Genomic DNA, 144,179 nt, shown 5'->3' with positions numbered 1-144,179 from the left:
GCAGCCGGTCTCTTCTGATGATGCCTAACAGAGGAGGAGTGAGAAGAGGGGGGGGAGGAGGGGGGAGGGAGAGGAGGGAGAGAAGGAGGTAGAGGAGGAAAAGGAGGAGCAAGAAGAGGAGGGAGAGAAGAAGGGAGAGGAGGGAGAGAAGGAGGGAGAGAAGGAAGAGGAGGAGGTAGAGGAGGGAGAGAAGGAAGAGGAGGAGGTAGAGGAGGGAGAGGAGGAGCAAGAAGAGGAGGGAGAGAAGGAGGAAGAGGAGGGAGAGGAGGAGGTAGAGGAGGAAAAGGAGGAGCAAGAAGAGGAGGGAGAGAAGGAGGGAGAGGAGGGAGAGAAGGAGGGAGAGAAGGAAGAGGAGGAGGTAGAGGAGGGAGAGAAGGAGGGAGAGAAGGAAGAGGAGGAGGTAGAGGAGGGAGAGAAGGAGGTAGAGGAGGGAGAGGAGGAGCGAGAGGAGGAAGAGGAGGAGCGAGAGGAGGAGGGAGAGAAGGAGGGAGAGAAGGAGGGAGAGAAGGAAGAGGAGGAGGTAGAGGAGGGAGAGGAGGGAGAGGAGGAGCAAGAAGAGGAGGGAGAGAAGGAGGAAGAGGAGGGAGAGGAGGAGCGAAAGGAGGAAGATGACGCTTCCATGGCGGCTTTCCTTCCACCCGTGCAGCCGGTCTCTTCTGATGATGCCTAACAGAGGAGGAGCGAGAAGAGGGGGGGGAGGAGGGGGGAGGGAGAGGAGGAAGAGGAGGAGCAAGAAGAGGAGGGAGAGAAGGAGGGAGAGGAGGGAGGGGAGGAAGATGACGCTTCCGTGGAGGCTCTCCTTCCACCCATGTAGCCGGTCTCTTCTGATGATGCCTAACAGAGGAGGAGCGAGAAGAGGGGGGGGAGGAGGGGGGAGGGAGAGGAGGGAGAGAAGGAGGGAAAGGAGGAGGTAGAGGAGGGAGAGAAGGAGGTAGAGGAGGGAGAGAAGGAGGGAGAGGAGGGAGAGAAGGAGGTAGAGGAGGGAGAGAAGGAGGGAGAGGAGGGAGAGGAGGAGGGAGAGGAGGGAGAGAAGGAGGTAGAGGAGGTAGAGGAGGAGGTAGAGGAGGGAGAGGAGGGAGAGAAGGAGGTAGAGGAGGGAGAGGAGGGAGAGAAGGAGGTAGAGGAGGGAGAGGAGGGAGAGAAGGAGGGAGAGGAGGGAGAGGAGGAGCGAGAGGAGGAAGATGACGCTTCCATGGAGGCTCTCCTTCCACCCGTGCAGCCGGTCTCTTCTGATGATGCCTAACAGAGGAGGAGGTGGGGGAGTAGGGGGGAGGGAGAGGAGGAAGAGGAGGAGCAAGAAGAGGAGGGAGAGAAGGAGGTAGAGGAGGGAGAGAAGGAGGTGGAGGAGGGAGAGAAGGAGGAAGAGGAGGGAGGGGAGGAGCGATGGGAGGAAGATGACCCTTCCGTGGAGGCTCTGCTTCCACCCGTGCAGCCGGTCTCTTCTGATGATGCCTAACAGAGGAGGAGTGAGAAGAGGGGGGGGAGGAGGGAGGAGGGAGAGGAGGAAGAGGAGGAGCAAGAAGAGGAGGGAGAGAAGGAGGGAGAGGAGGGAGAGGAGGGAGAGAAGGAGGGAGAGAAGGGAGAGAAGGAGGGAGAGGAGGGAGATGACGCTTCCGTGGAGGCTCTCCTTCCGCCTGTGCAGCCGGTCTCTTCTGATGATGCCTAACAGAGGAGGAGTGAGAAGAGGGGGGGGAGGAGGGGGGAGGGAGAGGAGGAAGAGGAGGAGCAAGAAGAGGAGGGAGAGAAGGAGGGAGAGGAGGAAGAGGAGGAGCAAGAGGAGGAAGAGGAGGAGGGAGAGAAGGAGGGAGAGGATGGAGGGGAGGAGGGAGAGGAGGAAGATGACGCTTCCGTGGAGGCTCTCCTTCCGCCCGTGCAGCCGGTCTCTTCTGATGATGCCTAACAGAGGAGGAGTGAGAAGAGGGGGGGGAGGAGGGGGGAGGGAGAGGAGGAGGGAGAGGAGGGAGAGAAGGAGGGAGAGAAGGAGGTAGAGGAGGAAGAGGAGGAGCAAGAAGAGGAGGGAGAGAAGGAGGTAGAGGAGGGAGAGAAGGAGGTGGAGGAGGGAGAGAAGGAGGGAGAGGAGGGAGGGGAGGAGCGACGGGAGGAAGATGACGCTTCCGTGGAGACTCTGCTTCCGCCCGTGCAGCCGGTCTCTTCTGATGATGCCTAACAGAGGAGGAGTGAGAAGAGGGGGGGGAGGAGGGGGGAGGGAGAGGAGGAAGAGGAGGAGCAAGAAGAGGAGGGAGAGAAGGAGGTAGAGGAGGGAGAGAAGGAGGGAGAGGATGAAGAGGAGGAGCAAGAAGAGGAGGGAGAGAAGGAGGGAGAGGAGGAAGAGGAGGAGCAAGAGGAGGAAGTTGACGCTTCCGTGGAGGCTTTCCTTCTGCCCGTGCAGCCGGTCTCTTCTGATGACGAGAAGGAGGAGGGAGGAGGAAGAAGAGGAACAAGAGAAGGAGAAAGAGGAGGCAGGGGAGGAGGGGAGGAGGGGGGAGGAGGAAGATGATGGAGAGAAGGAGGGAGAGGAAGGAGGGGAGGAGGGAGGCGAGGAGGGAGAGAAGGGCGGAGTGGAGGAGGGAGTAACAAGAGGAGCGAGAGAAGGAGAAAGAGGAGGCAGGGGAGGAGGAAGAGGAGGGAGAGAAGGAGGGAGAGGAGGAAGGGGAGGAGGGAGTGGAGGAGGTAGAGAAGGAGGGAGAGGAGGGAGGGGAGGAGGGAGTGGAGGAGGGAGAAGGAAGAGGAGGGGAGGAGGGAGTGGAGGAGGGAGAGAAGGAGGGAGTGGAGGAGGGAGAGAAGGAGGGAGAGGAGGGAGGGGAGGAGGGACTGGAGGAGGAGGGAGTAGGAAGAGGAGGGGAGGAGGGGGAAGGAGGAAGAGGAGGGAGAGAAGGAGGAAGAGGAGGGAGGGGAGGAGGGGAGGAGGAAGAGGAGGAAGATGAGGAAGAAGAGGAGGAGCTCACTTGAAGGTCAAGGTTGAAGCAATTAGAGGGACAGGCAGGAGGAGAAACAGAAGGGGACCTGGGTGGAGACGGTTCTGGAGAGCTGGCTGCTGCAGGGACCCTCCGCAGGATGAGCCTCGGACTGGTCTGATCCGGGTCGTGGACAGTCCAGTGGGAGCACTAAAGACAGAAACAAACCAACATTTCAACATTCAAAGTCTGAAGTTATAAAGAACATTCAATAAGTGTTCCTTTAAGTCATTCAAACAAACACATTTCTACAAGTATTTGCTGTAATTCATATTTGTATTGTTTTGTCAGCCTATATGTTTATTGTTGGTGTGATGTGCTTCACCTATCAAAAGATCAAAGTGCACACTCTCAAAGATTGATTTTGGATAAAAAATGAATTATCTGAACCAAACTTCTTTCACAGTTTCCTCCACAACACAATATTAATCAAAAAATTGAGGATTTTAACCAGTAAAAAGATAAGTCAACATAAACATAAAAAATAATTTTACTGAAACATCAAGTTGTTAAGGATCAGTGATTTACTTTAGGGTTTAAAAAAAGATTTCAATCATTCTTGAGATGAAATACAAACCAACTGTTGAGTTCAAAGGAAACAAGTGAATAATTACCTCTGCAGGAGAGGAAGGAGAGCGAGGAGGAGTTACAGGCAGGGACCTCGGTGATGAACCTCCTGAAGAGCCGGCTGAAGACGGGATCCTCCTCAGGATCACCCTCGGGCTGGTGTAGGCCATCCTGAATCGCTGGTTCGTCTAAAAGACAGAAACAATCCCAAAATGTAAACCTCTGATAAATTGAAGAATACGTTTTCTAAAAAATAAAGTCCTCACATCCTCACACTATAAAGTTATGACCAACAATCAATAATTCTTCATTAAATGATTAAAAGTCACATTTCTATGAGTATTTACAGTAGAAAGTATTTCTTTAATATCTATATATTGTTGGTTTAATGTGTTATTAAAGTTTACACTCACATAGATTCATTCAGGATCAAAATTAAACCATTCCTGAACCAAACTACTTTCACTGTTTCTTTCTCAACACAATATAAATGAAATAGACTATTTGAGTTTGAAAACAGTTAAAGTTTCATCATTTAGTTTTTATAAAGATCACGACAGAAGCAGCTGCTGACATTATTATGTTTTCATATTTAATTTACTACATGTTTTCATATTTGTTTGTGACAAAAAGTGAGTCCATGTTATCTTATTGAACTTTAAATAGAAACGATCTAGTTTTATTCAAATCATCAATCTTACGTCCTGCATGCTCAAACACTTGTTGAGGAGGAGAAACGTTTTCGATTAAGATCTTTTGTGAAGAAATCCTCGAAAATATGAAACTTTTAAACCACTTTGGATATTTTCTGCTGTCTCTGAGTTTGTTTTTGTTCGAATAAATTCATTTTCGTATCTGGTCTATCACCATGACAACCATGGAGCAGGTTACTATGGAGATTTAAAATGCTGTTTACGTTTTAAATATAGCTAACTTTATTTTAAAAGTGTATTTAAGCTAGGCTACAACATGTAAATTAAAAATGAGCTAGGCCTCTCCTAGACAGAAATAACAGAAATAAAGTTCATGAATTAAGAGCCTAACGATGAGAAAATAATAAAGGATGAAAACTGAGACAAACGCACATCAGTCCAACATCTGGGACAAAGTTAGACTACTTTCACTAGTTAGTTATTTATTTGTTGTCTATTTGAACTCGACCTGGTCTGAAGCCTTAAATTAAATTGTGTTACTATTTTGAGTTTGTGTCAAACGTCTGTCATGTGTAGGCTAATGTGAGTTTTAAATGTAATTTAATAAACTTTAATCGTGTCGACAGTAAAACAGTTTTATTCAAAGAATCAATCTTACGTCGTCCGTGTTGACACTCTTGAGCTTCGTGATGATGTTCAGTCAATGTTTGGAGAACAAAAAGTCGTTGATGAAGATCTTTGTCCAAGAAATCCTCCAAAATATCAAACTTTGAAAGCACTGTGAATATTTGCTGCTGTCTCTCACTGAGATTTGTTTCAAAGTACTTTGAGTTTGTTTTTGTTCGAATTACTTAATTTTAGAATCGTCTCCTAGCAACCTGGGTTACTATGGAGATTTTAAGTAGCCTACACATTATTTATTTGAATGTAGACTATTTTTTTTTTTTTTTTTTTTTTTTTAATATATAAAACTGGAACTTATTTTTAGCCAATTATTATTTTTTTTTGTCAAATCATTTCCCCCCCAATCTTTTAGTCTTTAAATTGAGTCTGCAGATACGGACTTCTAAAAATATAAAACACCGTTTTTCTCGATTTTATCTGATTAACCCCCTCTTCCAAAAAAGGACACCAGATGGCGCTGTTCTTCAGGTGGTTGAAGTATCTGTGAGCTCTGTGCTCCACCCTCATAATATTTATACTTAAAGGCTGACCAAACCACATGTGTTTACAATCCCCTCTACTTATCTTTGTGTGGTAGGCCTATTTGAACATGTCTTGCTTTGATAAAGATGTGGCTGCCACTTTGATTTCTAAGGCTCTTTTACAGACAATCTAAAGCCTCAACACACCTAAAGTGTTATCTCCTTTACAACAAAAACATACCAAAGTGTTTTTAAAGAGCAAGCACTTAATAGTCTTTGGTTTGGTAAACTACATTACAATATATTCAAAATGGTAAATGGACTGGACTCACAGCACTTTTCTAGTCTTCTGACCATGAAAACACACACTGCATGTAGCCTATAACATTCCCCACAGATTTGTTTGATTTTTTTTCCCATATTAACCCTTCCATGCATGAATTATGATATCAGGTAACCAGTTTTTTTTTTAAATGCAATTTGCAAATTTAGGTCATGCAAGGTGACATTATTATTTATTTTATTTTAAATTCATAACTCTGAAGAAGTTACAGAAATTTCCACCAGAGTGAACATGATGCAACCCTAAAATAAAAAAAGAAATACTTGTAATTATTTATTTTGGAGTGCATTAACTTTTCATCTCATAATTCCAACTTTTTATCTCATCATTTCGACTTAATATGGGCAATAAAACAAAGTTTAAATTTTTATATTTTTAACTGGCGGAAATGGGCTTCCATAGCCTGATTGGATTAAATATTAGATTTCACTATGCACTTTTAATCTAAGTTTATGGCACCATGGGAAAGCAGGGGCGGGGTTTACCATTAGTAAAGGAATTCAACCAACCAGGGCTCTCCAAGTATTAAAATCCCACAATGGCTATTTAGTTTTTAACCCTAAAATTGATTCTCCTAGTCTAACATATATAATTGTTTTCCAACAATGGGAAAAAAACCTAAACTGTAGGCTATTTAATTAACTGTAGACCAAAAAACATTGTATAAATAATCCAGGTCCAAGCACTCAGGATGGTTGGAAATATATAAAAGGCCTTTAATTCATTGGGCTACAAACATTAAAATACATCAACGCATATCTTCTTCAGAAGGCACAAGCCGATACGTGTTGGTGTTTATGTTTGTAGCCAAATGAATTAAAGGCCTTTTATATATTTCCAACCATCCTGAGTGCTTGGACCTGGATTATTTATACAATGTTTTTTGGTCTTAAGTTTTCCTCCACTTTTTTAAGTTTTCCCTTCCATGAGCACCGGCATTTGAGGGATATCAGAAGCACTCCTGTTGTCTCTCTTTTTCAGAAGCTTTAACATGTTTGATAGTTAATTATCTGGGTGGCTATGTGTCCGCGGTAGAGTGGATTGCCCTCCTATTGGAAGCTTAGCAATTTGATCCCCAGCCCCTCTGGTCTACATATTAAAGTATCCTTGGACAAGAAACAGAACCCCAAATGGCTCTGAAAGACACAGTCTGCATTGTATGAATATGTGTATGAGTTATAGGTTGTACAGTATCCTTGGATGGCAGTACATTAGTGATTGTGTGTGAAAGGGAGAATGTTTTTTTTAATGTTTTGGAGAAGTTTTGAAGCACCTTGAGTGGTCAGAAGTATAGACAGCCACTATATAAGTGAAGTCCATTTATCGTTTAACTCATGTTGTTTGTTGTTAGCACAAACGATGTATTTGCTAACTTGCCTTTAGAGCCAGTTATCACACTTTAATACAGTTTGTGACCACAAGGAGGCAGTCTGTGACTAGAATGAAATCATTCTTGTGCATCTGGAGTGAGTGAGTGAGTGAGTGAGTGAGTGAGTGAGTGAGTGAGTGAGTGAGTAGAGTGTATCTCTACATTACAATAATATGGGTTAGTATGTTTAACTATTCTGATTTAAAAGTCTGGGTCTGTGTTTCATTTTTGCAGATTGCTGTCTCCAGTAATGCCTTATTCCTGAAAAACCAAGAATCCGAGGGTCAAAGCACGATTCTTTTTAAATTCTCCAATGAGAAAAATGAAGAAAAGGAGCCTCTCCTGATGCAGTATGGGACTCAATACTCCTCTTAAGAGTCAGTCTTCCAGCATGCTGTGGCTGCATGTTAATCATGTAGGTATTTTGCAAAGGAAAATACAAAATTATAGTGATAAAATTCTCATCTCACATTCAGACACATTATAAATAAATGTAGACACAAATGGATGATTTGTGCACAACACATAGCCTCAAATGTAATTTGAAATGTAAGTACTCCAGCAGAGTTGGATATGTTCTGGTCTAAGCTCTAATTGTGTCACTAATGTTCAGTGAGCTGAAACGAGAAACACCTTGTGATTTTCTAGAAACTAGATGATGGCAATCAATAAATGTGTGAAAGAGGAAAGTCTGACATTCAAATGTTCTCATAATAAATGAAGCGCAGCTCATGTTTAAACAATGACTGTCTATTAAACAAGCTGTGAATTGATGTGGTCACAATCATTAATTTAATGTTTTTATATTGATGTTGAAATGTGAGCCTTTGCTTCAAAGCTCAGAAGATGATTAGATGTGTTTCTTTTTTATTTTGTTGTCAGTTCTGATGATAAATTCATATTTGTTGTAGATGCCTGTTCAAACATTCCTTTATTTTAAAATGAACATATATGTAGTGGAGGTGTAACTCAAAATATAAAGTTATTGAACGATAGTTAGAGATTGAAAGATAACAAATACTATCATATCTAGCTGTCTGATCAAGTCACTACTAAGGGTTAACTTTCTGTTGTTGTCTTTGAGTGAGTTTGATGAGTTTGTAAGTGAGTCAATCGGTGAACTCTATGAGTCCGTGAGCCGGCCAATCCAAGTACCAACGCCTTATTTGCTGCATATTTTCCTACAAAAATGAAATCATAGGATGGGTTTAATATGTAGCCAAACCCCCTTGTATTCATATGTCATGTGTCATAATTTCTACATACCTCACTGAAATCACAGTGAGGTATGTAGTTCATGTAATTCATGATAGCAAAGATAATACCTATATCTCTTAAGATACTCTTCAGAATATAGAAGACCACCAGTCACCATGGCTCAAAACATCAGCATATAGCTCTTTATAGATGCTCATACTGATTTATATATTTTCATATGAAAGTCATGCATGTCTCAGTATTTTGCTGTCTTTATTTTTTTTATTGTATTTTGTCGTAGCTGTCCTGACCTTGTCTGTTTGTTTTTTGTCATGTATGTATGTATTTTTTGTCATATGTCCCCAGTTTGTCACGCTATTGCACCTAATAATAAAAAAGGACCTTTTTATTCCAATTGAACTACTGTAGCTTTTTCTTTTTGAAAATTCAGCATATATCCACAAAACACAGGACCCTGCTTCAGATGGAAATGTTTCCCCGTAGTGAGTTAATATTGTGACACTGTCATAGACATGCAATGGACTTTTTTTACATTTCAGAATGATGGTTGTTGTCTTACATTATGACTTGTGACATTTTGATGTAAATCTGACTTTCTATCTCAGTTACTTTTTTTATCACACTATTTTGACTTTAGCCTTTCTCATTTGGCCAACGTGACTTTTTATCTCGTAATTTGAACTTTCTTTAGGCCGACCATGTTATGTTTTCCCATTGTCTATTTCCTATTGTGTCTTAGTTCCAATCTACTGCTTACATGCACTTTCCTAATATCATGTTCCAAACATAAAGCTGGATCCTCTCCTTAAACCACATGATATTTAGACATGTATCCTTTATTTGCCATGTAAACATGTAATTGATCATTTTCTCCATTATTTTGCACATTTTAATGCAATTGGTCTGGAATGTCCTGGACTTGTACAATCTTTTTCTTGTAAATTAGAGCTATGACAGGGGATATTTGTTACATAAGTTTATTTGTTTTGAACACAAAGAACATCTTTGTGTGTGTTGGAAAGAAACCAGGATTAAAACACGAATAATCATTTATTTGACTTTGTTGTTGAAAAGAGTTCCTGAAGATGGAATAGACCTTTTTTTTTTGCAGCAAATATTCTCAACGTGTCATTAAAAACACTGTGTTTCACTGCATTGGATCCAAAGATGGATTTAAGGATGTTATAAACGACCTGTGTCTTTAAGTGTGTTATATGCTACATGAAAAGTTCTCAGGTCTCAGTTTGATTTGAAACGGTTTGTGAAACATTATCCTGGAGAAATGTCAACTTTCATCAAGTCGAAGTTAATTTGTATAACACCCTGGTAATTAAAGTGCAGGGATTTCTCATTATATGGAGAACATTTTTACAATAGCTCAAATGAATTGTCATTATTCAAAATGTTGTATTGAAGGAGCAGTGCTGAAAGACAAAATAAATGTCTGGTGTGACGAGCTCTCCACACCGTGCTGCTTGTTTGTTCTCTGTTACAGGTTCAGGTCAAGGCGGGGTCGTAATCAGGGGATGAGCTGCACCTTGGCCCGGTGTAGTCCTCATCCATATAATCCTCTTCTCAGGACAGACGCTCTCTCTCTCACCTTGTTCTCACATTTGATCATTGTAAATAAACGTGGTGTTATTTTGGTAGAGCTCGTCTTCGACTCCTGTTGTTGTTGCAGCCTCAGAGCCGGGTTGTAACAATGGAAAGAGTTTCTTCTTTCTTCCATGTTTTGATATCGTTTGACACAATACAGACACAATTACTCTCCACTGTGGATCTTTCTCCAAAAGAAAATATAAATGTTTTTCAACAGATATTTTGTCAAATATGTACTTGATCAACTCCTGTGGGATTTCAGGATTGCATCATATTGGGTATGATAACAGAGAAAACCTGTTTTTTCCTTAATAAGGTGATATTATTAAGGATATATAAATTGCCCCTACATCAAAATAAAGAGAAAATACCAACAGTTGACAGAAGAGATTATTCATGGATCTATATTTATTCAGATTTGATTTGCAAACTCTGTTTTTGCAGCTGATTCTAAATGTTGTGCCGACCTCTTGTTGTCTCCAAACTCGTCCGTCTCTTCTTTAAATGGACTCCTCTGTTTGCTTTGAGGTCTCAGCTGAAACAAACAAACAATAAAATGGTTTAGTGGACATACATCACAAATAAAATGAAGTTCATCTAATGTCAGAGAAATGTTCCTCAAAGTGAGCCATGTTTTCTTATATATTCAGAGCTGTTTTCATGAAGTTACCATTGACACTTGTCTCTCGTCTTTTCTTCTTCTCTCTCGTTGTCGGTCTGTTCATTCAGCCTCATCCTGTCTGTGTCCTCTGTGCTGCTTCCTGTCTCCTCTGTTCTGTTGTTCAGGGCTTTTCTTTAGATTTCAGCTCCTGTTCCTAAAGAAAAAAAACAAAAAAAAGGAATCAAAAAGGATCCCATGCTGAAAACAAACATTGTGTAGGAATCAAACTCACCTGTTTTAGATCCCACCTGTCCGCTGAGGGAATGAATCAAAGAGACGCTGGGACATTCAATGAACCAAAAAGTTCATTTTGATGAAATAAAATGTAGCTCACATCACATGACCTGATATTATGTGACATCATTAATCATCACATCACATCAGATCAGATCACATGACGAGACAACATAACACAACACAACGTAACACACAAAGACACAACAAGACACAACACTGCACAACAAAACAAAACACAAACAAGACAACACATCACAACAGAACATAACACACAAAGACACAACAAGACACAACACTGCACAACAAACAAGACAACACATGACATGAATAACACCACATAATATGAAGGTAGATATGTTACAAAATGTGAGAGCTTGTAGAATGAGATGTGAGCTTGTAGAATGAGATGTGAGCTTGTAGAATGACATGTGAGCTTGTAGAATGAGATGTGAGCTTGTAGAATGACATGTGAGCTTGTAGAATGACATGTGAGCTTGTAGAATGACATGTGAGCTTGTAGAATGAGATGTGAGCTTGTAGAATGAGATGTGAGAGCTTGAAGGAAAAAAAGTTTAAGTTTAAAGTTTTTTTCTATTATCTTTTACAACCACAACTCTCCAATTACAACTTCTCAAATCTGCAGCTACAACTGCACAAACTACTTTTCTCGCGTGAATCTGCGCTGCTTGAGTTTTGCAACACATTTTGCGAGACGTCTATAGCAAAACAAATTTGTACTTGTAGAAATGCGCGGTCTCGGAGCTACTGAAGGTAATCGACGCGAACACAGGCGAATGTCAAACATGAAACTATCTTCACCCCGGTACCTGCAATTCCTCCCTTCTGATTGGTCAATCCCCTCCCCCCCCCCCCCCCACACACACACGGGAGAGTGGGGGGGAGGGGGGCATTTCCACAAGTACAAATTTGTTTTGCTACAGACGTCTCGCAAAATGTGTTGCAAAACTCAAGCAGCGCAGATTCACACGAGAAAAGTAGTTTGTGCAGTTGTAGCTGCAGATTTGAGAAGTTGTAATTGGAGAGTTGTGGTTGTAAAAGATAATAGGCACAAGTTATTAAAAAATGTCATTCTACAAGCTCTCACATGTCATTCTACAAGCTGTCACATGTCATTCTACAAGCTCTCACATTTTGCAACATATCTACCTTCATACATAACACATAAACACAATATAATATAGAAACATAATATCTGAAAAAATCAAACAACACAACAAAATACAAGACAAGACATGACATGAATAACACCACATAACACATAAACACAATATAGTACAGAAAATCAAACAACAACACAACAAAATACAAGACAACATATGACGTAATATAACTCAACATTACATATTTACACAATAACACAACATCATGTGAACATCACATTAATATCCCCTGACTATGTTTTCAAGTTTCCAGTTTTCTATTGTTAAGGTCTTAAGAGCCAGAGTTTACCGTATTTGGATGAGAGGAGGAGTCGAAGAGGAGCAAGAGGTTACCAACAGAAACGTATCAAAAAGTTAGCAGACAGTCTGAGCCCGTTGTTAGTTGATGAGCTGGTGAGGGAGCTTTCTGCCAGAATAAGTCGACAACAAACCTGAATCTCAAACAAGAGCTGCAACAATACATGACAAACACTCAACAAGATTCATGTTCAGTGAGTAAACACACTGTTATGTGCCTACAGCGAGAACAACCAGAAGTTCATGATAACATGAATAGATGCTGTCACTGTGCTAGAACTCATTGGTTTGTTGCCTTTTTAAAGCCTGTTGTTACCTGGAGACACAGGTGCATTAGAACCAAATGCCAATACAAGAAAAGACCAAACCAAACAGTCTGGACAAATAGCTAGTAAACACAATGTTCATGACATTAATGTAGTATGAGACTGAAGTTATCTAAGATACAAGAGTTCATAAAACAGCAGACTTGCCCATTACCCGCATTCATTTCAAAGGTTGGAGCAGCAGGAGAATGGCAGGTACCAGGAACTAAAAGTAACAGGTTTCTCATCACACAATCCTGATAACCATGCAAGAGCCATTACAATTCAAACAATGTAACAAGCCAGGTACATTTAGATTATGTTTTTATCATACTTCATATTCAGGTTTTTGTTTAATTTCAAGTTATTTCTGATGTGACCATATGTGGACATGAGGAGGAGGAGCTTGAGAGGAGCAGGAAGTTAGCAAATGTCAAGTTATCAGACCAAAAGTCCTTACTTCTTATTAATTCATTAGCTGCTAAAACAGCTAGTTTCCAGAATGAGTTTCTACATTAAGTGATAGTAGGTGATAACATCACAAACACATCACAACCATAGACTGTAAAATTGACGTAAACACCATGATATAACCCTCGCTTTTGTTGCCTTTTGGAAGCGTTTGTTACCTGGAGCCACAGGTGACTTGAGGAGAGGGTGGAGCTGAGGAGGAGCGCTACATGAGAACAACTTTGTGCAGGAGATGTTCAATATAATGCTATTATAGAACTCAACGAGTAATAGAAGTCATTATTTTGTTGCCATGAGACGGAGACCTGGAGACGGAGGTGACCATGTTTGAATACGACGGTGGAGCTGAAGAGGAGCGAAGCGCTGGCAAAAGCCAAGTTACACGACCAAACAATTTAACAGTGTTAAAACACAGAACAACACAATATACCAAGCACAGTGAGCAAAGACACTGATACCACGAGCACAGTGTTCAAATAATTCAATGAAATCCTGGGTCTTTCATTTTCACATTTTTGTGATTTTTGGAGGAGAGGAGGAGCTGGTGAGGAACAAGAAGTGAGCAAATGCCAAGATGTCAGTCGGGACCTCTTATTAATTCATTAGCTGCTAAAACAGCTAGTTTTCTTCACATTATAGAAGAGTAATAACATCACAGCACATCACAACCATAGAGCGTTAAAATGGATGTATCCACTGTGATGTAAACGTTGGTTTGTTGTCTTTTTAAGCCTTTTGTTACCTGGAGCCACAGGTGACCATGTTTTGAGGAGAGAGAGGAGCTGAGGAGGAGCGCTACATGAGAACCACGACGGATGCTGGAGATGATTATTATAATGCTGAAATATATTTTTGAAATTCAACTTTTTCTTCTGTGACCATATTTGGAGGAGAGGGTGGAGCTAAAGAGGAGCGAGATGTTATCAAATGCCAAGTCATCAGACCAAACAGGAAGTGCCCAAAGAGCTAAAGAGAGAAAACTACATCACACATCACAACCTTAGTCTGCAAGAATATCTTATCTGAACTTAACTTATCTAAACTTATCTAAACTTAACTTATCTAAACTTATCTAAACTTAACTTATCTTATTCTATCTTATCATATTCTACTCAACACGGGAGCTTATCTCTAGTGAGGACGCTTCCGTGGAGGCTCTCCTTCCACCCATGTAGCCGGTCTCTTCTGATGATGCCTAACAGAGGAGGAGTGAGAAGAGGTGGGGGAGAAGGGGGGAGGGAGAGGAGGGAGAGGAGGAGGTAGAGGAGGGAGAGAAGGAGGTAGAGGAGGGAGAGAAGGAGGGAGAGGAGGGAGAGGAGGAGGTAGAGGAGGAAGAGGAGGAGCAAGAACAGGAGGGAGAGAAGGAGGGAGAGGAGGGAGAGAAGGAGGGAGAGAAGGAAGAGGAGGAGGTAGAGGAGGGAGAGGAGGGAGAGGAGGAGCAAGAAGAGGAGGGAGAGAAGGAGGAAGAGGAGGGAGAGGAGGAGCGAAAGGAGGAAGATGACGCTTCCATGGCGGCTTTCCTTCCACCCGTGCAGCCGGTCTCTTCTGATGATGCCTAACAGAGGAGGAGCGAGAAGAGGGGGGGGAGAAGGGGGGAGGGAGAGGAGGAAGAGGAGGAGCAAGAAGAGGAGGGAGAGAAGGAGGGAGAGGAGGGAGGGGAGGAAGATGACGCTTCCGTGGAGGCTCTCCTTCCACCCATGTAGCCGGTCTCTTCTGATGATGCCTAACAGAGGAGGAGCGAGAAGAGGGGGGGGAGGAGGGGGGAGGGAGAGGAAGGAGAGAAGGAGGGAAAGGAGGAGGTAGAGGAGGGAGAGAAGGAGGTAGAGGAGGGAGAGAAGGAGGGAGAGGAGGGAGAGAAGGAGGTAGAGGAGGGAGAGAAGGAGGGAGAGGAGGGAGAGAAGGAGGTAGAGGAGGGAGAGAAGGAGGTAGAGGAGGGAGAGAAGGAGGGAGAGGAGGGAGAGGAGGAGGGAGAGGAGGGAGAGAAGGAGGTAGAGGAGGTAGAGGAGGAGGTAGAGGAGGGAGAGGAGGGAGAGAAGGAGGGAGAGGAGGGAGAGGAGGAGCGAGAGGAGGAAGATGACGCTTCCATGGAGGCTCTCCTTCCACCCGTGCAGCCGGTCTCTTCTGATGATGCCTAACAGAGGAGGAGGTGGGGGAGTAGGGGGGAGGGAGAGGAGGAAGAGGAGGAGCAAGAAGAGGAGGGAGAGAAGGAGGTAGAGGAGGGAGAGAAGGAGGTGGAGGAGGGAGAGAAGGAGGAAGAGGAGGGAGGGGAGGAGCGATGGGAGGAAGATGACCCTTCCGTGGAGGCTCTGCTTCCACCCGTGCAGCCGGTCTCTTCTGATGATGCCTAACAGAGGAGGAGTGAGAAGAGGGGGGGGAGGAGGGAGGAGGGAGAGGAGGAAGAGGAGGAGCAAGAAGAGGAGGGAGAGAAGGAGGGAGAGGAGGGAGAGGAGGGAGAGAAGGAGGGAGAGAAGGGAGAGAAGGAGGGAGAGGAGGGAGATGACGCTTCCGTGGAGGCTCTCCTTCCGCCTGTGCAGCCGGTCTCTTCTGATGATGCCTAACAGAGGAGGAGTGAGAAGAGGGGGGGGAGGAGGGGGGAGGGAGAGGAGGAAGAGGAGGAGCAAGAAGAGGAGGGAGAGAAGGAGGGAGAGGAGGAAGAGGAGGAGCAAGAGGAGGAAGAGGAGGAGGGAGAGAAGGAGGGAGAGGATGGAGGGGAGGAGGGAGAGGAGGAAGATGACGCTTCCGTGGAGGCTCTCCTTCCGCCCGTGCAGCCGGTCTCTTCTGATGATGCCTAACAGAGGAGGAGTGAGAAGAGGGGGGGGAGGAGGGGGGAGGGAGAGGAGGAGGGAGAGGAGGGAGAGAAGGAGGGAGAGAAGGAGGTAGAGGAGGAAGAGGAGGAGCAAGAAGAGGAGGGAGAGAAGGAGGTAGAGGAGGGAGAGAAGGAGGTGGAGGAGGGAGAGAAGGAGGGAGAGGAGGGAGGGGAGGAGCGACGGGAGGAAGATGACGCTTCCGTGGAGACTCTGCTTCCGCCCGTGCAGCCGGTCTCTTCTGATGATGCCTAACAGAGGAGGAGTGAGAAGAGGGGGGGGAGGAGGGGGGAGGGAGAGGAGGAAGAGGAGGAGCAAGAAGAGGAGGGAGAGAAGGAGGTAGAGGAGGGAGAGAAGGAGGGAGAGGATGAAGAGGAGGAGCAAGAAGAGGAGGGAGAGAAGGAGGGAGAGGAGGAAGAGGAGGAGCAAGAGGAGGAAGATGACGCTTCCGTGGAGGCTTTCCTTCTGCCCGTGCAGCCGGTCTCTTCTGATGACGAGAAGGAGGAGGGAGGAGGAAGAAGAGGAACAAGAGAAGGAGAAAGAGGAGGCAGGGGAGGAGGGGAGGAGGAGGGAGGAGGAAGATGATGGAGAGAAGGAGGGAGAGGAAGGAGGGGAGGAGGGAGGCGAGGAGGGAGAGAAGGGCGGAGTGGAGGAGGGAGTAACAAGAGGAGCGAGAGAAGGAGAAAGAGGAGGCAGGGGAGGAGGAAGAGGAGGGAGAGAAGGAGGGAGAGGAGGAAGGGGAGGAGGGAGTGGAGGAGGTAGAGAAGGAGGGAGAGGAGGGAGGGGAGGAGGGAGTGGAGGAGGGAGTAGGAAGAGGAGGGGAGGAGGGGGAAGGAGGAAGAGGAGGGAGAGAAGGAGGAAGAGGAGGGAGGGGAGGAGGGGAGGAGGAAGAGGAGGAAGATGAGGAAGAAGAGGAGGAGCTCACTTGAAGGTCAAGGTTGAAGCAATTAGAGGGACAGGCAGGAGGAGAAACAGAAGGGGACCTGGGTGGAGACGGTTCTGGAGAGCTGGCTGCTGCAGGGACCCTCCGCAGGATGAGCCTCGGACTGGTCTGATCCGGGTCGTGGACAGTCCAGTGGGAGCACTAAAGACAGAAACAAACCAACATTTCAACATTCAAAGTCTGAAGTTATAAAGAACATTCAATAAGTGTTCCTTTAAGTCATTCAAACAAACACATTTCTACAAGTATTTGCTGTAATTCATATTTGTATTGTTTTGTCAGCCTATATGTTTATTGTTGGTGTGATGTGCTTCACCTATCAAAAGATCAAAGTGCACACTCTCAAAGATTGATTTTGGATAAAAAATGAATTATCTGAACCAAACTTCTTTCACAGTTTCCTCCACAACACAATATTAATCAAAAAATTGAGGATTTTAACCAGTAAAAAGATAAGTCAACATAAACATAAAAAATAATTTTACTGAAACATCAAGTTGTTAAGGATCAGTGATTTACTTTAGGGTTTAAAAAAAGATTTCAATCATTCTTGAGATGAAATACAAACCAACTGTTGAGTTCAAAGGAAACAAGTGAATAATTACCTCTGCAGGAGAGGAAGGAGAGCGAGGAGGAGTTACAGGCAGGGACCTCGGTGATGAACCTCCTGAAGAGCCGGCTGAAGACGGGATCCTCCTCAGGATCACCCTCGGGCTGGTGTAGGCCATCCTGAATCGCTGGTTCGTCTAAAAGACAGAAACAATCCCAAAATGTAAACCTCTGATAAATTGAAGAATACGTTTTCTAAAAAATAAAGTCCTCACATCCTCACACTATAAAGTTATGACCAACAATCAATAATTCTTCATTAAATGATTAAAAGTCACATTTCTATGAGTATTTACAGTAGAAAGTATTTCTTTAATATCTATATATTGTTGGTTTAATGTGTTATTAAAGTTTACACTCACATAGATTCATTCAGGATCAAAATTAAACCATTCCTGAACCAAACTACTTTCACTGTTTCTTTCTCAACACAATATAAATGAAATAGACTATTTGAGTTTGAAAACAGTTAAAGTTTCATCATTTAGTTTTTATAAAGATCACGACAGAAGCAGCTGCTGACATTATTATGTTTTCATATTTAATTTACTACATGTTTTCATATTTGTTTGTGACAAAAAGTGAGTCCATGTTATCTTACTGAACTTTAAATAGAAACGATCTAGTTTTATTCAAATCATCAATCTTACGTCCTGCATGCTCAAACACTTGTTGAGGAGGAGAAACGTTTTCGATTAAGATCTTTTGTGAAGAAATCCTCGAAAATATGAAACTTTTAAACCACTTTGGATATTTTCTGCTGTCTCTGAGTTTGTTTTTGTTCGAATAAATTCATTTTCGTATCTGGTCTATCACCATGACAACCATGGAGCAGGTTACTATGGAGATTTAAAATGCTGTTTACGTTTTAAATATAGCTAACTTTATTTTAAAAGTGTATTTAAGCTAGGCTACAACATGTAAATTAAAAATGAGCTAGGCCTCTCCTAGACAGAAATAACAGAAATAAAGTTCATGAATTAAGAGCCTAACGATGAGAAAATAATAAAGGATGAAAACTGAGACAAACGCACATCAGTCCAACATCTGGGACAAAGTTAGACTACTTTCACTAGTTATTTATTTGTTGTCTATTTGAACTCGACCTGGTCTGAAGCCATAAATTAAATTGTGTTACTATTTTGAGTTTGTGTCAAACGTCTGTCATGTGTAGGCTAATGTGAGTTTTAAATGTAATTTAATAAACTTTAATCGTGTCGACAGTAAAACAGTTTTATTCAAAGAATCAATCTTACGTCGTCCGTGTTGACACTCTTGAGCTTCGTGATGATGTTCAGTCAATGTTTGGAGAACAAAAAGTCGTTGATGAAGATCTTTGTCCAAGAAATCCTCCAAAATATCAAACTTTGAAAGCACTGTGAATATTTGCTGCTGTCTCTCACTGAGATTTGTTTCAAAGTACTTTGAGTTTGTTTTTGTTCGAATTACTTAATTTTAGAATCGTCTCCTAGCAACCTGGGTTACTATGGAGATTTTAAGTAGCCTACACATTATTTATTTGAATGTAGGCTATTTTTTTTTTTTTTTTTTTTTTTTTTAATATATAAAACTGGAACTTATTTTTAGCCAATTATTATTTTTTTTGTCAAATCATTTCCCCCCCAATCTTTTAGTCTTTAAATTGAGTCTGCAGATACGGACTTCTAAAAATATAAAACACCGTTTTTCTCGATTTTATCTGATTAACCCCCTCTTCCAAAAAAGGACACCAGATGGCGCTGTTCTTCAGGTGGTTGAAGTATCTGTGAGCTCTGTGCTCCACCCTCATAATATTTATACTTAAAGGCTGACCAAACCACATGTGTTTACAATCCCCTCTACTTATCTTTGTGTGGTAGGCCTATTTGAACATGTCTTGCTTTGATAAAGATGTGGCTGCCACTTTGATTTCTAAGGCTCTTTTACAGACAATCTAAAGCCTCAACACACCTAAAGTGTTATCTCCTTTACAACAAAAACATACCAAAGTGTTTTTAAAGAGCAAGCACTTAATAGTCTTTGGTTTGGTAAACTACATTACAATATATTCAAAATGGTAAATGGACTGGACTCACAGCACTTTTCTAGTCTTCTGACCATGAAAACACACACTGCATGTAGCCTATAACATTCCCCACAGATTTGTTTGATTTTTTTTCCCATATTAACCCTTCCATGCATGAATTATGATATCAGGTAACCAGTTTTTTTTTAAATGCAATTTGCAAATTTAGGTCATGCAAGGTGACATTATTATTTATTTTATTTTAAATTCATAACTCTGAAGAAGTTACAGAAATTTCCACCAGAGTGAACATGATGCAACCCTAAAATAAAAAAAGAAATACTTGTAATTATTTATTTTGGAGTGCATTAACTTTTCATCTCATAATTCCAACTTTTTATCTCATCATTTCGACTTAATATGGGCAATAAAACAAAGTTTAAATTTTTATATTTTTAACTGGCGGAAATGGGCTTCCATAGCCTGATTGGATTAAATATTAGATTTCACTATGCACTTTTAATCTAAGTTTATGGCACCATGGGAAAGCAGGGGCGGGCCAATGGAGAATTCCTTCACAGCAATCGCTGGACCAAACTTGCTGCCCTAATTAGCCTCCTCAGACCGAGACAAGAGTTGTTCCATGTCATATACTGAAGCAGAGTTACCCTAGAGCAAATCTAACAGGGGGAGTCAGATAAAAAGTCATTAACAAAACCTGGTGAAGTCAATTCGGGGTGGAGCGCAATGTGGGTGGAGTCAAACATTTGACTCTGCCCACATAATATGAGCTCTGCCCCGAATTGCACACTGCAGTCACTGCTTCTCTAGTCAGGTGCTTCTCGGCCAATCGGCTATCGGCTAGCCTTCGCTCAGACTAAGCCTTCTTACGCGTTCGCTCTTTTGCTGCTGTAACATGAGCGTGAGAGATCTCATTTACCCACTTGGTGAGAGGAGAAATAATATTTAATGAAATGAATCTGTATTGACATTGGGTCATATATGTAGAAATGTGAAATACATTTTGAAGTTGGTGCCTTCTTGGCCGAGAAAAGGCAGAAAGTGTCTTTTTGGCTCATGTGGGTGAAAGACACCAAATTCCAGAATGCACAGCACCACAGGCCACCCCCACTAAGGTCCTCTAGTTCAGAATCAGAAATAATTTGATCGTTACAGTTTCTCCAAAATATACAGTATAGCAGTAGAAATATAGTAATAAAAACATTTACAGACATATTTACTTCAACACATAAGACCATTTCCTCAACTGATTCAGAGATTTCTTCCAGAAGGAATTGGTATTGTGTCCCTAGGCAAACAGTGAGAGCACCAGCACTACCAGTCCGCCCCAGCTCGAGCCGGCCCCGGCTCCTCGTCCTCACCGCCGCCTTATGTCTCGGCTGCAGAGCTGGTGGCGGCCAGTAATATAGCCGTGAGACAGTTGCTGCCGACAGGCCGGTCTTGTGTCAAGGCTGCCCCGGTGGCAAGCGCCGGCCAGCGGCAAGCGCCGGCGGCCCCAGCGGCTAAAAACACAAACACAAACAAAACACAAGACCGGCCTGTCAGCAGCAGCCGTCTCGCCGCTTTATTTATATTTTTTCGCCATTATCAGCTTTCTCCATAGAGCCTGTTAGCATAGCTTCAAAGCAATATGGGGGACGTTAAGTTTTGATTCTGGGAGTGAGTTCCCACCCACTGATCTGTGATTGGTCTGTAGCTTCAGTGGTCGAAAATATGAGGAACTAGTGTTGTAGTTTCACACCACTAACCGCAACAGCTTCCAGTGACGCAAAATTAGGATTTTTGCCTCATCGGAGGCTCCTTTTCAGACTCAGAAATACAAAGATTTCACATCTCAGGGGAAAATGAGGGTGGGATGCACGACCATTCAAAAATACTACCAGGTTTCTAATGATTCAAAGATTAATGCTAATGAGTGAAGTATCCCTTTAACTGAATGATGACATATCTGTTAAATTTAATTGTGTTTTATTTCTTATAGTGATTAAAGGGGCCTATTTTTAGTTCATTCTCTCCACTGTTACCAGTGCAGGGAGTTATATTTAAGCACGTAAACGTCTTAATGCCTCAAAGTAAAGTCAGTTGACTCTGACTTTAAAAGGATATTCCCTTCCTTGCTCATCGTGTGGTATGACAAACACTGACACACATTCATATGGGACAAAAAGGGTTTTCTTTTCGTTCACACTTTATCATTTTAGTTTGTTATTTTTCACATCTGTCATACCTGTTTATCTATGTATGTATGAACCATATTTTGTGTATTTAATATACGGGTTCAAACTTTCATTGTGTGGAAAATCTCTTTATTGGTATTCAAATGCTCTGGCTCTTAACAATCTAGTTTCTTTTGATATTGGTCCACATTCACATTGATGACAACATATAAGATCAAATTCTAAAACTGTTTAGACCATTACTAAACTGTAAGAAGGGCTACAGAAGCAAATAGATACAAATCAAATATAGCTGCAAGCGACAATTGTAGGGGTCGAAGCATTGAAACATTGAAGTAGCAGCAGCAACCATGTATCTGACTTTGCCAATTTATTGATTGTTTGTGTCTCTCTGGCCCCATATTCTATTTGTCAACTTTGCTGTTGCAAGAATTGGGGAAAAAACGGTTGCATTAAAATAAAGTTGTAATTTCTGAGTTGTGTTAATTTTTTTTGAAGTCCGATGACTTTCTGTTTATAAATGTGTTTTACTTGAAAAACCACTTAATATTTCATTAATTATAAATATTACAAGCATTAGTTGCAACTTTATAATAGTCATTCACATTTTGTTTATGAATGGTTTATGAACCATGTATAAAGCAATTGTTAACATTTTATAAACATCAATTCCAACTTTATAATAACCATCCAAATAATGTTAATAGATGCGCTACACATTATTTATGAACCATTTACAAAGTATTATAATCTTCAGTTCCAACTTTACAATAACCATCCAGATAAAAATTGTAGATGGTTTATAAACCAATTATTAATCATTGATAAAATATTAATTATCTATCTAAAAAATATTTATAGATGCTTTACAAAGTATTAATAAGGGATTATAATATTCAGTTCCAACTTTATAATAACCATCCAAATAATGTTAATAGACACTTTATAAAATATACAAACCATGAACAAATATCTGGTCCATGTGTCTCTGTAATGTTTATAGATGTTTTATAAACCATCTCTTAAAGGTTTATAAATCATTTGGTCATCATTAACAAACACTTTATAAAGTGTATTAAATGTTATAATGTGTGCATCAATAAACTGTTAACATAACATAAATTATAGCATTACAAATCATTAGCAAACATTATTAACTATCATTTAATTGTTTGTTAACAGTAAATAACTATTAATTAATGGTTAATTAACCATCTATTTACCCTTATTTAGTCTTTATAGATGATGGTTATTATAAAGTGTTACCGTTTGTTTTGTTGTGTATTTCTTGATCCAGTTTGTCTGTTAGTTTGTGTTATGAATTGTTCTAATACTAACAGAGGATGAAAAGATATGGGCACTTTGGATATCAATCAAAAACTGGAGCCTTGGAAAGCTGTTGCCATCTAGACTTCACAAAGAGAAGACAATATATCTCTGCTTCGGTGGGTCCACCCCAATCTCAATCCATCTCAAAAAGATCTAGACACAACACTGGTATGGATGTTTTCCTGGGAGGATAGTGTATTTATATCATTGTTTTCCAGTGTGAACACACTGCATTCTAAAACATGCTTAAAATTAGTATTGACTTTGAGGTATGAGTGTAAAGCAATACTACAGAGGAACTCTGTGATGCTAGTGCTGCTGTCAGCTTGCTACCATCCTCATAATGGAAATGCTAACAGACTGACACTTGGTATAGAAAATGCTTATGGATCACTTAGGGCAGTTAGGCTAATATTTGCTTTTTTGTCACCCATTGATTTCTTAAGAGGTGTTACGAAGCCCAACCATGACGGTCGCCATATTGAAAATGCTAACTCCAAGTAACTTTCGGCTAATCTAGAAACAGACCAGGAAGTGCAGTTGAGTCATTTCAGATGGATCTTAATGACTGACTAATGCACCCACCTGTGTGTCAAATCAACCACACCACGTATTTGTCTTGCATGCATAACTCTTGGCCTTAATGTATTTAAAGAGTAACTAAACCCCATATTTTCAGCTGTAGTGCTCTACCCTGGAATTTAAAAAAATGCATTTAGAATGTCAATGTATCAATTTGGAGAGGGAGGGGGGCGGGTCATTCACTGCTTCGCGCCGCTATCAGCAGCAACATGATACAATGTTTGCCCCACACACACACAAATACACACATACACTTGACTCCCCACAGTTCACCGAGTCGGGTGACGAGGCTTTTATAGGTTTGGTGACGTGGGGATGCACTCCTATGTAATACTGTACTCCACACAGCCGTTAGAGTTTTTCAAACGGAAGGGCAGACACTATGCACATTTCTAACACAATATTTCAAATTTCAATACTTTGTACTCAAATGTCGAGATTGGGACTTGGATTGATCCATAACACTACTTAATACTCAAATACAGAGGTTTATAGTTGAAAAAAAGTGGTTTTAGGGTTTAGTTACTCTTTGAACCTGATGAGTTAATAAAGATTTGAGCTAATTAGTATTTTACCATGTGTAAACATGTTCAATACAGTTGTAAAAATGGCCTTCTTATTATGGAACCCAATTGGAATCTTTGGTTTTGGAGCGAGTCTGAAGTAGTACATTGGGCTTTTTTTTACCAACATTGGAGGTTGTCACCTACATTGCATACACACATAGTATAACCATATTTGAATTTAATTAATCTAGGTATTTTATTATGAACCAAAGTCCTGAAAACGATGATAACGATGATTTGGATGTGTTGGAGCTATTTAATTGTTGTTAGAATTAGTTTTTGGTATTTAGTTTACTAATATTTGGGTGTTGTTGTTTATTTAATTATTCTACATGTTTTCTTTATTTAGAATAGATTTGGGTAATATTTTCTTTTGTTAGTTATTTGTTTAGTAAATTTAGTTTTGTATTAGTATTTTTGTTAGGTGTTTGGGTAACACTGTGGGCAACAGAGGTTATTTAAGTAAGAGGCAGGTAGAGGACCAGCATGCACCTGGGTGGGCCTATGTTTTTTTTTTTACCAGCGCAAGAGAGGCAGCAGGAGTCATGATTTTCTTTCTCTTTTGTTTGCTTTCTTTCAATAAACCACCAAAAACCCGCAGATCTCTTGCATGGACATTGGACTTCTTTTACCTGCGTACATCACATACCCATGGTGCATCAGTGGTCATTTGATCATGTTTGATATTAGTTTATTTAGATTTTTTTGTTTTTGGACAAATAGCCACTACAGGATGAATCAGTACAAAATTTAAAGCCAATTTCAAATTGGATAGTGATTTGTGAAGATACAGTAGTTCACTGGAAAAGTAAAAATCCTTGTCTGCTGAGTCACTCGTGGAAACAGTCTTGATTAAAAAGAAGCTAGACAAATCTACTGGACAACATTGATATCTGCACAAGGTTCCTTACCAAGATTTGTCCGTGCTGTGTTAAGTGCTGGATCAATGTAACCATCCATTTCACAACACACTCTTCACACTGCAGAAAGGACAAAAAAAATCAACTTTTCTGGCTTAAAACTCAAGAGTTGCACATTACACTAACACCTATTACACTCTAAGCACAGAATAGGTCACAGTAAACGAGATACCTGGTGAGACGTAAATCTTACCTGACTAAAAGGATACATTAATAAGTGTTTAAAGAAACAGGACTGAATATATTAAATAAACTGATTTTTCCTCAAACAAAACAAAGTCTATGATTCTTTTTCAACTTCACTGACGTCAGTGTGATTATTTTAATGTGGTTGAGGACCTTGACAGTGTTTAGTAACAGCTTGTCCTCTGTTAGAGTTGTCTCAACATTATTAATTTTGAGTGTTGTGATGAATAACAGCTGTCTGAAAGCACTGTGGGGGAGCTACATATGCCAAGGTGAATACTTCACTTAACCTACTTCAATCAAACTAAAGACGTTTTCACATATAAACTCCTGAAAGTATATAGATAATTTCAGGGGTCTCTTGAGGTGAGACAGCATACAAAGCAACAGAGCTCGCTATACAATGCTATAATGAGAATATTTGCCTTTATATCAATACTAAGTGTAGTCGAGAAGAAAGACAACATCAACAAAAGAGCGGAGAACAACATACTGGTGAACAGAAAATGCAGACTTTTAATTACAAGCACAGAGATCGTAGTGGTTGTGTGTATACACTTTATGCACTATGCAGCAGTCACAGGATGTAAACGTCACCACTTGATGCGGAAAAAATACTAGGGGTCTGGTAGGAGAAACTCCGGGTAAAGTCCAAGCGAAAAATGCGGCTGTTTATGGTTCACACATACAGCTCCTCCTGCACATATCAGGAGTTTTTCAGGAGATTTCTGCAAGTGTGAAGGCCCTATAAAACAATGCTGTGGTTAATCTGAAACTGTCCACAAATTTATAAGAACATAGCTTTAAATAATAAAGATTCCAATTGGAGGGCGATCCACTCTTAAAAATGCAACACACTTGAGATGGATGGGTCTAGCTCTGAAGAGAAGTTTGTTCAAGAATGAACCCTGTAAATTGGAAAATATGAGCGAAAGTCATAAAAGTCAAAATAGCTGACTTCTCTGTTAAAGAGTATGGGTGGTACAAAAGGTTATTTAATGCAGACCTTTCTTTTTTTTTTGAACATTTGAAGGGGGCCCTGTGGGACCAGAGCCACAGACATAACACATTTTTCGTCACTTCTGATTCATGTTAAAAAAATAATAACAATAAGTTTTGGTGCACCTTTAGGAGACCAAGTTTTTTAAAAATAATTTCAGACAAGAAAAATAAAGACAAGCTAAAAAAGCCAAGAATGGTCATTCCACTTTCCCACTAAACTGAAAACAGCTTAAGGCCATGAGGCATTCATTCTATGACAGTGTTGTTTTTCTCTTGAGGTTTCTGTTCCATTCCTCGCTCACTCCTGAGGAAAATGTCTGGCTCTAGATATTAATTCTTCCTCCATTATGTTCACAAGCTAACTTTATCTGTCTGCCGATCACTGCTCAGCAGATAGTGTAATTTAGAAGTCTTTACAAGTACATAATAATGGATCTGAGTGGACCTATAATTGTTCAATAGCGAGCCCTGTCACCCATCTAATTACAAACTTGACCCAGAATTGTAGCGATCTGGGATAAGTTTGGAACCAAAGAAACATACAAAATGAATAGTATCATAACCAATTTCAGATAGTTATTTTATTGTATTCAATTTACCCTATTTATGTTGTTTTGCAGTAATGTCCCGTCCTATTCCAGTCTACAGTTACACACACATTAAACAGCGCTTCATTTGTTTGAAAGAGGCTCAGGAAGAGGATGGGATGCTATGCTTGACCTCTTTATCTTCAATATGAAAAGGGTGTCCATCTTTATTCCCTCTAGTGATGCTGCTGAACCTTTTTAAATCTATTAAGCTCTTTTAATCCTTATCCTAAATCAGCCTTATTATGAAGTAAGTTACCCACACAACACACTCACACTAATGTCATGATCAGTGTCGAACTGGTGTTAACATCTGCATTGTGTTTCTATGATGGATCAACTGATCAACCCAAATTTTACAAACCAACCTTGTTTATTATCCACATACCAGATAGTCCAGAAAGATAAAAACAGATCAATTGGAGCCTTAACAGAACAATCCTGTGTCATTGGAAAATGACAAGTTGTAAAGACAGGAACAAAATGTATACCTAATACCACAGAAAAAGAAACATCCGGTCTTATTTGCTTTACCTTTGATTATCAAAAAATATCAAAGAGGTGCATTTTAATGTCGTACAGATCAGACATTATTTATCCTTTAAACCTTGTGTAGTTTTCAGAGGCTGCTCTGTCAAAGGGAGTGTGTCTGTGAGGCCGCGCTGACCTTTTAGCCTTTCTCATCTGTTAAGTGTTCCTAATGCAACCCTGGACACCTGTTGACCCAAGCCATCTAAGGCTAAAGATCCTCATCAGCTCTTTGTGCTTAACCTGCTCATGTCACCTTGCCAGTCTGACAGTTGCGGCTAACAGGGTAATTTGGAAACTCGTGTACATCTGCCTCATGTTTAAACAAAGACCACTGATTCACTGAGCTTTGTCATACATTTGAGTTATTTGAAAGAATTTATTACTGTAAATATTATTTATCTTATTTTTACCTCATTTTATTGTATCTATTTTACCTTATCTTTTTACCTCATTTTGGTTGTATTGCACTGCGGGTCGGAGACAAACGCAATTTCGATTCCACTGTATGTCTGGCATATTTTGAAATTGACAATAAAGTTGACTTTGACTTTGATGGGCAACATTAGCTGGAATCAATGTGATAACTTACAAATGAAGAAGTCATTTTCTTTGTTTTCCTCATGTTCATTTATTGGCAGGTGTACAACTTTCAACACTTAGAAAAAAAAATAACGGCACTTGGGTCTCCTTATGAAGGCCACAAGACAATATAGGTAATTGTTACATAAACCAGAGATTATATTATAAAACTAAAATCTTTTTGGACAATAACAAAAAAATAATACAATAGAAAATACAATATCATTCACAAATGATGACGATACAACAATTAACGTACATTCACTTCAAAATATATATTTGAGAGTTTTGTTTCAGGTCTAATCTGTAACATTCATCCACTTCAACAATATCACAAATCACGAGTAAAAAATATTTCACAACATTGAAGATAATGAATATCTTTTCAGCTTGATTTTACCATGGGTCTGTTCAAATGGGAAAGGCAAGATTTTAAAAAAGCACTGTGATAGTCTTACTGGTATCACTGGTATTATGCATGACAAGAAGAAATAAATGAAGTCTTAGCTAACGCTTACGTAAGTCGTAAAACTACTTTACTATTTCTGCAAGGGAATAAAAGCCTTTTGCACATAAACCAGTACTAAAGAACAAATAAAGTGCTACATTGAACTTTTCCAGTTGTATTCTACCTTTAAATGAAATATCCCGTCTGGATCAGAAGTGTAATTAAGGTTTGCCTTAAGCCCGCTCCATAGTTAAGGAATAGACATAACATTTGCCTGCTTTTAATCTTTCCAGTAACTCACTCCCACACATCACGCAACCAACTCACGTGTCAAAGGCAAACTGTCGGCGAGTCAGTGTATTTTTAGAAGAAGCAGAGTGCGTGCTGTCTGTGCGGGACTAAGGTGGATTTTCATTACCTCAAAGCTTGAGGTGAGTGTTAATTTAAGCTTGCTTGAGCGTTGGGGGGTGGGTTGGGGGGTGGGTTGGGGGGGGGGCTCTTGGAGAATGTGTTGGAATGAAGGTGTTGTATGGGCCTTTTTTTAGAAACAGTACCTTAAGGAACCTTTTACAAATACTCTTGTATTAAAGATTGAGTTCCTTAATTGTTGGAACACAGTGGCTCTCAGATTTCCCCTAGAAATGAAACAGCTGCTAATCACTGAGCGCGTCTGCAAACAAATAACTTTTTCAAGTGTGTTCACAAACTTTGAAATATTGAGTGAAAAATAACAGATTAAACAATATTGCAACATCATTTCCACAAACGTTATTCCAGTGAAAACAGACAGTAAAAAAAAAAGCTGAATGGATGGAAACCCGCTAATCTAAAGAGAGGCAGGTAAGTGAGTTTTAAGCGTTTGGCAGCCGCTCCTGACACATCTCCAAGGGCCGCTTAAACGCTCCCCTCCCAAACACTTCAACATTGCTTGGCAGCCAGGAGATCACATTCCCAGGGAAATAAGAGCTGCAGTTAGCCATAGACCTGATCTCCGCCGGCTTCAGAACGCGGTCCCAAATGTTCACTTGACTCAGCTCGCCCACAAAAGCCTGTCCGGCATCAAAGCGCCCGCCCACCACATCCTGCAAGGGCAATTAGACAGCAGGATGTAAACTTAAACAACAAATATTATGATGTATCCAAAGGTGATTAACTTCCTGAACACTGGGAGTATTTAAGGACCAGTCATTAAACTTTCAGGTTTAATTATTGTTATCATATTTTTGTCTTCAATGTTGCAAATGTCAAAGAACTTAGACGGCCCTATATTTGTTTAAACATGTTAATTTTGTAACTGGATTCTTATTAAGATTATAGAACCTTGATGCTTATCTTCTCCAAAGCTCTAGAGCTAAAATAAGACTAAATAAGTCAGGACAATGCCTGTGTAACTGTAAGTACACTCTGCTACTTCTATCTATAAGTAGGATGTAGTAGTCAGTTAACACTTGGTCGAATTTGACCTCAAGGTGAAGCTGATCAAAACATCAACCTTAAAAACTGTCGACTTTAAAATGTAGCCTCAATGGCGTAATCCTGAGAAGAAATAGACAGCCGTGTGTAATTTGTACTCACAAATCTGTGCGAAGGATTTATAAAACGTGATTTACGATGCATAATCCCTGCCCACACGTTTGAAATCAATGCCAAAGGTTTGGTCAATCCAGAACATTCACACAGGTTTGTAGGCAAAGAGTAGGCTATCTATGTAAGAATTTGCTAGCAGCCTTGGGAGGTTGTACTTTAGAGAGGAGTATTGTAGCTGAACGTTAAAACATGTATGCTAACATCCACACAAGGACCAGCGGATGTTAAGCATGTACAGTATAATGTTTGCATTGTTTTTTTTCTAGTTAGTTTCAAATGTTAACATGCTTAGATTGGTAATAGTCACTAAAACATACACATTTACTTGGATGGTTTTGATTGTGACACATTGAATATTTCATTTTTAGATTTTTAAGGTTTTGTATAGATCTATTCAAATGGCTATTCCTATGTATTTATTACATTGTCTAAATATTTGATGGTTTTGTACATCTCTGAATTGAATTGAACTTAGTTTGAAAGCACAGCTGAGGTTTAAAGGCTTTATATGCAATTTTTTGATCCAGTAGATGTCGCCCTTGAGCACCAGCATGAAACCAAAACAACTGGCGCTGCATTGTTGTGTTAGCATGCTAATGCTAGTGATCTTTATTATGCTCGTATCTTCACACTGCATGTAAATTTTGCTCTGAAATGAGCGTGATCTAGAAACACAGTTAATCAGTGAGTACAGTATGTTATTCTTCTTTTCTCTAGTCCCTCAATTAAACAACTTTTATACTCGAGGGGGGGAGTCAGCCGGCCGTCCTGGCGATGTAAACAAACTGAAGATAGGACTCTGAAAACTCTGAAAACATCACAGACAGTGGGACTCAGGTGTTACACCCATTGTAGACAGTCATGACTCACAGAGTTATTTTCAGAGGATATACTTGATTTCTATTACATTTAAGTGTGAAAAATCACATATAAAGCCTTTAAAGGAATGTCATTACATTTTATATATTTGGCCATTAAATATGTTGGCCAAACTACAATTTCGCTGCGATAATGCAGCCACTTAAGAAGGTCTTGAAATCTTAAAAGTGATTATGGTTCGTCCTAAGGGAGGCATTAATCAGTGAACCAAATTTAATACAAATCTTCCCAATAGTTCGGTAAACTTGAACTTTAAACCCACACATGTTAGCCTCATTGTAATAATATAAATGGTAGGGGATTCATTTAGGTTACTAGGATACATTATTGTCTGGGGACATGAATGTCTTTGGAAAACTTGGGTAGACTCAGACAAGTAAATATAGAGATACTTCCCTGGATAACTGACTACATTGATGACTAGTGGTGCTTGACATAAAAAGTCTGGGCATCTACAACCATTCTAAATATCATCCTCTGGGGACAATGAATTTAAGTACAAAGTTTCAAGCAATCCGTTTGCCAATTTTGAGTTGTTTCACTCTGGACCAAAGTGGTGGAAAACTTACCAGCAGACCAACAGTGCAATTCAATTGTTTAAAAAAAAAACATTCAATTTGAATTGTTGAATGCTACACGTCTCACTTTGAGCTTCACAAAACTTGACACGCTGATTAATTCTAACTCTACAGACAGGTCCTTCAGACACTTCAGGAGCCTCTGCCAATGATAAGTTTCCTGTTGTCTTATAAATGGATTCATCATGACAACCTGTCACCATCATCACTGCTGCTTCATGTCTGGTTTATTTTCCTGTTTCCACCGGCTGTTTGCTAAGGTGCTCCATAAACAACAGTACACTGAACTACTTGACAATGCGCTTTGAAGTTTTTTGGCTTTTGAAAATGTGAACATGCTGCGCTTCACATTTGACGCCTCATTGTCAGCATCTTTCACTGTCAATAATGTTAATATGGAAGACAAGCCATTAGTGATGTTGGCCTAATTCCAGGTAGGTGGTTGCTGTCTTCAATCATTACTAGAGCAAGAGATGACTTAATCTACACATACAAGCAGAAGTCTAACCACCGATGATGCTTTCTTACCTGTTCCTGCCCTAATATGATAACTCCCCCAGGTTTGATGGGGTGCCAGGCTGCCAGGTTGTCCCCACTTCCCAGCTTCTCGCCATCTTGGTACGCGTCCCATTGACCATCGCGTGTGGTCCAGGACATGCATATGTGGTGCCACCTCCCATCACGTACATCCAAAGGCAACTGGGCGACCTGTGGTCAGAATATGATGGGCTAAGTTATGGTTTATTTTCATTGCAATGCATAGCACATACTAAGTTGGTGAAAGTATCAATAAGGAAGGCTTGGATTAAGTTGAAGCTCCCACTGACATTTGGGAGATCAACCATACAGGTTTAATAGTTTTGGCACACTAAGAAATGACTCGCCTTGTCATTAATCAGCAGCTCTATTGGGTTGTTTCCCCATTCAATCAGCACAATCTCGTTTGCTTGCCCTGGGACTCCGTAGGAGAAGGGAGTTCCAATGCCAGGACTGGCACTGGACTTGATCCACATGCAGAGTGTGAAGGCGTACATCTCGGGCAGACTCTTGGTGATTCGGCCGTACAGGTAGTTGGTCCGCTGGGGAAGGGAAAGCTTGAACTGCTCAGGGGACTTGTAGTCTCCTCCTCCTGTGATGAGACAGACAGAGAGGTTAGATGTGCTCATAGCGTTTTAATGTCATCATTGTTGCCTACATATAAAAGCAAAGAAACGTCAGCACTTCTTCCTATTAGGCTTAAAACAGCCTCAACAAAGGCCTCTTTTATGTGACACATTTGCATTTCTGTAACCTCTGATTCATCAGACCCTCTCAATCTTTGTTTGCCTGTGTGTATAGTAAACTAGGTAACATTGACAAACCAGACAGATCCTGATTCAAAACGATGCAGAAAACTAGTCCATGCATTTGTTACTTTCTAGACTAGAATAATGCAAATACAAATTAGGATGCGGACCTTAAAGTCTCTTAAGACTCCTCAGCTTCTAGAAAATTGATCTGTAGTAGAATTTAAAATCATTCCCATCACTCACAAAGCTCTTAATGTTCACCATCACATTGTGAAGAGCATGTTGTTGGGCCTATCAGTCAGTACTATGGGAGGTAGAGCCTTCACTTATCAGGCCCCTCTCCTTTGGAATCATATACCAGTCATGGTCCAGGAGGCAGACACTCACTCATAGTTTAAGAGTAGGCTTGAAACCTTCCTTTTTGCTTAAGCTTGTAGTTAGGGCAGGCTCATGTTTGCCTTGGACTGGATAGTCATTCTGCTACAGGATTGGACGTCACCTCCTTCTCCTTCCCTCTCTTTCTTTATCTGCATGCATTCATGTGCTATTATTGCATGCCACTACCCTAATATCTTCCCTGATGTTTTGTTGTCTCCTTACAGGTTTCTGTGGAACCTTGTTAACTGCGGCAGCACTTACCACCTCAATCGTTATTATCATTCATACTTATATTTTCATTATTTAAGTCATTATTGTTAATGGTCATATTCCTTCAATTATTATTGATATTGAAACTATATTGCGTTTTCATTTGTCTCTATATCTCTCCCTGTCTCTTTCTCTGCCCATCCATTGCTCTTCACCTATCCTGCTAGAGCTTTCTGCCTGTTAATTTTCCAAGAATTGGTTATTGGTGGTTTAAATTGAAAACAATACAGCACCCTCACTTTATATATCTATTCATGAAAATATGTTTCAGACAAAGTTGCAGCTGTTGCAACCCACTCAGACAGCACTCCACCTTTCTCCAGCTCACTGATCCTCTCCACCAGTGCGTTCAGCGTGCTCTCAGTCTTCATCCTGTAGGCAGCCGTGGCGTTAGACAGCATGCTCTTCTGCTCCTCCAGGTTGTTGACCTTCTTCAGGAGCTGCTTTTCCAACTGGCTGAGTCGACGCTGCAGCAGGTCGCGAAGCTCGCTGGGGAACGAGGCGCCGGAAACGTTGGCCCGCATCTGCTGTTGCTAATGAAAGAGTGAGGTTACAAAATCAGCAGGAAGTGCACAAAGATGACCAGATGATACGATAAACCCCTGAGGACTGAAAGTGATGCCTTACATCACCGATTGTTCTGCATGACTCCACTGCAAATGTTATCCAACACTTTGGAAAATGGTGTTAAGCTTTGTTTTCTTACCCCTCGACTTTATTATCCATGTCACTAATTAAGCCTCAGCTAGTGCTTTTATGTAATGTAAAGCACCGGATTTGCCATCCTTTTTCAGAAGAAAACGTAAAAAAAGACACTTTGAAGAAAGACTTTTGGGAAGATATTTTTCATGCTTTTTACTTTTTGCGCTTGTCTGATTTCTCTCGGCATAAAGCTACTCAATAGGAAGTTCAAGGCTAATCAGAGTCTCGCTTGATCTCCACAATACCTACTCTAATGGTTTCCTGGAAGTGCCTATTGCTGAGCGTTGGGTCGACAAGATAAGCTTTTAAATCCTTGGATAAAATCAAACCTGGCTTTTACGCGTGGGCATGGCGCCACATGTTTCCCTTTTGCGCAATTGTTTCCGACTTACCTCCAAGTTCTCCAACCGGTCCTTGAGCCCTTGCATGGTTTTCCGAAGACTGTCAATGGTGTCATTTGGATCCCTGGGAACATCCCCCATTGTGTTTTGCTTGTCTTTTCCCCAGGAACCCGCCTTGTCGTACCTCCTGTCGTCAGTGGCGGACGCGCAGAGAGACAGCTTGGTGGTGAGCTCGTTGATGGTGCCTTGCTGTTTGGAAATATTTTCCTTCTGCTGTAGGATAGTCTCTCGCAGCTGCATAACGGTGTTTCTGAGCTCTTCTTCTTGACCGCCGGTGTTAAGCTCCGGTAAGAGAGTAACGGGACAACTGGCATCGCCGCTGATGGGAACTGCCCTGCAAATGTACCTCTTTCCATCGTCCGGTTGTCCACTCGCCTGTCGACTGCAAACCAGTGCACAAAAACACAACAATCCATACAAAACTGAGAACATACCTGCGTGCATAAAAGGAAGTCAAGAAAAAAAGTGGAAAGCAAATAAATAGGAAATCCAGTCTCAAATTTGGTGCGTAAAAACGTTCCCCGAAACGTCTACCTAGTAAAACACCACGTGTTGGCCTATCTAATTCTATAATAGTAGCGCCATCACTAACACATAAAATTAAGAAAATTCTGAGCAGAAAATCCGATCAGTGGAGCCTGTAAGCCCGGTTAATGTGGCTTGTGTTAAAGGGACTATTCCTGGTTCCAACAGAGCGCAATGTGTGGTGCTGATCGGACAGCTCCTCTTAGAAAAGAGGATTACCAAAAAAAAGTGTCTGTGGAAGCTCCCGGATTGGTTGTAGTAGGCTGACGTCACCGCCCTGTTTGTTCAAATACCTTGGTTCAAATACCTGTTTGTTTATTTATCTGGAAAGTTCATTAAATAATGAACAGTGAGTTAGTTTTATCAAATTGGTTAAGTCAATGAGGTTGCCACAGGGATCGGAAATGTGTGATTGGTTTTCTTGATGCGTCTAATTTCATATCCCCATGTTTATAATGTCAAACATTTTTGTTTAGAACAACATTTTAAAAATAAGTTGTATCCATCCGTCGTCTTCAGGTTTAGGTATGAAGCAGGAAGAGGGGGTTGGTAAAAAAGGTAAACATGACCAATTGAATAAAGAAATAGGTATAAGACAATTGGGCACTAATACAGCTTGGCTGTACATAGTACATAATCATGTTGCATCAGACACATTGGCCCAGAGTACACATTACAACACCTATAGGTGACACAGTGTGTGGTGTGTGTGTGTGTGACTGGTTTAAGAGAAATAATTATGTTTAAAGCATTTATTTAAAAACAGGTCTTACAAAAAGTCCTTGTTTGAGAGAATTATACTTTTAGTAGATGGCCTTTTTCATCCACTGTGAGTCCTGTCTGCAAACACATACTTTACATAGAAAGTAGTCCACTTTAACAAATGCAATCTGAATGTTTAAATATTGGTCAGATGCTGCTTAATTTCTGCCACTCCAACCAGCATCTGTCTGCTATAAGGCTGGGTTTCCTGTAATCAATGGAAAATGTCCACTACTAAAAACAATCATAGTCAACTTCAGTTGGGCTCAAAGGCATCAGAGAGGCCATTGAGTGGACAGAAATAACAGACTGCATGGTTTTGAAGTTTTGACACAATAAATTAAATACAAATCCAATTCTCAGTCTAGATCCACAAAGGGATAAAAAAACATATTTACTTATTTAAAAACACAAGGTTTAGTGTTACCTGGTCTTAGATTGGTTAGCAAGCAGACCATATAATAATAATAATAATAAAGTTTATTTATATAGCACTTTTCGCAGACAAAGGTCACAAAGTGCTTTACATCAACAAAAAACAACAACAGCATACATACAATGAAAGAAGAAGAAAAAAAAAAGAGTACGTCATTGACGACATTATAAAATCCTGCTATAACCAGGAACAATAATTGGCACAATAAAACATAGATGAGTAGGTACACTGGGTGGACCTGATTACCCATAGGCCTGTCTGAACATTAACGTTTTTAATTGTTTTTCAAAAGACTCAACAGAGTCAGAAATATAGGCCTACTACAGCTATAGTCTTGAAATTTAAAAATATAGTAGGCCATCCAGAACCTGAAAAATGACTGTATGCAGCAAAGCAAATGATGGAAAATCTGACATGTAATTAACTTTCCATGTAAGCGTTTATCATTTGGGGTTAAGGCCAGATATCAGTATAAAATGCTTTTGTTCACCACAGTTGATTCAATCACATTTTATATACATTTGACACCACAATTAAAGTTTCAATGCCTTTTAAATATACAACTCTAAGTTTCCAATCAGTCATTAACGTCATTCTAAATGTAGGTCAGTCGCTTCAATAAAGCAAGCAGTGAAGAAACAGGAGGTGGTGGTAAACAATTAGCACTAGCTGCCTGCCTGGCTGTGAAAGGTCAATAAAGCCTGGAGTGCAGACTGGAAGACACACCACTGTGCTTTGAACATGACGTCCAACCATGCCCCAAACACACAGCCAATCAGTGAGGATGTGGAGACAGAAGAAGCTGTCGGCTGATATTCACTGAACACAAATGGTTCAATATAAAACAACAAAAGATGTAGTTGTAAGGATTCTAATTTGTTTTGGATAATGATTAAATCAAAACGTCAATAAAGACACTCTTATTCAAGGATTTACATTTGAAGTAGTTTCCTTAGGAGACTATAGTTTCAGTTCACCTCATATCAATGAATATGAATTCTTGTTGGAGGCGTACAGAGCCCTAACTTTACTGAAACAGCATAAACATTGTTTATTATAACGTGTTTGAGTGGTCCTTCTTTTAACATTACCGTTATTATGAATAGTTGAGTTCCAACATTGGGGTCAGGCTAAGGTCCTGAAATAAATATAATGGTCTGGGGATGATTGGTGGTGGAGAACCAGAAAGAAGGTTCTGTGATTTTTTTTTCAGGATAACCGAACTGTTAAAATAAAACACTTCATACCTGAGGATTGTAAAATGGAAATGTCTCAACCCATAGACATCAAAAACATGCAGCCCAAACAGCTATTTTATAAAGCTATAAGCATACAATTATTTAAATTACTTTTAATCAACGTATGAGCCTCTAATATGTTTGTATGTCTAAAATTAAGAGAAGAAGTGCTTTGAGTGGAAAACACATGCAGAAGAGTAGGTGTAGGAAACAGGGAATGCTGAAGTATACCAAAACATCAAAATTGAATATACTTATACTTATACCTTATCTTATCTTATAAATTCAAAACGTATAATTGACTTTCCACCACTGTTAATGTCCACTTTCATATTAGATAATCATGTTTAAGTGCAATGTTTGCAATTATTCATTCCATCTTCATTACCTGTAAATTGTCCAGTGCTAAAATATGTATTTTATCTTTAAATATGTATTTCTGTTATCTTTTGAAGATAATGAATCATATAAATTCTATGTGGATTGAATGAGCAAGTACATTGTGAAAACAGATGATTTAATAAACTTCCAATAATATTCCAATATGATTTTGAATGACTTTGGAAAAACAATGAAGAAAGGAGGGAAGGAAGGAAGGAAAGAAGGAATGAAGGAAATAGAAAGAAAGAAAACAGTTAAAAAGACAGAAAGAGATATAAAGAAAAAGCTAAGAAAGAAACAGACTGCAGGTGGTTCTGACAGCAGTAAGTGATCATCAACATCGTGTATTTGATGTACATAGGGTTTTGTAGCTTTGCAAAGCTTGTTCAAACCTTCAGACCTTTCTCCAACAAAGTTCACCATCACACATTTTTCTGGCAACAGGTGGAACACCAAAGTCCAATGTAAACTCCACATGATAACACATCAGCTCCTGGGAATGAAAAACAAACAAAACAATAACTGGGATTACTCTGGGTACAGCACATGATAATATTAACATCTCCTATAACACACATGTTCTGTGTATCTAGCAGAGATCATGTGTGTGAAAAGAGTGAATGTGCATGGGGGCTTTGAGTGCATGAATGGATTTTCAGGGTATTGTTGATGATTCAGACTCAGCCTCAAGAAGAGTGCACTTATTTCTATATGAGAAATAAAGCCGGGGTGCATGGTGTGGCTTCATCATAAGGGCATCAGCAGCAGCAACAGTTTGTGAGAAACACAAATCTAATGGACAGATGAGAGGTTCTGCAAAACCGGAGAACCAGTGTGTCATCCACTCTCCCCTCTTAGAATAAAGCCCCCATCACAAAAAACCCCCACCTATGAAACAATCCCGACAGTGCAATAAGCCTGAGACAAACATCTTTTAGCAGATCATTACTAGTTAGGGAGCAGAGAGGCAGAGAGAGAATGAAAATGTCACACTATGTGTCAAATTAGCTTGTGTATTATAGACGATGTTTAGTGAAAGGAACATCTCATTCTGCAGTCCTCTGCCACTGGGTTCACTCCATGGAAGAGGAGGCTGTGAAGGAGAGAGTTGTGAATTAAAACCCATTAGCAGAGCAAGCAGGCAGCAGACAGGCGGGATGGATCGGGCAAGATAAATAATGAGCATCTTTCAACCAGACTTCATTGTTTCCAAAGCCATTAAAAGGAGCGTTATGAAACAAATCTCAAGCCCTGTGGCCACATCATACACTTTCATTATGAGTCACAGTGTGTGTATGACCACAAATTAGCATCAAATCTTAATATGAATCAAATAAACATCTTTAACATGACCATAAAAAGGTAATCCACTGCAAAAAGAAAAAGAAAAAAGTGAATTGGTTTGACTGGCATAAAGGAGGAGAAAAAAAACAGTCTTGTGTAGAATCAATGAAAATCAAAACAACCATTGAACAAAACATCTATACTTGTTTTTTCTTAATTATGTTTTAACCATAGACTGAAAATATTATGGTTTTAACAGAGAAACAAGAAGAACAAGTGACAATAAACCTGAAAATACTGTTAAATATGTCATATTAAGATTTAAAATATTTTGAATTACCTTTAGTTTTTAGACATATTCCATGCGAAAATACTGAAAACAATAAAAACAACAATAACAACACAAAACTGCACTTTTCAGACTGAAAAGTGCAAACTGGCACATATAGATGTTGCACAGTGTTCTTTTTTGAGTTAAAATGTAAAATCTATGAATATCATGATATAAGATGTACTTCATTTTTTTCTTATTAAGAGTTTTATGTGAAGGTATCATTACAACTTAACTGTTCAAAGTGGCAGAGTATACAGACCCATTATTCTCCTTTGGTGGACTGACATCTTGTGGTGAAGAAAAAACAATGCAATCCAATGCCAGCTTGTAAAAAAGAAGAAGGAAAAGTTGCTGAATAAATTCATCTAATTATGTTGTAGATGCCTACAATTCCATCTCGTCCATCCTTAATTATTCTCATGTCCGAATTATAAATTGATAATGAGAATTCTACGATTTGCATCTTGTGAAAAATCCATCTAACATGTCATTTTACTGAAAATTCAGCTTTTGAATTAATTTTTAATTTTAATTAATTAACACCCAAATCACTCATTAGAGGAACACACTCATTATCGATGATCTTATTAATATGGTCACTCCAGAATCTCTGACTTGAATCAGTCTTCATAAATATGAAATCATAAGAACAGCAAATGGAAGATTTTTTTTCCAACCAGACACCACAGAAATGTTTACTTATGATTGATAATGGTTATAATCTTGCAATTACTTTAAAGCAATATATTGAAAGTGTAACAAATACCAAAATACATGTTGTTTATAGATGTGCATTTTTGCACAAAACAACGACAGTTCCAATAAACCTCTGGATCACACTGATCGTATACTACCGCCAGTGTTTATGCGCAGTTACCCGCAAATTTACTTTCTCTGCTATTAACCCTGACGAAGAAGACCATCGAAAACGATGGTCTTATATCCACTCGTTTTCAATGGATATCATTCCGCCAGAACTATGATACAACGTTTTTGACAATAATCATATTACCTTTATACTGAACAATGGTTTTACAAGAGATATGTGCATGCTAAGGACAATTACGTGTTAAAATATTGTATTTAAGCATTCAAACGAAAATATAATGCAAGTGGAGGTTAACGCGGACGGATATACTTGTTTTTGTGCAGGTCTGAGCAGCAGCGCGGCGGGTCTAGAGCGAGCGACAGTTTCCTGTCTGTGCTGCACGGTGAGTACAAACTGTTCGACTTTTCTTACAAACACACGCGAAAGGATATGTAATTTTCACAACCTTGTGCATGCGAATAGATTTGGGTCAGTTACTTGTCGGAGAAAATCTTCTTTTTTTTAAAGTTAGTCCCCATTCCCTCCTTTAAACAGAGTTTAATGTGAAGGGATGCTCGGGCGCTTTCTTTCTTTGGGGAAGCTAACTCGTTAGCCTACCGTTGCTACCGTGTTCTGCAAAATATATACATTTTAATTATTTTTTGTCTTCATCTAGTGAACAAATACGCAATTTCGGACTATTAATAATCCAATTAATCCAATTTTGACCCTATAGAGCATTTTTTTAATTCACAAGGACTATCGGAGTGAACAAAAATGATGCTAACTGCTGCCTGTGATGATGTCATCACTGTGCGCCCGTTGGGAGGCATGTTTGTGTCTGTTACCGGTTTGTTACTCAAACTCTTCAAATTCCTGTTTCAGCTGTAATATATGTTCTGTGATATCAGAGATAAACAAAGTGTTTGACAACTAGCGGTGTTGTTTTGTTCATCCCCTCTCCACAGTGTGCATGATATCCCACTGAGTGCTGTGCAGGCTGCTGTCTGCCTCCTTTCCCCCCACAGCAGTCCAGTCTTCCCCGGCTGCCACCATGGCCTTTGTGCCAGCACCGAGCCCCACTGTGGTGGATCAGACTACACTCATGAAGAAGTACCTGCAGTTTGTGGCAGCACTCACAGACGCCAACACACGTAAGTTTATTGACCTCCAGTATATGTATGCATACAGGTATGGTGCAGGTTCAGAACGTTACTAGCTGAAAGGATTATCTACACAACATTTAATACAAATTTACATCAATAACTACTTTTACACATTTATCTGGAATGATATTGAGCTTTTGTTTGTTTAAGCTTTCTTTTAGGGCTGGTGTCCTTCCTTAAAGTTTGATAAGATGATCAGATGTGTTATCAGTCTGAATAAAGCTTAGCCTATTTGGTCTTTGATATTCATGTCTGTATATTCCTGTAGAGAAAAAAACTATCTTGTTTTGTCTCTAATTTAAAAATCAGCGAAATATTTTATGTGACACAGGTGATATTTTCATTGCAACTTCTTTTCTGCTCAGTGTTAGCTATGTAAATGAAGGGTCAATTCGTTTACATCAATTTTTCAACCAAACAACCTGATGGACTACTGAGACACAAGTCCATTTTTAAAATCTCTCTCTGTTTATGGGGTTTTACTTTAGCTGTAGATGAGGCACTTGTGCTTACAATGGGCGATGTGATGAGAGCGATATGCTTTAGTCCAGTCAGAGGTACGTGTGTCTGAGAGAGTGCTTGTTTGTGTGTGAGTGTGAAAAGTACCTTTTGAACAACCTGGACGCTGAAAGTAAAACTGATAAGATCTGAGAATCCCCATTGAAAGTATGAAGTTTGGCCATAAAAAGTTGAAGTGTGTCATTAGCAGGTTTGATTAATGGTCATATTGTGTCTTTCAACTTTCAGCTGATGAGACTAAGCTGAAGATGATGCAGGAGGTCAGCGAGAACTTTGAGGTACGTTAGATGACTGCTGCACCCAGTGTGTAAATGATGGAGGAGATTAACGTCTTGGATCACTGCTGACGGATATTTAGAGGTTTAATAGATTCCACAAAAGTTTAAGGACATTTTTGTTTTTAACATAACCTAGAGGAGAAAAATCCTGAATATCTTCTATGCAAATGTTTTGATTATTGCTTATTTTCAATTTCCAAATAGCCTTAAAGATCTTGACCTTGCTCCTTTTCAGAACGTGACCTCTTCGCCTCAGTACTCCACCTTCTTGGAACACATCATCCCACGCTTCCTCACTTTTCTTCAGGATGGAGAGGTGCAGTTTCTACAAGAGAAACCTACACAGGTGTGTAGCTAAAGACAAGGTTTCACGCTTCCTCCTACGCTCATCAATTTTAACCTCTGCTTGAATGTTGGGACATCTGTACCGACTTGTCCACTGCAGCAGAAACACAAATCTGTTTAGAATTCCCAAACACATTTCACTTGGTATCATTACTGCAGTTGTAGACAAAAACTACTTGACCTACCTGCTATGAATCTTAACGCACACACATGTTATTGTCTTTATCGATACTGTTGAGAGGGATTTGAGCAAGTCAGTCAGCTTGATCATTAAACATCCCCTAAAATTAGTGCTCATGTTATTATATCAAATGGCCTAATTGTACTGAAAGCTTAACCCTTGTATTAAAATATTCTCCATTCTTCCTCATTCAGCAATTGAGGAAGCTGGTGCTGGAAATCATCCACCGCATTCCAACAAATGAACACCTTCGCCCTCACACCAAGAACATCCTGTCTGTGATGTTCCGCTTCCTAGAGGTATGATGGTTTCCCTTTAAAACAGAACATCTGATTATGCCACTCTTTGATCATCTTGTGTTTTGTTTTACGTCAAAACTGCACTGTGTTTATTTTTTCTCTCTCTCTTTTGCCGTCACAGATTGAAAGTGAGGAAAATGTCCTGATATGCCTGCGCATCATTATAGAGCTACACAAACAGTTTCGGCCTCCGATCTCTCAGGAGGTAAAACTCTCCTCCTCACTGCCTGAAGCAATACGTTGTCGTGAAATCACAAAAGTGAATTCAGCAGGACAAATGCAACTCAGAAATAAAGTGTCTCCTGTCATTGTTTATGAAGAAGATACAAATGAACATTGTCTGAAAGATGTTTTCTTATCCTTCTTTTTCTCAGATTCATCACTTCCTGGACTTTGTGAAGCAGATTTACAAAGACCTGCCTAAAGTAGTTGTAAGTATGTCCTGTCTGTCAGGTGACTCTGCTTTTAATGAAGAACCTTATGATTCTGATTTGATTTAGGTTGTTCTAAAAGCACTGAGTAACATGACATTTCTCCTCCTCTCTGCACTCCTCTCTCTCTAAATGTGTCTCAGTTTTCCTTTAACCCATGTCTCTGTGTGCTCCGACCAGGCCCGTTACTTTGAGAACCCGCAGGTGATCGCAGAGAACACGGTTCCCTCCCCGGAAATGGTTGGGATGATCACATCCGTTTTGGTCAAGACCGCACCGGAGAGGGAAGACAGCGAAACGAGAACAGTAAGTGAAACTACACCAGCAGACATGTTAAATGTCAGCGCAGTACTGTGTATAACCACTAGATGGTAGTAGAGCATCATGTTGCCAAACTAACAGAAGAAACCACTGCTTAAAAGAAAATGTTTAGTTACCCTTTTGGCTCTTTCAGCTGTGATTTAAAATAATTGTAACACCTTGATATATTTCATATTTATGTCAGTTAAACATGATCAAACACTGATTTAGAGTATAATTTTTGCTTAACTTCCTTAATTTCAAAATGGATCCAAATGTTGGATAACGGACAATTTTTCAACCAAACAACCTGATGGACTACTGAGACACAAGTCCATTTTTAAAATCTCTCTCTGTTTATGGGGTTTTACTTTAGCTGTAGATGAGGCACTTGTGCTTACAATGGGCGATGTGATGAGAGCGATATGCTTTAGTCCAGTCAGAGGTACGTGTGTCTGAGAGAGTGCTTGTTTGTGTGTGAGTGTGAAAAGTACCTTTTGAACAACCTGGACGCTGAAAGTAAAACTGATAAGATCTGAGAATCCCCATTGAAAGTATGAAGTTTGGCCATAAAAAGTTGAAGTGTGTCATTAGCAGGTTTGATTAATGGTCATATTGTGTCCTGTTGCATCATGTTGCCAAACTTACAGAAGAAACCACTGCTCAGAAGAAAATGTTTAGTTACCCTTAGACAAAAAAATATATCCAAGTGACAATTTTGGTCCTTTCAGCTGTGATATAAAATAATTGTAACACCTTGACATATTTCATATTTATGTCAGTTAAACATGATGAAACACTGATTTAGAGTATAATTTTTGCTTATCTTCCTTCATTTCAAAATGGATCCAAATGTTGGATAACAGACAATTTTTCACCCAAACAACCTGATGGACTACTGAGACACAAGTCCATCTTTAAAATCTCTCTCTGTTTATGGGGTTTTACTTTAGCTGTAGATGGATGCAGTTAGTGTCCAGCATCTGCGTCATTCAGTTCTTTTAGTCATCCTCATTATGTTACAACCCTTTTTTTTTTTTTTTTTTTTTTTCCTTCTGCCTCTAGCACACCATCATCCCACGGGGTTCATTGTCTCTGAAGGTCCTGGCAGAGCTGCCAATCATAGTGGTGCTGATGTACCAGGTTAGTGACGTCATCAAGAATATTCCTATAAAAATACCCATCTCTCTGTAACCGTCGCTGACGTGGTTCATGAGTTGTTGCAAAGTGTGTTTTCTGCTCTACGCCTTCTTAAAATGCAAAATCAATTCTTGTAATGGTTTGGATCACAAAGTTTAGAGTCAAATATTGTTTCTGCATCGTGGTGGAAGTAAAGCTGCCATATTTTTCAAACTGAGCTCTGCATTGAGATAAATGGATATGTGGAAGTTTTAACAAACCTAAACATCCATTTGAAAGAAGTTTACTAATAAATCACTTAAGCTGTTTAAAAAAAAAAGAAAGAAAAGGTGAGTTCAATTTATTCTGACTTGAACTGTGTTTGTTCTGTCCCCTCAGCTCTATAAGCTGAACATTCACAACGTGGTGTCAGAGTTTGTGCCCCTCATCATGAACACCATCATGCTGCAGGTGTCTCCTCAGGCCAGGTAGGATGTGTTTGTTTGTTTGTGTGTGTGTATGTCCCTGCAAGCTCATATGTCGGCCGTGCAAGCGTGCCTCAGACTTCTAAGTGTGCCTCAAACAAATTGAATTTTCACTTTACAGCCTTTAGAGTGATTTGGGAACATTAAAGAGAATTTTCTTTTTTTTTTCTTCCCCTCTTCCTCTCTAGCACTAAAGTTTGTTGGTAGTTTTGCGAGGCGCTTTGCCTGCCAAAGCCAGAGTTAAGATCCATTTGGGGAAGTTAAAATTGGAGAAATTGGCTTAGCAGGAGGTGAAACCTCAGGGTAGGATGAGGTTTTTTTTTTTTCTTTTTTTTTTTAGCATTTATAACAGGAAGGAAATGGAGCAGAGCTAATTTAGACAGAATACATCCACAGACTCCGGCAGGTAAAGAGAACGTTTTCTGACGTGCAGTAGCAGCTGTGACGCACAAAAAAAAAACAAGTCCACCATGTAGAACGCTCCGTATGTAAACTCACTATTTTAACCCTCTGTAATTGCCAACTGCTGCAGGTGTGCAGAATCATTGATGCCTTTGATGTCACTAAATGGCTTTGGTATGTTAATTGTGCTGTTTCCCTCTGCAGGCAACACAAGCTGTATAACAAGGAGCTGTATGCAGACTTCATTGCTGCGCAGATCAAGACTCTTTCATTTTTGGCTTACATCATCCGGATCTACCAGGTACACCAGTCTGATGGCTCTGTGTTTCATCACTGTGGATGAATAGTTTCAATGACTTACCTGGCTTTATTAGGAAATAGCTGTCACATCTATTTTAGCCTTCCCTTGCATCATTTTGCATCATTTACTTCTATCAGAAATCCTCTACAAGGGGGCATCACTTTAGCTAAGCTGGGTTGAGCATACGCCCAATATGCAGAGGCAAAGTCCTTGCTGGCTCTGGGTGAGACTCCAACCCTCAACCTTTTTTGGTTCATGACATCCCACTCTCTCCTCCATATTCCCTCTCTCTCTTCTGCTGTCCTGTCAATGAAGGAAAAGGCAGACAAGTGATAAAGATCCTTGACTGTAGAGATGTAAAAAGGCACAAAGACATGTTTTTAAATATATTTCCGTCTTGTGGTTGTTGTGTGATTGACAGGAGGCAGGATGTTCCATCATGTGCTCATTGATATAAAAACAAGCTGTGAAGTCCCAAGATGAAACAGACACAAAATTAAACTTAGACTTTGCAAAACTTCCAGGATTCGTTCGTAATTCTGAAAAGAATATCTCTTCTCTGAAGCTATCTCCTGCTACACCCACTGAGTCATTATCTGACATTATTAAAAAAACAGACAGAAAAACTGACAATTGGTTTAAAACATCAGAAACTTCTGATAACACCATTGAAGTACCTTCAAACCCACCTAGAAGAATTCGGTTGGTGTGGGGGGGTTCAGTTCAGCTTGTGCTGTTACAGACACCCTGCTGGGCCAAATTAATTGAAAAGATACAAAATAGAACATATTGAATATAGGCATATCATTTGGTTTGTATTTGAAGGTTTTTGCACATGTGCATTTTAACAGAAAAAGAAACAGTTATTTGAAAAAGTTGATTTGTTCTTATTTTCACGTGTGTGTGTGTGTGTTGCCCTCTCAGGACCTGGTAGGAAAATACTCTCAGCAGATGGTAAAGGGCATGCTGCAGCTGCTGTCCAACTGCCCCTCGGAGACCGCTCACCTCCGCAAGGAATTGCTCATCGCGGCCAAGCACATCCTCACGACTGACCTGCGAAGTCGTATGTACACACACACACACACACACACACACACACACACACACACACACACACACACACACACACACACACACACACACACACACAGCGAGCACACACACATGAATGGAAAACAAGTGTTAAATAGCCACAATTTAAATCACACTTATTTTCTCCAAGGTGACAATTTAAGAAACTTTAAGGTGAAAGCTGCTTTACTCTGAAACCAAGATTCTTGCTTAGTCATGCCAATCCGGATGTAACCTTTGTTTTATATGCTGTCAAACTTCATTTTCATTTGGTGACAGTTCAGCTAAAAGGGAGGGGGGTTAATATAGATTAAAGCTAAACCACCCATCAGTGAATTATGAGACACTGACCCACATTTTGGTGATTTAACGATGAGAGTTCAATTGTGGGGTACCTCCGCTTCTAATGATGATCCAGTTCTAATATTTCTATCATTTTGTGCTTAGTTATTATCCTCTACTTTAAAACTACACTTACTGGGGAGCAGGTTTGACCTAGTGGTTAGAGCGTGCGTTCTATATGCAGAGGCTACAGCCCTCCCTCCTGTCAAAGGTTTGAGTTAGACCCTCGACTTTTACAGCGTATCATCCCTCACAACATTTCCGGTCACTCTTCACTGTCCTATCTGAATAAAAATATATGTCCAAGTGTTTAACAACACATCTACACAAATCTTCTATAGATTTTTTCCTTTTCTCCCATCAACATAATTTCTTCGGGTATACATTAATTAATTTAATAATGCCATGGAAATGTATCTTATTGTGTTTCAGAGTTCATACCTTGTATGGACAAACTTTTTGATGAATCCATCTTGATTGGTTCTGGTTACACGGCTCGGGAGACTCTGAGGTGAGTTTTGTGTGTTTTCGCGATTATGTAATGTTCTTTGTTGTCAGTATCTGTATCTCTCTCTCTCTCTCACTCATTCACTCACTCTCTCTCTCTCTTTCTCTCTCTCTCTCTCTTGTGGCTGATTGCACAGCCAGGTTCATGTTAAGTGTCCTCTCAGATTAATCAGGTAGCTCTTAGTGCTGCTGAAATTCTCAGGGCAGCTAACTCCCAACACCAACACTGACTGCACTGTCAGGCTGTCATGTTAACCTGCATCACCAGAGTGTAGGCTGCCAACCCGCTCTCCCGTTTGTTCATTTTAGGACCTTGTTGACCCTCTTCAGAAGCTTAATACTGCACGCTCAGCAAAGTAGTTGTCATTTCACATTAGCACCACATTTTAAACAAGGTGAACGCCTGACACTCGGCATACCTCTCTCTTTACCTCCGAGCCATTTTCCATATCTGTCAAACTTTCTCTGACTTCTGCTTTTTGGTTTAGCCTTTTTGCTAAAAATGTAGGTTTTAATTGTTTACAGCCTTCTTAATTTTCACGACTCTACAGTCATAAATTGTGCTTAAGATGTCATAGTTACATGTCTCTCTTCCTTTCTAGACCCTTGGCCTACAGCACGCTAGCCGACCTGGTCCACCACGTCCGCCAGAACCTGCCCCTGACGGATTTATCTCTAGCTGTGCAGCTCTTTGCAAAGAACATTGACGACGAGTCTCTTCCCAGTAACATCCAGACCATGTCCTGCAAGCTGCTGCTCAACCTGGTGGACTGCATCCGCTCGAAGTCTGAGCAGGAGAACGGCAATGGGCGCGACATCCTGATGAGAATGCTTGAGGTAGAGCTCGGATCGACAAAGAAAGATGCACTTAATTACTTAAAAAGAATTTTCCTAATTCTTTTTGTCCCTCTCCTTTACTTTAACTCAGGTGTTTGTGCTGAAGTTTCACACCATTGCACGCTACCAGCTCGTCTCCATCTTCAAGAAGTGCAAACCCCAGTCAGAGATGGGGGTGGTCGACCCAGTGGCGTTACCCGGGGTCCCAGCCACACCGACACCATCCACCACTCCTGCCCTTCCCCCTCCTGCTCCTCCCACACCTGTTCCCTCGGCACCTCCGTCCCAGGCGGCGTCCTTCGACCGACCCGGTGAGAAGGAGGACAAGCAGACCTTTCAGGTGTCGGACTGCCGCAGCTTGGTGAAGACTCTTGTGTGCGGAGTGAAGACGATAACTTGGGGCATCACCTCCTGCAAGGCCCCAGGAGGTGAGAGGACACAGGTTTTTTTTGTTGTTTTTTTTAAAACTTTAATTCACCAAAACATGCATGCACACACTCTCACAATAAAAACAAAGAGATACAAACAAGAGGGGAACTGTGGTACGATACAGTTTTGCAAGCAGATTTAGACAAAAACAAACAAAACAAAAGGAAAAGGGTCAGTAAATAAAATGTATGAATTAGAAAGAGGGACAAAATAAGTAAATGAGCAAACAGGACAAAGAAAAACATGGGGACAGTATAGTAACAAATGATGTAAAATAAAACTGGTGGGATAGGTTGTACACATGGTGGCGATTTTTGGTGTTATTTGTTTGTTTTTGTTTTGTTTTTCACTTTGTATGGGTGCTAACATGATGATTGCCAAATACAGACTGTTTGTAAATGATATTAAAATTGTTGTGCTAATTAAGTTAAAAGCTGAAAAACCACATCTAGCTGGGGGTATAGCATATATATGTACATCTTACCATTCATTTATTCCCCCTTTTCAATTCCTTTTTCAGAGGCTCAGTTTATTCCAAACAAGCAGCTTCAGCCAAAGGAAACACAAATCTACATTAAGCTGGTTAAATATGCCATGCAGGCATTGGACATCTACCAGGTACAGGAGAAGGTTGAATTGCCATCAGTATTTCTAACTGTCCAGATGTGCAGATAAATGTGTTTGGGGCTCGGATACACTGTAAGATTTGAATCCCTCTGTTTCCCCTGAGCAGGTACAGGTTGCCAACAACCAGCAGACGTACATCAGGGTGGCCAACTGTCAGACTGTGCGCATGAAGGAGGAGAAAGAGGTTCTGGAGCACTTTGCTGGGGTCTTCACCATGATGAACCCCCTCACATTCAAGGAGATCTTTCAGACAACTGTGCCGTACATGGTGGAGAGGATCTCGAAAAACTACGCGCTGCAGGTACATGCTGGGCTCACACGCAAACATCAAAAGTTGCCATTTGTTTTGTCTCATGGTTGACATATTTTCTTACACTCTCAAGTCATCATTTGTCCTCACTTTCAGTTTTTTTTGTATTCTTTTGTTTCCTAGATTGTGGCAAATTCTTTCTTGGCCAACCTGTCAACCTCGGCTCTGTTTGCGACCATCCTGGTAGAGTATCTTCTTGAGAGACTGCCAGAGATGGGCTCCAATGTTGAGCTCTCCAACCTTTACCTCAAGCTCTTCAAACTGGTCTTTGGCTCAGTGTCACTGTTTGCTGCAGAGAATGAGCAGATGCTAAAGGTAAACATGCACCTTTGCATTTTTGTGTTACTGTTTTTTTTGTTGCACTATGCTTATTAGAGTGTCCCTGTTTCATTAGCCACACCTCCACAAGATAGTAAACAGCTCCATGGAGCTGGCGCAATCGGCAAAGGAACCCTATAACTACTTCCTTCTTCTTCGGGCTCTCTTCCGTTCCATTGGAGGAGGCAGTCATGACCTTCTCTACCAGGAGTTCCTTCCCCTTCTACCCAACCTACTGCAAGGTAAACCTTTTGCACGCCGTAACTTATGCAAGATGAGTTGTCTTTAACACAGGTAAAAGGAAAATTTTTTCCAATTTTCCCCTCTCCATGTTATCAGGTCTGAACATGCTGCAGAGTGGCCTTCACAAGCAGCACATGAAGGATCTCTTTGTGGAGTTGTGTTTGACGGTGCCTGTGCGTCTGAGCTCCTTGCTGCCCTACTTACCCATGCTCATGGATCCGCTGGTGTCCGCCCTCAACGGCTCTCAGACTCTGGTCAGCCAGGGCCTTCGCACCCTGGAGCTGTGTGTGGACAACCTGCAGCCCGACTTCCTCTACGACCACATTCAGCCTGTCAGGGCAGAGCTCATGCAGGTCCGTGGTCGCTCTTAAATTCAAACTGCTCACTCACTTCAACAGTTTATTTTTCTCGACATTACTTAGCTCATGCGCCCTCTAGTGGCCAACAGTGGAAATGACGATATGGCAATATAATTGGAATCAACCACATAACCGTTTTCTGAAAAGCATGAAGTTTGACTCCTCCAAAATCAAATCTTATTACAATGTCAATATCTTTACCTTGCATTATGTTGTGGATTATCTTTTATTAATGTTGTTTTTTTTTACTTACTTAATACTCAGTTGTACATTCTACTTGTAATTTACGTTATACTTGCTCTTCAGTAAAATATATGGACGAAATGAAACGTAGAAATCTAGATTTTATTAAGACTATCAAAATGCTCTGGCTTGTGTTCATCATTAACGTAAGAGCTGTCCCAGAATTCTTTGTAACATGCAGTGAAATGCAGCATCAGGACTCGTAATCTGTAACCGCAATGTTGACATTTATTTAGCTCCTAATGAAATATTCCAACCCCCTATCAACACATCACAATGCTTATTATCTCTCCTCTTGTCCTCCCGTGCTGTAGGCCCTGTGGCGTACTCTGCGTAACCCAGCCGAGAGCATCTCGCACGTAGCCTACCGGGTGTTGGGAAAGTTTGGCGGCAGCAACAGGAAGATGCTGAAGGAGTCTCAGAGGCTTCATTACGTGGTGACTGAAGTCCAGGGGCCGAGCATCAAGGCCGAGTTCACTGACTGCAAGGCCTCCATACAGCTGCCCATGGAGAAGGTAAGACCTCGCTGCTCTTGATGGTACATGTGTGAGTAGGTTTCTTACTTTTCTAAGGAGGGAAGTTTTGTTTTTCTTTACTTTGTTTGAACTTTTCTGAAGACCATTTCTCTTCCTTTTTTCTCTTTGTATTTTTAGTTTTAGAAAGAAAGAAGTAAACGTAAAAGAGCTTGATATTCCTCATTATTGTTCCCCGCTGAGAGCAATATATCCTTGTCAGGGGTTTGTGTGTAAGAGAGAGCGAGTGAGTGGGGAGGTGTGTGTGTGTGTGTGTGTGTGTCCTCCAGGTAATTAAATTCATCTCCTGTTTCTCCTCCTGATCCCCAGTCAGTAATCATCAATCTAGTGTGGGCCACCATGACGGCATTATTTACTCCCACTAATGGCTGCTCCCTCTTCTTTCTGGCTATCTGTCTGTGTGTTTGCTATCGTCAGACCACACACACACACACACACACACACACTCTTGCTGAAGGCATGAATCTCTATCAGGCTCATGATACACCCATACTGTTAGTTGGCACATTAGGAAGAGACAGTGAAAAGTGCTGTAAGGTAGACAGAGAGATCAGATATCACTGATCTGAATCTCTTCAATGCAGTCCACTGAGGCACTCACTATCATTCCATTTGAGCTGTACATATCTGACTAACTTCTGCTTAATCCTTAAAGCTCTGTCCTGGTTCAGATGTATCTCTCTTCTCTTATCTTTTACTTCAAAAACACTTCTGTACTCTTTAAAATGCTACATTAGTAGTTTTTCCTCACAAGTTTGCATTCAAATATATATAGTTTTTTCATAGCTAAGTGCTAGTAATTGAGCATTTCTCCTGTCTTAGTCCTGTAGTATATATAATTATACCCTGACAGGTCCATTTCTCCTGTGCCTCATCTCTCCGCTCATCCTTCCTTCTTTCCTTGCGTCCTCCTCATCATCTCCCCTCTGCTCTGAGTGGCATTAATTAGTCAATTTTCCTCCTTTAAAAATGCCTCACTGCTGTACTTTGTCAGCCCATAATGTTCAAATCAAAATGACCTTTGCTTAGCCAGATGGCGCACTGTTTAATTCCTGCACATTAATCACATAGATATAGTCATACCTTGCACTTTAATTCCCATAATAATAATGATAATACAGGGGTATTAGCAGTTTGCAGCATCGGATTCAGAACTTGTCTTTTAAGAAGAGTGTAAAATGCTGAAGACTGAAGTAAGAATGTGTCTGGATTATTTCCCCTAAGGCGATAGAGACGGCCCTTGACTGTCTGAAGAGCGCCAACACGGAGCCTTACTACAGACGGCAGGCCTGGGAGGTCATTAAGTGTTTCCTGGTGGCCATGACAAGTCTGGATGACAACAAGCACGCTCTCTACCAGCTCCTGTCTCATCCCAAGTGAGTAAATCGTCTGGCTCTGATTTTTTGGCTTTGGCTTATGATCAGATATTGTGATTGTTTTTTTTTTTCAATTGTACTAAGCATCACTCAATTATAGATATGTAAGAAAATGTCACAACACCAGGATTTTAAATGTATTCTGATATTAGTTGAAAGAATGGCACTAAATCAAGGATCTTAATAATAATGTCCGTCCTCACTTCTCTCTGAAGTGAGTGTGTGGGTGTCTGTACCTGCAGAGAGCCTGCCCTCTGCCTGCTTCTTCTTCTTACTCTGCTGTGTTCAGGACATCTGTGGTTGTGAAGGCAGTAGGGCTGCAAAATTAATCGCAATTTAACTGTTATTGTGATTTCAGCATTCACAATAAACACATTGCAAAAGTCGAAATTTATCACCATGAATGAATTGTAAAGAAGCAATGCTTTCTCACTCCGTATGTGTATATTTGATTATTGGATGAAGCTGTGTGTAGAATAATGGCCATGCTTTAAAACTAATCTGATGCAGTCAGATGAAGCTAAAGCTAGCTGTCTGCTACCCTTCAGACTAACTGGTTTAATTAAGTTGTTAATAAAAACATATACATTTGATTTATTTTGGATTCAGTTCAGAATCAAATGAAGCAAAGTGGCCAATCAGTCATCCCCATCCTTAACCTTTACTTGCCTTAACTTGACCATGGCATTTACCCATGACCACTTCTTCCCCCACCGTACAAGCCGTTTGAATTGTTACACCTCCCCACTTCCTCAACCCCTGGCCCTCCACCTGTAGACATGCCCTCCTTTAACCCTGTCATGTCACATCTTTACCCCACTTCCCACCACACACATCTCATCAACTCCATCTCAGCAGGAGTGGTTAGTGTCACACTCATACCCCCATCTGGCAGGCCTCATTGTATGTTGGAGACAAACACATCAGACACATGTCTGGGGGGGGCGGGGATGTTGGGTGGGTTAGTCGCATTACCATCATTGATCTCCGGGCAGGGGCTAATTGACTTTCCCCTGTCTGTTTACGCTGCATCAGGCCCCTTACACTGTCCTGTCACTATGCTCTGACACATACACATGCACACTAATATGTCTGTGTGCACATTTCTTTGGGTGTAATGAAGAGTGTCAGTTATGATCAGGGTGGTTGCACCTGCCGCCTCCTCTCATCAGATGTCTGGATTTCCAGCATCCTCTCTCTCTCAAAAGGTTTTGTCTTCTACTTTCTCTCCCTCTCTGCCTCCCCTTCTGTGTTTGGTCACTGTAAGTGTAACCTTTCAGTTTTAAAAGGAAAGAGACACAAACTGAATCAAGTAAATGTCAAGCAGAGCAAACAGAGCTGTGTTGGACTGGCATGCCTCTGAATGAGTGAAGGGCAATTGATCTGACAATCCCAACCCACTTTCTGCACAGGATCCTCACTTCCTTTTTTTTTTTACTTCCCCCTGAGCCCCCTAACCCTCCCTTCACTTCTTCTCCTTCCTCATCCTCCCCCCTCAAAAGAGTAGTTCTTTAAATGGCAATAATGAAATGAAGCGATCCATCAGGTTTGCTCCCGGCGTGTGGCGTTATAAAACACAAGCTTAAGCATGGAGAAAACAGCTGCTCAATCACACCATGGCCCGGCTGCCCTCAGCTGCAGTAAATAACAAACATGGGACAAAAGGGAGGAAGAGGAAATAGAAAGGAGGAAGGAGCTAAGAAGAGGCAGAAATATGAGGAGAATCAAAGTTACAGGGGACTGCAGCTGAAAGGGATCTTTTAACTTGAAATATTCTTTAAATTGAACACAAACCTTTGAACAATATTTTTGCTTTCAGCATAAAAATGGTTTCACATATTTTCCAATAAATAAATCACCATTTAACTACTTGTGTGTTTTTTGTCCCCCACCAGCTTCGCTGAGAAGTGGATTCCCAACGTCATCATCTCTCACCGCTACAAAGCGCAGGACACTCCTGCACGCAGGACTTTCGAGCAGGCCCTGACCGGGGCCTTCATGTCCGCTGTGATAAAAGACCTGAGGCCCAGTGCGCTGCCCTTCGTCGCCAGCCTGATTCGCCATTACACCATGGTTGCTGTGGCTCAGCAGTGTGGTGAGGGACTTTTATTCTCTCTACATCTAATATTAGCTTTCTGTTTTGCCCTGGCTTTGACTTGTATTCCCTGCTGCATGAGAAATTTATCACTTTCAAGTTTTGCCCTTTTTTTTTTTTGACTGTTCTATTCAAATTCCGGCTTTAGTTTTTCATGAAAGAGAATTAAAAAAAAAAAAAAAAGAAAGAAAGATTCAAGTTCATATGCTTCAACACAAAATGTAGTTGTAGCTTCTTTAAAGTATTTTTAAATTCATGGAGTCCAGAATGAACACGACTTCAGTCCCTCTCATTCTTACCCCTTTTGATCCCCAGGTCCGTTCCTGCTGCCCTGTTACCAGCTGGGCAGCCAGCCGAGCACATCCATGTTCCACAGCGAGGAGAACGGCTCAAAGGGCATGGACCCGCTGGTTCTGATCGATGCCATAGCCATCTGCATGGCCTACGAGGAGAAGGAGCTGTGTAAGATTGGAGAAGTGGCTCTGGCTGTCATCTTCGACGTGGCCAGCATCATCCTTGGCTCTAAGGAGAGGGTGAGTCACTGCCTGGAGGGTGTTGGAGGGAGATTGTTGAATGCATTGGGAATTGTGAATATTTTCTGGCCACTAATAAAACATAAAAAATGATTCCACTCTAAGTCTGGTTCCAAACATTCTGACAAATTGATTTCTTGCATTTACATATAAACGTTTGCAATAAATACACACTTTTAATCACTCAAACTTTTTGTCATTTTATGATTAATTGTCTCCGTGTTTGATGTATTGTTTCGTTTGTGTTTCATAGTTTTAAATTGGAATCAGTTTATCATCCCAGCCTCTTGTCTACATTTCCAGGCGTGCCAGCTGCCTTTGTTCTCCTACATTGTGGAGCGTCTGTGCGCCTGCTGCTATGAGCAGGCCTGGTACGCCAAGCTTGGGGGTGTGGTGTCCATCAAGTTCCTGATGGAGAGACTGCCTCTGATCTGGGTGCTGCAGAACCAGCTCACCTTTCTCAAGGCCTTGCTCTTTGTCATGATGGACCTCACAGGAGAGGTGAGAGGAAATACTCAATTACCAAAAATAATTCCAAAAGTTAAAGCAGGTTTAAATTTGATGTCGGCTTCTGCCTTCACATATGCAGCTAGTGCAATGGAACGACTCGTAACTCCCACTGCAGTAGCCTTGTAGTACTAACTTATTGATTTTCACGATAAGGTGTCAAACGGAGCAGTAGCCATGGCAAAGACCACCCTGGAGCAGCTGCTTGTGCGCTGTGCCACTCCGTTAAAAGATGAAGAAAAGACCGAGGAGCTGCTGGCCGCCCAGGACAAATCGTTCCACATGGTCACACACGATCTGGTGCGAGAGGTCACCTCCCCAAACTCCACTGTCAGAAAGCAGGCCATGCACTCCCTGCAGGTGCTCGCCCAGGTCACCGGCAAGAGCGTCACTGTCATCATGGAACCACACAAAGAGGTAAAACCAAGGACAAAACTGCATAACAGCATTGAATTCCCTAGAAGACTTTCATGTTTAAACGCACCTTTCATGCCATGTGCAGAACACACCACTATCAATAAGTTTGTCTGATCACCCTGAACACATGACGTACCTTTTTTGCCCTCGCTTTTCTTTTTTCAGGTGTTGCAAGATATGGTTCCCCCAAAGAAACACCTGCTCCGCCACCAGCCTGCCAACGCCCAGATTGGCCTGATGGAGGGCAACACCTTCTGCACCACCCTGCAACCTCGCCTCTTCACCATGGACCTCAACGTCATGGAGCACAAGGTCTTCTATACAGAGGTATGACAGATGCAAAATGCGCTAAATCTTATTAAATGGACTCTTTTTTTCAAATTGTAGTTTCAGTTCTTGTTTTTGTGACTTTTTATAGAAAAAATAAATCACATTGTTGGCTCTTTTTCTATATTGAAAATAGATTTCATTTAATTCTACTTAATATTATATGGCAAAAAAGCATTTTATGATTACATCTTATGTGTATGTGCATATGTTCAAAGAAAATCGAGGAATCTCTCTGTGTTCCTCTTTATTATTTATTTATTTAACTCATAAATCCCTTTTTTTTTCTAGCTGCTGAACCTGTGTGAGGCCGAGGACGCTGCACTGATGAAGCTGCCCTGTTACAAAAGCCTTCCCTCTTTGGTACCCCTTCGCATCGCAGCGCTCAGTGAGTATTTGATTTTTGATTATTATTATTGTATTGATTTTGCATTTGATGCTTACGTTTGTCCTTATTGAAAGTTGTTCTTGAAGAAGCCCAATACCTGGAATTTACAAACAATTCATATTTCATTAAGTTCAGTGACCTAACTATTGTCATGGAAGCATAGATTGTTGTGATAATTCTTTTGAACATGTCTTTTTAAATGTGATACTTATATTTTAATGATGTAGTTTGTGATGTGTACATGATGTCACAAAAGATAGCAGATGTTCCTGATGTTCTTTCTTCTGTTTAGATGCCCTGGCAGCGTGTAATTACCTTCCCCAGTCCAGGGAGAAGATCATTGCTGCCCTGTTTAAAGCCCTCAACTCCACCAACAATGAGCTGCAGGAGGCAGGCGAGGCGTGTATGAGGAAGGTCAGTGCAACATCCCTCCTCCCTTTTTAGAAATTGTTTCATAGTTGGTGTACATTTGAGTGAAAACACGTTACACACTGGCTGACCAGAAGTATTCATTTGACATACTTTATTAACCCCAGAGGGGACACTCTGGTTATTTAGAGACATACTTCTCACACACACAGGCCAGTATTACACATGAACACAAACAGGACCTATGCACATGCTTTAATGGAGAGATGTCAGAGTGAGGGGGCTGCTACACAGGGAGCACGCCAGAGCTGTTGAGGGTTTAGTGCCTTGCCTTGTGAGGAGATTTTAACCAGCACCAAAGTGTATATTGATCCCTCTGTATGACTTTCAAAAGCAAAAAACATCATCAATGTGTCCACAGTGGGTGCAAAAATTAACGTTCCTCACAGGAGTTTTAACTTTTACTGTAACTTTTGTTGTAGATTAAACACATTAAAATAGTCTCTCATACTTTTCAAAGTAATCTATTCAAATATTCCTATACAAGATCAGAATATCTTCTTTCACAAGGCCTGACTGTTAATCTGTCTGTAGATGTGTGTTCTTCAGAGGCCATGATGGCTTAGAAAACTCAAAATGACACACATCTGTATTGGAAATCTACAAATACTAGAAACTTTTCTGATGAATCACGCCCACATCCCATAAGTGTGTTTTCTGATTGTCACTGTTGTGTAATCAATCGCTGTGTATAAGTATCACTCATTCTATACATCGCTAGAAAGCTACGATTCTTGTGATTTTGACCATGTTTACCAAATTAACCAGATTAAGATCCAACACAGTAGCCAAATTCTATACATCTGTCAGACCTCCGACCAAAAAAAAACCAAGTCTTTCTGATTCATTTGTGATACCATCTGAAAGTGTACTGAACCCACTCTGGTCATAATATTCCAACAAAATGGTTCCACTGCATCTGCGAGGTCCCCAGGATCCAAATCCAGTAAAAGATTGTATCCAAACATTTTATCTGTTACATTAAAAAAAGATCCACCTGCCACCTTATTTGACCGATAAGGACCTTCCATTCACATTTCCTCGGCCAATGAAAGCCTGAGTAGAAACAGGGCTTTCTTTCTCTCTCCTCCACGGTTACATAACACATGATATAGAGGTGTCATTTGAATAAAGAGATAAGATGTTCAGATGTTTGAAAGCTGCCTATACAGTCTCATGTATACATGGTTACTTTTAGATTGATTAGAATTGGCTCAAAGATTTTAATGAAAGCTTTCAGACATGCTGTCTAATCTCTGACTCCACTCCAGCCAGAGACCTACAGATGTAACCTTTCTAAATCTGGATTAAAGACCATGCCCCTAAGCTATGAAGCCAAAGATCAGACTTGTGAATTTGTTGGCACCCTTTTAATCCTTTGTAAAAACACATTTTCCACACCTTTTGACTTTTCCTTCTACTGTTCAGCCCTGAGGCATCCCTCTCTTTTTTTGTTTTAACCACTTGTATCATTTATTCTCTGATATATAATTGTGTTCTGTAGTTTCTTTCTCTATCTATTTTTCTTTTTTTCCTTTTCGCGTCTTTATTGTTGGATCTTAATCACTCATGACATATGCCATGGAATAAGTCCTTTGTTAACCCCCCCCCCCAAAACCATTTCCCTACCCCACCATCTTCATAGATACCTCCCTCTCTTTAATCACACTCTCCTCTGAACCAGTCCTGGCTCTATTTATCAAAGTATCCATACCATCCAAGAATCCATCCATCTATCCTTTGTCCCCTTTTCTTTCCATTCCTGTGTCCTTCATTTTCTTTCTTCACCACTGTCACTCCTCTTCACTATCTTCTGAATTTTTTATTTTTTTTTGGATGCCGTTCCCTGCTCTCTCCATTCTTTCATCTCGAGCCTGCTAGCACTAATGAGCGTTGCCATGGGCCGATCGATACAGGATGGAGTGTTTGTTCTCAGCTCTGAGAGGAAAATGAATGTGGCTGCCATTCATCATTCCCTTCCCTTCTTGTGTGAGGCTGTGCGTCATCAGTGTGTGCTTTTGGGCATGTGTGCTTGTTTATGGCTGGTCGTGCCCTCATCTGAGTGGCCTGAGTGAAGACACAAGGCGGAGATAAACGCTAATATCTTCAATCACAGAGTATACTCTGGTTAGTTGAAATGCAAACTTTAGTCAAAAGAAGTCAGCAGTGGCAGTTTGACACTAATGAACAGCTCTATTTGCTTTGACCTCAATGACTGAAATGCATCATGGAAACTAAAGGTGGTAAAAAAATCCATTTATGCACGATCAAGATTCTTATCTTCTGAGATTTTTGAATTTATTCATAACTTTCAAAAATAGATTTTTTTGGCTAATCAGTCACCTCCTGCACAAGCTAGCTCTTTTACTCAGTAGAATGTCAGTCTCACAGATGACTGGAGTAAATCCTGAAGTACGTACTCATTCAAAAATGGACTTTGAATCATGAATCCAGAATCGTTTTGAATCGAAAAATAAATGCTCAATCGTGACCCCAAGAATCAAAATTGAATCGTGAAACACCCAAAGAATCCCAGCCCTAATGGAAACATATAATTGTACAACAGCAGTGCAAAACAAGACTGATGATAATAATACAAGAAAAAGTGCAGCTCTGATTCCTGAACCACAATATTCATTTCAAGAGACGTGTAAACACTTGAATGATGTGTCTCTCCGCTCTTGTTTTCAGTTCCTGGAAGGTGCCACCATCGAGGTGGACCAGATCCACACTCACATGCGCCCCCTGCTGATGATGCTCGGCGACTACCGCAGCCTGACGCTCAACGTGGTGAACCGCCTGACCTCCGTCACACGACTTTTCCCCAACTCCTTCAATGACAAGTTTTGCGACCAGATGATGGTAAGAAACGTTGTAGCGATTGAAAGGTTTTTCTTTATTAGTTCCTTCAAAAGGTCAGATTGTTGTGAAGACGAGAGAGTCGGCATTCAAGAAATATGAACAACACATTATAGCAATAGAAATCTAAAGTTCAAGGGACGGTTATTTATAACCTGTTAGTGCCACATTCTATCTATTGTTCTGTATGGACATGCACACACACACACAAATGAATCACCGATATCACGTCTGTCTCTTCTATTCTCAGCAACACCTGAGGAAGTGGATGGAGGTGGTGGTAATAACGCACAAGGGGGGACAGCGCAGCGATGGCAGCGTAAGTTCACACAGCACACACAGACCCGACACTTCAATGCACACATCTCTCTACTCTTCACATTGAATACAAATGAGCAGCTCTCCCCCGCTCAGTATATGTAGATGTTTTTTTTTCTTCTAGTCCTTCTGTAGTAATCTGATTTGATTGTTACACCGTAGCAGTCACAGCCTGTGGGAGCAGGTCAACACAGACGTCTACTGGCCCCTTTTCATCTGTCCCTCTGAGCCTGACAGCTCTCACTGAAGGGGGCAGAGAAATTGCCCCTTACACACACTCAAAGCCACAGTCACATGAAGTCAACACCTCCTCAATGTGGCCTCCTCCCAGATGAGTTGTGAGTGGCCATATTACAATCAATGATTAATTAGGCGCCAGGCAGGCGGTGGTGGGCCCAGCGCTGCGTCTCCTCATTATCTCCCCGACAGATAACCTTGTAAAGGCAGAGAAAAGGTGAGAGAGGAGGAGGAGGGGGAGGAGGGGGGAACCATTACCTCTCCCTCATAGAAATAATGCCCATTTTCCCCCCTCCCTTCACGTTATGTGAACTCATTCTGCTCTATCTCAAATTGGTGCGCTTAATTAGATGCAAATTGAGCCTTTGTCTTTCCCTTCCGTCCAACCCGTGGTCTTTGTGGGTGTTGACAGCAAGGCTGGCTGGGACAATAAAAGCCAGGGTCAGGGGGTCAATCAGCGGGGTCTGATGAAGGCAACAAATTTGAAGGAGAAGGGCTGAGGAGGATGGTTTAAGACATGTAGGGGGAGAAGAGGGTTATCAGGGTGGAGGAGAATAGTGAGAGGAGTAACAAGGTGGCAGTTCAAAATAAGAGATTTTTTTTACATTGACTGAAAGGGTTTTAACAAAAACAAAATGTCAGGTGCTGCATTCTTGACCTGATATCTATCAGAAGAGCATTCTTCCTCCAAAATGCCACAGATTGGTACACATCACAGCTTGGCTTCCCCCCCCCCCCCCCCCGTGCTGAGAAAAGGTGTCCACTAGGTCACCTGTCGTCGTCCGTTTCATTATCGCCCTGTCTTATCTGCTCACCTCCCCTTATGGAACAAAGACTGACAACACACAGACACACAATCAAAATGCACACGTACTGCTCTGCTGACTCTGATCATTGTCTCCCCCCGTTCCGGCACAGCCTGCGTTGGAGGGCGTTGAGGTGAGATGTGACCTGGTGCTGCGCCCTCTGTTGGTGACTCAGTCAGTGATAGTTGAACCAATGTCTTGCTGGTGAATTAAACCTATGTTGTGGTAGTGGTTGACTCGCCCTGTATTTCTGTGTTTGTAGTCGTCTGTAGGAATGTTACTGTCATCATAAACATCTCTCTTACCTTCATAATTTGTCTGTTTTAGTATTCTGCAATACTCCCCTATCCCTTTTGGCCTTTATGTGTCATACTCTATAAAAAAAAAATAGAAGGTTTATAACTGTCATGTTATTATTTGTACCCTGTGCGAATGTTAACCAAGAACCCAAGCTAGTGTGGGATTAACCTACTGATGAGCATTGTTCATGGTTTACCAAGATGCATCCTCGTCTCTCTACAGTGGCTGTCCATCTGTCAGAAAATATGTCCCTGTTTAAATCCAATCGCCTTTGAAAAAAAAAAAAAAATCATTCACTCTTTTTGTTTTCTTCGCTCTTTGTCCAGGAGATGAAGATCTGTTCTGCCATCATCAACCTTTTCCACCTGATCCCAGCTGCACCTCAGACTCTGGTCAAACCTCTGCTGGAGGTGGTCATGAAGACGGAGCGGGCCATGCTCATAGAGGTAGGAGGCTAACTGCACTGGTGATAAAAATCCTATCATAGACAAGCAATCAATTAAGACCTTTAGAGGATTAGTACATGCTAAGTACATGCAAAGTATTTTAAAGCAAACTTGATTGAAAAAATACCTGTGAGCTTCTTTAAAGGCTTTATATGTGATTTTTTGATCCAGTAGATGTCGCCCTTGAGCACCAGCATGAAACCAAAATAACTTGTGGTGCATTGTTGTGTTAGCATGCTAATGCTAGCGATCTTTATTATGCTCGTATCTTCACACTGCATGTAAATTTACCTGAAATGAGCGTGATCTAGAAACACAGTTAAGCAGTGAGTACAGTATGTTATTCTTCTTTTCTCTAGTCCCTCAATTAAACAACTTTTATACACGAGGGGAGGAGTCAGCCGGCCGTCCGGACGATGTAAACAAAGTGAAGATAGGACTCTGAAAACATCACAGACAGTGGGACTCGGGTGTCACACCCATTGTAGACAGTCATGACTCACAGAGTTATTTTCAGAGGATATACTTAATTTATATTATATTTAAGTGTGAAAAATCGCATAGAAAGCCTTTAATGCCATTTTACAATAATGACTCTTTATATTCTCATGATGCTCATTTTTTTATCCTGGGATAAGGTTCCCAGTCCTGTCTGATCCATCTCATGTGTATATTGTTAGCACATGAAAACCAACTATTAAGTCCTAAAAGATCTTAAGAAAAAGATGATTGAATCTAAAGCTGCATTTTCTGTTGTGCATTAATCCACGTCTCTCCTGCCTGTTCCCTTCTGTCTCTTCTGCATTTTTCCTTCTCTGTTTTGCTTTTCATTCATCCTGCATCAGGCCGGCAGTCCATTCAGGGAGCCTTTGATCAAGTTTTTGACCCGTCACCCATCTCAGACAGTGGAGTTGTTCATGATGGAGGCTACGCTGAACGACCCCCAGTGGAGCCGCATGTTCATGGTCAGACATTGGAATAATCAATCAAAAGCAATTAGCTTCAATCAGGGCTGATTTTGTTGATCTGATGCTCAGTCGTCAATATACAGATTGATCACTCTCAGTGATGTTTATTTCTATTCAGTTAATGCTGTTGATGCAGTCGGTTAAGCAGCAGTGAGTTCCTCTAATAACAGAATCTGTTTGTTTATATACAGAGCTTCCTGAAACACAAAGATGCAAAGCCTCTCAGAGATGTCCTGGCCTCTAATCCCAACCGCTTCGTCCCCCTGCTGGTTCCTGCTGGAACTGCAGCAACTGTTCGACCTGGCTCTCCCTCCACCACCACAGCCAGACTGGACCTACAGTTTCAGGCTATCAAAGTATTCATGCATATCATTACAGTTTTTATCAGAATATTTTCACTCTACCCTATCTCCTGTCAGGTTAGATGTATCCATGTAATAAGATAACCCTCAGCAATTCCACCATTAACCTTTTTTACATGCTCCATCTCCTCCCCACAGATTATCAGCATCATAGTGAAGAATGATGAAGGCTGGCTGGCAGGGCAGCACTCCCTGGTCAGCCAGCTCAGGCGAGTCTGGGTCAGCGAGGCCTTCCAGGAGAGACACCGCAAAGACAACATGGCTGCCACCAACTGGAAGGAGCCCAAGCTGCTGGCATTCTGCCTGCTCAGCTACTGCAAGTATGTGCAGTTATTCAAAGTGTAATGGGATGGAATTACAGAGATGTTGTTTGACTAAGAAGACATAAGAACTGAGTTTAAAACTTGATAAAATGTGTTACTCTTTGAGTTATAAATACATCATAAATAATATCAGGTTGCTCACATTAGACATTCGGTATGTGTCTGTGCATTGAACCTATCGACCCCCTGTCTCTTCAATAGGCGTAACTACTCAGAGATCGAGCTGCTGTTCCAGCTGCTGCGGGCCTTCACAGGTCGCTTCTTATGCAACATGACCTTCCTGAAGGAGTACATGGAGGAGGAGATTCCCAGGAACTACTCCATTGCCCAGAAACGCTCCCTGTTCTTCCGCTTTGTGGAGTTCAACGACCCACACTTCAACGATGAGCTCAAAGCAAAGGTACATAGACGAGCGATCAGAGCTGGAAATGAAATATTTCTACACGGTCCTACTAACACAAAAACATTTGAGGTTTTAAGTTGTTCCATTAAAAAAGAAAAAAAACAGTCTTTCTATTTGGAGTCTGTCTGTTAGAAAAAGAGAGTTTGGATTGAATTGATGGATGACCTTCAGAGCACTTTTGCTGCTGAATGCCTGAGCTGTCAAAATGTGGAAACAGACTTGTTTTTCTATCACGAGTGATATAAGTGAAAGTTACAAGAGAAGGATAAAGGATGGCTACTTAGCTGTTGTATTTCTTTTTCATTATGATACACAACAAGAATAGTTATATGCTGCTTTTTAACTTTAGGGTAGAGCTGGGTAATATATAGAGATTTTAAGATACATGGATATATTTCCCAATGAGTTAAAAGGTAAGAAAATGTTGTTTATATCAATATAATTTACGTTGTGTTAAAATAACACTATACGTTTCTTCCTTAGAGCTGCCAGGTCACACATTTCTCCTCTCTCTGACCCTCATCAACCTGCTTCACCTCTCTGAGCAAAACTCAGAAAACCGACGGCTTAACAAAATACACAGCTGTTTTTATTTTGTTACGCGTAAAGGAACATTTTTATTTTATTTAAGGAGCATTTTTTCCCCCATGTTTGCTTCCTCGGTTTGGGACCTGATCTATGGTACCGCTCCGCTTGGTTTGATTTGTAGCAGAAGTTCTCTGACAGAAAGCAGGAAGGTCATTTTGTCTGGCTCTAGACCCTCAGAGGCTCACAGATGAATGCCTCTGTCCTCTTTACCTGACTTCCTGCAAACCTTAAAATCATTAGGGCTGCTTTTTAATTAAGCTCACTCGCCCACATTCATGCCCTAGCGCTTAAACACACACGCACACACACACACACATTATGCACAGCTGTAACAGGCGCACAACCTGGCACAGCGGAGCGGCTGCACTGCTGTTAAGTACAAACGGGTCAGTGGGGGAAGGCCATGGTAGAATATAGCCAAATGGCTGTGTGGCAAGAACATACAACCATGCACACACAGACACAAAGAAGAAGCCTGCATGAGCACACTCTTAAAAGCAAGGAAATAAGCTGGTGCTTATTATGCTGCACACTAAACCCTCCTCTTTTCTGTTCATGTTCACTTATTTTGCTTCAACAGCCAAATTACTTGAAACAAAATAAAGTCAGTAGTTACATTTTAGCTAAATTACAGTAGCTGTGTCTTCATACACCTGAATGCTGATTAAGAATTTGTAACAGAGCGGACTTTAGCTTCTTAGCAAGCAGAGCCGCATCAGCCCCACCCCCTATGAGGAGTTTGCTCATGTTGTTTTTCCCGTAATTGTCCTCCTCTGGTGCGCAGCAGATGCTGGCTGTGTGTGCGAGCCGAGAGACAGACGGACAGAAAGAGAGAGGCTGTGTTCCTGTGGGAATATGTTTGTGTTGATTGGTGTATGAGTCGTGAGTGTGGGTGTTACCTCCACTGACATTTAAATAATTGCCTTTAGCGTTTCACCGGAAGCGTAGTGTGTGTGTGTGTGTGTGTGTGTGCGAGTAGCATCACAGGGCTTGAGGAGAATATCTCTCTCTCTGACACTAGAAGAGTGTGTAATGGAAAGAAGAAAGAGAGATGGAGAGAGAAGCAATGAATCATCTGTGATGGCACAGACTGACCTCATGCTGCTCCTGTGTTTCTTTTGTTTAAGACTTCTTAAAGAAACTGCATTTGTGCTTCTCATGGGATACATTTCAAACAGACAAGCGGACAAACAAGTGTACAAAATTAATTAAGCAAAGCTCATCTGCTTCACATTCTGTTACTTTTTTTGATTCCGGAGAAGTCGAGCATCTTAGCAAACTTTTCTCAAACATCATAATGTGCCTACGTGGTGGTGCAGTTGTATCATTGCAGGCAAAGTTCAGTTTTCCACAAAACAATTTGTGTTTATTTGTCTGTTTTAAGGTGTATAACAGGTACAAAGACAACGATTTATTGATTAATCAGAATTTACAAACAAATACATTTATTATCAGGCAGTGTCCGAAAACAAATATATTTATATATATATATATATATGATGTACCTGTGGACCATGTGGATGTACATGATTGGTTTTCTTTATGTATTTTCTATTTTATTTTTTCCTGTCTTTGAATTTCTAACATGGCCACATAAACTTCTATATTCAAACTGATGATTTGTTTAAGGGACTGAAAATGGGATGTTAGATTATTAAGACTCGAGTAGAATAAGATCTAAGCTGCTATACCCAGACGTATTGTTTGTGCACACATCTAACACACACATAGCCTGCAAGAGCAAAACAATGAAGAGCACTACTGAGATCTTACAGTGATTGATGTAAGAGAAGCTTAGAATTAATAGGAACAGATGAGATGGAAGAACACACTGGTGCTCCATGCATTTTCTTTGCGTCTTCATTTAGGGCTGTGTGTGTGTGTGTGTGTTTCAGCATGTGTGTGCGATTCTATTAACCATGCATGTTACATTGTTCAAAGCCAGTGTGAATAATGTGCTAATGGAGGAGCCTGAACATATGCCGCCACAGCTCGTTCTCCACTGAGCGATGCCCCGTCCTCCCCAATGATTGATTGAATCGGAGGGGTTCATTAACAGATAGCAGCTTCTTGAATAAATGCAGTCGTTAGCTTTATTGTGGTTTGGTTATTCTGAAATATACCAGCTAATAAAGCCTTTGTCTTTATTCACATAGTTATTGTTTTTTTTTCTCAAAGGAGTAAGAAAAGCTTTATTTTCTGATTCTTTAAAAGTCTCCCCGTGCATGTACTTTTTGTTTTCGACGTTTGTTATTGATCTGCCTCAAGTCTTTCTATAAGCTCGGAGCGCCGATAGTCGAGCAGTTCTGTAATGTGCCCCATGTGCAGAGGCTGTCATCCTTGTTGCAGCAGCTGTGGGTTTGAATCCGTCATCGGCCCTTTGCTGCATGTCATCTCCTACTCTCTCCTGTCAGCATTTCCTGTCTCTCTTCAGCTGGCCTACCCAATAAAGGCAAAAAGTATTTCTATATGCTTTAGCTATCTCTAATAAATCAAAGCTTCAACCCCCATTATTATTCATCTTAAAAAAAAAAGGTCCTGTGTCCCCCTATTTAAAGAGTCAACTACTTTTTCATCACTAAATGATGTGCCATGGAGGACTGAAAGTGTGTTCACTGACTCCTCTGTCCTTTTATTGATGAGTAAAATCCATTGTAGTCTTTGAAAACCTGAAGGAGTCAAAGTTGACTTTTTCTCAAAGTAAAATAACATAACATCTTTTTTTTTCTCTGACTTCAAAGGTGCTGCAGCACATCCTGAATCCAGCTTTCCTGCACAGCTTTGAGAAAGGGGAAGGGGAGCAGCTGCTCGGACCGCCAAACCCTGAGGGAGACAATCCTGAGAGCATTACCAGTGTCTTCATCACAAAGGTACCCAGACACACACACACACACACATACATGTGCACTCACAGGCATTCTTTTCACTCGTCTCAACATCTCTCTTTCCATTCAGCCGGCTTCATCCTGCCCCCTTTGTTGATTACTCACCAGCTTTGTCTCCCCATCCATCTCTCTAATTTCATTACCTGGTGCACTTCCTCTCATAATGTCTTATCAGTCAGCACATCTCCATACACTCAGTCATCATCAACTACATCCCACTTAGTCTGATTCTTCCTCTCTCATTGTCCTCCAAACTTCTGGGTCATTTAATTGTAGTCTTTCTACCTCTTTCCTCTTCCTTTTTCCTTCCAACCATCTTTGTCTTCTCTATATCGTGCCCCCACAGGTCCCCCTCTCTCCATCACGTTTCATTCATCAGGCTAGACTATAATTCCCGGTGTAAATGTCACCGTGTGACCAAGCTAAAGGTCAGCGTGTTTGTTTGTGCTGTGGCAGATCTCATCACTGACTAACACCAGTACTAATGGCTGCTAATGGCTTCCTTTCCAGTCTGGTTAAAACTCGCTTCCTCACTCACCTCGCTCCCTCTGTGTGCTCTCTTCCAATCCTTACCTCTCCAGGGAACTCGCATGGTGATGACTATTCTGAATTGAAAACAGCTTTTCATGTAATCGATTTCTGATATGTGACAGTATAGTATACGCTGTTGTGTAGTGTCAATGAATGGAAGTAAGCCTTAGCCAGCACTGCAATTCTGGTTGGCCAGCAGATAAATATGATACTCAAGAGTTTTTATCTTCCTTCTTTATGCTTCTGATTTGCAGAAATAATCGAAGCCTTCTAATGACCTCTGCTGGCTTACATTACAGCTGCACCACTGACTGTTTATAAAAATTAACACAGTGTCTCCACTTTGACTTTCTACTTATCGTACCAAAGTGACACCAAAACATCCCCCATCCTCTAACCAAAACACAAGTTTAACAGTCCACAGCAGAACAGATTCATGTGTCCATTTGAAGCAGAGTCCAATGTCTCATATGTTTGTGTTTGTAAGTGCCACAGGAGCCGCACTCATCCACGTCATCAAATAACGTGTTAAATAGAAACTTCCCAGGAAAAGGGGACTCGAACAAAATAAGTTACTATCACGATTGAACAGGGTTTGAGAGAATTTAATTTAACATCATCAATCAATTTAAATCAATTTTTATTTGTATAGCGTCAACTCATAACAAGTGTTATCTCGAGACACTTTACAAAAACCAGGTAAAAGACCTTACTCACTGTTATGTTACAAAAAGCAGGTAAAAAGACCTTACTCATTGCTATGTTACAAAAAGCAGGTAAAAGACCTTACTCATTGTTATGTTACAAAAAGCAGGTAAAAGACCTTACTCATTGTTATGTTACAAAAAGCAGGTAAAAGACCTTACTTATTGTTATGTTACAAAAAGCAGGTAAAAGACCTTACTTATTGTTATGTTACAAAAAGCAGGTAAAGGACCTTACTTATTGCTATATTACAAAGATCCGGCCTATCCATCATGAGCACTTTAGCAAAGCAGCAAAAGTTACAGTGGTAAGAAAAAACTGTCTTATTAAAAGGCAGAAATCTTCGGCCGGATCCCCGGCTCATGACGAAACAGTCTTCACAGGCCTAGACTGCGCCGGGCTTGGAAAGGGATAGGGGGAGAGATGGGATAAAATGCAGGAAGAGGGATAGGGAGCAAGGGGGTGGGGATTACATGAATTAGTAATTTTAAAATCCAATCCATGTCCCATCTGGCAACATGGAGGAGGCGGCAGTTATGACCTATACTGCAGGCCGTCAATTGGGGGAGCTCCATATGTTTTGGCTTCACTTTCAGGGAGCTGTTATGTTATCCATCTTCTTCTACAGTCACTGAGCTGCATAAAAAATAATATGTATTTGTTTAATGTACAAAACATCTCAAAACCATAGATAGTGGTGTGATTGTAATTGATCAACAGTTTGCTGATTAACAATTCCAGAGCTGTTCTATGGATAGCCAAAAAAAACGACAATATGTGCGTCTTCAATCAACTCATGTTTGACCCCACATCTCTCCTGTCCATCTCAAAGGTTCTGGATCCAGAGAAGCAGGCTGACCTTCTGGACTCGCTGCGAATCTGCCTGCTGCAGTTCTCCACCCTGCTGGTGGAGCACGCACCCCACCACATCCACGACAACAACAAGTCACGCAACAGCAAGCTGCGGCGCCTCATGACCTTCGCTTGGCCATGCCTCCTGCCCAAAGCCTGTGTGGACCCGGCCTGCAAATACAGTGGTCACTTACTCCTGGCCCACATCATCGCAAAGTTTGCCATTCATAAGAAGATCGTCCTGCAGGTGAGGATGCAAAGACAGACATATTAAGTAGTTTGTATGGGGTCCTTTAAGGTCTTTGAGGAGTTATAGACTTATTGTTAAACACAGTTTAATACTGATGCATCTGTTTGACCTACAAAAGCAAAAAGGACCATCAGCCTAAGATAAGTATATCATAGTTATTCTTAAAGCCTGTCACCACTGTCATCGAGTTAGATTATGATCAAGTGTGCACAGTTTATGGATTGAAAAATCCTTTGTGTGCAAGTTCCACAGTGAGGAGTATGTAAGTCACTTGAAAGGAAGCAGTTGTTAATGTTTTTCATGGACTACCACAAGCGCTTGTACAGCACAGGATCAACAAAGAGAAAAGCCATACAGCTTAGTCTACGGCGGCTGCTTCAAAAGGAAATGGAGAGAAATGGAAGGCAACAATCTCATTGGAAAATGTCCTTTTTTGTTTTCTTCTGTCTGCAGGTTTTCCATAGTCTGCTGAAGGCCCACACCATGGAGGCCCGGGCCATCGTTCGGCAGGCCATGGCCATCCTGACCCCAGCTGTTCCAGCCCGAATGGAGGATGGCCACCAGATGCTGACCCACTGGACTCGTAAAATCATTGTGGAGGAGGGCCACACTGTACCGCAGCTGGTCCACATACTGCATCTCATTGTACAGCACTTCAGGGTGAGCAAATATCAAATAAACACAAGACCCTCTGTCAGCCACTGTTGAATGCATTAAGCTACAGAGTTTTCATACAGGCTGGGTAGGGATGAGGGAATGGTAACAAATGAGACGAATGAGACAGAACATGACGTCAGGTTCTGGCCATGTCAAGCGCAGTTTTCACAACGTCTCGTTCAGAGTTTCAGGAAACAACGTCCGGGTTTAGGATATACATCCAACATTGTAACAATATATGCATGTATTTAAATATGAATCAGCATAATAGATCTCCTGTAAATATAATTCATCACTGAGTATCAAATATCAGCATTTTATTCGCATGATTATCAATCAATCAATCAATCAATCAATCTTTATTTGTATAGCACTTTTCAAACAACAAATGTATCACAAAGTGCTTTTACATCAACATAAATCAAACAGCAACAACATGACTCCCTCCCCCCACCCCTACCCCACAATCCAAAAACTAAGGTAAAATAACTGGAGAAAAACGGGTACTGATGGACTGAGGAAACGCTATCATGATGCATCATGTGGAAACTCAGGAGGTTAAAAATGTAATAAAACTAGACAAAATGAGAATCAGTTAAAAGATAAAGACTGAAAAGGTAGGTCTTGAGTTTGCTTTTAAAAAAAACCCTCAGGTGTGTTCTGCCCTCAGGTCTCCAGGTAAATTGTTCCACAGACGGGGGGGGCCATTGTAATAAAAGGATGCCTCACCGTCGGTTTGAGTTTTTTAGGATTATATTCTAAAACGGGGTGAACTAAAACTCCACGACCGTTTCTGACACCTGCTAGCTTCCTGCTCAGTGTGACTTAGGTAACCACAGGGAACCACATGGGGGGGGGGGAGAACAGTTGAGAAGCTATTTTTGACTGATTATTTGAGTGCTCTGAATTACATGATGCCTCTTAACCAGTCCTCGGGGGGAATGGAGCATCATCTTAAAAAGAGTCGGATTATCAAGTTTGTGCTTTTTAAAGTTTTTATGATGCAAGTTAACACAATTTGAGTTTCATATTGACAGTAGTCAATCACTGGGCAGAGGAGAAGATGGTACCTGCCTGCTGCCTGTAATGGCTTTAATGTAGAAGCTCCTCAGCAGAGTCAAAGAGCAACCCCGTGTGTTCACAAGTCTGCACCAGCAAAGGATCATTGGCCTTTATGTTCTTCATCCTCTCTAAACTTCTTCGAGACTTTGTGCCCTCTCGTCTCTTCAGCCGATGCTCACCGCCTCGCCGGTCAGAAAGCTCCCGTCTTTAAGCAGAAGAGTGACATTTCCCTCAGCTCTCCTCTCTATCTCACTGACAGGCTGCTCTCACTGGGCCAGATGACTAATCTAATGTAATCACATCAGCATAATTACACTGGGGAGAAGATAATGACAGACAGATGAGCGACTTGGTGTGTGCGCGTGTGTGTGTGTCTGATAAAGAAATAGAGATTGCGTGCGTGTTTGTCTGTGTGCACACGTGATGGACAGGGCTTAGCCGCTCTGTCATTAAGGAGCTGTGAAGCCCCCGCTCGATCGGCTATAATTACCCTCAAAGTGAGAAGCTTTAATATTCTTTGACACAGGCAACAGCCCTCAGATAGACATCTCATCTCTTGCTCTTTTGTCGGTGTGCGTCTGTGTGTGTTCGAGAGTCCCAGTTCAGTTCGCGGCGCGGCTAAGTGACTCTTGAGCGTGACGCTGGAGAGTGTGAATTCTCAGGGCTAAGTGTGTGTCATCATGTCCTTGAGAGTAAGTGGAAATACGACTTCTGAGTTTGCCACTTGTGACTCTAGGTATCGAAGTGATTGAGTACGCTGGTAGAGCTTTGCATGTGGCATTACTTCAAAATCTAGTTCAAAGGATCAGCCGTTGAGCAAAAATAAGATGCACTTAATTATTTTTAATCATTAATTATTTTTTTCAACTCTTTTTATTTAAATTTCTTAATATAGTGACAAACAATGGTACATGACATGACAAATAAGGCATGAGTCTGAAGAATTGTGTCAGTAAGCCCACACCCACCCAGCTCAGGTCAGGGACTTGTGACTCACACACACACACACACACACACACACACACACAGTCACTCACTCAGACATCCCAGTGAAAGTGATTTTATGTGCCATTTGATTACTTATTTTGCTGCCTTAAACTGTCAACTATCCACTGAGCCATGTAAACTGACCACAGAGTGTCCTCCCTCGCATCAAATCCATCTTGCTGCAACATATTTGAAATCACAAAGTTGGGCACGAGGGCAAGAATTGCCCCTTAGCCTGGATGCAGCTGCTACTGTAGATACATAGACTGACATCACGGCTCATATTTTAATCATAGAGTAGATTGTCTTCTTAATATTGCATCATCCTTCAGACTTGTCATTCTTTTTCCACTCCTACAAACTTAAATTCTGCATCTGTTTTTTGACAAGAAGAGAAGGAGGCTAAGAGTTGTGAGTTTTCTATGTTTTAGAAGTAAAGCATACAAAACAACAGGCTCCAAGCTAGCAACATTGCTGGCTAATATTTAGAAAGCATCGTTCTTTATCTCCTCTTAGAATTGCTGCAAAAGTCCTCTCCTAAACTTCAGATTTTCAAGACCAAACATGGATGTTTTTTTTGTGTGAACAAGATGTGTTCGATGACTTGTAGACATTTTTCTTTTCTATAATAACATGACATTTATTTTTTAATATTGATCATACTTGTGTCTCTTCTCCAGGTGTACTACCCCGTGCGTCACCACCTTGTGCAGCACATGATCAGCGCGATGCAGCGTCTGGGCTTCACTCCCAGTGTGACCATCGAGCAAAGGAAACTGGCTGTGGACCTGGCCGAGGTGGTCATCAAATGGGAGTTACAGAGGATTAAAGACCAGCAGGTGTGTTCATGGACTGCCATAAATACACACACACACACATGCATCACATCAACATCCAGGCAAAAGAGGCTGTCTAAGCTAAATAGCTAAACTGTTTTAACTTGAATTGACATAACTGTGCTACTAGATTATGTCTTGGGCCAGGGGTCATCAACTACATTTGTACAAGGGCCAGCTTTTTTCTTGACAGACACTGTGGGGACTTGACTTTATAATATGCTTGGACAAAAGTCAGACGGGAAATCGAATTTGTCTTTCAGCCTTGTGTATTTTTATGTTAATTGTTGAATCACCCGAGATCATTTATATTCTGGGGGCCGGATGTAGGCCTGCAGGGCTGCCAGTTGATGCTCACTGACCTATGCTCTGTATTAAGGAGGTTTTCTTTGGATCGCTCCCAATAGAGCATCTTATTATTTCAGAAACGAAGAAAAGAAAAAACCCCATCCAGAAATACTTCCCTCACAGCCCTCTAAGAATTGGTCATGATCCCTGACAGTTTATGCATACTTCATACAAACTTTTCTTATGTTGCTCATTTGTGTCTTCTTTAACACTTCTTCTTCTCTTCTCCTATTTTTTTGTGCATGTGTGTGGCAGCCGGAGTCTGAGGCTGAAGTAGCGACCGGCGGCGAGGGGACCAGTGCGGGTGCTGTGAAAAGAGGACTCTCTCTGGAAGCCGCTGCCACTGCTGCCGGACAAGATGTCAAGAGGTTCCGCACGGCAACAGGAGCTGCCTCCACGGTATAAGCCTTGTCCCGCATCACTCAGTATCCACATGTTTTCTATTACACCCACAAATCATAACCATTTCTATTTTTCAAAGATATGCTTATTGTTTCTGTTTCTCGCTTTTCTTGATGATTGCAAAACAGTCTGAAAGAAACTTTGATCAAACAGTCATTTTTACACCTGTCTGAAACTAAATTTGCCAACAGGAGAGAACAAGACGGTTGTTGATGCCTCAATCCATTTTTCTAAAAAAGAATCTCAGCTTCACATCTGTTTCATCTTCAGTCCCACTGTGATCTGTTGTTTTTGCAATTTCAAAACTTGATGAGATGCCTTTGTTGCAAGTTGTGCCTGTTCAAAATCTAAACGAAAGTGTCTGATTAACACAATGATCATTCTCTGGTACATAGAAAAACTAAACATTGAAAGGGACATTTTTCTTAACTTTATAAATAATTTGCTGTTAGCTCGTTATCACGGGCCTACAGGTTTTGCTTGCCCTCGAATGATAGTGCCAAATTGCATCTGCAGTACAGGCGCCACAGTGGACTGACTAAGGGGCTGTGTTTTGTAGTTCAGACAGTCATGATTGGGGACATAAAGTGGTATTTATTTGCCTCACTTATTGTAAAATAAATAAACGTATCATAATTAGACCCCGACCGATTAATGGGCCAGCCGATAATATCGGCCGACATTAGCATATCAGCAGTTCTCTGTCACCAGCAGAGTGTGCTATATGGATTACAACGAGCATCATCACCCTCCTGAGTGTTAAGCGTTGATGCACTTACTTGAACAGTTACTTTCCAGTTGAGTGACCATCTTGTCTTCATTCTAAATCTTTTCCACAAGTGTTTGATAACTGCATTTGAGCGGTAAACGTAGCAAATGTGTATATCTAAATCGATGTATCTGTACAGATAGATCTAAGAAAGATATCGTCTGATATATCAGTATCAGATTTTTTTCTTTCACCAATAAGGATATTGGCCCAAACAATCCCATATCAGTCGGGCCCTAATCAAAATACATTCTTTATTCACGTATACATTAAAATTCAAAGAATATCAGTAGAGTAACCACCTCAGTAGTCAGTACACACGAGTCCAAAGTTTTTGTAATACAATTTCCTGTACCAAAATGCACCTTTATTTGAAGGTACAGAATTGCAGGTGTCTTTCTCTGCAGCCAGCATTCTGTGAATGAAAACACACTGTGCATTTTTACATTGTTTAGTTTCTCTAATGTGTTGAAAATTATTCTTCTACTTAAACAACAAAAGTGCTAGTGCTTACAGAAAGTCCCACAGCTTTAGTTTAAGTGTTCATGACCGTCTTATTTTCATCCTCTTCTACCTGATGACAGCAGAAAAATGCAGACGTAGTATATGTTTCTGCTTGAGCCAAGATACTGTTATTGTTCATAACGTTGCCATTATTTTTTATCAGTAAATAATAGGTACAGTCTTTTTCTTTTTAACTTTCTCTCCAAACGACGGAGTCTTTGCAGAGTTTGCAAAGCTGTCACAGAGTTATGAAGATTTTAAAGTTTTTGCTACGAGATGTGAAAAAAACCCAGTTGTTAGTAGGATATATCTTATCTCTGTATTCAAACAGAAACAATCTGATTTATTTAAAAATGATTTATTGATGTTTTTTTGTGTTTTTAGGTGTTCGGACGTAGCCAGTCCATGCCAGGAACAGAGACCATGCTCACCAAGCCGGTGGAGAAACAACATACGGACACAGTGGTCAACTTCCTCATCAGGATTGCATGCCAGGTAACACCTCCACTGCAACTTCCACCCAAACACAGCACTCCATCTCTCACTAACACTCAGACACACCGAGTACAGTTCTGCCATCCACAGTGCCTCCCAGGTAGCACGCGCATATCCTTAACCCCCTTCAGAGGTGAAGGTAGGACACGCCTGGTGGCTGTCCTGAACACAACCACTAACACACACTCCCTCGGTCCTTTTATGTGTGTCCTCCTAACATAGCTGTCCCTCGCTCTGGTGGCAGGGATGACCTTGATTACAGGCCTGAAATAGACTGTTGAGATATCCCCTCACCTTGACTCTCCGTTCCTTCTTTTTCATGCCAGCCTCCATTCTCACTGTTCATCCAACCATCTCTGTTGAATTTCACCTTCTCGGATCACTAGCTGCTCACAGAAGAGACTAGAAAACATGGTCCTTTTCTTTGTGTTCCACCTGATTACAGTGTGTTGTTACATTTAATTGATCCCTGTACAAATCAGTGAATCAATTAGCTGGCCTCGGGGGGGGGTTACTATTAACCAAAAGGACACCACGCCCAAAATGAAACATGGTGAAAGTCCTTTTTCAAGAAGATCTATTGCCTATAGCAGTGGTTCCCAAAGTGGGGGTCGTAAGACACTGGGAGGGGGTTTCGAGATGCCTTCCAAAAACAAATTAGAAATTTCTTGCAATAGCATATTTTACCCATTGTTGTGAAAAAGTCCTTAAGTGAGATTTGTGCTGAAATTAACGTCAAACATTTGACTGTAACAATGTAGGTCTCAGTTGTGCGCTTCGTTTTATTTTGTGTAATTATTTTAAGGATCTGCTGTATTCTTTAGTGCTGTTCTAATGCCAGTGTTTGGATAGGCCTATTGGTGCGTGCAGCTGTGGGCAACGTTACATTTTTAATATTTTGGGGACCCCCTGGTTTATGGTATAATGTCAATAATACCAACATTTCTCCTTTTCCTTTTGTGCAGGTGAATGACAGCACCAACGTGGCGGGGTCTCCAGGGGAGCTGCTGTCCCGTCGCTGTGTTAGTCTGATGAAGTCCGCCCTCAGGCCGGAGATGTGGCCTCGCGCTGAGCTCAAGCTTCAGTGGTTTGACAAGCTGCTTATGACAGTGGTAAGATTTCATCAGCTTTCAGAATGACTTCAAACATGCCTTCGTGCTTCATGTAGCTCCACTTAAGCTTGTTAAGTGGCATTTTTCATGCTAAAGTGGCCATCCATACTTTGTGTCTTCTTTTGCATTTCCCAGAAACCACTTAACAAAACATAACTGCTTGGATTTTCCATTTATAACTATGAAAGTGGCAGTAAGCAACATGAACATTTCAATGTCCTGTCCCCTCAGTTACTTTGTATCACTCTGCTAAGCCCCGCCCACCATATGAGTCACAAAACATGCAAGTACAGCCACTGTCACTGCAAACTGTTCCGGTCAGCGGGTTATGTTGGACTCAGAGGACAGAAACACTGACCGGTAATCAATATCTCAAAGAAGTAACAACTTGTGTGTGCTGCACAGCTATTGTGTTTGTCAGCACCAACGGGGCGGGGAGAGAGCGAGAGAGAGAGAGCGATTGAGACAGAGTGGGAGCTGCCGACACAATTCACTTAGAAGACAGATGATGCTAGTTTTTTACAGAGATGCTGTGATTAGCTAGTAATATGCAAGCTTATCCTGACTGGTTTGTAGTCCGATTGAAACCCCAGCCCTTGTGACCAGGACTATAGCCTCCATACATGTGGTGTGTAACACTACCACTGGGCCATACAGCGCCCCCCAAAATTCAGCTATTTTAACTAAAATTCTAATTAGGTAATGTACTGTACTTTTAACTTCCAGACACACTCTGCTTCTACTTTTGAAAAGATTAGCCAAACTAGAAATATTAAAACAGTATTTGTTTGCATGGGGATTTTGTAGATTCTCATACCAGAAAGTTCTACTGACGTTTATATCATGAACAGTATTTTGGGCCATCAACTTTAGATAAATTTAAAACAGTTAGGATGAATAATGTGTCTTTGGAGTTTGCCTTCCAACAGACTGCAGAAGTTTCCCGTCCACGCTGTCCAAGTCTGTCTTATGTGTTTGCTCTAACTGAGTCCTTTGTCCCTTATCAGTTATACATGAAGTGAGGCACAGACTACCATAATGACAAAATAATGACAATGGGAGATAACAGGAGACTATCCGGGTTGGCCTGTGCCTTCTTGTTTCAACCCCCCCCCAAACACACACACACACACACACACACTCCTCTTCATCCTTTTCTTCTGTATCACCCCACTGTGCCTCTCTGAATCTCTCCTCGCCTTTTCCCTCTGTGTCTCTTGCCACCGTTTCCTCCTCTCGTCTCTAACTTTTCTTTTCAGCCTCTTATCGCATTCTTTCTTCTGTGTCTCTCTTTTAATCTGTTGTTCCTCTCCTTCTCTCGTCATCTCTCTCTGGTCTGATTCGGCGCGACGGTTCAGACAAGGTTATCACCGTTTGCCCGCGATTGTCACGTACTTCCCTTTTTCTCTTTTGGGGATTGCTGCATGAGCCGTGCCTTTGCCTCTCTTGCCTACACCAGACACACACACACACACAACCAATCAGCCTGTCCAGATCCTGTGGGAATAGAGTGATAAACAAGGCATTATGTGGGTCTTATGCAGATGCACATACACGGGCCCCTCGCCCCCCCTCGGGAGCATGCTCTACCTGCCCAGCCATCTTCCTCAGACTAAGGAACAATGCTCTAAATCGGATTACATTTCATCATCTCGTTGTAGTAGCATGGCAGTGATTAAGAGTCAGAGGGAGTGGCATGAGAGGGCAGGGGAAGCAGGCAACAATCATCCACATACACGTAAACACCACTATCTACATGGCACCAGATACAAGATCCCATTCTGTTAATACAGTGCCAAATCAATACCCCCCTAATATCTACCAGAAGCCTTATCGCAGGAGTCACCTTGTTCATTAGCTGAGATTAGTGCCATGGATCTGTCCCAGATTATCCTCTTGGCCTTGCCATCTTGTAAACCTTGATTGCAATTTAGACAAAATTAGGGAGCCGATGTTGGCCATTGATCTTTAGTTTAGTAGCAATCACATCGGCCCGGTTCTTTTTGTGCGAGAAATACCTCTGTGTGTGGAATATTGATCTCTCAGTTGTCTAGAGTTCGTATGGAATAAAAAGTGAAATGATTAATGCATCTGCTAAGGATTTTTGTTCTGCAGTTTTCTCACTTAGTTTTGAGGATTAATGCTTAGAGCAAGAAAGAAAAGCCTGCTAGTTTTCTGTGAGAAGATATTACAGCTATTAAGAAACTAATAATGGTGCTAATAGAATAGAATAGAATAGATGCTTATTGCCATTTGCACAGGTACAGGACAGTACAGGTACATTGGAATTTTTGTGCGTTTCTCCCTGAGTCAGCTTCTACAAAAAAGTTAAAATTATATATAAAATAGACTAGCATTGTAAGGGGAAAAAAAGAGTAGAAAAGTACAAATAAAATAAAACAAATAAATAAGTTGTAGTAACAGCTAAGTAAATTAAAATAAACTGTACAGAAGTTATACACTGTATTAAAGCAAAGATATAATACAAACAATAACAAAGGGGAACACAATGAAATGAAAATATAAATATGTTTTCTTGTCTCTACTTTCTACATCTCTTATTGTACCTGAGGTTAATGTAATAAATTTAGTTCATTTCTCAGTTCACCTTTTGTTGTCATTGTTTATCTTTGTAGGAGCAGCCAGCTCAGGCGAACATCTCCAACATCTGCACGGGACTGGAGATTCTCTGCTTCCTTCTACAAGTGCTGCAGTCCCCCGCCATCCTGGCGCACTTTAAGCCCCTCCAGCGGGGCATCGCTGCATGCATGACCTGCGGCAACACCAAAGTGCTGCGGGCCGTCCACTCCCTGCTTTCCCGTCTCATGAGCATCTTCCCCACTGAGCCCAGTAAGTTGTCTTAGTCAGATCGGCTAAAAAACTCTTGTCTGTTCCCCTCTGTCATAATTCTTCATTTACCAAAATGTTTGTGATTATTTCTTTTGATGATGGAAAATTGGCTATTTTTCATTCAAAAGGCATTGATTTAGATTCTCAGCTAGTATTCTTCAAACACTGCTCTCTCATCCTTATAGGCACATCAACTGTGGCATCTAAGTACGAGGAGCTGGAGTGTCTCTATGCTGCTGTGGGCAAGGTCATCTATGAAGGACTCACAAACTATGAAAAAGCAACCAGCAACACTAATCCCACACAGCTCTTTGGTAAGACCTTCATCGCTCCCTGTTTCTTCCTCTCATGTATCCCTGTCTGCTCTCCTGTGCTCTGTTACCCTCCCTTTATTGGTCATAAACCCATATAAGAGAAGAAAAAAAAAAAAAAATTCACACCTTCACTCATTTCCCGACAAAACCAAGCTAACTCACTCCCTCTTAGCAATTATACCAGTGAGTGGGTCGTTAAAATGCAAGCCGATGGGCCCTGCTGCTCGGGCTAACATCTGCTGTGTTTAAACTGAGGCCACAGTCCAGCGGTTTGGGAAAGGTTGTCTCGGGGAAGAATGCTGCTTTTGGGCCCGCCCTCCCTGTGTAACCATTACTGTTATCCTGCCAGATGTCGGAGCGCATTCATGGAAAAAAAGGGCGCACATTATTTCAAGGAGACTGATGTTTGATTTATCTCCCTCCTTTTGAAATATACAGCAGTCTTTCAAATAAAGGGCTATCAAAGTACTATCTAAAGGAAGCGCTGTCTGATATGTTTTTCATAAATGACAGCTCTTGCTGTTGCCTGCTGTTGCAAAGAGAGGTAACACTGACGGCAGATGGATTTTTAACATTTGTCTCATTTCCTGTGAGCACTAACAGTGAGTGAGGGAGTGTGTGTGTGTGTGTCCCCACCCAAAGAGCCACAGCCTCCTTTCAGATACTCGTATTTCCCCTTTCTTTCACCACCTCATCCTTCAACTTTCCCCCTTGTTGGTCTTCCAGGAACACTGATGATCCTGAAGTCAGCCTGCAGTTACAACGCCAGCTACATCGACCGCCTCATCTCAGTGTTCATGCGCTCGCTGCAAAAGATGGTGCGGGAACACCTGAGCCCGCAGCAGGCCAACCCAGGGGTGACGGAAACCAGCACAGGTACCCTCATAAAATGTAGTGTACAGTAATGAGAAAACCAGTCTGAGCCATAAAAGAAACATCCATACAAAACCCACAGTTTGTACACAACACAAAATACATGATGTCTATTACATAGAAACAAAGACTGCTGAAGAAAAAAGTGTGATAATCGTTCAGTACAGCAATTTTGTATATTTTATTAAAACATAGGATGAATTAAAAGAAGATTGCACACACCCATGAAGGGTTCACAAACTGTAGACCCTATGGAGAGGTTGTTCTATTGTTATTCTGGTAGTGGAGGATGCCAACCCATTTTCCCTGGAATACATTGTAAAACCATAGACCAGCAGACTCATATGACTGAGCTGTTTGTTTCAGTGTGCAACCGCAACTTGAGTTTATTAGAAATAGTATTCAATGACAAAAAAGACCTGCAAACGTGTGCACATTTGGGTGAAACGAAGAAGAAAAAAAGAGCACACCATTAGAAGTGCTTGACCAATACACCTTCACCACAAAGGGAATAATTACACCTCCATATACAAGCAGATATATATTCACATACAGGTCCCTAGTGACACACAACCATATTCACTTGACCCCAAACCCATAACTACTACCAACCTAGCCCGTCTGATTAATAGAAATGAGTGCATACAAGTCTCTGAGTGCATATAAATGTGTCAACAGAGCAGAATTAAGAGCAGAATAAAAAGGGGGAACCGACAAAAAAAAGTACATCTTGTAGTTGAGCACGACCTGCAGGTCTGTAAGGTACATGTAAATAATTTGAGTTTGAGAAAGAACACGGTCTCCTTCAGGCACAGTGAAACAGTGGGAGGGTTAGGGGATCTGGCTTAAAATGAGGATTAAAATGAATTTACAGTAATTACTTCTTTTTTTTCACAAAATGAAGGGGTCACAAAGATGGCTATCGACAAATAGTGCTGTTGATGTAAGCCCATTTCAAAGTGTTATTTAGTGGTTCCATAGTCAGGCATGTCTAGCTTTTCCTTTCTCCCAGTAGCTCTCCCTATGTTGCTGGATCATTAGGCCCACTTTTGAGTTCACAGCACCTGAGTCACCATTAGAGCTCAGATTTCCCATCCGACTTTAACTTTAATTTCAGTTGAACTCTTTTCTGCTGTCGGGCTGTCGTTACAGCTGACTCACATTATCAGGAGGACTGGTGTGCGTACTTTCCCCACAAACCCTGATCCTTACAATGCTGTGTCTGTCTGTGAGATCACTTTTTATCAAACACACTCGCATGGCGACCTTCCACAGACTCCGTCAGAGCTCGGATATCCCGTGTGTCTCAGCAGTACCTGGCTCCACACAAAGACTGTATCAGGACTCCTCTATCAATGGCCTCGGCTATGTCCTTAGAAGCCGTTGCTGTTAGGGGGAGATCCTCCACACAGATAGTCTGTTTCTCAGGGAGTGTTCCTCAGCTCATGTTTCCACCCTGTATTATCTCTGAGTCTCTCTCTCTGGATAACCCAAACAGATGGTCACCTTGTGCTGTTTCACTTCGTTTGAAACAGCACTCTGGGTTTCATGACAAATCATTTGATAATCCCATTTCAATCAGCCGGCAAAGCTTAAGGGAAAAGGTTCACAAGTTCAAGCGTTTTCTAGCTCTCTCCAGACTGTAAGGTTCCTCGTTAACTTTGTTCTCTGAGCTCGGATTCAGCAGCTCTGTAGAAGTAAAGACAGTACATAATTCCTGCTGCTGCTTCTCAGATGGGAGGTAATGGCTATAAGATGCTATCAGTGCTTTAAATGGGTCCCTAATGACTATATCGGGAAACACAGACATTTACTGTCCAGTAGGCACAGTTATTGTCACTGAAAGCAAAAGGCTGCCTCACCAACAAGGCCCCTTTTTCCTATAGATGTTTTATGTCTCACTTATCTCCAAAGCTTTACTGAAGTAGTTCAACTCTTATGTATTGAAAATGTGTAGAAGAAAACCTACGACCACCTCCATGAATCACTCGACTAGCAGATGCTGAATTGATGATTTTGCAGGCCAACTTGATTTTTATTTTCATTTTTTCCCCAGCCCTTAGATGGCAAAAACACAGGCAAAGAATCCTATATGATTTTTTAATGTAAACTGGGAAGTAAAGCTCATTTAACCATATGTATAACAAAGCTCAGATGATGTTTTTACACAATTTTCATCCAAACATTCCAATCGCCATTTATCCAAACATTGCAAATATTTGACTCCTCCCCCTCTTTCCTCTGACATTTTAATTCTCTGTTCTCCTAGTGACCAGTGAGCTGGTTATGCTGAGTCTCGACCTGGTGAAGACACGACTGTCCGTCATGAGCATGGAGATGAGGAAGAACTTCATCCAGGTCATCCTCACCTCTCTGATCGAGAAGTCGCCTGACCCCAAAATCCTCCGCGCCGTCGTCAAAATCGTGGAGGAGTGGGTGAAGAACAACTCTCCCATGGCTGCCAATCAGGTAAGAAGGAGGCTCGGGCAGAGCGTTCAGAAAGTTTCACTCTTTACAAATCAACACACACAGAAATGTGTGACTCAGCAGATCACTGCATTATTTATTTGGTGTGAATTAGAAAACTGAATCAGCAACGTACATTTTACAATTTTGTTAAAACTTTGGACAAACGACAAGCAAAGCACATTTCCTCTTTTCAGAAAGTCGAAACATTAGCATACCACCCACAAAAGTGTCTTTATAATCTTTAAAGCTGTAGAATACGAGAAAGCAGAGAGATGTAATAATAACAGAAAATTGAGTTTTACATGTATTTTATTTTCTCCAGACTTCCTTTCCTCTCTTTAAACTTCCTAATATGTCTCTCCTTTCTATCCCGATCCCCTCTATTCCCTCCTCTGTCCAGATGCCCAACATCCGCGAGAAGTCCATCTTGCTGGTGAAGATGATGACCTACATTGAGAAGCGCTTTCCAGATGAACTTGAGTTAAACGCCCAGTTCTTGGACCTCGTTAATTACGTCTACAGGTAATTACTGCCATTCATCACATGGCCAAATGGCCGTGCCACCGCCGCCTTGCTGCCCTTGCATCCATCTTAACGGGAGGGATGAAGGTCGGAGGGGGTGGGGGGGTTAGGTGGGGAAAGTCGCAGGAGGTTGTGCGAAGGAGTGGTGGAAAATTGGAGATGAGGAAGGAGAACTACCGGGTATACCTTTCCTTTTTTTTTTTTTTAATTGAGGGAAGAAGAGAAACATGTGATCATGGTAGTTCCATTGACATTTCAATAATCTGTTTGTACATGGAAACAGAGTACTCATTGATACAAATTAGAGCTTCAGATAGAGGAAGGAAGGATTGTGTGGGATTGTGCAGAAGGGGTCAGATGGCTAGCAGGTTGTGATAAAGCAGCAGGATTTTTCACAGGCCTACAGTGGTGTCAGGACTCTTGACAGGACACACAGCAGGTGAGGACCAGAGGGGAAAGACTGTCTCACTGCCCACTATCCATCAAACCACAGCTCTCTCTTTTGTCTTCCTGTCTCCCACACATACACATTTAATCAGCCAAATGTAGCCCGCATCCCTCCAGCCCATCTGCTCCTCATGCCAAAAGATTTAAAAACGAGCATTAAAGCCGTGATGGACAGCGCGTAATGAGAATGAAATGATAAAGCAGCTGTGCTTGAACAATGTGTGATTAGGAGAAGAGCACAAATAGGGGACAATGTGCAGCTGTGGAGGCCTTGGCCGCGTTGTCGCTTTTATCCCACCTTCCCTCTCACCTTCTGTTGTGTGAAATATAACCCACGCTGCTTGTTCACTGCAGAAGGATGATGTAGAAATGAGGATTATTGTTATTGAAGTGTCTAATGCTTTACCGTCTCCACATGAAAGGCGCTTAATTTCACCTAACATTCAGCGTTAACTGCCATCTCCTCACACTTCAGTGATCTTCAGTGTTCTGTGATGCAGCTGTTTAACGTCACTTTTTGTGTTGTGATATATTTAGTATCTCACCTGCTTGCCATATTTGTAAATAACCCCCCGAGTCATCATTTGTGTTCTGCATATTAGTAGCATGCAAATGTGCAAAATGAGAACAAATGGAGCTGTGGAGAAAAAACAAAAATCTGACAGTATTCTTAAGATTATTAATGAGCTAACATTTTGAATTTATGACAGAAAAGACAGGAATGAAGCATGTCCGAGCTTTAAAATGAAAACAGTCTGATTCCTTGTTTTTAACCATGGAGGCTCTAAGTGCACATACATCCATTCATGTTTGTACTCTGAGTGATTTCCAGGTGTTTTTATTGACATCTTTACTTATTTATCTCTGCTTAATTTACCTTAGTCGTGTTGGCAATGACAGTATGACATGTCGGGGGTCTGGTGTGTAGCAATGATTAGCCTGTTGATTTCCAGATCAACCGGAAATTATCCCGTTATCGTGAGAAAACAAGCTTTATTATTTCCAGATAATGAGCGTAATTCATCTGTTATAATGTTATCAATAGACAACAGCTTTTTTTTATCGGCTGCAAATCACATCCCTGATAACAGATGTTCCAAGTATCATCAACCATACCCTTCATAAATCATTGAGCTAAACTAAAGGGGAGCCAGTTTGTCAAATACAAATGCATGTTTTGTCCATCACATTATTCAGGGATGAGAGCCTTTCAGGAAGTGACATCACATCCAAGTTGGAGCCGGCCTTCCTCTCAGGGCTTCGGTGCAGCCAGCCGCTGATCAGAGCTAAGTTCTTTGAGGTGTTCGACGCCTCAATGAAGCGACGTGTTTACGAGCGGCTGCTCTACATCTGCTGCTCTCAGAACTGGGAGGCCATGGGCAGCCACTTCTGGATCAAACAGTGCATTGAGGTAAACAAGCCAGAGCCTTTATGCCCTTTTAGACAGCAGTAAAAAAGAATATTGTTGACTCATGAGACGCGTCTTCTTTCTGTCTCGGTGAGCTTCTTGTCATGCCCGTCACTCGTCATGTCGTTTACTGTCACTGATCTTTTGTGTGTGTGTGTTTGTTTGTCTCAGCTGCTGCTGGCAGTGTGTGAACGAAACACCATCATCGGCACCAGCTGCCAAGGATCCATGCTGCCGTCTATCACCAACGTCATCAACCTAGCTGACAGCCATGACCGCGCCGCCTTCGCCATGGCAACGCATGTCAAGCAGGAGCCACGTGAGAGGGAGAACAGTGAGACCAAGGAGGAGGTGGGACACGCACACACACACATCACGACGCATCAAGAGACATGCACTCTCACATAATTTAGCACATTATCACATTAGGCATGAGTGACAAACTTTGGTGCTACGATTAAAGCCTTGTTTTTTTTTTTTTTCAACTCTCCCCTGTTACATAGAAACCTTTGACGTCTGATGCCAAAAATGATTTGTCTCCAACAGTGAGACTAAATGTCAAAGCTCTCTTTAAAGACGGTTGTTTCTTCTCTTCCTTCATGCTCTTCCTGCAGGATGTGGAGATAGACATAGAGTTGGCACCAGGAGACCAGACTGCCATCCCCAAGAGTAAAGAGCAGTCTGAGAGAGATGCGGGCAACCAGCTGCACATGCTCACAAACCGCCATGACAAGTTTCTTGACTCACTACGGGAGGTCAAGGTAGGTTTGAGAACTTCTCAAAGTTAGTCTGCAAAGTGGAAGTAATAGAAAAGTAGTGTTTGAGTTTTTTAGACTTTTAGTGTGGAAGTTTTTTTATGATCAAAAGTCCTGCTGATTTTTTTATTCCAGCTGTAACATCAGGAAGCGATTCTGACCCAGGATGTTAGTGGGAAACAATTAACCACCCAGTATGATAGTGCATCAGCAGTAGTCTTGAGCCCTGAAGACAGGGATTAAGAAGCAGTTGCCTCGTCGAGTCAGCAGCTGACATTGTGCTTTGCTTTGTGTTAGACCGGCGCCCTCCTGAACGCTCTGGTCCAGCTCTGTCACATCTCCACACCGCTGGCCGAGAGGACCTGGGTCCAGCTCTTCCCTCGTCTCTGGAAGATCCTCTCTGACAGGCAGCAGCACGTGAGTAGAACTTAGAGACCTCTATGTAGATACAACAAGATCAAAAAACGCACTAGTTACATGACTTCCCTTTTACATAAAGTGTGTTTAAGTGTCGCTGCGAGTACAACATAGAGGTGCAGATGGTTGAGGTTAAATGTATAACCAAGACATCAGACTTGTAAAGATTGGAAATGATCAATAAGTGAAGAGAAATGCTTAGTTCTTGGTAATTTTACTGAAGATGTATCAGTAAAAAGTAAGGAAATATTATAAATTCAAAAAAGTTGGTTAATGGTTGAATAGTGCCACGTGTGTAGACATAGATCTGCAAATATTAAGGCCAATTTGGGAATGCATACATAGTTCTTCACAGCTGAAAAGTCATTTTTTTCAGAGCTGAATAGTCACACAAGTCTTCAGCTACATCTGCAGCATGCTTTTCAAATGGCTGTCTCTATACATGTGACTTCTGCACAAAGGTGTGGTGAGGGTTTGTTTGCCCTGTGCTTAGGCTCACAGGCTTTACCATAGCTCGCTAAATAGTAAATCACAGATTTATGATAGATGATAATGACACTATGACGGATAAAGGCAATATGGACCCACTGAGAACAGAGGCATGAGTAAATTCTGATTCATTGTGTCTTGCAAGTAGTTGAAAGCCTGTTCAAAGCATGCTGGGATACCTAGCGATGCACACCAGGCTGGTGGTGAAACATTTGAGGATCTATGCATGGATCTGTGTACACGTTGGTAGAACTATTTATGCATTTACAAACAGCTTTGCACCAAAAATGTCCCCTTAACCAAAGCATCAACTTTAAGTGAATAAAATCTGTGTGAGATCAGTGCTTTAATAAATCTTGCGCCGCTTGTTAGGAAGTTCCTGTCAGTGTCCTAAATATGATAATATCAGTAATATTCAGAGATAAACATTTATTTCTCCCTAGCTCCAGTATTTTTGACTTGCACATCTGCCTTTTTTGTTCTCACTGTGTGCAAACACACACACATTCTCGTCTACTCCCTGTATCTATTTCTGTATCCCATCAGTGACGTTAGCGAACAGACAGCGACTCTGACCTTGGCCACCTCGTTCATGTCCCAAAATATGCAATTTCTACCAAATGAGGACAGATTTATTTATGCTAAATATGGAAAGGAGAAGACTGAGTGCAGAAAGCTGTAATGAGTTTAATGAAGCAGATGCATGGGGAGTATATGAGACTTGTTGAAAGGCTTTGATTTGGAGTGATTGAACTCTTAAAGATAAAGTCGATCGAAAGATGGCTTCAAAATAATGACGTTCTCATGAAAGGCTTAAAGTCACTGAGATGTCACAAGTGCTTACTCTGATGTCTGCTTCCCTGTCAGCATTTCATCCCAATATTACAGCGTATCAATTTCTGTTCAAAACTGAGTGATTACTGCTGCGCAGGCTTTCTATCCGAGGCCTGATTATGACATGGGAATGACAGAAAATATATTCTTCTTAGGAAGGAATTAACTTCCATTCACGTTATTGGCCTTCTCCACCACCAACCTCATTTAAGTGACCATCAAGGCACTTAATTATTCCATGCTGTCAACGGGCAGCGAAAATTATATTCATTACCACTGCATCATTTATTTCTGAGTGTGTGTCAGTCATGATTATCAGAGCACTAACCTCGCTGTCACGCTTTTCTGTGGATTTTCAAAGAGGCTGTGATTGCAGAAAGTGCCAAAGTCCAGTTAAAACAAGCAAATAAAGATAAAGCTAAATACTTTTGCTTTTATTCAAAATGTGTGAATATGATTGAGTTAAATGATTTCAATGACTTTCATTATTAAAGCTCCTGTGGGAAGTTTTTCGCTGGTTATGAAACAGACTGAAATTGATATTGATGCTTCCATATGAGCTACAAAAGCAACGAGATTGATCATTTCTTATAGCTATTTTTGATGCCTGTAACCACTAAGGCGTCAGACAAAGTTAATCAGAGCATTCTGCAAGAACAGACTTTGTTTACATTTTTCCACAGCAAAGCTTTACAGTGAGTGATACAATTTTCTGTTAAAAGACAGCAGGATTACATTTATTTTATCAGAAAACAGAACTTACACATAGGGACGTAAGGGAGAAGATCAGCAGAGATGAGAGGTGCTGCTTTGTCCACAGGGGGCGCCAAAATCCACAGAAATCGTTTTAAAGTAGATTGCCAATCTTACAGTGACATCAATTATGTTTCCTGTGGTCTTATTACAAAGCACACATTAAGGCTGCAAACAACTTGTGTGATTTGTCCCTTTCCAGTCACTCTCTTCCTGTGTCTTAGCAGCTCTTTTACTGGAAAAGGGCGTCTTATTGCATCACATACATGCAACAGAATGCCTTTATCAATATGCTGTATCAGTTCACTGCTTCTTAAGTGAAAATAGTCACTACATGAGCTCTCTCTCTCTCTCCTCTTTAGGCTTTGTCAGGAGAAATGAGTCCTTTCCTGTGCAGCGGCAGCCACCAGGCCCAGAGGGACTGCCAGCCCAGCGCCCTTAACTGCTTTGTGGAGGCCATGTCCCAGTGTGTGCCTCCTATTCCCATCCGGCCCTGCGTGCTGAAGTACCTGGGGAAGACGCACAACCTGTGGCTGCGTTCAACTCTAATGCTGGAGCAGCAGGCCTTTGAGAAGGGCCTCAGCCTGCACAGCAAACCCAAGCAGAGCACCGAGTTCTACGAGCAAGAGAGCATCACACCACCCCAGCAGGTAAAGTATTTTGATTTTAACTCTTCATGACAATCATCATAAACTGTAGAGTTTCCTCCTGGACAAATCATAAAACCAAAACTCAGAGAAAAAAGAACAAATGATCAACAGATGAAATGCAATATTACATCTTTTATATTTATGAAACTGCTAAGTTTGTATCCCTTTCTTCAAAAATAGAGGATCCAGAGATATGAATAAGTCATATTTAAAATTGGCATAGTGGCCTCTTTTTTGCATCTCATCAGCAAGGCTTATTTAAAATAAAGTCGATCCCCATTTACTTATTTGTTCCTCTTCCATTCTCGTGTTTTTCTACTGCTCTCTAGGAGATTTTGGACTCCCTCGCAGAGCTCTACTCGTTGCTCCAGGAGGAGGACATGTGGGCCGGCCTGTGGCAGAAGAGGTGCAAGTTCCCTGAGACTGCCACAGCCATCGCCTATGAGCAGCATGGCTTCTTTGAACAGGTGAGAGAGAGAGAGACGTAGAAATCCTAATTAAAAAAATGATGTTATTTAACTTTGTTATCATCGAGGAGGCAGTTATTTGTGTTGCTGTTAATCGTAATGCTCGTCTCTTGTGATGTGGAATATATTTTTTTAATAGTATATCAACGAGGACAGGCTAAATGTTGCATCAAGGCAGAGATCATGTTCTGATTCATTTTATTAGCTTCAAAAAGCTTTGACTCAAAATGTCAAAAATGTGTTGTTCAGGCCCAAGAAAGCTACGAGAAGGCAATGGAGAAGGCAAGAAAAGAGCATGAGAGGAGTAACGTCTCCCCAGCCATCTTCCCTGAGTACCAGCTGTGGGAGGACCACTGGATACGGTAAGATTTCTGGAACACAAAAGATGCTGCAGTCCCAGAGGGCGGTGTGTTTGACACATCGAGAGAGCCAGAAGAGCACAACAGCCTTAGTCGATTTTTACTGTCTCACCATATATGAATATTTGCTGTATATCATTTATAGAACAAACTGGATATGATTCATTCAGGCTAATTCCCATTATACAGCAGGGAATCCAGCAACAAGATTTGCTTCATAGAAATACAAAATATATTTCCTAAGTATATTTTCTCTCTATAAATCCATTCATGTCACTCTTTCCTTCGCAGGCTTAAAATTACACTTTGCTCAGATATGGAACATATGTATCGGTCAGTGGGAAATTAGAATGAGTGCCATTTTTTTTTATGAATCTGACACAAATGGTTTCTTAATAACAAGTCGCCACAGTGTAGGATGCCGACAGAGCCCCCCCTGCCGAACCAAATGACTCTCCCTGCTGAACATCTGCCTCTTTAAACCTCTTTAAAAAGCCAATATTGTTATATTACACAGGGTCAAATATTTAATGCCTCTCTGCTCATAGACGTCATGAATTTAACTGTGCACCATTCATGACATTAAAAGGAGATGCTCAACTCTAGTGTCAGTGTAAGGAGCCTTACTGGGCCTATGCATATGGGAAAAACCATTCGCATTCACACTGTACAATCGGTACCTTTCACAAGCACGTTTGACCCCCAGAGTCCTGTACGTTTGACTAGTGTGAGTGCTCCATACTGTGCTCAAGCACGCTAAACTTCTTAAGCCCTGGAACGGCTGGAAGAGAGTGAGCTTCGGCACGGTGTCGCTGGTCATGCACAAGCACATATTTGAAAAATCCAGGAGTGTTAGAGTGCCGTATCTGACCCGAAACGCCTAAAAATAAGTCCACGAGCGCTGTTCTAGTGCGCTCCAGCGGCACTACATGTATGGTGATGTGTATAGAAAAGTTAACCGTGCTCAAGTCCGGTTGGACTTGGTGCAGTGTGAGTGGAGGCCCATGGGGTTACTGGGGAGGGGGAGGCAATCTTGCTTGGACATAGTGCGAGAACACCCTTAAACAGTACATTTTTAGCCCGGTAGACCTCCCACAGTGACGGCTCCAAATGACATGAGTCAGTCTAATAAATAAAAGTTACAATTTAATCTTGATGCAACAAATCTTTACAAGTGTGTTTACAGTTCAAAGTTTCCTAAACTTTTTATCCCTCTGGTCCTCATGTCCAGCTGTTCGAAGGAATTGAACCAGTGGGAACCGCTGACCGAATACGGCCAATCCAAAGGCCATTCAAACCCTTATCTCATGCTCGAGTGTGCTTGGAGGGTGTCCAATTGGGCTGCCATGAAGGAGGCTCTGGTTCAGGTAAGCAGTCCGCAGTCACCATGTAAGATTGTATCCATTTATGAATGTCTACACGCATAAAACACACATCCACACTTTCACTCTCGCTGTCCTCCCAAAGGTCGCACTAAACCCAATAACCGTTCCACAGAAAATACAACCATGAGCGCAAGTTCTCACTTGCAATCACAGACTCAGTGGAGCCTCCAGGTTTTGAACCCAGTGAACCCAGAGGCTTGACTCTCCGTTTTTCTTTTTTTTTTTTTTCTTTCATTTTATTCCAAGGCCTCATGTCAGTGTGGAATATAGTAACCTGATATTGGGACTGTCTTAGTCCCTGCACAGCCCCATGAGAGAATCAGAGAGACGTCCGTAAAGCTGTGGAAATGCTGCTCAGCCATTTGGCCGGTTAATTTATTGGCTTCATGTTTCCTAAAACAAAGTGAAGACGGGTGGCGAGCGTGTGATAGCACCTGACGTATAACAAATACTCCGGCTTTGCTCTTTCAAGGAGACTTGGAACCGATCCATTGAGCTGCTCTGTCCTAAGGTGACACCTAATTAAATTGTCTGGACGGCAGCTCCAACTTTGCTATATCCTCTCCTCTGTGTTTCATTCCCTCCCTCAACTTCCTACCATTCCTCTTTTTCTGTCTCTTACTTTCCCAACCTCTCTTCTTTATTTATTTTGTCTTTGTGTTACAGTCGCCCTTCTCTTCAACCATTTCCACTTCCATCTCCTTATCCCTCACTCTGCAGCTCTGCGTTTTAGCGGCTAATATTTCCAACAGCAGTGTGCGTGAATAATTACCCCGGCATCTGCTGCAGGGTGATTTGTTTTATGGAGGAGGAAAGGCGCAAGGCTTCCAGTTGCCCACCGCCCGCTCACCACTTCAGAGGCGCAGTCCAAATGTCCCTGCTTTCAATTAAAGCCAGCTCTTGATAAGGGCGGCCCTGTCTCCAGGTTATTCATCAAGTGTCACCCTTGATAGGTCGCTTTGACCGATCACTGTAATTTTCTCCGACACTTTGGGGGAAGCTCACACAAATACACACCCGAGGGGTTCTCATTCACTTTTCCTCTGTGTCTTCTCTCGTTCTGTGCGTCTTTTCACTCGTTTAGAAACACTCAGCGGCAAACCCACAGATTTGACATAGCAGACCCCCCTGGGCTATTGTTTGTTTAGTGTTAATGCACTCAGCATTTTAATCAATAGCAGGGGCCTTTACTCTCCTCCGCCTCTTTGTCAGACTCACCAAGATGATTAGTCATTACTACAAAAGTCGTGCTGAAACCTTTCAGAAAATGAAATGGAAACAGTATTGTCGTGCATTTTTTTTAGTGCTTTATTATGCAAAATAAGTATCAAAGGCCCTTTACCTTCAAATGTTTACATTTAATTAAAAGTGTGCGCTGTTCTTAACATCTCTGGGACAGAATACACACGCATGAAAAACAGCATGCCACACACAAACCAGACCCTTTTAACACACACAACAGACCACTCAAACCACTTTCTTTGGGGGTTGTCTGGGACTCCTTTTTGAGTCACATATCTTTTGTTGTGTAAACACTAATGTGTTCAGATCCAAAGCAGAGGCATGAAAGGAAAATACGTCATCAATACGTCACCAAGTTCAGTTTGATCTGTGTTCTTCTTTTAGATGCAAATAATAGCTACCGACTGTCCGCAGAGCCAGACAGAATCCCCCCCAAACAGAAACAGGCTGCTCACACTAAAATAACATCAAAATGTTTTGCATGCAGGAATTGTAAATTATTGAAAAACCTAAACGTTTAATTCTGACATGTCTATTACTGATCAGCAACTTCTGGGGCAAAATGGCAATTATTTTCCAACATAAAGAACAAAACTGAGCTGACCCCTAGTACATCAGTAAAACTTACCTGGACATGGAAGATGGTAGGATAAGGACAACTGTGATGGAAGGAACAAAGTAAACCACATTTATGCTCTCCAGATAAACAAAGAGGGAAACTACTGAATCGCTCCTTCTCAACAAAAGTAGGTTTGAAAAAAAGAATAGGGCTGGGACAAAATATCAATACGGTAAAAAATACTCATCCTCACTCTCATACAATAATCATAAATAGATGAAGAAGATGACAGCGGGATGATGTCAATCAGCAGTGAAAAGAAGTTCAGAGATTAAGCTTTAGAAAAGGTCAAAGTGAATAAATACATTATCTCTTTAAAGGGTATTTGATATTCTTCAGTTAATACAATATAGTCAGTGATGTATCATCATATGACTGTCTTGCAATATATCGATTATCGCAGAATAACTGTACCGCGTAGCTCATTATTTAGCTCATTATCGTTATCACGACTCGGGTATCAAAAGTTACGCTGCTCCCCCCCACTTGTGTGAATCATCATGATATGTAACTGATGGATATTTAAACCACAGCTGTTGTCAGACTGAACCTTCATTACCATACAAATATTTTATTAGAGACTGTGTCCATTGACGCTTTTGCGTCGAAATATAAAAATATAATAGCTTTGCATGCTTAATGTTTTACTATATGTAAGGAAATATCACCTATAAAACATTGGAAAGAAGGAACCTGTGCTTGAATCCTGTCCTGGCATTGGTAGCAGCTCTACACCTGGAAAGTTTACCCTCGAAAAGACAAGTCAGATTATTCGGTCTTCCACCATTTGACAAAGGTGAAATCAGAAGTTCTACCCCTCCATGATTGTGACAAGTGACAGCTGAGCTGTTTTCAACTGAGAGCACAGCTGATGCTGAGGGCCCTTTTTGAGCTTAGGATGCTGAAAGTGCTGAACTACATTGGTTCTGTAATGAAAGTGGGTTCTGCCCTTAATTGTTTTTTAATTTGATAATTATGTTTCATTTGTTAAGTTTTATAAATGTTCTACCTGTAATCCTTTAGGAACACAAACACCACAGTCTTTTGCTGCTTATAATATTTGTTCCAATGCACACATTGAATTTTTGTCTGCTTGTCCAGGTGGAGATGAGCTGCCCTAAGGAGATGGCCTGGAAGGTGAACATGCACCGCGGCTACCTGGCTATCTGCCACCCAGAGGAGCAGCAACTCAACTTTATTGAGCGGTTGGTAGAGATGGCCTCCAGCCTGGCAATCCGTGAGTGGAGGAGGCTGCCTCACATCGTCTCCCACGTGCACACGCCACTGCTGCAGGTTGGTTTTGCGATGTCTTTTTTTAAAAAAATGTATGAAAGCCTCTATTTAAGGCGGAGGTGGCAGTCAGGAAACCAGGAAGAGTAGCGACGGGAAGTGAGTTTATTGTCCCAGCACTTAAAGAGAATCATGTTGAGAGATCATCAGTTGCCCCGAGACATTGTGCGGCAGAGTGACGCTGATAACGGCCTCTGTCTCCTTCTCTCACTCCATTTTGTAAAATTTAGATAGATGATAAAAAAGAAATAAAAAAAAAAAACCTTTGAGCCTCTTTGATTTCACCACGAGAGATTACAAGAGAACAAGGGCAGAGATGAAAAGGGAGAAGGAGAAAAGAAGGTAGACTGAAAATTGAAAAAGGAGAAAGTGAACAAAATGAGGGGGCACGGGGAGAAAGAGAGAGAGAGAAGAATAGAGTGAGTTCAGAATGGCTGTAATTACTTCCCTGCCATCAGATACCATTTGATTAAATACCTGCAGCAGAATTACATTTACATGATGAATGGGACGCTCTGAATGAAGGTTCGAAATGGGCCATCAGCTGATATTAACAGATAATTGTGAAAAATATTGTATTGCCTAATTTATTTTGTTTTGGGAGATTTGATTTTAGGGCAGGGGGGGTTAAGTCTTCTGCACAGCTCTGATTCGCTACATTTATCTTTTCAAAATGGCTATTTGAATTGGGTGACTACGTTCTTTGTTAGTGTTTGTGTGTGTGTGTGTGTGTTTTGGCCGTGCGTGTGCTTGCATATGTGCAGTCCAATTATTTACCCTAGCCGAGGGAAAACAAGCTATTTATTCCTCTGCCCAGCCATGCGGCCTGTTGTAAATCTCCATTCCGAACTCTATATCTCATATTCACGACTCCATGAGCCTCGGAGAATGAGCGAGCAGCCCAGACTCTGCAAATACACACGGGCTCACATACCATCTGAATCAAGTTATCATCAAATCCCAGCTCTCAGCTGTGACTGACGATCGATGGATTATCACCCACACTATCGATTACCAGGCCTGGCATTAATATTGATTGATGAGTAGTTGTAATGGAATGATTGATTACATGTTCACAAAGCAGCTTTTGGGCCGATCGATGTGGCTTCTGCTTTTTTTCTTCTTCACAGAATGAGATTGAAGCTCTCGCTTATCATTTTCCCAAACTACAGGCCTTTTTCTGTGGTTAGAGGGCATAATGGTTCTCCCCTACCAAATTATTTTTATGGAATGAAAAGAATACCGTCAAATTGTTACGGCTTTTGATGCATCCTTAACGTAAAAGAGAGCAGCAAGATTCTTTAAAAAAAATATTCAATCAGATCCGCACAAAATTGGCAATGAGGTAATGATTTTCTCCAAGCTGTGTGAGGGATCTTCATGTGTTCCTGTCCATTCATCGAAATGTGTTTGGTCACTTTGTTCCTTCTATGTATGGAGGCTTTCAGTCCCTGGGATAGTCGAGTATGATTGTCAAGCCAGCGACCTAGAAGTGAACAGCAGCAGTCTGTCTTCTGTCATCATGCCTGTCAGTAGCTTGACAGAAACAGTCCTCTTTTTGTTATTATTCCAGTCTCTTTGCCTTTTATTTCATCCTTCATGTGTCTTACTCTTGATGCTCTTGCTATAATACTCTCTCACAGTCATTTTGAACACTCACACTGTAACCTCACACTCTTTCATGCTTTCTATTTTTCCTCACCTTTCCCTGCTAATGTCCCTCTCCTCCTCATCCTGTCTCTAAGCATATTGTCATGATCATCTTGACCCTCTTTCCAGGTCTTTCTCCTTTAGCTCCAGTTAATTCAATTCATTTTGATGTTTTTTTCAGGGATGTTCTCCTTTTTTTAATGTGTCACCCCGCACTCTGAACACAACAAGAACTACTGTAGAAAAAGAAATCAGAAGGCTTTTAGCATGCATGTCAAAGTGCCCTAATGCACCGCTTAAAAAGAGAAGCCTTAAAAAGACACAAAAAGAAAACGGATGATGTACACAGGATTTCTTTAAAAAGAGAGAGTCACTGATTGATGGCAGATGGCAAGATGTGTGTAATGCAGTTTGAACAAAGTAAGAAATGTAGCTGGTAGAATACGTTTGTTTAGATGAACTGTGTGAAGATTAAGCGCAGCTGGTTCACTGTCTGAAGTGAATCTTTGAAGCAGGCTGCAGAGTGAGCCTGAAAACACAAAATGTAAAAAGAAATAAGCACAAGACGTTCCAATCAGAAGAGTTTGCCATTTGGCTTCTGCTGCAGATTTGCCACCTTGTTCAAATAAAATTAAAAAAAGGTTTTAAATTAAAGTAAGTTGTAAGCAAGACTGTGCGACTTTTTCATCCAGTAGATGTCGCCCTAGAACGCACCACTGTTAAGCGCAAGCAGCGGACAAAATGGTCATTGGCTCGAGCTGCAATCACCTGTGGTCTGCATTGTTGTATTAGCAGGGTAATGTTAGCACACTTTGGTTAACTCGGTACCTCTTTATTGTTTAAAATGTGAGAGCCGATTTTAACTTTCTCTATTCTGGTCACAAGGCGGCGCAGCAGATCATCGAGCTGCAGGAAGCGGCCCAAATCAACGCAGGGCTTCAGCCGGCTAACCTGGGCCGCAACACCAGCCTCCACGACATGAAGACTGTGGTGAAAACGTGGAGGAACCGACTGCCAATCGTTTCAGACGACCTGTCCCACTGGAGCAGCATCTTCATGTGGCGCCAGCACCACTACCAAGGTATGAGACAAATCAAGTAATGCCTGTCACTCGCACACACACTTTCACACGTTTTCAGGGTCTCCTGCAGAAGTATCTGGACTCTTGCTGAGGTTTCTCCTACTTCCAGAATGGGGTCTTCTCTAAAAGGCCACAATGTGCAGAACCCCCTCAGGGTCTCTGTACATTTCCAAATGTCAGCTCGCTAAAGTAGTCTCTCTCTCTCACTGCAGGACATAACTCCCCCCCCCCCCCCCCCCCACACACACACACACACACACACACACACACACACACACACACACACACACACACACACACACACACACACACACACACACACACACACACACACACACACACACACACACACACACACTCACACACACACTCACACACACATATTTACCTTGCTCAGTGCTCAGCTCTCTCCTGCGGTGACTTTGAAACCATTCAGCGAGGCAGCCACTGCAAAATGTGATGTCTCAAGCAACTTGAGCTCAAAACTCTCTCTGTGAGGCGCTGCAGTAATGACAGCAGTGGATTTCTGCAGCACCGTGCCAATAAAAATCCACTTCATTTTTTACGTGACAGCTTTCAAACTTATGTTAAAGTGAAATGGAATTTTCTTGATGAAATCCATCGCCATGGCCCATTTACTGTTCAATACATTCAGTGTCCCCAGTGCTCTCCTCTGCATTATGATAGCTGGGCTTTGAGAGTGCTAGACGGCCCCCAGTGTTCATACTGCTCTAAGCTCTCCTCCATTTTTTATTATTCTTCAAATACAGCATTTGAGTGAAGAGCAAAGCCATTCTGAACTCTTTGTCTCCGTCCACAGCCATAGTGACGGCGTATGAGACAAACACACAGCATGATCCAAACAACAACAACGCCATGCTGGGAGTTCACGCCTCGGCTTCTGCTATCATTCAGTACGGCAAGATAGGACGCAAACAGGTACCGGCTTAAGCTGATGTCCAACGATGTTGAAGTGCATTTCCTTAAAATATATATTTTTTTAACTGTGTTTATGAAACCTTCTAACACCGATGTTTCCTCAGGGTTTGGTGAATGTGGCTCTGGACATCCTGAGTCGTATCCACACCATCCCCACGGTGCCCATCGTCGACTGCTTCCAGAAGATCAGACAGCAGGTCAAATGTTACCTGCAGCTGGCTGGCGTCATGGGCAAGAACGAGTGCATGCAGGTAAAAAAAATCAAACACAACTATAACACTGTGCATTCGACTTGATCAACGGGGGCCAGGTTCTGCTGGTTGCCTGTTCAGCAGTGTGACTCAGGTTCAAAGGAAAGAGAGCTTTAAGCTGTTACTCTGTCAAGTCTGCCTGAAGCTAACAAAGGATTGAATTATTTACTAAGTATGGATGCGTCAGCCGGCGTTGCTGACCCTTTTAGTCCCCCCTCACACCTATTCCCATAATGCTTTACAACAACCTTTTACCACAGCGTCACTTCTGGTAAAACTCCGCCCATAAATGATCATGTATGGCAGAAGTCATGGTGCAGGAATTTGTCATATAAAATCACACTTGATTCTATTTGCATTTGCACACACTTATAACACTGATGATAGTAAAACATGAAATATTTTATATTCAAAATTCTTCCCTAAATCTAATTTAAAATACATAATTTAGATGTTGCAATCTTAATTATGTTTGATCAAGTCTTGATAAATATATAGCACCCATGTTCCAACCCTGCTAATACAGAGGCCTGGTATGTGTGTATGTTTGATTCGACTGATCTGAGAGCAAATCTGTCAAAATATTTAACTTTCTTATTTTTATATTCTTTAACTTCTTTTGGGGTCTTCCTTTTCTCGACTTTGCTTTACTTCTGTTGCACTAAATGTACAGTTTTTAAGTATCTGCATAACAACGTACAGATGCAATTATTGTACATGCTCTGATCATGTTAAGACGCCTTTAAGAAGTGTTCTTGAATGCGCTGCACCACAATACAAGAAAACAGAAAGAAATCTGGATCTGGGTCCTGCATGTTGGAATTTATAGAAAAGTTCTCCTAAAGAACAACACATTGGATGCACTTCATGTGATTGAAGCACTTGGGTTGATTTCTGTTAGCAGTTGCCGGAGGTGTAGTTAGCGGTTCTTTCGATTGGGAAAGCAGTAAGAGCTAAAAAGCGTTTGGGGTGGCTCTGGGTGACAAGCTATAGCAGGGAGACTTATAAGAGAGCGTTACTCAGGAGCTTGCTCTTAAGCCCATGGAGTACTCTGATTAATAGAAGCAGTTCAGCACACCACAAGTCATTAAAAGTGCCAGCAGACACTCCTCTCTCTCTTTCTCACTCTCTTCTATCTCATCTGCTCTGATTCTCTCTCTCTCTCTCTCTACCGCTACACATCGTTTGTCACAGCAGCACATGGGGGACACCTAATCAGAGGCTCACCATAATGGAAGTTTAGCTCCCTTAACACCTCTTTTCTCACTTCTTAATGAACAGCGAGCAGTTTGTTTGTTTTTCACCTGTGATTACGGCCCTGTCTAAAACACAACGTCGGGGTATCTTAGCAAAGTTTCTGCTCGGCAGTTCAGTGTGTAGTTCAAACGGTGTTGTTTCTTTTCTTCTGTCTGTTAGGGTTTGGAGGTGATAGAGTCGACCAACCTGAAGTACTTCACTAAGGAGATGACGGCCGAGTTCTACGCCCTGAAGGGAATGTTCCTGGCTCAAATCAACAAGTAAGTCCACCGACGCCCCAGCTGTCCGGTCTTTCTGTACAGTAGTTGGCACATAATAGCTAACTTTGGATGTGCTACTCTCAACTTTTTGTCAGTGTGTGTTAGGGCTGGGTGATATATCGAGTTTTTACGATATATCGATATATTTTCTATCCAGATATAGGGTAGGACAATATCGTTAATACTGATATACAGTAGTTCATGTTGCATTAAAATAATGTTATACATTTCTTCTGTAAAGCTGACAGTTCACTTGTTTCTTATGTCACTCTCTCTCTCTCTCTCTCTCTCTCTCTCTCTCTCTCTCTCTCTCTCTCTCTCTCTCTCTCTCTCTCTCTCTCTCTCTGAGCCAAACTCAAAAAACTAAATGCTAAAGTAAGCTCAAGTCCAAATGGATTAAAAAAACACACAACTGTGTTTATTTTGTTATACAGAAAATTAATTAATTTCACAAACAGATAGTTTGTTTTCATGTACATGTTGAACTTGTGCAACTGACTGTTAAAAAAGACATATAGATATATATCAAGTATCGCCATTCAGTGAAAAAATATCAAGATATGAGTTTTGGTCCATATCTCCCAGCCCTAGTGTGTGTTCATTATCACATTTTTGTAGTGAAGTCACCAAACCTTAAGTCAGAGTTAAGTCATGAGTCCCTAAAGTTCAAGTCTGAGTCACCTTATAATAAAAGGAGTCAGCTCAAACAGTTAAACAGTCTCTGCCAATACATAAGTCACGGCCCCTCCTCGCCATCTTCCAACTCTGAATGCAGTCAATGCTCAAGTCCGAGTCCTCAGTGCTCGAGTCCAAGTCGAGCCACGAGTCCCAAAAAACAGGACTCGAGTTGGGCTCTATTCCAATTCCTGTGCTCAAGTACTACAACACATCGATATCAAAAAACTGCCTTCAAACTGTGTAAGGGCTCCCCTGACTGTGTGGGTGTTTTATCGCGTCAGGATTTAGAAGTCATATCTAATCTGCACTGCTTGCCTCCAGCTTACTCACCTCAACTTTGTGTGGCTTCCATTTGACATCTTTGTCATTAGATTTTTTTTTTCTTTAGCTGTAGAGGTTGCCTCCGCAGCGGCACAACCGCTCTCCATGCTTCGCTTGATACCCAAAGCCTTTCCCCTTTAGCTACCCCCTATTCGCCCGTCACTTTTGACATTACATGGCGTCCTGAGGGGTGAAAGACAAATTGAGGAGGGCTTATTAAATGTATATGCAGCTCAATAATTAACTCAAGGCAATTTGCAGGAATCACCAGGATCAGCAAAACTTGCCTCCACCTCAGCAGGGTTTATTGCAATCATTAAGTTTCCCGTTACACCGTGGGGAGAATTAACAGCAGAGTGGGGGGGTTGGGGGGGGGCTGAGTGTTCTGTATGTGTGTGTGTGTGCATGTGCAACCACATATGCTCAGGATTTTGGGATCACTCAATTAAATGGGTGTCAGAGATTTGACAGTCTGTTGGGTGCCTGTGCTCCTGTCGAGTCGGGTAGTAGAAACTGTTAATGTACTTTAACATTGGCAAAGTGACTGAGGCAACCCTATTAAGTATTACTGGAGGGGTCTTCGGCTCTGACTCCCATAGCAATCAAGCTCCCATTTCTTAATCACATGCCAAAATGCCTTTTATAATAACGCATTTTAATTGATTGGCTGGGGAGAAATTTCACTGTAAGTAAGTGGTAGAGCAGTTTTTGGAAGCGCTCCTAGAATGGAGAAGGTCCGTTTGCAAGCTGTGGCTCAGTAATGCTTCTCCATATCGACAGGCCTGTCTCCTTGTTTTGACTGCAGGGTGGCTGCGCCTCTTGCATCTTATTTATTAATCAAACGCTGAAAGGTGTGTGTAAAAAATTATTCACACCGCGTGCCAACGAGTGGGTAAGAAGCCGCTTGGCGTGTGGGCAAACAGCTGATGAGTCAGAATATATTTCTCTGTCAGGTGAAGTCACAATTCTCTCACCTGCTATTTAACAGCGTCTAAATCGAATACTCACACTGTGACTGCGAGATTGCACTACCAGGATGAAAAAAAAAAAACCCAAGGGTGCTCAAGTTTTATCAGCCTGCAGATTTCTCTAAGCTTCAGCAATGCTCTTCACGGTCAAAGTATTTGTGTACAGATAAATACAGCCATTACCCGGAGGTTTTTTACCTTGCTGCAGCCCCTGTCACTTCTGATGAAATAGGAAGATGCTAAGCTCGTGTGTCACCCTGTATTTAATGGATCGATCTGCGCAGTATGATAGGGCCGGGTTTAACTCATATTCCGCAGAATGTCTGAGCCCTCGGTGACATTAATTCATGCCGGGTTAAATGCTTACTCTGTCGTGCTGAGAGGGAGGGCCTTGAAGATTACAGCAAATGAAATATGGTGCTTATTGATGTGTAGTACATAATTCAAAATTTGATCATCATAATCTGTTTCTTGCACACTCCATCTCTCTTCTTTTCTTTCCGCTTTCCACACAAGTATTGAATCCATCTCTTTCAAACCACTCCCTCTGTTAGTGTCCTTTCCTATCTTGTATCTTTTCTTATTTTTCATTCTGACACCCTTTTCCCTCGCCCCTCCTCCCTCTCCTTGCCTCCCTTTTTGCTCCCTCACCTGCTGACAACTCAGTGTCACCCTCACTCTCTAACGCTCTTCACCTTTCTCTCCCCCCCCCTCCCCCGCCCCTTTTTTTCCAGGTCAGAGGAGGCCAATAAGGCCTTTTCTGCTGCGGTACAGATGCACGACGTCCTGGTGAAGGCCTGGGCCATGTGGGGCGACTACCTGGAGAACATCTTCGTCAAGGACCGACAGCTGCACTTGGGAGTCTCCGCCATCACCTGCTACCTCCACGCCTGCCGCCACCAGAACGAGAGCAAGTCGCGGAAATACCTCGCAAAGGTGAGAAAAGGAACAAGTTTTTTTTCTGTTTGTCTCCATCTGCCACATAGTAAATAAATAGATGTTTGAAACAAGCAGGTTTAATTGGAAGTACTCCTTCAGCCAGCTCTTTTCTATTTCACCAGTAGCCTTTATCACATCTCCTTTCAGATACCGTCAGTTTTAATTCCCTTGTTTCCTGACCCCTTCCAGGCCGTACATTATTTGCGCTGATGAGAAGAAAGGCATTATTTTTTTCTCCATCTCAGACTCTGCCACAGTTACAGGCAGAGAGCAGTAATTTGATCGATTACAGTCCAGCGGTAGACAGTGCAGATGGGTTCCCACGGCAGATCGATGTTGGAGGGAAGGCCATCCTCTGGCACGGAGGGGGGGCGGGGGTTAACAGACTAATGGCCTCCCCTGATACTGCAATCTCACCAACCCTCTACCTGGACCGACCTCTCTCTAACGGTCAGGCCAAATGCAGTTGAACTTAAACTTTACAGTATCGCCTGTACCGGGAGGTAACAAGACGGGCTCCTCCTCACTAACAAGCATCCCACTGTGTTGCACTGACGCACACTTTCAGTACAGCCCCTCCAGTTCCTTTAGGAGTTAGCAAAGAAAGACCTCTATGTGCTCTTTTAATGGGTAATGTGCTCTGCCATTGAAGTGGTCCTCCTAATCAGAAAGGTGTCAACTAGGGATGTCACAAAATACAGCAATGTAATGTCCTAAATTGGCCGATACATTGTGCCAAATATCGATATAAAAAAGACACATCAACACTGGATTTGACCTTTTAAGAGACATTTCTTTATTGTCCAGGTGATCAGATATTTTAATTTATCAATATATGATGGTCTTGCAATATATCAATTTTCACAGTGTGCAGCATATTGTATCTGCTCGTACAAACAAGAATCTAAGAAAATAACAGCTTTAAGAAAAGTCTGTAATTCATTTTACTTTTATTAAACATCTTACAAACATCATTTCTTAGTTGTAATTATTAAAGGTGTTAGTCTGTGGAACAACTGTGATGACGAGCTGAAAACATGCAACACTATATTTAAACTAAAATGGGAACTATCTGTTCCATTGTTGTTGTTGTTGTTGTTTTGTCTGAAAACTTAATTTGTTTTGGCCAACAAGTCTAACATCATACACTGATTGATGAACACTTTTTGTTTTCTGTGAATAATGCACAAAAATAAGAAGGGGTAGGACCAGAAAAGTTTTTAACTTCTTCCGATCCCTTTTGAACATGAACTTTATTATTTGAGTTATTTATTTGTTCCTATGGATCCTGAGGATCTAGTTTGTTTTTGTTTTTTTGTTTTTTCTTTCTTTTTATTTTGTGTTTGTATTTTCTTAACATGTTCAATAAATTGACTAATAATAAAAAAATTAAAAAAATAAAAATTAATGAACCAAAGGGAGTGGAGAGATTGTCTGCCTGCTGGGTCTCTGCGTCAAAGCGTCACGTTAGAGCGACTCATCCTGTTGTTAGCAAAAGAGCAGCTACCTCTATGTTCCTTCCCCCCCCCCCCCCCCCCCCCCCGGCATTGTGCTGCCAAGCTGGGTTGGCACAGCTCAGTCCTGATGCAGGGATGTGAGGTGACCGGTCATTATCAGTAATTATACACAATCTGTGTACCCTGGTCGGCTCACTAAGGGGAGCCTGAGGGGGGGGGGGGGCTGAGTGGGGTTAATGTCTTCATCATAATGTAGATGCACACACAAGCACACCAGGGGAGCGGGGATCATCTCCACATTGGCTCAGCTTTGATCATAGGAGGGATTGCCAAGAGGCTGCCTGGCATTCAGAGGACTGGTCTGATTAATGACAGAGACCTTACCTCTCACTGCGTGCTGTCTGACAGTTGTTGGCACAGTGTTGCATTCCATTTGTTGACGTTTCCCCTCCTTTTCTTACCTGCTCTCTTTCCTGTCTTCACCTCTCTCCCCCCCTCCCCTCCCACAATCTCACTTCTTTAGGTGTTGTGGCTTCTCAGCTTTGACGACAAGAACACTCTGGCAGATGCTGTGGACAAGTACTGCATTGGAGTCCCGCCCATCCAGTGGTTGGCATGGATACCACAGCTCCTGACCTGCCTTGTTGGTTCAGAAGGGAAACCTCTGCTCAACCTAATCAGCCAGGTGAGGCCTTTCTCCAAAACCTCTTTTCCAAAGCCAGATCTAGATCCCCGTGCAGCTTAAGCCCAAATCTTCTTGGGTCTTGTAAATTAACTTCTCTATCATGAAAACATCTGCGAAACAGCTTTTTTTTAAAGTAAGCTCACCATTCAAAGTCGTCTTTGCCTTTTCATTCAGTTTCATGTTTGGATCCCTGCTCTCTCCCATCAATCATTCCTTTTTTTTTTGCTCCCTTGGCTTCTATCATCCATTCGGGGCAGCACATCTGGCTGCTGCGTTAGCATTAGTGCTCATGCACGTCTTTCTAATCAAGATAAATTAACCGCATTCACGCCAAAGTGGCCTCTCTCCTGCTTTCTATTTACCAAATTAAGCATTCAGATTCCCCCACCGTCCCTTTTTTACAGCAATTTATTGGCTTCCTCTGGTGTCCTTCCCCCCCCGTGAATTGGATTTTAAATGATTTGTTCAAGAAATGATTCTAAAGTTAATATCATACGCATCCGCACTGCGGGAACAGAGCTGGTAATTAAAGCGAGGACTAATTTGCTTTGCTTAATGGAGTATTATTTCCGCACAATTTGAAGTGGGTGATCTTCAAAGAGTAGTCTGCTATAACAAACAGCCGTCCTCTCAGCAGAGCAGGAGTATCGTATGGAGGATGTGAGAGAAAGTGGAGGAGGGGAAAAAAGAAGAGGGAATAAACTTGGGCTTTAAAATACAAGTGTTAAGTGTTGAAGAGAGATGAATGAGAAGAAGGACCGAATGTGTGCTGAAGGAATCCTCTACTATGGATTCAGCTTCTGGGATTATATAACGCCAAGCTTTTTAAATATTTTTAGGTGATGTAGAGGATGCACGTTTTTTCACAAGGTTCAAAGAATCCTCTGTTACAGTCGATTCACTTTGACCAAAGCCAACCTTCTGAATGTTTATGAATGGAAGTCGGAGGGACGACTACAGAGATTCAGCCCTCGCTTTGGTCCCCCTCGTCAACTTGTAATAACTGAAGACTAAAAGGTTGACACCTTCTCCTTCATATCCTTTTTTTTTTTTCCATGTTAGAAGAAAACCACATTTTAATGCATGGAAGGCTTTGTCTCTGCCGCCGACCTGAATTATTTAGAGTTTCTCTGCGGCGGCGGGATGTTTAAAAAACGTATGTTGAAATATTGATGAAGGTGAGGAGAAGAGCGCCTGGGGGCGGGAGGGAAGATGAATCAAAAGTTAACAGAGAATCTCAACACCTCTCCCCCGCACACACGCGCTCCCACCCTCCCTCCCTCCCTCCCTCTCTTGTCGGTTTCTCATCGTCTGCCATTCGCCCTCTTTCCCTCGGCCCAACTCGGCCTCGCCAAAAAATATGACATTTCTTATCTTCCCATTAGCCGCCTGATCTGTGGTTCCTCCTCTTCCTCTCTGCCTTCCTTCCTCTTTCATCTTTAATGCTGCTGTTAGAAGCCACTTAGAGCCCCCCTCTTGCTATTACTCTTAACTCCAGTCCTCAAACTTAACATCTCAGGAGTGAATTTTTCACTTTTAGAGTGTCTTTCTCCTCCGACTTTGAAAGGAGAATCATTAAAATTGCACAATAACTGCATTTCAAATTTATGAGCTTAAGGAATATGAGGGATTAGGTGAAGGTAGCGTGTAAATATTTGCAGAAAACTTTATATATATAAAGGATTTACAAATGTGGTCACATTAAAAAAAAAGGAAATATATCTATATATATAAAATAGGACAGTGGATAGAGCTATGGACCAGGAAGAGAGAGAGTGGAGAATGACATGCGGGAAAGGAGACACAGGTCGGATTCAATGCCTAACCGCTAGGCTACCGGCGCCTCACCTCCAAATGTGCTCACATTTTACTTCTTTTGCAATAGCACCCTTAGGACTCACAAATATTCACAACAGGAGGTGACTGTAACTTCACTTGAGTCCTCCATGACTGAGGCTGTGGCTTCACCTACTGGAAGCATCACACACAAGGCTGCACTTAGGGCCACAAAAGAGCAGTTAGAGGTCTTTGGTGTCAGGCTGAAGCTTTCTCCATAGCTGAATTACCTCACCATTGAGGAAAAGGAAAGGGGTTTTCCTAGATGTAGTTTAACTTAATAATAGTTTTCATTCTTCACGTCTGTGTCCTCACCAGGATGTTCAGGCTTATACAGCAGCAACAACAGCAGCCGTTTTCACCACTTAGTTAATCCTATCTGACTCCACAGCGGCGGTGCTGCCTTTATAGCACAACCACAGCTGAATGAGTGACCATGTAGAGTTGTGGGTTTACGTGGATTGGACAGAGCTGAGTATCCTTGTAGTATCTTCAAACCTGCCTGGATCTGACACAACTCTTTGAGCAGTCCAGTCTAACGAGAAGTACAATGTGATCTGTTCATCCACCCGCGTCCTTTGCAGCTTTTAACCGTAGCCATTTTTTTTTTTGTAATCTTAAATTTGGGCAGTTAGGGAATCCCTCTGAAGACCCGGGTGAGATTACAGAGGAATGTGGATACAGTCAGAGAAGGCTAAGAGGGCCAACATCCATTTAGCCTTAGGCTACAGTGAGAAGGCTTCTTCTCTCCTCGTCTTTTCTTTCTCGTTCTCTCCTTTGTATTCCCTGAGCACCATCCACCTTCGACCCAAGTTTTTTTGTCAAATATTGAGCTCCATGTGGTTGTTGAGATGTGGTGGTATCTCTTTCTTCCTGCAGGCGTATAAAGGCTCTAGAAGGGATCAAGTAGCTGTGTAATTGTTGCCTATGAAATTGTGCTCCAAGACCTGAGAGAACCTTGTGGTTTGGTCATCCACCAATATCCAGTGGGCTTAAAGCCAGGCTGGACGACCTCTCCCAGCATGAAATAAAAGGAAAAATCATGTTTCCTTTTCTGTTTTTTTACAACTTGGTTATTGTTGTTGTCAGCGTTAATAACTTTACATCTCTACAAATTATTTATCTATACAGTGAATGTATGATAAGAGGTATTTCCTTCAAGAAAACCCTTCAGAGAAATGTTCATAAAAGAAAGAGCATATGCAAAACTCTTTTTTTTTTGCCTCTGCTTCTAGTTTTTAAATATGGCAGGTCTCTGATCTTGCCCGTGTAGGTACTTAGGATTCTTTGTCACAGCTCGTGTTACACCTCTAGGCGCTCGCTTTGTGCAGTCACAGTGATCGCTACATGTCACACTCACAAACATATCAGTGTCGAGGTGAGATCACCTTTCTCATTCAGAGGGTGAATCCTTTGCTTTCCTTTAAAACATTCTTTGGCTGTGATGTCTTAACAGCGGTCCCCTTCTTGTGTATTGAAAATGTATTTACAGACGTGGGAGTCGGAGTTGTTGCTCCAACAAGAAAGGAGAGTCTGGAGGTTTGTTCAGAGCTTTCTCTGTATTTGAACCATCTTGTCATCACTTACTGGTTTATATAAATGTCACTTTGAAGCCTTTAGATCAGTCGTTTTGGCCGATGCTTTGTTGCTTTTATGGAGCCAGAAAAGACAATATTTGGACAAGACCATTAAATAGAAGCGGAGCTACGGGCTGTACAGTATTTGTTACCTTACTTATTGGATAGTAAACAACTGTAATTCTGCACAGAATGAGATCCCTTATTTGAAAAACATCACCCATCGTCCTTGCAGGAAAATCCAACAAAAATCCTATAAAAAAATCAAAAAAAATCAAAGTGAAGTTATAAATAATGACTTAGATGAGGCTTATAAGCCATGTATTAGAATAACTGCTAATCAGTGCTAACATATAAATACTCAAATCGAGTCGCTACACACACTCTTTGTTCGGCCTGTTTGCTACAATTAACCGCACATCAAGACATCTTTTTTTTGTCCTTTATTCGCTTGAAAGAACCTCAAAAAGGCACCAAGATGTCAAGTTCCCTGACTGTCTGTGCAGCATCACCTCGACTAATTCAGTCTGCCAGCAAGCAGCACCCAACTGTCACTGAAAACAACCACAAACAGCTCCTTTTTAACACGCGCACACATTTAAGCTAAAATATATGGAAGGAGTTTAATCAAATTAAAACAGGTCTTCAAGTCTGTACAAACTGGAATGAATCTCGTTCATGTTTTAATTTAGCTAGTTGGGCTTTTTATCATGGAACTTGATGGGACTTGACTCACCTGGTTTAGGCTGCTTCAAGTGGCCATTCAAGGAACTACAGTGTTTGTTCTGTCTGTGTCGGCTGGATATTTCCACATTTCATCTACTGAGGCCTTCGCTCAAATTAACCAAGGTGTTTATGAAGATGTTCACTATTCATGTTGCAGTTTGAGTTTGCTGGACCACAAATTAGGACAACAATTGAAAGACATCAACAATAAATGAAGTTGCTTTTTGTATTAATAATGAAAACAAACACCTCTACATGTTAGGTAAGCTCTAAATTCTGCTGCTGCGTTACCTATCAAAGGAACTCGTCCTCCACCAAGTTGGAGGTGAATTTGTTATGTGTGTGAAACTCCAAGTCTCTTATGTCCTGAGCCTTCCAATGTTGTCAGTGACTTTTCTTGAAAGTCTTGAGGGCAGTTTCATCATCAGTCACATTCAGTTTTGTAATTCAGCCATGACGTGTTTTAAGCTTCCCTAACTCCCCTGACTCCGAGCTTCAAACACTCCCTGTGTTACAGCAGAGATCTCTGGCTGTATCAGTATGATATCTCTCTCTCCCTCACTCTCTCCCCCCTACACACACACACACACACACACACACACACACACACACACACAGTCTCTCTGTTCCACTCTCTCTCCATCACCCCCGCCTGCCTCACCTCTCTCGCCCTCCTTTGCGGTCCTGAGGGGGAGTCTTTGAAATGTAATCTGTGACCCTCTTTTATATGCTAGGTGGGACGAGTGTACCCCCAGGCTGTCTACTTTCCCATCCGCACCCTTTACCTGACACTCAAGATCGAGCAGAGGGAGCGCTACAAAAGCGGTGAGTAAACATGGCTGTAGTGCTTTGCCTCTTAACTACTCTTTGAACTTTGAGAAAAAAGCTTGTTTTACTCCTCCCATGCTAAATGAATAAATCTAAAGGTGTGTTTAGGAGGATAAATTGTGTTGAAGCATGGGAGATATTCTCTGTAACAAAACCTTTCCCTTCTTACCCTGGTCTGCAGATTGATTGATTTTTCAACTTTTTAACATCTAAAAACTGAAAATGTTGCATTTTCTTTTGTTTGCTTTTGGTTACTCTCTGATTTAGATGTTTTTTGTCGTACATCTCCATCCACCTCTCATCTTTTCTTCCTTCATTCTCCTCTTCAGATGCATCTGGACAACAGCAGCCCACCTCAGTCGGGGCCCAGCCTCACTCGGGCGCCTCTGACCCGGGGCCTATCCGGGCCACCGCCCCAATGTGGCGCTGCAGCCGGATCATGCACATGCAGCGGGAGCTCCACCCGACCCTGCTCTCCTCCCTGGAGGGCATCGTGGACCAGATGGTGTGGTTCAGGGAGAACTGGCATGAAGAGGTGAGAAGAACAAAAGATGCTAATTTTTTTTTGTCTGACTTTTTGTACATGTTTTTAGTTGATAAAATGATTAAAAAAAACAAGTCAGCTGCTTCTAATATGAGTTTGAAAACAAGTTAATGTGTACATCTTGTGTATATGTGTGTCACGCCACCTGGTCAGCCAGATGACCACAGTTTGGCGCATCCTGTCTCTCTGGTGGGCCGACACATCTGTTTAGTCTGAGGTGTTGTCCTGACTTGTCTGCAAATAAGCTCTCATTGTCTTCAATTCCCTGACTGAACAGGTGTGTTACCATAAACCTGTTCGATTGATTGTTTAAATTTGATTTCCCTCCTCAAAACGTATGTAGTCTTAAATCACCTCTTTAGCCAGACGCATTCTTTCCTCTAGCTTAAGACAGTCCCTGATGTTGGCTTGCAACAATCGTCCAAACTAAACTCTGTGCTGCTACAAATTGTTTTTCGCCGTGCTAGGCAGCGTCCACCCATCGGTATCTAGTCTGTGGGTGGAGAGAGCGCTGGCAGACAGAGGCAGCAGAGCGCGACAGGTGATGGATGGGTGCAGCCAGCGTGTAGGATGGGGCGAGGGATTTAGGGCTGGAAGTTTGTTGATGTGTGTGCGCGTCTGTGTGATTATCTGTGATGGTTCGGGGAACTCTGTAGCAGCTGCAGGCCTGATGCTTCATTCCGCGGGGGCAAGCAGGTGCAGAAGCATGCTTACGCCATCATCACCTTCCCCAAGCTCCACTGCTTCGGTATTTTGTGCAACATCAAATGGCTCTACCTTTTGTTCCAGAAGAAATCTGCTCGTCTCTGCTTGTTAGTTGCGTTTTCATCCAGGACTTTGACTCACAAAGGATTGTCAATTTGTCAGAAACTCGACAAACTTCAAAATAAAAATGATTCTGTTTAAAGGAAAATGTTGTCTAAGGACACAAGTATTATCATCAGACTTAACTTTTCCCTCCCTCCTCGCAGGTCTTGAGGCAGCTCCAGCAGGGCCTGGCTAAGTGCTACTCGGTGGCTTTTGAGAAGAGCGGCGCCGTTTCCGACGCCAAGATCACACCGCACACACTGAACTTTGTCAAGAAGCTGGTTAGCACCTTCGGCGTCGGCTTGGAGAACGTCTCCAATGTTTCCACCATGTTCTCCAGCGCTGCCTCGGAGTCTCTAGCCCGTCGAGCCCAGGCCACAGCGCAGGACCCCGTTTTCCAGAAGATGAAGGGACAGTTCACAACAGGTTGGTTTTGCATTTGGAAAATATACACACATGTGGCTTTACAGATACAGAGCAGACAGAAAAACAAGCCATGAATTACCCTTTCATTTTGAGGTCGTTCTTGTGTTTACTTTTTCAACTTACTTGTTTGTTCACTTTAGTTTTGTGGCTGTCAGCCATGTTAACATTTAGCATGGCTGCTGTACCTTTCTGTAACTTTAACATAACACTTCAGAGTTTGAGGAGACGCTGAATGTGAAGCATATGTTTTCAACCTTTTTATTTTTATTTTTAACTATTTGACGAGGTGCGACAATTGCAAAGCCAGCAACACCTCCTACCTTCCCCCCCCCCTCAAGCCCCACATCACACATCGGCCACCTCTCAGTAAACAAGGGCAGCGTGTGTGCTGCAGTGTGCCTACACTGCTTTAAATGATGAGTCCAGCCTCTGTAGCCGTACATTTAACCCGTCACTTTATATCTGCATGGTGTTGCTAATAGGTTTCCAACCACATGTGATTTCAGGGAGGGGTCACTTAGGTCAGAAATACACTTGTGAGTCTGTTACCGTCTTTATTTCACTGTGAGTACAGTGCACATGTCTACACTTGTTTCGACTCTGTGGAGGTTAGTTACATCACAAACCTAAGCTGCATCATTGATGTTCTGCAAACTTTTTCTAACTTTGGTGAAATACAGCAGACGACTCTCGAGTGCTCTTGCCTCAGCTGAGACTATGAGACTCTGAACTCTTCTAAAAGTTCTGGTCCGTGTCTGCGAGAGCTTTAAAAAGTCTGCAAAACAGTATTGGTTACAATGCATGTCTTTAAGTGCCGCTGTGATGTAATTATTCAATTTGTTGGCGGCTCTCAGTGTCAGAATGAAATGGATTCTCAACGCAGGTTTAATAGACTTCAGTGCACTAGAGCTTGAGTGAGATAACACCCACCATATTTGCACTGGCTAACTTTGACCATTTCATATTGAAATGTAAATGGAGTGTTCCCCCACTTAAGCTAAGTACCTGCCGCCACCAGTCAAGTGCTTTTTTATTGTGGTCGAGATGAAGGTTGCACCCTCAGTTTTATCCTCTTTGTCAGGGAGCCTAGCATTGTTTACACGGCGCTGACTGTTCAAAAAGTGAATAAATAATATAGCTAATAAATACTGGAGAGGAAGGCCTCTTTAAGTCTATACTGCTGCTTACACTACTGTGCTAAATGAAACACTTATTTCCTCTGTGTCAGAGTCTAACGACCAATATTGACAGTCTTGATCCATGTTTGTTGATTCACTTCATCATGATGAGATAATGCAACAAGTCAGATTGTTTGCCCGTGTGGTTTTTAATGCAGAAGTGGTGTGACTTACGGTATGTCCATTTTTTAACTTAATGGCGGCTTCCTCTTCCATTGAGAGCTTTTAAAGTCATGCTAAATGCCCTACTGTCATTAGAGCTGTCTTGGAACCCTTTACGGTCTGTTTTCACACATGGGCAAAACTTAAGAAGTACTCCTTAGGTTTTCGGGGTGAGCTGCATGTGTAAACCCAAACAGACACATCTTTCACTCAGACTTTATTCTAGAGTTTCTCCTGTCAGCGCCCTAGAATTTTTCTGCAAAACATCTGAGTGAGTTGGTGTGAGAACACCGCAGGATATAATCAGGAGAATTCTCTACGAGCGAGTGGGAGGAAGTGTTGACGTTTATTCCCTGCAATCGGTGCACGACCATAGACTCTATATAAGCGATGGGTACGATCTCTGTGCAACGTGCACGTGATTAAACGGCTGCATTGTGTTTTCTGTTTGCCAGTTTGTTCTCCTCCACTCCACTCTGTCAAATTACACACAGCATTGATTTTAAGGAAAACGCCCTTATTATAGTGTTGTATAGCGGACTGTCATGCTTCGTCCACCACTCCCGCTTTGTTCTTTTTACGTCATGTGTTGCCTCAGGAGACCCTCTGGAATAAAAATCAACAAATCTCATAAAATCACAATAAGACGATAAGAGAATCAATAAACTCAAATGGAATCAGGAAAGGCTCTTCAATTAAAGTATGTGGTCACTGACTCTGCTGACCTGATTTTCTCATCCCCAGCAGAGATAAAAAGCTGAGCCAAAAATAAATAAAATTGACTGCTTTTTTTATCTTGAATTCTGTGAAATGAGTCATTGGTAGGTGCAAATGCTTCACTTCACCAATCTAGATTCTTCCATGTAAAACACCGATGTTGCATCAAAGATCAGGAGTTGGAGACACTCTGCAACAATGAACATCTTTCACCCATCCTCAGATTTAGATTGAAACATTTCAAAGTCAAACTTCTGTGATTTCCTTGTGCATGCTTGTAGAAAAAGCCGGGGGGTCATGTTGGCCTGTGTTCAGATTTAAACACAAGCTGTGGAATCCAGCAGGACAGGTGCGGGTCTGGTTTAGCCAAGGCCCCCCTCTGAGACATTTTTTTCCTCAGAAACAATCATCCCCTTGTTTTTGGGAGCCACGTGTCTGATTTCCTTCATTGCATAAGGGAGGTGAACCGCAGTTTGTTGGATCCTGTTTAAACAACTGCTGTCTGCAGCTCCCACAGCTCCCAGCTTTTACAACCAAAAAAAAAACTCTTTGCTGACTGGTTTTTACTCCCACAGACTTACTACACACAGGTTCACTGAATTACACTCACTGGAAACGGCCAGGTCTCGGCTTTTTTTATTACATTTCCACACAGCAGCTCCTCCCTCTCTGCCCCCCACACCCACAAACCCCCCTCGGCTCTTCAGTCTCTCCTTTGCTTTTCCCCTCCACTGCTCCTGAGAGTGGCCAATAGAGCTAATGTGTTTGCCCCTGGGTTAGAGGAGGACAAGGGCAGCGAGTGAATGATAAGAAAAGAGATAAAATGATCACCTGATTTATAGAGAAAAGAGCCGTAATAAGGGTGAGCCAGAGCTGATGGTTGTAGACACTGACAGGCAGGAGCATTAAAGATTGAAGAGAGGAAATTAGCGACAAGAAAACAATAGAAATGAGAGCCTGAGAGAAAACATGAGGCAGGTGTGATCGAAAGCAAATGCATTAGAACGGCACGCGTACTGACTGATTGAACAACACAAACAAAGCAAGCATGACTCCAGGCGAGAGCTGATGAATCTTACCAGATGTTGCCGTGCCAGCTGTGCTCATGCGGCCAGGCGTCACCGGGGCTTCTGCCTCGCAGGGAGCCCGCCGACCATCACTACCCAGCTGTCCCACAAACGACGTGGGAGCAGGGGCGACAGAGACCGAAAACCACACAAGGCTTCCAGAGCGGAACAAACAGGGTTTACAGAGCTGCTGAGCAGCCAAGCTCCCATTCCCCACACCGCGTTAGTGGCTCACTCGCTTTCACAGGGTTTGTGGGCCGGAAAATATGGGTTTATGTGTGCACATATAACATTTGGCAGCAGGGAGGCATTCAAATCCAATTACTGCGACTGCTATTTGCATGAGTTACTGTTTTAGCAGTGGATCTGTTCCAGAGACTTTTGTCAGAAGAGCTTTCTGAAAAAAACAAAAAATGCACAAGTTTCCGGGCTTTTCAATTCTGTGCCTTTTCAACAGTCATTTGTCAAGCTAAAAATGATTTAGCACAGCCAAATGTAACTCAATATAATTCTGTATAGCAATTTGGCTTAGCCCCTATGTACCCTCAGTTAGTCGACAGTCACACGCTTAAAATGTCAGAAAGCCCTCTAACCTCCAAACACACTGCTGTGAAGACTTCTGAACCGCTCAAAAGTTCACCGAACCAATCAAATGAAGTGAAGTCGACTGCATGCCACCACACACACACACACACACAGCCATGCAACCCCAAACTGAGTCATGAGGGAATGATGGCTCAATACACAGAGGTGGCCCACCTCTCGAGTCTGGATCCGTTATTTGGTGCAGCAGTGCTGATCCTCTGCTGCGGTCTGTCAGAGCAGAATACCTGCCTGGGTTTGCACTCAGGCCATTGAGCAGCCAGGCTTCTCTCCACATCACACTCCTTCTCTGAGCATCCTTTTGCCCCGGCTAGCTTGCAGAGGAGGGGTCAAAGATGAGTTCAGAGGGGACAGAGAATAACTGTCTTCTGGTCTTACTGGCAGTATAGCACTCTCACCGCAGAGCTCCTCTAAAGTCTCTGTCAGAAAATGTCTGCAGGTTTAATGATGTCACACATTTAAGGGTCTTACAGTTATCTGATTGGTGAAGTGCCACTTATAAATAGAACTCAAAACAGGTAGAAATTTTGGTGGGAAGTCTGTGCCCTATCTGTTTTAATATTCATTCTCGTATTTCTAAATGGAGATATTTTTACGGGTTGTAGAAATGTAAGACCTCCTTAATATGTACAGCTGTCTCCAGATTTCGGCAGGTAAAATGTGTTGCATCCAATAAAGATTGAATTATATTACTTTATTGCTACATTGCCTCGAAGGAGTGTAGCACGTCCTGCTTTTTTCTATTTGTAAGCATTATACACTTTTATGGCGCTGAATTGTTGTCGCGTTGCAATTCCTCAGGACTGTTTCAATTTAGCCCTTGTGCTATCGAGGCAGGTGAATTGCAGGCAGACGGATGGCGAAATAGGGCCTCTCCGAAAAGAACATTGGCTGTTTTAAAGGGCTTATTTAAAGTATTAGGAGGTCTCACTCTGGGGGAGATTGAACGGGTCTGAAATGGCAAGGCCTTGCAGTTTCATGGATTCATTCTAAGAAGCTGCTCAAACAGGGTGTACTGAAATAGGAGAGGTAGATGTGTGTGTGGTGTGTTAGCATTCGTGTTGTCCTGGGGGCTTTAGTCTAAAATGGAAAACCTTGCCTGGCTCACTTCCCCCACTCTTTCTGTCCTTATTGCTGCAGCTCATCACAATATGTTATGTGCAATATGAGTTGTGACTTGAAACAGGAATTTAATACTTTAAGACCCTAATTTCTGTAGCTCTAATTTAATCAGCTCCCAGCCTCCACCAGGGAGTTTTAAGTCGATAGAGCAAACAGTTCCCCTTGTGCTGCCGGCCTGCCATGAATAACTTACCCATGAAGTTTCCCCCTCCAGCAAGGCAGCACGCCGCTGGAGTGGAGCGGCCCGACACAATATTTAGAATGGACTTTTCCCAGATGTAAGTTTTGTGTAGCCAGCACCGCTCTGCCTCAAGCCTTCACTGTGAAACACAAGGTGCTCTCAGTTCATGTTACTGTGTAAATAACGGCAAAGTAAACACCCAGATCTCTCTTTAATTAATCTTAACCGTTTGTGGTTCCGTAAGGGGCCCTTTAAAGTTTGCATTGAAATGTCATTCAACCAAATATCTCAAAAGTTCTTCCTCTTTCCTTCTATTTATTCCTGTTCTGTTTTTTTTAATTCATATTTGAGACCTATTTTTTTGTTTGTGCCTTCCATTGGCTTTAAACTTCTATAAAGTATATACAGTCTTTTATTTATAAGGTTACTTAGAGACATATTTAGAGCTCAAGTGAGCGAGTATATAGCAGCAGGAGAGGTCAAAGGTTGCTTTCACAAAACCGAGGACACATGGGAGCTGCACACGATGTTACAGTCTTGTACTGTAGGCGGCTGAGAGCAGCTCCACTGGAACACATCTGGGGGGTTAGTGTCTTGCTGAAGGGCATTTTGAGGAAGTTGATTTAGGAGGTTGAAGTGTAACACAGTAAATCCTAAACAAGACTTTCTCAGCCCCTGAGGATTTCTTCTAGCAGCTTTTGGATCACTTTTGGATTTTATTTGTTGTCCTCTGTCAACCAAGCCCCTCTTATTCAATTTATACACTGAAATTGACTGTATGTACAGATGGATGATGAGGTTCCACCTCCTCCGAAACATCCCCAAAGACGGGCACTGACACAATGCAGTAGACATAGAGTTTGAGAAGCTGCGATACTGATGTCCAGTCCCTTCCTCTAACTCTTAACTTATGTCAGTACTGCCCACAACTCAACAGATTCTTCAGTCAGTTTTCAGCAGTTAATCACGATTATGGAAAGTTCAATGACTCTTGTGTTAGTGCTCGCAGAGCGGTCAATCCTGGCATTTAACATTTTTATTTAGAATTTAATAATTATTTAAAAATGAAAGTCCTCAGAAGAGTGAACAGTCCAGCATAAGTCAGATAAGAACAAACTGATGACACAAACTATTTTTCAGATAAAATACATTCAGATTCTGTAGTTTGACCCATGTCTTATCTGTTCATTTGGAGGAGGTGGGGCTTATGACCTTTTCTGCAGCAAGCCAAATGTTTTGACTTCACTTCTGGTGAGCTGTCATGTCATCCTTTTTTTTTTTTATACAGTTTTTGGTCAGAACTTCTGTTCTTTAACATTTTCATCTCTTCTTCTTGGGAAATAATTGTAGCGATTTGGAAAAAAATAGATGAAAACAGAAAAGAGAAAATAATATTTCAATAAATGAAAAATATAGATCTATTTAAATAATAATTGTAACAATGACTCCCTTTTCCCCGACCAGACTTTGACTTCAGTGTGCCAGGCTCCATGAAGCTCCACAATCTCATCTCCAAGCTGAAGAAGTGGATCAAGATCCTGGAGGCCAAGACCAAACAGCTGCCCAAGTTCTTCCTCATCGAGGAGAAGTGTCGCTTCCTCAGCAACTTCTCAGCACAGACGGCAGAGGTGGAGATCCCCGGGGAGTTCCTCATGCCCAAACCTACGCACTATTACATCAAGATTGCAAGGTAAAGGAATCGTCTTGTCATAACTTGGCCTCATGTACAGAAGGTATTTAAAAAACAAATCATGATGCAAAGACTTCGAAGTTCTGACTGTGATAGACTCGATCGATGGGATTACAGGAGAATAGAATCACACAGGGGAGTGTTGCTCACATATCTTTCCCTCCCACATAAGCTCACAACTTCATACTCTGTGTATCTCTCCAGGTTCATGCCGAGGGTGGAAATCGTTCAGAAACACAACACAGCGGCGCGGCGCCTGTACATCCGGGGCCACAACGGCAAGATCTACCCTTACCTGGTGATGAACGACGCCTGTCTGACCGAGTCAAGGAGGGAGGAGAGGGTCCTGCAGCTGCTCCGCCTCCTCAATCCTTGCCTTGAGAAGAGGAAGGAGACCACCAAGAGACACCTCTTCTTCACCGGTAGGTGCAGAGAGAGAAGAAGTGGGAGCTTGTGTGCATAAGGGAGAACATCTCCCTAGGAAAAAACTTCAAAAAAAAAAACTTCTTTAGAATATTTTATAACACAAGTTTTTTGTTGTTGAAGAGATCAGGAAAGTCTCCCGTATTCTATTTTACTTGCAAATGTTTACACAGATCTGTTCTCTCTGCTCTGATTCCTCACACCGGCAACAGTGACCATCTTCTTTTTATTCTCTCTAAGTCACGCGCACACACACACACACACACACACACACAGACACGATTTCAATTCCCTTTCATGCGCTGTTTCCTCCCCTGTCGTCCCCTCGTGGTTTTCCTCCACCCAGATGTTTTGCCCACTCTCCATTTATGCACTTGATTGGTTTGTGTAAGGGGAAATATGGATGGGGATTTCAACAGTCCCTTCCAACCCATTTTCCTCCTCACTGGAAAGGCTGGTATTGATTAGGTTTTGGGGTGCCAGTCTATGTAAATGTTTAGACTCATGTGCAGCCTTTGTTACCTCCGTTGACCCTGCTTGGTGTAGAGCGGTGGCACGCCTTCACTGCAGCTGTTTCCTTCCTCTGGGGTATTTTAGTTGTAGGTTTGGATGTGCGGTTTTACACTGTGGTAAAGCAGGGACTGTTTGCTTGCAAGTGCAGCCATATGTTTACGGTTTGCGTTTTATTCACATGGTTGTTTACCACTTTATTTTCTTTTTTTCTTCTTCCTGTCTGGCTTTCCTCCTCCTCCTTATCCCTCCCCACCTGTGTCCTTTCCTTTTTCCCCCCTCCTCCCACCCCCTCCATCTCTACAGTGCCCCGAGTGGTGGCCGTGTCGCCTCAGATGCGGCTGGTGGAGGACAACCCTTCATCTTTGTCGCTGGTGGAAATTTACAAACAACGCTGCGCCAAGAAGGGCATCGAACATGACAACCCCATTTCCAGATATTACGACCGTCTGGCCACAGTGCAGGCCAGAGGCACACAGGCCAGCCACCAGGTACTGAGACGATTATAGGAACCGACAAACACAAACCACAAAGTCGGGGAGTAGTACAGCTTCCTTTAAACGCTATGAATTTAGATGCATCTCTGTAACAGAAGTGTAGACAGCTGTCCTGTGATAAAACTTTCATTTTATATGAGCTTAGAAATTGCTTGTTAATTTAGTTTTGTTACAGTGCTTTTCCTTTAGACCATTTGATCTGTTTTTATATAGTTCAAATTATGAGAATATAACCTGAAAAAAAAACCTCTTAATTATTAAATTAATTCTAAAGATTTTGACCTCATTTGGTGATTCATTTGGATTTTCTGTTTTCTTTCTTTAGTTCCATTCTTTGTGTTGTTGTTTAAAAAAAGGACTGACTATAGATATTTTCTGAAATTGGTTAAAAATGAACCTACGATAGATGTCCATTTTTTACAATTGTTCAACATCAAACTACCATGAGATTACTCATGTAGAGTCTAAGTACTAAGATTCTTCAATACAGAAGCTTGACATGCGTTTGTTCATGATCCTGATCAATGATTGTCTGAATATGAGGCCTTAAGCTAACTTGCTGACCCTCTTGTTTACCACCAGGTGCTGCGGGACATCCTGAAGGAGGTGCAGGGCAACATGGTTCCTCGCAGCATGCTGAAGGAGTGGGCTCTCCACACCTTCCCCAACGCCACCGATTACTGGACCTTCAGGAAGATGTTCACCATCCAGCTGGCCCTCATCGGCCTGGCCGAGTTCATGCTCCACCTCAACCGGCTGAACCCTGAGATGCTGCAGATCGCACAGGTAGAGGACACACATACAAACACACACACACACCCAGGGACATGTCGATCTGCTGTCAAGGGCGAGTGGGATCCATTTGACGAGGGCTAATTCAATAGATATACACTCTCATAGATGCATTAAGAGATCACCATTACCCTCTCCATATCAGGCCGTATGAATTACCGTTCTCCCCCATGACATTCACGCTGCTCCTATCAGTCAGCCAGTAGCTGTCGATGTTTTGACACAACATTATATTCAGTCGCTTCACTCAACGGCTATCAAAGACGTTTCAATTTGAAGAGGCCGTGTTTGTGTGTGCGCACGTCCACACGCATCCGGCTGCTGCAGCCGTCGCTCGGGGTCTGCAGACGGCTTTTCTCAAAGTCATTATTAAAGATGATTGTGTCAGTCGGCCACCCCTCCCCTCTGATCCTAATCGGCCTCTGCTGACAGGCGTTCCTCCGGGCAGCTAAGCACTGGTATTAAGCCCCCTCTCTGCCTGTTCCACTCGGCAGATCCCATTAGACACAGGAGGATTACGGTACGGAGAGCGTACGCACACACACACACAAACACACACAAACAAGAGAGAGGGGGGGGGGGGGTGCAAGGACAGGACATCACACAGCTGTAACATCCTGTGCCCCAGCCTGCCCTTGATGAGACCATAAGTTCCCCCGGCAAGGTACAAATAAAGCTGTGTGATACTTTGTGACGTCCAGTAAGCTATGATTATTTCTTCACTAGATTCTTTCAACAACATCCTGAAAGAAAGCTCTATCCCAAACAAACAAAGACATTTGGATATTTTGACATCATATCCTACATATCTATGTAAGAAAAGAGGACTTAGAATCTGCAGGCCTTGTGTGTCCTAATTCAGTCCTGTAGAACTTCAGTCCTTCATATTCACTTGCAGGTGCATGGAGGCTGTAGTCTTCCAAGCGGGCGGCCCAGGTTCAAATCCAGCCTGTGGCTCCATTCCTGCATGTCGTTCCCCACTCTCTCTCCCTGATTTCTAACTCTATCCACTGTCCTATCTCTACAATAAAAAGGCACAAAAAGCCCAAAATAAAATCTTAAAAATAAAAAATAAAATAAAAATGTAATGTAATTTGTACTTTTCATCACACAGACTAATCCAAGAAGACATAAATGTCTAAATTCATCATACCCACAATTACAAAACATATAAAGCTAAGTTAAATGTCAACATTTGTACTAAAGTTTTTCTTACATAGCCCCATAGCACACATCCATAAAGATGCAACTATAAGACATATGTCCACTTTAGAAGCAGGGCAGCTTCCATTAGAGCTTCCAGGCAGAATGAATGAGTCGCTGCAGTCAAACCAGGTCACCTCGTATGGGAGTTGTAACCTCCATCCTTTCATTCTCTTTATGGATCCTCACGGAGTTAGTCAACTTTTTCATTGTAAATATTTACAAAGCTAATCGTATCAATCTTGTAATGTAGCTGCTGCTGGATTTAGCCACTTTCTAGTGATTGATTTTTTTAGTGATTGAAAGAAAGACTTTCTATATTCTGGAGTATTTCAATCTTGGATACCTTGTTTGATGTTTCTGCAAATTCCAGTGAAATACAGACTTAGTTAGGGGCAGTTCCTCTTTGAAAAACAACAAGGTATAGCAAAGTGCTATACAGTGAAATAAAAAAAACATGAGCCTGTAAAAACAGAAACATTATAGTAATCAATATGATAACCACAGGAAGAGACCACACAGCTCTAATAAGAAGAACTTTGAAGACAAGATTTAAAGCTGGAGGGGGGGGGTCCACTCTAACGTGGGAGGGAGCTCGTTTTAGTGACTACAAGACACAGCTGATCAGTGGACTGCTAAGACCATTGGGGGGGGGGTGGGTGTAGTAGACATGAGAGAAGTCAGCGATGTACCAATGTGCTAACCCATGTAAAGATATCTGGTTTATGATGATGGAATGTTCCTTTAGTGGTGAATTCTTCATCTCCTTTAATATTAAATCAAATCTGCCACGGTCACATTTCAAATCCTCACCTCCCTACATGTGACACTTCTGTTGCGTCAGCCCCCAAAAATGAAGCCATCGCCGGCCACTACTGATTGGCTGATTTAGCATTCCGAGTGTTTCCTTCACAGCCAACTGTGTGCAGGCTTATCTGAGCCTCCTGGGGGGGTTTGCTGGTGTCTCAGCCCGCTGCCTCCAGGCCTTCCACCGGGGCCCGGAGGAGCAAATGACAGAAGGAGAGAGAGAGGGAATTAAAGAAGAAGGATAGAGGGGGGGGGAGAGAGAGAGAGAGAGGAGAGGGAACAGGAGCTGAAATCAAACGCTCTGCTATAAAGCTGTCAGAGCCGCTCACCTTTTCATATAAGGGAGCTTATCTTCCTGGAATGGCTGCTCGTGTAGCAGTCCTCTCGCACATAAATGCAGGCTTATGGATGAAAACTTGGCTGTATATATTTAAGTTAGCGAGCAGGGAGAGGGGGAGCGGGAGTGAATTGAGGATTATAGATGTTCTGCTGCTGATAGTTTGAAGTGTTACGGCGTCTGGGGCACACAGATCAATAACTGCAGCCATTTTGTTGCTGCGAGCTCGTTTTGTAGCTCTTAGTCTTTGAAGAGAAGACTTCTTTTTGTGAAGGCTGTTTGTGTTCTAACACTGCGCAGAAAAGAAGATCCACATGTGAATGAACTTCTTTCACTATTGTATTTTTTAAAAAAAAACCTTCTTTCAAATTGATTTCAGCCGTCTTGTTCTTTACCTTAACCTTTTTTTTTTCTCATTTCTCTGTTTTAAGGACACAGGAAAGCTGAACGTCTCCTACTTCCGCTTTGACATCAACGACGCCACGGGAGACCTGGACGCCAATCGCCCGGTTCCGTTCCGCCTGACACCCAACATCTCCGAGTTTCTGACAACTATTGGCGTCTCCGGGCCGCTCACTGCCTCCATGATCGCGGTGGCTCGATGCTTTGCACAGCCAAACTTTAAGGTAACGTGTCTGCTGTGAAAATGAAAACCATTATGACGAGTTATTATACGGGCCAGTAAGGCCTTTTTCTTTACATGCACTCCTGAACATTTCTAGAGAACTTCAAGACACGCTGCCCCTGAAATCTTCACAGCAGGAGACTTTTCTCTGTCTGAGGGGTGGGGGGGGGGTCTGAGGTGACAGGACATGACATAAAAAGGTTGACGTAGAAATGGTTGACATTTCGACAGCATGTGATGCTACATGAAAAAGTGGAAGTAGAAAACATTTCACCCAGCTTCATTATGAGCATGAAGGTTGCACCAGTCACGTATTATAAACCTCGCCAGTATAGAGGCGGCTGTGGCTTAGTGGTAGTGTAGGTCGTTTCCAAACCAGAAGGTCAGGGGTTCGATCCCCAGCTCCTGCAGCCACATGTCCAAGTGTGCTGTGGGAAGACACTTAACCCCAAGTTGCTCCAACTGCTTGGTCAGCATCGTGTGAATGAAAGAGATTAGTTAACAGTGTGTGAATGTGTAGGTGTGACCTGCGGTGTAAAGTGAGCTTTGAGAAGTCAGGAGACTAGAGCAGTGCTATACAAGCTCAAGGCCATTTACAATTAACGCCATCACCCCTGCCCTCTAGCTCACGGTGAATTTTCCAGAATACCTACTCAGCCCGACTTCACACAAACCGGCTGGCTGGAAAAATTCTGAGTCAAATCGAGTTTTGTTTAACATGGCTTGTACACGTAAAAAGGAAATTTAAATTTCTTTATAAAGACAAATGTTGAATCAGCTTTTTCTTTCTTTTTAATTAGTATGGACAGAAGTGAACAAAGTCTCCCATTTTGACAAAACACAGCTCTACAAAGCGTTGCAGCATTCTTCAGATGATCATTAGGGTGACTGACCACTCTCATGGTGCCAGATGCAGCGGCCTTCTATTTTCAGCAAAAACTCTGATACAACGTCTGAAAGCTGCCTGCTCAGCTTAGACAAAGTTAGGAGCAAGATGTGAAAACACAGTGTAGCAATTAACAGCTTAAACTGGGCCAACAGAGACAACACTGTTCTTAAGATGCACATGTATTCCTAATCGTTGGTTTAACAAAAAATCTTTTGCATCCTTTTGAAAACCTTCTGTTTCATGTGTTTGTTTTGTCATATGACACAGGGGTTGTCGGGTTCAAGGAGAATAGATTTCAGCATGGCAGCATCAGTGAGGATGCTTCAGCCGCTGCTAAAATCTCCACAAATTCTTTAGCACTTCAACTTCCAGATACAGCGCAGAGGAAGTTCTCAAAGGCACACAAGCAAACAAAAACAAAGCAGTGAGAGCACGGGCAGCCTCGAGGGCTGGACAAGTGTATCTGCAACAGGCAGTAATGACAGGCGTGTGGTGTCTTTATGTTTAGTTCTGACTCAGTCTTGAAGTCTTGACAGATGTGGAGGCAGCAGGAGCGCTAAAGATACAAACAAACAAACAAAACACACATAAGCCCATGAAAACTTGTGAAGGCCGAGTTCCAGAGACCACGGTTCAGTGTGGTCACAGAGAGCTGACATTTCCAGGGAAAACGACAAAAACACAAAAATCAAAACACTCTGGGGAAGAAGAAGGTGGGGGGGGGGGGGGGGGGGGGGGGCAGTGTGTACCTAGTGAGGTGATGATTGCTGGTGTTGTGGTGCCGTCATGGTTTGCATGGTTATGTATTTTAGTTTTGTGTCACCATAATGAGCTGCTAACAACAGAGAGCTCTCCCTGAGGATGATGACTCAGCCTTAATTGCTTTGTTTTATGTCTATGTTTGTAATGGCAATGCCGTTTATATAAACAGACGCTTTTATCACGTTTCATTGCTGGTTTTCCTACTGCTGGACACTCTCACACAGCCGGGGAAAGAATAGCAGCACAAAAACACACACCGTCAGACGGATGCAATAAAATAAAATCAGAGGCATCTCAATATGTAAGCTATTGTCTACATTCAGTTGTTTTACTACAATGAAGGATGTCATAGAAGCCTTTTTCTGAAAGGTGTGAACATTTACCAAAAACAATCCTTACAAAAGTTTGACCCACATGCATTTTTATCCACCAAAAGTCTTCATAGGATCTGGTTTATTACAAAAACTTTAATGTTTCAGTTTACATATGTCTACTCCATTAGCTTTAAAATGTGCATCTCCTCTTCCTCTTCCTCTTCCTCGCTCTCTGATAGGTGGATGGCATCCTGAAGGCGGTCCTTCGCGACGAGATCATCGCCTGGCACAAGAAGACCCAGGAAGACACGTCAATGCCTCTATCCCCCGCCGGCCAGCCAGAGAACATGGACTCCCAGCAGCTCGTTTCATTGGTCCAGAAAGCCGTCACGGCCATCATGACCCGCCTCCACAACCTGGCTCAGTTTGAGGGCGGAGAGAGTAAAGTGAACACGCTGGTGGCTGCAGCAAACAGCCTGGACAACCTCTGCCGCATGGACCCCGCCTGGCACCCCTGGCTCTAAGAGGAGGATGAAGGTCCAGGAGGGACTGAGAAGTGTTTTATTTTTTTTGTCTTTTGATTATTTTATATCAAAGTACACTGAATCAGTTTTGTGAGTGGAATCAAGCTGAAACAAAAGACTCTCACAGTCAGAGTTTGAAACAGGGCTCACCAGTTTATAGTTAATATCAGGACTGATGGAATGTCTATGAAAACACAACTTCTACCTTTTTGTATTTATTTTTCTAACTGAACAGGGACTGTAAGTAAGACAGTACAAAGATGTGTTTATGTGTCAGAATCACCTATGCTTTCTTATTTTATTTAAGAGACGGGAAATGTTTCTGTTAATTGTGAAGCTTTTTTATTTCATCAGCAATTTCTCCCCTAAACTTTCTATTTAAACTTCAAAACGTGTCGTTTCTGTTCAACCCCTTCCCCGATGACAAATGCTGTGATCCTATGAATAACAGATGATGTTCTTTTCATTTTTTTTTCACTTCCTACCCGAGCTGTACAAACAAACACGTCAGACTTTTTCTAATTCTCATTTGCGGGACTTTTTTGTCTTTTTCCATCAGGCCTGTTTTTAATGTCACAAAGTGTTAACTACCGGGCCCTCAGACGCTGTAATCATCCATCACAGCTGCAGTCACTCCTGAGCCGGCTGTGTTTGCATATTCCCCCCCCCCCTTTTTGTAAAGGTACAGTGCTTTTTTCCAAACTGTTTTTGTCGCCTTGTAAATAAGCATTTTGTTTTAATAAAATGCTCTTTTTATAATACAAACGCTGTGTTTGCTCTTCCTCCACACTTTTTATTAGGACAATTAAGACCAATAGATCATAAAAATGACTTCCAGCAATGCTCACAATTTTTTCTGTACAGTAGTTGCTCTTTTGTGCGGTTGTAAAACAGCAGTAATGCAAAGTAATCCCCATCTGTGTCTTACAACTACTGCATCACTGTCACAGCTATAATCACCCTGAAGGATGCACTCCTGGATATTATTGCAGTAATAACTCACACTGTGAAAAGACCCCACGCTAACCGCTCTCTGATGCTAAAAAGTCGTTTATGGAGAGGCGTTGCGGCGCTGCAGTGTCGAGTCTGCCTTCTTTGTTTCTCATGCAGGTACAATAACCTCGTGGTCATTCCCTCCCTGCGGTTAGAAAGTCCTGCTGAGGTGTGTCGAGGTGTTACTCTGCTCCCCACGGTGTTTGATTAATGCGTGCCAGTAGTTCTGCGAGTGGGGCGGCCTCGCTTGACTTACACACACTGTCAGAGAGCCCGTCTGCACTCATAAACTAAGGTTATATCTCTGTTCGCCTCTATAGGATCCACACACACACACACACACACACACACACACACACACACACACACTCTGCCTCCCAACATGTTTACAAACGGACTCTGACATCTCTTCCTCTCTGATCAGCTCAGGAAAATAACAGTTATTTTTAAAGGTTCTCTGAAGCTGGTCGTTTTCAGCTTGAAACACCTACCGGTAGTTTCAGGGACTTTCAACTTATTTTGTTTTTGTTCCTGTTTTTCATGAGGCTGCAGGGTACAGAGGAAATGCTGTGTTATTCCATCTCACATTTCTCTTTACTTTGAGTGGAGATGTTTGATGAGTTTTCATGTGAGAGAAAAGGTGAGTCATATCAGCTTACTCCTGAAGGATTTTAGGCTTTTTCAGTTCAGGACAAATTCCGAGGTAGTGCTGCAACTGAAGAATATTTTATACTGTTCTTTTTCCTTGATCTATCCAAATGTCAGAAAATTATAAAATGACATTATCACAACTTCATATGTCTGTTCCAAAAAAAGATATTCAGTATACTTTAAAACAGGAATATAAAAACCTGAGATAATCACAACTAAGAGGCTGGAATAGGAGAATTGTGTCTTTTTTTCTCTTTAAAAAAAACCTTAATTAAAAAAATAGTAGGTGATCATTTAACTGTTGTTAAACTGATGCATTACATGTTGAGGGTCTTCTTGTAAAGACCACCTTTCACTTAGAGCACGTTGTGAGGGGCAAGGCATCTCTTGGGAAAATGGTGTGAATGTTTTGTTTGTTTTTGTAGTTTTAACCTCGTTGATGGCCCTCCCGGGCCAAGGCCCCAAAGCAGTTGCCTGCGTTGCCTAAATGATGTCTGGGGAGAGTGTATTTAATGGGCCTTTCAGGGGCCCAGCGATTCCTGTGAGCAGGCCTGGGGAGGGGGAAACGTTGCAATCAACTGGCAGACATCCACACTGGTGATTAAAACTCACAAAACTTAATTACATTGTAAAAAATGCAACGCTTCAAAAATACAGAGTCCTCATTAGGCATACGGCCAAGATGACAATGCAGTGTTTACAACCTATTATCATCACACTTGTGTATGGAAGTCAATTTCCAGCATCCCAACAATATTTAGATAAGAACTTTGGCTTGATAATGGAAATATCACAATGGTATGTCATTAATTTAATACAAAAAGTAGAAACTGAGATGAAAAAAGCCAATTTTGAGATAATTTTCTTGGTCAAAATTATAATCAAATCAAAGCTAAGATAGAGTTGTGAAACTCAAAAGTCTGTGATGTAAAGAAAAGTTGACTGACAACTTCTATGTCCATTTGTAGCTACATTTGCAAGCATCTATGTTTATAGATTAATTAAATATCATTAATATGGAATTCATTAAAAAAGTGTGGTCATGTGATCGCTGATGGGAATCCAGGATTGCAATATGGCCGATGAGTTATGCCTCTTTTGCTTTAAAAAAAACAAACAATTCCTCTGTACAATCGAAGCTCACTTGACGATGAAATCCCCTCTACAGACTCAGTCTGTGTCATTTGCCTACATACTCTGTATTTATATGTAGAATCTGAGATTAAAGATCAGCAGCAGTTATGCTAGTTTCAACATAAACCAGGTTAACCAGGTGGACAAGGCAGGCTAGGCTAACCATGTGGCTGGGAACCTATCAGATTGTTAAGTACAAGGACCTAGCTAGATGGAAAAATCCAGTGTGTTGTGTTCAGAGAGCTTTTGTGTGACTGTGCCTGAATTAGTGGAAGCCCTCTGTTGAAACATCCATTTCACGTCTCAAGTGTTTGCCTTGATCTGTGAGAGATTACGAGGAAAACCTCAACAGCAGAACTCCCATAAAGACACACAAACACACACACGCTCTATAATGATGTGACACACCTTAGCTTGCCTTCCACGTTTTCTGTCTTTGCACCGTGCGCCTGATCACAGATTGCAGAGGAGTAGAGGCGACAGCTACAGCCAACCCACAACTTCTTGCCCTTTTCTGATCTTCCTGATATAACTGAAAGTTGTGGCTAAGTCTTCACCAACCCCCACCCCCTACCCCCCCTTTCCCGCTCCGATGATGTGAGAGGAGTGGAGGTGATTGATGTGCTCCGGTGGGAGTGGAAGGTGTAGAGCCTGGATCATCATCAGCCCTGGCACAGAGCACAGATCTCAGGAGGACACACCAAAGCTGGAATAGATCCTGGCAGGACCCGATGATGAAATCTTCCCCCTCCAATGATCCTCATCCCCCGAGGAGGAGGAGGAGGAGGAGGAAGGGCTTAAAGGGAGGAGTGGAGGAGGGAGACTTTTTCAGAAACTGTCTGTTTGGTTTGTGTGGCAACTAAGCCGTCATATTTCTCAAGAGTGTAATAAAAAGTAACAGGAGACACAAGAAAAATAATATTTTACAAGCAGCATAATCCACTTCCTTCCTCTTTTCACGATTCATCATTCAAGATTCAGGACGCCCATCAACTCCTTCCTGTTTTCACAGCCAGAATCCAATTATACATGTCATTGTATCAGACATGTATCGCAGTAGGGGGAGACGTCTCTTTGTAACTTTGTGTAAACAGACAGTGCTAATCAAATAACGATTGTGTGTCGATCTGTAGTCTTAGAGGCAGCTCATCTCGTATGAAGTAGCTGAGGATTTGTTTTGTTTCGCAGAGAAGGAGCCCCATCAGGACCCTCTAATGGCCTTTTCACTCAGAAGAGTTGAGCTCATTAGCTTGTTGTCGAAAAAAAAAAATCTATCATTGTGATTTTAATTGCCCAAGCTGTATACCCAGCAGTATGGGAAGCCATCAAAGTCACTCTTTTTCTGTTAAGTTTGATGCAGAAAGCACATCAACAACTGGCAGGCTGATGTAAATATGTACTGATACACGGTCGCAGATTTAGCTCAGTTGGTAGACCAGACGCTCCATGAAAATGAATCCTCATTGCACTGGTCACAGATGCACTGGCTGACTCCTTGTCCACACACACACACACACACACACACACATTTCCTGTCATATAGAGGCCAAAAAATCTGATACATTTTGCACAAAGTTGTGTTTAAATTGAAAAGTATTAATCGAAAATTTCAAAACTTAACATGACCTGATATTCAGCCCAACTCATAACAGAACTCTATTTTTTACTGAGTCTATTTCATGTAAAACTGTACTTGTTTTTTTTTTTATACATACACATATATCAGAATATATACATATATCAGAATCAGAATTACAAGTACATTTACACAAGCGGAACTAGCAACAACTTAAATAATACAGTAGAAGAAGCTATTACAATATATAAAATAGAGTTTAAAAATGTAAAATATAAAAAATAAAAATAAAAAACACAAAATGTACAAAAGGTGCAATGTAGGAGCTGTGCAGTGGACTGAGAAAAATCTTAATGTGTGTAATATTATATAATATATATTTTGTCTATAGAGCCTATATGCTATCACATAAAGTAGGTCTACTTAATCAAACAACATAGCAGAGAGTTAGCCTGTTAGCTTAGCGTAGGATAGAGGCTGGAGAGCCGACACACAGACAGGTTTTGTCACATGAAAATGTGCACATCTGAGCAACATACATACATGTTTCTCCATGGATTCACCAAACAAAACAAAGAGCCTTTGTTTTTTTAAACCTTTGAGGTGACAGTATTCAGATTTTGCTGTCCCCGGACATGACGGCTAGCTATTTTTCATTTACAGTATTTCAGCTTAAGTAAGAAAACATTAACTATATTTGCTGTTATAAGTTTTACATTAAGAACTTTTTTTGGGTGAACTTTCAGTTTGTGTTGGTTTTGGCACCACTGTGGACATAGCAGTAGCCAATCTCTCATCTCTTCCTTGTTTTTGTCCCTAACATATAAGTAGTGTTTTCTGAAGAGAAATCTCATCCTGATTTGGCGTTACTAACGCATCACTGACTGTGAGTCTTTGCTGTGGAAAATGTGAGAAGAAAAGGCTGTATCTTCTCTCAATCAACTCCTGTGGTAACTCCCCAAAGGTAGGCAACTTAAAGCATTCATAATATCTACACAGTTTGAATCTTGTTGCTGACTGTCTCGTTTGCTTTTGAAGGTAATACAGAGGCTTCAGAGTTGACTGTATCTTCACTAATGTATAACCTATGTGTCCATTGTTAAGACTACACTTGGATTCATTTCTTTACTTCCGGCAGTAGTCTCAAATTAACTTAATTTAAAATATACAACATGCAAACTTTGACACAGAACCTCCCTTTAACCTCTATAACACAGTTAACCTTTAACCTCTATAACACAGTTAGACAAAGCATCCATAATGTAGGACAACATTTCAGGTGAATAAAAGGGGGGAAAAGTTGAAGTGGTATTGTAGAGCCAAACTCAATTGATGTCATCTTGAATCTGCAACAATCACATCCTTCCTCTGCATTGTTGTTTATTACCAGTTGGCAGAGTTGGCCTTACTGGAGTGTGAAGCAGTAAAGTGTGATTAATTATGTAGTACTCTTGGCACTGTTATGCTGAAGTGGTATTAGTGGAAGTGTGTATGAAGTGTGTGCCGGTGTTTTTTCACACTGTCAGGTTTAAACGTGTAATACATACCCATTGTTTATACATGATTTTGAAGCTAAATGTTTTCCCCAATAATTGACAAAAGGCTATTTGATCTATTGGCTCAGAGTACCTTAAACATGCCTTAAACATTCTAGTCAACACAATACCCTCAGCTGTTCAATTACAGTGAACTACTCACAGCTCCATTTGCCTGCATCTTACTGTGGTTTTACACTGTACCTACTCTAATCAGCATCAACAGTAAAATACCGTAAAAAGTGTTAGAGTAACATGTTGTTATTATATACCACATGTTTTACACACAGAGAAGATACATCGAGGCTTCAGCTTCAACACAACACAAAAGTGATCAGTGACTACAGAAATATATTCAATATAACTACATTTTATTATTTTTTTGCTACTATCAGACGACTTAGTTCTTAAACTTTAGCGTTGAGCTTCCCTTGTTCCTTTGAATGAACATCATGTAAAATCACTGGTTTTCCATTGTCCACTTACTCTTGACTAAGGTCGAGCCTTATTTCCTGCTTTAATCAACCGTTGTTCTAACCACACCATCGGCTTGCTGAGTGGTGTTCACACGATTCCTGATGTCAAACTGTATTTAGCACATCACACAGCTGCAGAAATCGATTCTTGTGCGGTAGAGCTGGGTGTGTGAACCTTTCTGCTCCCGCTGCACACATTGATTTGGGGATACAGATCAGGAAATGTGCTGCCTGTGGTCAATGTTTCTGCTGGAGGAGAACAAGAAGGCTCCCCAACCAGCAAGTCAGAGTCTGATAAAAAGGGTTTGGATTTGAATCCACAAGGAGGTAATACAGAAGCTGCTTTAGCTCTAAGTTATCTCTAAATTCTGTATGAGCTTGTAAAGCTCCAAAAATCTTTATAATCACAAGGATTTGGCTTTCATTAAAACTACTGTAGGTTAGTGACAAAGGAAGTGAAAATGACTATAAATGGTCGAGTTATAAATATATCCCCAAAGAAAATGAAAAGTTAAGAACCATGGCATATTCATTACCTACTGCTAAGCTACTTCTTCAGACACTATGCTTGACAATAAAGGAACATTTCTCAGATTTTTAACTTCTTCCCTAATAATGTCTGAGTTCATCAGCTGCCCCATCGTTTGACAAGTTGATGGCCTTGATAAACTACAGGGTTTACCTTTTTTGAAAATCAGCATTAACCCTACAATACACAAAAAAAGTGAAAATGGGTGAAGTGGAAAATACCAAAATAAGGGTGCAGAGGATCTTATCGACGAGGTTGTCTTTTTGGAGGTTGCCAGTTTTTGGGATGACTCATGTTATAATAGATGCAGCAGAGCAAAACCAAGGCCACAGCTGCTCACTCGCAATGCATCATTGTCAATGTAGGCAATGCCAGAATAGTTTCACCACTGACCGAAAATATAAATGGACGAGGCCTGAGTGACGTCATCCATTGTTACTGCAGTTGTCTCAACCCAACTTTCAGTAAACCTAATGACAGGAGCTGGAGCTAGAGCTGAGGCGGGTTTTAAGCCCCTTTGCTAACCACTACATCGACCCCGCCCGTTAGTCATCAGACAGATCTGTGTGTGCTGGTGAAGACAATAACTAATCAGACCTAAATTATTTTTAAACATGTTCATTTCTGCTGTAAAATGGGCATTATTCAATGGAGTGTGTATGTGACTTTGGGGGTCTCTTGGTACCAGCCTCTTTTGATTACATGATGTAGCATGTTTTAGTTTAACCTCAATTCAGCAATCTGCCTGCCAAACCAAGGCCGTGCTTTGTGCTTATAAGCAGATTTAAGCATGCTTAACTAAAACTTAGCATGGTATCATTAATCCTGCCATTAGAATATGTTTAGTTTCAATGTGAGCTTGTTGACTTAGTGAAGCTGGAGAATAAACAAGTAACTTCACCATGTTTCTCCTTGTTTAAGTTGAGGTTATTGCTATTTAATTCCTCAATGTCACTTTTTTCATTGAAAAGGAAGCGAGGGAGGGACTTTTGGAAATGTTGTTTGGAGTTTACAGTAGCCAATAGGGTTTAATATGAATTATTTCAACAAAAGCATGGTGACTGTCTGTGATTGTTCTGGCTACTTCATTCACCTTAGGATGAGTCTTCCAAATGGCTGTATAAATCATCAACATGTATTTTGGTTGACTATCTGTAAAATATCAATAAGGATACCAAAAAACGTTCTGTCACCGTTGGCCACATACAGTCTCATCCGTAGAGTAGACCACAAAACAACAAGCATGCTACATGAAGCTAAGTTACATTACTGTATTCAGGTAGATGTTTTTCTTCCAGTGTGACAGGTGGGGGTTGTTACTTCGCCCGCAGCTCCAACAGCTCCTTCATTTCTAATACGGCCCATAATTGGCTGCCATCATGGCTTTGTCGTGAACATCGCTGCCAGCAACAGAGCTGTCTCCCACTAGCGTTGCCCTCCATCCAGAGCCAATTAATGATTCTCCTCCTCGGATGTCCTGATCAGAGGAGGCAGAGGGCTACTCAGCAGGGTTGACAACTGTTCCCCCTCCTCCCCCCCTTCCACTCTCCAATCCAACCCAGCATCCTCAGCACTCTCCCTCTCCTCTGTGCCCAACCGCGTGATTTAATTTGTTTGGTAATATCAGGATTGGCATGTTCAGCCCAGCTTCACTCCAAAGTGAAATTGGACAAGGGCATTGGAGCCTCACCATGTAAAACCGCCTCACCTTGACAGCTGCTTGAGTGGGCAGCGGATTGCAGTCGGGAGGGAAGGAGGAGGAGGAGGTAGGGGGGTTGAAGGATGTACCTGAGAGGAAGGCAGGCACCAATTCACTTCTCTCTTTTCCACGGGGGAGTTTTGTGTCATGAAGGGAGCCAGCTATGAAGGCGGAGGCTGTTTAAAGTGGAGACAAAGCACCAGGTGCTGCTGGGGACCAATCTGCACCACAACAACGTGTTGGAGCCCGTCCAAGCTGTCCAATAAGCTTCCACCGAGACTCTGGTGAGACAGCTCGTCCTTTAGTTTGTGACGGATCTCTCTGTAATTTGTCACATTCGTTTTGTCAGCGCACATCTTCAAGCTCTGCCTTGATTGTGGAGATCACAGATGCGTGCCCAAGAGAGCTGCTTTTTTTTAAGAATAAAAAACACACACTGTAGTTGTGTTTGCTTAAGTTGGTCTTTGTTAAACTGAAGGAAAAATGTGTGACATTTCACACATGAATACAGCAGAAATCAAGTTGATCATATGTAAATATCTCTCTGAGTCATGACTTTCTACAACGAGTGAGAAGTGCAAGTTCCGCTAGCTGTGTTGTTGCCGTAGCCCCGTTTACATCATGTTTACATAGACGGGACGGCCAGCTCTCGAGTATAAAAGCTGTTTTAGTCAAGGATTAGAGAAAATAAGAATATCACACTCATGGCTTCTTTGAAAGTCACTTAAGCATTTTTAGATCACAGTTATTTTGCGTAAATTTACATGAAATGTGAAGCTACGAGTTATTGGAGAGTGCTAACATTAGCATGCTAACACAAAAATGCAAATTACAAGTTCATCCGCCCCTTGCACTTGACTCCTTCGTGTGAATGCGAGGGGAGGGGGATTGTATGTGTGTCTCTGGAGGAGAGTGAGGGCTTCAGTATGGAGGAGGTGCGGCCAAACAGCAGTTTGTTTTGATTTCATGTTGGTGCAAAAGGGCGACATCTACTGGATCAAAAAGTCGAAACATTGTTCCTTTAAAGAATTTAAAATACATGATTCCTCATTTACCCTGGAATATACAACTAAAAAACTTGTGGAAAATACTACAAATGAAAAATAAATTACAATGAAATTGTTATGTTGGAATTCTTAGCATTTGTAAATACACTGCGATAAATAGAATACCACAAGTCAACATCTCATGTTTTAGTTTTCAGCTTCAGTCAGGAGACAACTAACTCTGTCAGTGTTCATATAAGCCAAAGTTACTGAGCTCAGCAAAACACACATAGGCCTACATGTGACTTCTTTCACATTCAACTCATTTTTTCAAAGTTCGACAGTTAATTAGTCGGCTGTTAAGTAGTCAACTTGGAAAACAAAGCTAGTAGCCAAGGGCTAAATGGATGCCACAATACTTGCTAGCAAGTGGATAAAAACCATGCTTGTGATATACTCAACACGGCCGCCATCTTGGAGAGGGGCAGCTGTCTAGTAAATCTTTAATAGTAGTCTATCCACGATAAAAAATATTCATAACTTGGTGAAATATGACATTGTTTTAAAGCGGTCTGTTTTGAACAAGCATCAGACATGTTTTATGATCCATGATACTTCAATTAGCTGCCAGCTAAACAGAAGATTAGACATGCTAGATAGGCTAACTTGTTTTATGCTAATGCACATTTAGCTGATGCTAACTTATTATGGAAGACAACAATTAAAGAAGTAGATGAAGCAGAAAGTAATGAGAAATAAAGGTCATTCAATGAAGTTTAAAGTAGGTTTAATAATTAATTCTTGTTTAATTTCTTTTTTTGTTTCTGAATGGCAGTTTAATTTTGGCGATAGATCCAGGGTTTGTTCACAGTTGCCACACATCTGCATTACCTTGAGCGATACCCACAGAGTTGCCTTTCACACATTTTATCCTCACACAGCAGTTCTGGTGTAAAGGTTTTAATAAAAGAGTGCAGAGGCTGAGAGGAGAAGCCTTGTAACTGTCTGGAGTGACAGCTTTACAACCTCGCAGACAGACAAGACAACCGGTGAACCTTATTACATGTATATATGGAAAGTCCAAGTCCGTGCCTCTTGCTTCTCCTCTGTAACTCAAACAGTGAAAGCCCCCGGACCGGAAACATGCTGAGACAGCAAGAAGAGATGCTAATCAGATTCCCAAAACTTCCATGCAAGGCAGATGGCCATTATTTTTGACTATGTCACTTTGTCAAGGCCTCTCTGTTGATGCTGAAAAAATTGGCCGGCTTGACGGACAGTGATGAAAGCACAAAAAAATGTGAGCCTCCCAGTGTTTCGCTGACTGTGCTGCTTCCAAGCTTCAAATCAGCCTTTTAAAGAATCGAAGGTAATTCTTTTAAAATATAATAGCTGCGATTGATTATTCTGTAAACCTACTAAAGTTGAGTTGTTTTTTTTTCAGCTTCAGAAAGTATAGGTTTTAACCCACACACACACAGAACCGCACACTCACACATTTAATTGCTGCTCACACCGGTCACGTCAAACAAAGTGAGATGGCCTAGATAGGTAGACGGGGAGGGAGACAAGCTGGGTGTTAGAGAGAGCAGAAAGGAGCCGGGGATCTGAGGCCAGATTCATTTCCACCTCCAGTGGAGGGAGACCACCTATTTAGCCCGTCTGTGAGAGGCCAGGCCACAGGGACGATAACAGATCACAACCCATCAGCCAGCGGGAGCTCAGATCTAACTGATGGCCTTGAGAGGAGAGAGCTCACGCCTGCAATTCAACGAACTTACGGCTTCAATTTCCATATCATTAAGCTCGTCTGTGTTAGTGCATTTCACTTCTAGATTTGCGTAAATCCACAGCAGTGCATTACAAATAAAAGTCATCTCAAATTGAACAGTGTCAGTCTTGTTTTAAAGTTTGTGTACAAAAATGTGTTAATGTTCATTGTCCATGTGTCATAAAGGCTACCGTCGTACGGGGTCAGCCCTATGTTCCCACATTTCTAAGATTTTTCTCAAAATTAGGCCCTATGTTCCCACAGGGTAGGGTTAGGGTAATTTATGAAAAAGGAAATGTGGGAACATAGGGCTGTGGGAACATAGGCACGCTCCCCGTCGTACCACCAAACTCAAAGCACAAAGAGGAATATTTTGACGTGTTGATCGGAGAAACTGAATGATCTTTCTTTCTTGTTTAGCGAGTGAAAGAATGGAGGAGGAGCCCCAATCTCTTGTCTTCCCACCTCATTACCCACACCTGGATAGGACTGCAGGGGATCCTAATTTAAGTCACTGGTTAGCAACATCCTAATTTGTTCTGACAGCAACAAGAGAAAGGAATGGAGGGAAGGTGAAAGAGAAAAATCGAAGGGGATAAGAGGGTGAGGGAGGAGGAATAGAATAGTCTTGACAGACAACTGTGGGAGAAAAAAGAACCAGGAGGAGGAGAAGCATCTGTGCATTACAAAGAGCTGTTCTTATTTCTTGCTTTGATTTCCATAAAATGAGCATCATCCTAAATCATACCAGCCCTCCGCTGTTGGCCTTGTATGCATAAACCATTAGATCCCTTCACTAATGCACATAAACTAATGAACACAATATCGCTTTTCCTCTACTGTACGCCTCGGCACAACAGGAAATCAAATTTAAAAAAATCCTGTTTACCGTATAAATTCCTCCTCGTCTGTTCGGTCGGCCTCTGGTTGATTGTATGTTTTGTACCCGACGCAGCTGCACAGTAGCTACAAACAACACAACACATCAACATGCTGGGTAATGGATCGGAAGGAATTATCAAGGGAGTTGGGATAAATTTGACTTCTGAGAGTGCAGCGTGGTGAATTTACACCCCCCAAATGGCTTTGGAACAAGGTCGGAAAATATCTTTTTCAGTGAAAGCAAATCCCTTATTCTGCCGCAGACATGGAAGGATATCTCCTCCATTACCTCACAATTGCAAGAAACAAAGAGTTGACTTGTCGTGCAAATCTCATTTTGTTGCCCCCAGTGTAAAGATTTCCATATTAGGCCAGTTATATCCCATATTTAGTAACTGAAAGTCAATGAATGTCTCTTCCACAAGACTGCTGGTAAAAGACAATCTTGTTAGTCATTGGAGGGGAAAAAGGGGGTTTGTAGGTCTTTTCCAAGTGGGTCAGAAAGACAGAAAAATGTATAAAAGCAGGCTGAGGAGCTTGGGTATGATATTTATTATTTACTACAAGGCAGCATGTCCCTTTAAACCTTCACTTGATGGTTCCAGAATCAAGAGATGAGAGAAATTATTGAAAAAGTTCCCAGTCTGGAAGTCTTAGGTCAAATAAGTCTCCAGGATTCTTTTCCAAATTTAAATTTCCAAAACTTTGCTTCTTGTGAAAGTAGAGTCTAATTTCAAGTCCAAGTGCAGTTTTAGTCAAAGCAAGTGCAACCACAAATTTCTAAAACTTGAGACAACAAACTCAATAAGTGAGGAGGATGGCGTGGTAGACGTTCAGCAGGTTCATCCTGATAAATGTGAGAATAATGTGTCAAACCTACTCATTAGTCCTGAACTGGTGTAGATATGTGGCTCGGCAGCCTGTCGAAGCAGAGGCAGAGGAAGAGACGAGTGTGTGGGGAAGAGTGTGGAGAAAACAAGAACAGCTGGTGACAATACGCCTCACGGTGGCATTTGCAGATAAAAAGAGACCTTCTGACTTTAAAAGCACTGAAAGAGCAGTGTGAGAAGTAAAAAAATTGGAAATAATGAGAAGGTGCCGGAGCTAATGCGCCTGCAATAGAAGTACCAGCAACAGTATTGACACCAATTCTTAACAGTAAACATTTAAATCCATGGGGCAGAAGATAATTTTTGTTACAAAATGATCTGACTATCACTTTTATTAATAGTACAAAACAGTTAAGAGCCCACATTATTGCCATTATTCAGTTGTAGTGTAGTCGCAACAATGGCTGATGGGAACCCATTGTATACTTCCTTCCCAGCACATTTAAACACAAAGTAAGTGATACGCTGATGATCATGGTAAAATATCAAGCTGCTTACAGTAAGAGCCAAATATTAACCTAGAAGTCAGAGGAGACCATTACATGGAAAAAATGTGGGGGACTGTTGAATAAAAATGGCCACAAATACTATTCCAGATGAAGGTTTATGTCGCTCCTTCTCAACACTAAAATTAGTATTAAAGTTTGCTAACATATTTGCCACATAAAAAAATATTTTGTTGACTTGGTGTCTCAAAGAAACAAAAAAACAAAGGTCACTGTATATAAACGTCACCTCCCCCCCATTGGCTCGAGCTGATTTCTCCGGAGAATATCCTGCTGCTCTCTCACATCAGCTCACTCGGACTTCCTGCAGAGAAAATACTAGGAGGCTGGAAGGAGAAACTCCAGGTGAAGTCCGAGCGAAAAATTTGGCTGTTTGCATTCACACATACAGCTCCTCCTGGAAATATCAGAGTTTTCTGCAAGTGTGAAATCCCCAAATACAGTATTGACCCTCATCTAGAATTTAATACTGTTTGCAGCAGGTGCAAAAGGCAGATGATTTCATTGTCACCTGCTCTTTCAGGTCAAATGATTGAATGTTTAGTGATGAACATCAGACACCAACAGTGGACCATGTTACAGCTTGCCCTCACTTTGAAAATGGTTTTAAACTTATATGGATCTAAAAATAATGATCTATTCTGACTGAGACATTTTTATAGCTCGATGGTTGCAGAACAGAAATGAGGTCTTTGACAGAGCAAAGCCTGTAGGTGAGATTAATATGAATATGCAATGTAAATAACTGCAAAATTAAAAGTCCATCGTGTCCTTACAGTACCTCCAATGCTGGTAATGGAGTCCCTCCATTAACAAATATAACAGATCGCTAGTCCCGCAATGCTGAATATTCTCTCACAGATTGGAAATAATATTGGTAAGCCTGGAGCACTAAGATATGAGTTTTAATTTGGTTTGCTGATGCAGTCAGAGGGATGAACAAACAGATAGCACTGTGATCTTTGACAGGGAGAGATGGGTTTTCTGGTTACTTTTTCACGGTTGACTTTGTTTGTGTAGCATATAGTTGCACACTGGTAATGGGATTTTTAAGCTTAAATGACACTCAATACTGCTACATATTGAGATGGGTTAGGAAAGCTAATGGCAAGGGAACATTTGAATACATTAAAATTAAACAAATTTCAGTTAGCCACAGTTTTGTGTGTTCAAGTCAAGCTACCAAATGAACATGTATATATATTGATTGTCTACCCAGCCCATCAAAAGGAATATGAAGGCTTAGAATAGGATGCTTATATTGTTTTTTAAGCCATTACCAAACCAAATTTACAGAGCAGATACAAGTTTTACATGCTAAGCTTCCATTGTTAGCATGTCAAGCTGCTATACCAACAGTACAACCATGTTTGTTTTTGCTAACTAAGAGTCAAATAAGTAGCTGAACTGATACCTAACTGGTGTCTTGTGTTGCAGGTTATATTCAAAAGAAGCCATAACTAGTACATTCACTCTTTTTTATTTACCAAATGGATGTAATCAAGACGGACATGCTAACAGAGTTTATGTTAATGCTAGCAGCTCTGCATTATTATTTATTGAAATTGAGAAAAACTTGAGCAATGTTTGACACACATTGATTACTTGTTTCTAGGACTTACAACTTAAGCTCAACTATTATAAAAACTTTTTTTTTTTTATTAAGTAACTTGCTGGCATTGTACTTATAGGCCCAATATACCCCAAATACTGACTCAGAAGATATGAAAAGACTAAATATGAAACCTTTGATGGCACTGATATTTACAACTCTAATGACTGCATTATTTAAACTGTGTAGGAAATATAAACTTAGTCTCATTTAAAGTGTAAAAGGAAATTACATTTTTATAAATGTCAATATTTAATCATAAATATATTCATATATATATTTGTCTGTATTGTTGCTTTGAATCTTTGCTTATGTTTGGCAATTTTGTGTCTATTTTGTCTGTTGTATTTCTTTTTTTCTTTTTTGTCTTTGTGTATTTGTTCTCGCTTTAGTTGTCATGTCTGTTATGTCTATATATTCTTGTTTCATTTTGTTCACCTTATCACCAATAAAAAATATAATAAAATAAAAAAATATATATAAATATATTCAGGCAATTGACATAATTCATAGCTTATCTTAATTAATTCTGCTTAATAGCCAAAACTTAATTATAATTTCATATCTACCTAATGTCTCTTTCCAAATTACTATTTCTCATCAGCTATTGGTTGCATACATTCAATGATAAAAACCATTCAACCAGGAATTAAATTAAAGGTAGAGTAAGTATCAATGTTCGTTAAAGCTTGTAACACAATATTCAAATTGTGCCCCTCCTCCTGGGCTTATTGTCACCATGTGCACGCCCACTACAGGGTTAGTGTGTATGTGTACTGCTTGTATCTAGCACAAGCTAACCGCCAGTGTTTTGCACCTGCCAGCCTGAGATTCACCCTCGTTTTGGAACAAGTTTTATCTGTGAGTCGTTTTGCCTCACTATGATATTTTAAAAATGAGTGATGATTGAGCAGCATTACTTTTGTTTAAGTCTATATTTTATTTATTTTTAGGAAAAAGCTACTGTCTCTATCTTTAAGTAATACTGGCATGCTTTTTGTAATTGCATTGTACTGTTGTCCTTCTCTCACCACTGTAGTATTGTGCACAAGAGGGGGCGTGGTTTGGACCATTCTTGGGCCTTTGGCTACCCTCATGGAGAAACAGCGGGCTCCTGGGCAATAAGGAGGACGGTGAAGAAGAGGACTACAGTACTGAGCTGCCTTAAATAATACTGTGAGTTAAATTGGTGAATTGAAAGTAAGTTACTTCTGACATGTGCTGTGTTCCTCAGCTATAGCGAGCAGGCAGCTGCTTGTTAGATTAAGTAAGTTTTGACACATTTAACCAGTACACTAGT

General features: G+C 41.7%; 2 protein-coding genes and 1 long non-coding RNA gene across 4 annotated transcripts; 1 reads left to right on the top strand and 2 right to left on the bottom strand.

Annotated features, from left to right (window-relative positions):
* Nucleotides 1-10,236: 10,236 nt before the first annotated feature.
* LOC132954956 (uncharacterized) lies at nt 10,237-11,064 on the bottom strand. The gene is made up of 3 exons (XR_009665876.1): nt 10,742-11,064; nt 10,519-10,663; nt 10,237-10,383 (listed from the first exon to the last, which is right to left on the bottom strand). It is a non-coding gene; the product is annotated as an uncharacterized LOC132954956 (long non-coding RNA).
* A 16,756-nt stretch (nt 11,065-27,820) lies between these two features.
* On the bottom strand, nt 27,821-35,098 carry nptx2b (neuronal pentraxin IIb). The gene is made up of 5 exons (XM_061028703.1): nt 34,365-35,098; nt 33,584-33,803; nt 32,218-32,462; nt 31,862-32,041; nt 27,821-29,371 (listed from the first exon to the last, which is right to left on the bottom strand). The coding sequence occupies exons 1-5, from the start codon at nt 34,815-34,817 to the stop codon at nt 29,141-29,143; spliced, it is 1,329 nt and encodes a 442-aa protein (XP_060884686.1). The 5' UTR covers nt 34,818-35,098; the 3' UTR covers nt 27,821-29,140.
* Nucleotides 35,099-41,143: 6,045 nt separating this feature from the next.
* On the top strand, nt 41,144-128,400 carry trrap (transformation/transcription domain-associated protein). 2 transcript variants are annotated; one of them, XM_061027458.1, is made up of 72 exons: nt 41,144-41,295; nt 42,055-42,104; nt 42,340-42,450; nt 42,825-42,929; nt 43,051-43,134; nt 43,304-43,360; nt 43,541-43,666; nt 44,726-44,803; nt 45,179-45,267; nt 45,871-45,967; nt 46,892-47,030; nt 47,813-47,891; nt 48,490-48,724; nt 48,816-49,152; nt 49,674-49,771; nt 49,887-50,081; nt 50,214-50,405; nt 50,485-50,650; nt 50,748-51,004; nt 51,568-51,768; nt 53,011-53,162; nt 55,058-55,257; nt 55,573-55,790; nt 56,094-56,291; nt 56,454-56,714; nt 56,880-57,041; nt 57,333-57,429; nt 57,722-57,843; nt 60,550-60,720; nt 60,968-61,036; nt 62,191-62,211; nt 62,705-62,824; nt 63,670-63,789; nt 63,984-64,148; nt 64,293-64,474; nt 64,679-64,877; nt 68,210-68,338; nt 70,422-70,688; nt 71,145-71,351; nt 74,078-74,236; nt 74,837-74,980; nt 76,641-76,751; nt 77,717-77,863; nt 80,500-80,713; nt 80,899-81,027; nt 81,754-81,903; nt 84,170-84,369; nt 84,770-84,891; nt 86,536-86,749; nt 86,918-87,097; nt 87,361-87,507; nt 87,799-87,918; nt 90,357-90,644; nt 90,974-91,111; nt 91,361-91,473; nt 92,702-92,837; nt 95,818-96,009; nt 98,542-98,737; nt 99,558-99,676; nt 99,781-99,927; nt 101,344-101,444; nt 104,146-104,347; nt 106,331-106,492; nt 111,366-111,456; nt 111,789-111,994; nt 112,975-113,236; nt 119,731-119,956; nt 120,161-120,378; nt 121,196-121,380; nt 121,969-122,172; nt 124,957-125,151; nt 127,355-128,400. In XM_061027458.1, exons 1-72 carry the CDS (start codon nt 41,196-41,198, stop codon nt 127,637-127,639), a joined length of 11,559 nt encoding a protein of 3,852 aa, XP_060883441.1. In that variant the 5' UTR covers nt 41,144-41,195; the 3' UTR covers nt 127,640-128,400. The 2 variants fall into 2 exon arrangements, with proteins under 2 accessions (XP_060883441.1, XP_060883442.1); XM_061027459.1 differs by lacking the exon at nt 62,191-62,211 and having other exon boundaries at nt 127,355-128,399.
* Nucleotides 128,401-144,179: the final 15,779 nt, after the last annotated feature.

This window comes from Labrus mixtus, chromosome 21 (genome assembly GCF_963584025.1).
Source record: "Labrus mixtus chromosome 21, fLabMix1.1, whole genome shotgun sequence".
Taxonomy (NCBI): Eukaryota; Metazoa; Chordata; class Actinopteri; order Labriformes; family Labridae; genus Labrus; species Labrus mixtus.
This window is presented reverse-complemented; position numbering and strand designations above follow the sequence as displayed.

Bases quoted from the DNA above. Each gene is read 5' to 3' on its own strand.
- trrap (XM_061027458.1), top strand. From the start codon at position 41,196: ATGGCCTTTGTGCCAGCACCGAGCCCCACTGTGGTGGATCAGACTACA. The intron at 51,769-53,010 runs GTAAGACCTCGC...ATTTCCCCTAAG, and splicing joins TACAGCTGCCCATGGAGAAG to GCGATAGAGACGGCCCTTGA. The intron at 62,212-62,704 runs GTGAGATGTGAC...CTCTTTGTCCAG, and splicing joins CTGCGTTGGAGGGCGTTGAG to GAGATGAAGATCTGTTCTGC.
- nptx2b (XM_061028703.1), bottom strand. From the start codon at position 34,817: ATGCACGCAGGTATGTTCTCAGTTTTGTATGGATTGTTGTGTTTTTGT. The intron at 33,804-34,364 runs GTAAGTCGGAAA...CTCTTTCATTAG, and splicing joins ACCGGTTGGAGAACTTGGAG to CAACAGCAGATGCGGGCCAA. The intron at 29,372-31,861 runs GTAAGAAAGCAT...TTGCCCTTGCAG, and splicing joins TCATATTAGGGCAGGAACAG to GATGTGGTGGGCGGGCGCTT.